The sequence below is a fragment of the Enhydra lutris genome, unplaced genomic scaffold (genome assembly GCF_002288905.1).
Source record: "Enhydra lutris kenyoni isolate GAN:26980312 unplaced genomic scaffold, ASM228890v2 scaffoldscaffold56, whole genome shotgun sequence".
In the NCBI taxonomy this organism is placed as follows: domain Eukaryota; kingdom Metazoa; phylum Chordata; class Mammalia; order Carnivora; family Mustelidae; genus Enhydra; species Enhydra lutris.
The window spans coordinates 6,032,216-6,176,394 of NW_019154140.1; positions in this window are offsets into that span (position 1 = coordinate 6,032,216).

Consider the following 144,179-nt stretch of genomic DNA (forward strand, 5'->3'; position numbering starts at 1 on the left):
TAAGTCTTGGTGTTCTTCTGTATTGAAGGAAAACAATTTCAGGGAATCTCGGCATCAGACAAGGCCACTATGTGATCATGATGGATCAAGATAAAAACAAGACCACTTCATAATCATGTCTGAACACAGACAAAACTTGAACCTCGTCCAAGTCATTATACCAAACATCTCTCCCAGCTAATACGGCAGATGGCTGCTTCTTTATCAATTACACCCCTAGTCTCCCTCCAATCTGCCCTCCCCATACCTAACATTTATAACGATACCAACCAGAGAATGAGCCAGCCTCCTGAATAGCACCCGATCTAGAGCAAGCCCTACTTCCTTGAACACTCCCCCAAACCAGCAAACACAAGCCTACATCCTGTAGGTCTTTTCTAACACTCCCACACTCAAACACCCATGGGTTATGCAGGGGTGTTCCTGGTGGTCTTTGCTGGAAGGCACTGACATAAGTGAGAAGGTGTCCCACTGGGGTGTGAAGGGGAACAATGTTAGGTGGTGGTAGGACCTGGTCAGTTTACGAGGTTGAGCATGTAGGAGGGCTCAGCCTTGGAACCTAGAGGCCATGGGATGGGAAACTTGCTGTTGGCCCTTTAAGAACAGAGACTGGTCCAAATGGAAATTGTGGTACTGGAAAGTTGATGTGGCCGTGTACACAGTTCATATGGGCGTCGGGTGGGTGGCCTGGGCTAAAGGGCTATTTTTCACAGATAGGAAAACTGAGGTAGCAGCTAACTGACTTCTCAAAATTTGCATATGGACTGAAACAGGGCTTCTGAGTCTCTTGCTTTTAATGTCAGCACTAGCTCCACCTGGCCCCATCCCACTCCCACCCTAACCACATGTAATATTACTAAAAAAAAATGAAACTATTTCTTGGCTTTTCAAAAAGGTCATTTAATATGGAAATGCCTATGAGAAATTTAATAAATAAAACAGTTCACACTGTACCTGTGAACTTAATTGTATCGTTCATTAAGCCCGCAGAGAAGGGAGCATCTCAGCTAACTGCTTGGTGCTTGGTCTTGTCTTCCCAGAAACACAAACTTCTCTGTGTCTTGCAATTCTCCAGAGCTCATAGCCATGACGTGGCTCCACTGACAAAGCTCCAGGGCTTCATTTGAACCCTCACGCTGCCTTTCAGTCAGTGCCCTCCTCCAGAGGCCATGTTGACACCCTGAGAGGTCTAGAGGAAGGCGAAGGCTAAGAAAACCTGACATCTGGTAGAAATGCATTCCAACGAATGCAATTGCTTCATAGTGGACTTTTCAGCTGGAGTTTCCACAAAGAGACCTGATTTCAAAGTAAGACAGATGTTGCAGGATTAGGTAACAGAGAAAGTCTTCTCAGTCTCAGAAAGGACAAGACATGGGCCTATGTCTCAGGCTCTGAGGAAGAAACTTCTCACTTTCTTTCCCTGTAAGTTTGTGTGGTGCCATTTCTCCCACCTGCCTTGGGTTATTTCCATGGGCATCTCCTTGACCTTGTCAGATCCCGGAGAACAGGATGCACCACTGATACACCTCTGTGTTCTCCACAACGAGTCTAGCGCCTGTCCCCAAGAAGGTTCTCCATCGTTGAGTGACATTGTATTTGAAATGCTCTGAAGATTTCAAAAATAGTTGGCTCTCTCTGATGGGAGTTTTGCTAACTTCTCAGCAGGATTTGAATTTTGAGTGCCAGGGAAAGAACAGCCTGATTGGAAGAGGGACACATTTCACTAGGATACACTCTGTTATCTTTGTTTTACATTTAAATGAAACATTTAGGGCTACATAAAATTTGGATGACACATTAAGGGCAATTTCCTCAGCATGATTCAAGTTGCTGATTAGAGATCTGAGGCCTCCTGGAGTATGCTGTTTGTGCTGCTGATTGGTTAAGAGCTGTTTCCCAGTGTGGGGTGGGCTCATTTTCCCTTGGAGAACTGAAGAACAGGGCCTTTCAGGCACAGCCAAAGCGAGCTCTCTCTTCAAAAAGTCTGGTCCCCTGAGCTGAAGCTCTTGAGCTCTCTTCCTAACTACACAGGAAGCAAAGAAATGTCAGCTGCACTGTGGGGTGAGGAATTAACCACCCTCTGAAGAGGTCTGACCTTGTTCCTGGCTGCTAGTAGGTAATCTCTGGTGTTATTCTACTGGGGGGCAGTGGAGGGTCTAACAATGTGATTTAGATGGGGGGAAGGAGTTGGCCATCCCGGAAAGACCAACATGACTTGGGGTCAAGGCTTTGGGTCTCCCAGTATCAGTGGCCTGGAGACTGAGGTCAACAACATGTTATCAGTCCATCTTGCCTGTGTAACGGAGCCCCAAGAAAAACTGAACACTGAGGATGAGGTGAGCTTCCCTGGTTGGCAAGACCCTGTGTGAATTGTCACACGTTAATGTCATACAACACATCTCACTTCCCTGGATGAAAGCCCACAGAAGCTCTGTATTTGGAACCCTCCTGGACTCTGCCCTGTGTGTCTTTTCCTTAGGCTGACTTTATCTCTGTCTTTCCTCTGTAATAAAGAGTACCTGTGGATAAACCAGCTTTCAGTGAGTCCCATGAGTCTTTCTAGAAAATGCCAAGACAGACGGTGGTTTGGGGTGCCCTTGAACTTACAGTTGGTGTCAGAAGTGAGGACAATCTTAGGCACTGTGCCCTCTACCTTTACAACTGGCACTAAAGCTCTCACATGCACCCTCTCAGGAAAACCAGACCCCAGGCCCTGGGAATAAGGAGTTAGTTTACTCTCAGGGAAGAATCTACCCTGGGATTGGGAGTAGCCCAGTTTAGAGTTGCTGGTGGTGGAGGATAAGGGACAATGTGCTCCATATCCCCCCACAAACCTGACAAGAATCTATCAACAATAGGTTTACCAGCTAACTAGAAACATTAAGGAAACCTGCTTAAATAGATTTTAAGGCACCTGTGCATATGGAAAGCACAGGGTAGAAGAAAGAGCAGTTAACTTGGAAACAGCAGACCAAGTCTCTAGCTCAGGTTCAAACTCAGCTGAGAAGGAGAAAAACATGCACATTTTATATACTATTTTTAAGTGCACATGGGAGTCTCAAGGAAAATGACGATCCAAAGAAGCATTTAGAACTGAGAACTTACATACTTTTTAAGCAAAGAAAACAATATATTTGTGGAGAAGTGACAAGACAGATTTGGGCAGTTAACAATGGGAAAATGACGAAGGAATATATAGGGAAAATGAAGGAAGATGAAGGTCCCCTTAGAAAGTTTGCTCATACAGATCCATTTTGATGATGACTTCTAGTCTCCGTGATGAGAATGTTCCTCTCTAATTCAAAGAGATACATGCACCCCTGTTTTTATAGACACATTATTTACAATAGCCAAACTATGGAAGTGGCCCAAGGGTCCATCAACAGAAGAATGAATAAGGAAGAGGTGGTATATCTATACAATGGAATATTACTGAGGCACAGAAAGAATGAAATCTTGCCATTTGCAATAATGTGGATGGAACTAGAGTATGTTATGCTAATAATGTGGATGGAACTAGAGTATGTTATGCTAAGCAAAGTCAGTCAGTCAGAGAAAGACAAATACTGTGGGATTTCACTCATATATGGAATTTAAGAAACAAAACAAATGAGGAAAGAAAAAGATAGAAAGAGAGAGAGATAAGCCAAGAAACAGACTCTAAACTATAGAGAACAAACTGTTGGTTACCAGAGGGGAAGTTGGGGTTGGGGGGGGATGGGTGAAAGAGGGGAGGGGATGAAGGAGGCATGGTGATGAGCACCAGGTGATGTACGGAAGCGTTGAATCACCGTATCATACTTCTGAAACTAATAATGCTGTGTTAACTATACTGGGATTAATTGAATTTAAATAAAAATAAATAAATAAGCAAGCAAACATCTCATTAGACATGTCAGAAACTGAACTAATCTTTTCCATCCCTCCTCTATCCATATTTTTCCTGTCAGTGGAGAACAATTCCACTCTTCCACTGGGAATCCTGCCTCCCACTGTTACACTGTGGTCCGACCACCATCACATCCCACCGGGATTATCGTTAATAGCCTTTTAACAGGTCACTATGCCTCTACCCTTGTGTCCTACAGTCTATTTAAAAAGCAACCGGAATAATCCTGTCAAAACCCAACTAGATCACGAACTTTCCTATGGGTCCTATCTTATTCAGGGTGGATGGCAGAATCCTTCCAATGCTGCACAAGATCCCCCTTCCATCTCTGACTGCTGTCCCATTTGCTCCCTCTGCTCTGGCCATCATGGACTCCATGCTCTTCCTTCAACACTGCAGCAACCCCCTGGCCTCAGAGCCTCTGCACTCGCTGTTTCCTCCAACTGGAATGTTCTTCCTCCAAATATCTACATGGTTTACTCATTCCCTTCTGTTAAGCATCTTCTTCAAATGCCATCTCTTCAAATGAGTTCTACTCTGATTGCCTTGTTTATCATTGCCAGAAGTCCCCACCTCCCGTCCCTGCCCCAGCATGACTGACCTTTATCACCTGTTCTAGTTTTCCCGCATGGCCCTTACTACCTTCTTATATATAGTACAACATACTTACTAATTTTTCTTGTTGTCTCCTTCCTCCATAGACAAGCTCCATAAGAGCAGGAAATGGTGTCTGCTTTGTTTTCTGATATACACCTAAAAGAGTGTTTCACATATTAGATGCTCCATATTTATTAAGTAAATGAATGAGATTAATTGGGTGAATAAGAAATAGATGAGGAACATCTTTTTATAGAAAAGATGAACAGGAATCACCAAGAAAGGAATTCTACTTTTTTACTACCTATGCATTTAAAAGTTAATCATGTGTAACAAAACTCAAAGATAGTCTACTACACATATACTTTAGAAAACCCCCAGGCCTCTCCTGAAGTAAGAGTTTTTTAAATTTTAGAGTAAACCAGTGCTCATAATAAAAATTCAAAATTTAAGTCTTAAGTCACTTTTTCCAATTCTGGGAAAAAAAATTTGAGATTATTTTATGTACTTTTGCTGAAGCCTATGTATATGGCTTTATGTTTTCTCCATAGTACTGACACAAGTATGGATTTCGTTATGGGACTTTTACTCATTTTTAATTCATGCTTGTTTTTCAAAATTCCTACTATCCCCTTGTTCCAAATTTTTATTTTCAGCACTATTTAAGCAGGTGAAACCTAAAAAATTAGGAAAGACATTTTGAACCATCACTGGATCTCAAGTTTTTTTTAATGTACATGGAATTATCTTAATGATATTAAATGGCTTTGCTATAAATAATCCTCTAAGGATATTATATAAAAAGCTTTTAGGTAATTAAGGCCAATTTTTAACATTGTTTTTTAATCTGAAGGGTTTAGATTGAAGCTGAGAACAGTATAAGAAGACTGCTGGCTAATGTCCCTCTGCTCTGCCCAGTGCGGGGGGGTAGGGGAGAGGTGGGGGAGAGGGAGGCTACCCGCATCCCTAGGAGCTGTCCTACCTTCCCCTTCCCCACACTGTGCAGCCAAGAAAACCGTAACTAAGTTAAACAAGTTCCAGGCCAAGTGGTTAAAGCCATGATTTTGGTGAGATTGCCATGAAAGCTCCAGAGGGCAATTGTTTATTTCAAATATTTATTAACTGTTAGTGTTCATATTAAAAGCATAGGGAGTTATGAGGAGTAAGGTACCAAATTATTCTTTTCTAAAGAAGCTAACAGTTAAAATTTCTGAAAATATTCATTTCGTCTATAACATTTTACTGGGAAATACATGCAAATGTAGAAAGTACATAAAACAAATATACAACTCAACAAGTTGTTGTGATGTGAACACCGTGAAACCACCATTAGGTCAAGAAATAGACTGTTGCCAGGATACAGAAGACCCCTGCGTGTCCCGTCTCAGTTACAACTGCCTCTCTTCTTCCCTTCCAGAGGTTACCACCAGCCTCGCTTGAAGAATAATTCTTTGCTTTGCTTTAGAGTTTCACACCTAAGTACACACCCATAAAAATTACATTTGTCTTATTAGTGATCTTAGAAAAACTTTCAGTCCTCATTCAGTATGATGTTAGCCGTGGGTTTTTACAGACACCCGTTATCAGCTTGGGGCAGTATCCTTCTAGTCCTGTTTTGCTATAAAAAATATATATATTTTTTATCATGAATAGATGTTGAGGTTTGTCAAATGCTGTCTCTATGTCAATTGATATGACCATGTGTTTTTCACCTGGATCATAAGATATGTCCAAAGTCACAGGGGAGGTGGGAAGTAGGAGGAAAAATGATTTTTCTTTTTTTTTTTTTTAAAGAGTATTTATTTATTTATTTATTTATTTGACAGAGAGAGAGAGAGAGATCACAAGTATGCAGAGAGGCAGGCAGAGTGAGAGGAAGGAAGCAGGTTTGCCGCTGAGCAGAGAGCCCGACGCGGGGCTCGATCCCAAGACTCTGGGATCATGACCTGAGCCGAAGGCAGAGGCTTTCACCCACTGGGCCACCCAGGCGCCCCAAAAAATGATTTTTTAAAACATTGACAACATGTTCGAAGTGTTAGTTCTTTGCCACCACAAACTATTCCTCTGCCATCAACCCAAAACCATCACAGAATCAATGAATGCAAAATGGTCAGTCAATATCGTCAAAGTTGCCTTCCCTTAAGGACCTCAAACGGTTCCAAGTCAACAAAACGCCACAGTGCCTTCTCTGTATATCCTAAGACCAGGAAGTGAGATAACAATTAGAGCCTCATTTTCTGATGCCACATCATTCATTCTATTTAGTTCAACGTGAGGACATTAAGTTATTTAGAATTTTCCATTTGACATGCTCTCTTTTGGGGGAGGAGTTGTTCTAAGGGGTTGTAAATATAACAAGCCTGAGATTTTTATGTTTAAACTGGGCACAATGATTTCCACCTTATATGCTAAACTTCCCTTCTTTTCTTCTGTTTGACATACACAGGCGATTTATACATGAACCCAGCTCCCATCTGAAACCCATGACTCAGGCTTATGAATGGTGCTTGGGTATCTTGTTGTGTGCTGTGTTTAAAACACAGTGACTGCCTGAAAAAAAAAATATATGCTGCACTGTGTTGATTGATTTTGAATATTGAACCAGCTTTGTATTCCTGAGATAAATCCCAATTAGCCATAGTATGTTTGTTATTCATTTAAAATAATGCTGGATTTAACTTGTTAACATTGTTTTGAGGATTTTCTATCTATGTTTGTAAGGTATACTGGTCTGTTTTCTTTGGTTGCCTTATCATTGTCTGATTTTGGTTTCAGTGTGATACGGACCTCAAAAAATGAATTAAGAAGTATTTTCTCCTTTTTTACTGGCTAAAAAAGATTATGTAGAATGGTGTTACTTCTTCATTAAATGTTTGGTCAAATTCTCCAGTGAAAACATCAAGGTCTGGAAACTTTTTTTTCCAGAGCTTCTGAAACTGTAAATTCAATTTCTTTAATAATTATAAGATAATATATGTTTCTTCTTGACTGAGTTTTGGTAGTTTGTATTCTTCAAGGAATTAGTCTATTTTATTTCAATGATTGAATATCTATAATAAAGTCTTCCCAGTATTCTCTTATTGGACTTCTTGTGGAGAGAAAGATCACCTCTAACTCAATTCAACTAAGACACATTCACTATCTGCTATGTTGCTACCTTTAAAAAGCCACAGACACTTTACTAATGATAGGAGTAGTTCATGGTCATGGAAATGATACATGCTGGCCTGTGATTATCAGTTCAGATTTCCATGTTGACAGGATTCTAAGACTTGGGAAGAAAGTCAGAATCCTCCCTCAGCCAGCTACATTCCATGTTAGTGAGTCATACCACAGGAAAAGGCCTTTCTAAATAGTTGGGTTGGAGGAAGCTTGGAAATGAGAACTGGGAATGTTCTGGAAGGCACATCATCATCCTTGAATTCTGGATCAGAGAAGCTGAAAGTGTGATGGCCCTGAGGAACACAGAGTGGGGCCTCTGAGCAGCTTCCTTGAGGAACACAGAGTGGGGCCTCTGAGCAGCTTCCCTTTCCCATTTGTTTTTCAAAAAAGTTTATTTTTCTCCTCTTTTTGGCCAGAGAAAAAGGATGTTGGCAGGGTTCAGAACATACTCCAAAATGCAGTACCTTGGCATATTGAATATTTTAAGCTGAAGAATTTGAGAAACACAGGTACAGGAAGGGCTCTCTGACGCACCCCACCCCTTTTTACCTAAAGCAGGTTATAGCAGGTTATAAGCAGAAGCACTTGTAAGAGGTCCCCTCCCTATACTTGGAGGAAAGGACCACCCTCCTCTCCAAAGATGGCAGGAAGCCAAATGAACAGACTTTGCTATTTTCTCCCAGTTTACTGCCCTTACCTCATGCTCCTTTGTCCTATTACTTTTTTCCATTACTTTCTCCTCTTCACTAAACCTAGTATAAAAAATGTCCACGCTTAACCTTTTCTTCAGGTCTTCATTTCCTTATGAAGCCTCTCGTGTCACAGAAAACATACATTAAACACATTTGTATGATTTTCTCCCATTTATCTGTCTTGGCCAGTTTAATCTTTAGGCATAGCCAGGGACCCTAAGAGGGTCAAGGAAAAGTTTTCCTTCCTGAAAGTACTTAAAAGGAATTTCAATTGTAGTTTTTGAAAAATTCTTTGGTGCCAGGCCATTTGGACTGGTGAGTTTCTATCTTACAAGCTCTTTATTAGCTCCTGAGGGCAATTCCTGTTTCAGCATTGTGCAATAATTCATGTCCCGGTTAACGAACCAAAGTCAATGAGAAAATACGAAGAAAAAAGAATATTGTCCAAATGGCCAACTACATAAAATATTATATGTAGGCCTATGCCTGTGTCATTATAAATAATAGATACAATAACATAAAAGTATTTTTCAAGTTTTTATTTTAGGGGTTTGGTTTAAGTAATTTGAGAATTTTACTTACATGGTATGTATTCTTCATTTACTCATGGTTCCATATAAATAAGATTTTGTAGTATTTCTATTGGTAATATAAAAAGAAATGTTTGCTTTTAAAATATTATTATCATTTAAATTTTATGATGTGTGCCTTTCTTAAATGATAATTCACATTTTCCCTGATTTTAACGTATTATGAAATTGAAAACCAAATGTATTCTGAAAAGCTCTATATTGAATAAACTCATTTTTTTTAAAAGTTCACATAAACTAAGCATTAAAACAGATACATGGGGACGCCTGGGTGGCTCAGTTGGTTAAGCGGCTGCCTTCAGCTCAGGTCGTGATCCCAGCGTCCTGGGATTGAGTCCCACGTCAGGCTCCTTGCTCGGTGGGGAGCCTGCTTCTCCCTCTGCCTCTGCTGCCACTCTGCTTGCCTGTGCGCTCTCTCTCTCTCTCTCTCTGGCAAATAAATAAATGAAATCTTTTAAATAAATAAATAAATAAAACAGATACATGTATGTTAGATGAATCCTAGGAAACTAACAATGATTCTTAAAGTTGACAATTTCCCCTTATTCTTAAAATGCCTTTTCCCTCTGATAAATCTTTCTCAGTAATTTTCTCTCAGTTATAATACAAATAGCCAGCATTTATTGACCACCTGCCACGTGCCCAATACCGCACCCTAGCTAACATATATTTTCTCATATAATCCTCACCACAGACCTACGGATTGCGTTCTCTTGTTGTCTGGGTTTACCGAATGAGAAAACAGAAATTTAAAAATGTTCGGGAGCTTGCCTTGGGCCTCACAAGTCCCTGAAGCACAAGGATTCCAACCTAGGTCTATTGGAAGCCAAGAATGCTGGTAAACAACTGGGAGGCAGAAACAAATAGAATGTCTTTCAAGATCTCCTGGGATAGATTCTGTCTCCTACATTTACTCCTTCCATCTCCACCCTTGCTGCTTGATTTACATATGGGAGTATTTCTTCAGGCAAAGAACGTTTTCTTCTATGAAAGAGAAGAAGAATGGAAAGACTACTCATGTTTTCCTTCAGGTTAGCTGCTACTTTCCAATGACCTTTATCAGTAATTTCAACAAATGACGTCATGGTAGCCTGGTCTGCTACGTGGCTAACACTCCGATATGTCCATCTGATACGACCATTCAGAGAACAATGTCTTCCTTTCTACTCTATGAAGTGATTCCTGTTTTGTGTGGGTGCTGGTGTCTCACACACACACACACACACACACACGCACACACACACACACGCACACACACACACGATGGGTATCTTTGGCATTGTCATTTTACAGACAAACTGTGTTTTCCAGATGCTAATGTTAGATGTGGAAATAATGATCTCGAGCTTCTTTGTCCCCTCCCCCTTACAGCTGAACCCTGTAATTTTGCTTGTCAGCTTTGGAAATGAAGGTTATCTTATACTGTTTAGCTTGGTTAAATGTTATCACCGTGGGTGGTTATTTTCCTCCTGTCATGCTGATGACAGGAGTGCTTATCTGATTGCCTCACCAAGTCCTTCTGCAGAAGGGGAGACTGTGGTGGGAAAGGCTCTGGAATCACCGGGCCAGAGCTCAGGTCACCTAGTGTGGAGGAACATGACAGAAACAGGTACTACACACCTCCAAAGTTCACGTGTTTGTCCCCCACCTCGGGACTTGCTGCTCCTCTCACCTCATCAGCTCTTGTACCCCCTTCCCTTCTTCTGCTTTGGCCACCTGGCTTCTTGCCATTCCTTAAACATACCGGCCATGTTCTGTCTTCAGAGTCTTTGTGCTTGTTGGAGTCCCCAGAGAGTGGTGTGGTTCATTCTCTCTCTTTCCTCAGGTCTCTGCTCAAATGGTACCTCATCAGAGACATCATCCCTGGAAGCCTGTATGTATAATAGCGGTCCTCATGCCTCCCTATCTCCTTTACTGCGGGACACATGTAGAGGGGAGGCATGCAGAGTGTGCCCTGGGCACAGACCAACAGTAAAACTGCCCTGTGCTCACTCTCTATAATCTCAGCAAAAATGAACCCAGATCCTTCATGTGGCAAAATACCTGACTATTTGATGTTCTTGTCCTTTCCATTACTGCAACAATAGGACCTCTTTTTTAGATCTACAGGCTCAACGATGAATGTTCTATTGCCCGTCCCTTCTCTTAAGAAGATGAAAGTGAGCTACCCTAGCACCACCCTGTGGGGGACTTGAATCTATATATCATGTCAAGAAGACTCTGAAAGAGTTTCATGTATCCCTTTATAAAGATATGTTCCATTGGAGTGCTCTCCTATGTTGGCGAAGAGTGATGGAGGGCCTGGCCTGAACCCTGTTGCTGGATTCGAATTCCAGTTCTGTCACTGACTAGCTGTGTGGTTTGGGTCACAACACCTAACATCTCTCAGTCTGTTTCCTCATCTGTAAAATGAGGAGAGTAATAGTCCCCACATCACAGAGGTGTTATGAGGACTAGAAGATAGCTGGTATATACTTAGTACCCAGTAAATGGTTAATAATATTATCACAGTGTACCTTATATTATAATTATTTGACTTGGTTTTTTCTGTAGTTTACATACTTTTTCAAAGCAGGCATGTGTCTTACTTATTTTTGTGCCCTTCTTACCCATCAAAGTGAGTGACAAATAGTAATTCAGTAAATCTTTAGTATATGTTTAATGTTGGATGAAATAATCTGTTTTATTTTACTGTCTATAAATTCTTTTTTTTTTTTAAATGGAAGCTCTATGTCGAATGTGGAGCTTGAACTCACGACCTTGAGATCTATCAAGAGTCACATGCTCTACCAACTGGGCCAGCCAGGCACCCTGATTGTCTAATAAATCTTGATTAGGTTAGAAGGATGGCTGTTGAAAAAAAACCATTTTGGGACTGAGATCATATTTATCTACCTAGAGTAATAACATTTTACAAAAATCTATTGCATGTATATGGAAAGAAAGCCATCAAAATGTTAACAATAATAGAATTATCTGTTTTCCAGGTTTTCAGCACTTGACATGTATAACTCTTATTTTAAAGATTGATTGATGGATTGATTTTTAGAGACAGAGTAGGGAGAGGGGTAGAGAGAGAGAATCTTCAAGCAGACTCCCTACTGAACGCGGAGCCGGACTCTGGGTTTAATATCACAACCAATGAGATCAAGATCTGAACTGAAACCAAGAGTTGGATGCTTAACCAAGGGACCCCAAGTTGTATAACTTTTATAGTTAGGAAAAGAGTTAATGTTTTTTAAAAAGCCTACTTGGAGAGAGAGCAAAGATTACAGTAGAAAAAAAAAAAAAGAAATGAGATATATATTAGTAAGTATGGTTTCCCAATAATTTTATCTGAGCAAGAAACACCATCTTTCATAAAGTAAACAAATGCAGCTATTTCTATCATGCTGACTATAAGAAGATTATCATACTTAGAATGGAAAATTCCAGGAACCTGAATTGTAATTAACATGGAAATGAAATCCACAAAATAAATATGTATCCAAAGTTTATGCAGTCCCAGGGTACAATGAAGACAGATGCAGATTGATCTAATCTGGTTGCATTAGGAGCATGAGTGTATGTTGGGGAACATCGCGTGGAAAGTTGACATTCAATCCAATTAGGAAGGGCAAAGTAAAAATGATGAAAGCAATTTTCTTTGTCCAATTAAATTAGGCATCCAAATAACAGGCTGCTCTTTGACCTTCCTGGGAAGGGTCAGGATGGCTTCTAACAGTCATTAAGTAAATAGCCAGCCTACTTGTACAGTTGCTTACAAGTGGGACTTAGGAAAATATATTTAGATTAAGAACCTGCAAGAATTTCTCTAATGTATTCTTATTGTTTCTGTTTATCAATTTTTAAATTTGGAGAAACAGAAGGACTGGTAAGAGCATCAGACCAAACTGAATATGGGGTCTATTAAACAAAATTAAGAGGTCACTTTCTGCTTCTTGCTAATTTGTGTTGCAGATGCTAAAGAAAGGAAGTTAAGATATAGCTCGTTTCGGTGCTTCTCCAAGGAAACTTGAAATAGCTGAGGAACATTGTTGGCATTTATAAAGATACATGATTTCTTAAATAAACTGGTGGCTTACAAAACTAAAGTTTAAGGACCTTCTTGATTCTGCCCTGGGTTATAATTCCCAACTACTATTACATACAACAATGGACATGCTGTTATTCCATCCAATAATAGCCCACATTGCAAGTGCATGGAAGCTGAATCAAATCTCTTTTCTTGTTCATTAAATTCCAAGTTTCCATGATAAAAGTAGATTATAACAATGAATTAATAGGACAGATCTTAAGGCTACTTTCCCCTAATTCACATGTTATTTTTGCTCCCAACTTCTCATTCAGATTCAACAAACATTTGTTAAGCATTTATGTACTGAGTTCCATGTTGAAGAGTTCATGAAATCTGCCATTACTTGGCCTTATAGTTAAAAGAGGTCTGAAGATGTACCTTGAATTAGGTGTTTTGACTCATAATCATGAATCCCTCAAAATATCAGAAGATTATTATCCTGGTGTGTAATTTAAGTAACACATAAAATATCTGTAATCCAGTTTTACTATTATTATCATTATTATTATAAAATAATGTGTAGACATACAGGACTTTAAAAATTAAAAAAAAACAGAATGGTAAGAATAAGAAATAAAATTTGCCCCTCACTCTCCTTCTCTACTTTCCATTATGTTACATTATAAAAATAACCATAATACTGCATAGTTCTTCCAAACAAGAGATAAAGTCCCCTTAAGTATGGAATGGCCTGGAGACACAGCTGATGAAAGAAATGTAAGAAGACACAAATAAATGAAAAGGTATCCCATGATCATGGATTGGAAGAATTAGTATTGTTAAAATGTTGGCACTACCGAAAGCTGTCTATAGATTCAAGGCAGTCCTGATGAAGATTCCAATGGCACTCTTTTTATAGAAATAGGAAAAATGCTCCTAAATTTATATGGAATCACAGAAGACCTCAAATAGCTAAAGAATTCCTGACGAAGAACAAAGCAGAAGACATTGCACTTCTTGATTTCAAGCTATAATATAAAGCTGCAGTAATTAAAATAGTATGGTACTGGCATAAAAACAGACAAATAGACTGATGGGACAGAATTGAGAGCTCAAAAATAAACCCAGCATATACAGCTAATTAATATTTGACAAGAGAGCAAAAAATACCGAATGAAGAAAAGAGAGTCTCTTTAATAAATGGTGCAGGGGGCGCTCCTGGGTGGCTCAGTGGGTTAAAACCTCTGCCTTCGTCTCAGGTCATGATCCCAGTGTCCTGGGATCAAGCCGCACATCAGGTTCCTGGCTCAGCAGGAAGCCTGCTTCTCCCTCTCTCTCTGCCTGCCTCTCTGCCTACTTGTGATCTCTGTCTGTCAAATAAATAAATAAAATCTTTTAAAAAATAAATAAATAAAATAAATGGTGCAGGGGAAACTAGATACTCACATGTAACAGAATGAAACCAGACCCCTATTTACACTGCTCACAAACATCAATTAAAGACCTTGAAACTCCTAGAAGAAAACAGGAGGGGAACTCCTTGACATGGGTCTTGGTAGTGATTTTTTGGAAGTCACACCTAAAGCAAAGCAACAAAATAAAAAATGAACAGTTGAGACTGCATCAAACTAAAATCTTCTAAATACTTCTGCACAGCAGAATAAACTATCAACAAAGTGAAAAAATAACTTACCTAATGGGAAAAATATTTGTAAACCACCTATCTGATAAGGGGATGATACCAAAACACATAAAGAAATCCTACAACTCGATATCAAAAAATACAAATAATCCAACTAAAAAATGGTCAAAAGACCTGACTAGATGTTTTTCCAAAGAAAAAGTACAAAAGACCAACAGGTACCTGAAAAGATACTCAATATCACTAGTCATTAAGGAATGCCAATTAAAGTCACAGGGAGATATTACCTCATGCCTGATAGAATGGCCATCATCAAAAAGACAGGAGATAACAAATGCTGGCATGGATGTGGAGAAAAGGGAAAACTTGGGTACTGTCAGTGGAATTAGAAATTGGTGCAACTATGAAAAACAGTATGGAAGTTCCTCAAAAAATTAAAAATAGAACACTGTATGATCCAGCAATTCCGCTTCTGGGAATATATCCAAAGGAAATGGAAAACATGAACTTGAAAAGATATCTGCATCCACATGTTCATAGCAGCATTCTTTAGCATAACCAGGACATGGAAATTACCTAAGTGTCCATGTTGCATGAATGGATAAAGAAGACACTGGGGCACCTGGGTGGCTCAGTGGGTTAAAGCCTCTGCCTTCAACTCAGGTCAAGATCCCAGGGTCCTGGGATCGAGCCCTGCATCGGGCTCTCTGCTCCACGGGGAACCTGTTTCCTCCTCTCTCTCTGCCTGCCTCTCTGCCTACTTGTGATCTCTGTCAAATAAATAAATTAATTAAAAAAAAAAAGGATGCAGTGTGGGTGTGGGTTTGAGTATGTGCATGAGTGTGTGCGTATACACAATGGAATATTATTCAGCCCTAAAAAATCCAAGGAAACCTTATCATCTGATGGACCTTGAAGAAATTATGCTAAGTGGAATAAGTCAGACAGAGAAAGACAAATACTCTATGATCTCACTTACATGAAGACTCTAATTTAAAAAAATTTTTTTAAACCAAATTCATAGGAAAAGAAATCTGGAAAAAGACTGTGTTTACCTGAGATGGAGAGGGCATGTGGAATTGGTGGTCAAAGAGTTCAAACTTCTAGTAAGTAGATAAATAAGTCCTAGGGATGGAATATACAACATGAGAGCTATAGCTCCACTGTTATATGATATATAGGAAGATTGTTAAAAGAGTAGATTCTAAGAATTCTCATCATAGGAATTTGTTTTTATTTTTATTGTGTCTATAAGAGAAGATGGATGTTAACTAAACCTATTGTGGTCATCATTTCACGATATATATAAATTAAACCATCATGCTATAGACCTTAAACTTATACAGTGGTATATGCCAATTATTTGTCAATAAAACTGGGGAGGAAAAACAGCCTTTGCAACTTTCTATATTTTGTCCTTGGAACAATGCAGTTACCAGGTGGCGGGGGAGGTGGGGAGGATTGCCTGCTGGAAGAAGAGAAGCCATGTAAAGTGGAGATGAGCCATTTCAAATAAGGAGCCCCAACCAGCCAATCTCCAGGCAAACTGACCTGAACTACCTAGATGAACCCAGTCCAAATTGCCAAATGGCAGAGTTGTGAAATTGTAAAAAATGGTTACTATTTTAAGCCACTAAGTGGTAATTTGTTAAGTAGCAAACATGAAATAGTAGACGTGCCCATTTGAACAGTTTCTGGTGTCTGCAGGCTGGAAGGGCACAGGAATATCTGAAATCCCATTGAACAATGAAATGCTAATGGGAAGAAGTAGAAGTGGTTGCCTAAAAGGACTGTGACTGTGGGGTAGGTAGTATTGTATCACCATCGTGAAGGAGATATCAGGGAAATTCGGGAGAGTAGAGTCAGAACAAAGGAAGGAAGGGGCTTTAATCTTGTACAAATATATAAATTCAAGCCTGTGTCCTTAAGTACTTACTTGTAGGGCACAGTGACTACCCACCCACGAGTTGGCTATCAGTGTAAGCAGATGCTTGGTGTTCCACCTTCCCTGCCTGATGGTGATGCTCTGTGGACAGGTCTATGGCTTGGGAATAGGCAGAGAGAAGTCTCATGAAGGCATGATGGTGTTTGTAAATTGACTCTGCTTCCAGCATTAAAAAAAAGAGGTGTTGTCAACATCTTGGGGGTGGTAAGAGCAGCCTGGGGCCAGTCTCCACAGGTACCCTGGTGACCGAGGTCAGCTGCCTCGGCCAAGAAAATCCACACTCACCATTTCCCAGTAGAGAGAATGACTACAGAGATGGCTCTACCAGCAAGAAGATGCAGATCCAGGCTAGTCCACACTTGGTCTGTCACAGCGTCGGATCTGGAAATGGGCAAGGGGAGAACAAGCTGTATTGAGTATTTGATAGAAACCTATAGCAATATTTTCAATGGGGGCATCAGGTGAGGAAAAAGACAGTGAGGGAAGTGATCAGAGGTTAAACTCAAAAGACAGGCCTTTAGGACCACAATATTAGCTCAAGTAGAAGAAAAACTCTCTGTGAGTAGTGAGATTTATAAGGCTACAAACAATGCCACTCTTATAAGCAGCACTGTGTATGTACATTGATTTTCCCTTTCTCTGTCTGAAAGTTTTGGAGATCTTCTCTCCATTCCTGGGGTTTTGAAATTTCTTAGTATTGTAGCTTTATGGTGGACATATTTTTTATTAATTGAGCTGAACAATCAGTCCAACCTTTCAATCTGGAGACATGTCCTTTATTTGGGGAAATTTCCTTCTGTTTCTTTGATGAGTTTTCCCCATCATTTTCTCTGTTTTCTCTCTCTCTCTCTCTGTCCCTCTGGAACTGTCTTTTCTTCTTCTTCCAGTCTCCACATTCAATTTCTATCAGCTATGTCAGCAACTTACAATTGTCAATGTTTAGATTAAAAACCATTCTGTTCTTTATACTTTGTCTATAAGTTGACTTGACTCTGAAAACAGAACACAACACTCACAATACATGAATATGTGAACTATATTCATGGAATAATCAAGTAATATGATTTGAATTATTTTAAAAGAGGAAATAGAATTCCTATGTAAGTACATGCCTACAACTTCAAGGAGAAAGCAAAGGGTCTACTTTTCTTACAGTCTGTGAGCTGCTCAGAATCAGACCACACTTCAGTTGGATTCATACTTGAACCAATACTTTCTTAGAAACTTTGTTTTTCTTAGAGTTCCTACATTTGGGGTTTCCTGGGGGGTGGAGGAAGTTCCTATGCTTCTATGCTTCTAGAAAATGGGAATTAAACTATTAGTGATTTTTTTAAGTCCTGAGAATTATTAACCTTAAAAAATTTTGAAGAATTTGCCCTATTTGCCTGCCAAGCTTCTCCTTGCAGTTAGATGACTATTTGGGTAGAAATTTGACATTATAACCTCAACCTAATGCCCAAATCTGTATGTAACTCTGGGAAATATATACTGTCAAGTTCAGATCTCCTTTCAAGTTCAGGAAGAGTGCTGTGAGGCAGGATGTCTTTCAGAATCAATCTCTTTTTTGATATGAAGCACACAAAGTATTGAAAATATAAAAATGACAGGGCCAGGACAAGCTACAAGAATGTATTTTTCTGAGAGTATATCTCTTATACATATATTGTAAAAATCACCCTAAGACATTGCCAGTAACTTGTTGATGTCAACTCAACTGTTACTAATCCTTAGAGAAGTCAAACCAGAAGGCTTTAAGGAACACTTCAACTGTGATTGTGATTAAGGAGGAGGGGGGAACCTCTCCTTAGTTAACTTGCACTGTCCTTGTCCTTTTAACAGTGAATTTTAATTAATATAATACATATTAATACATTTTATTATATAATCTTACTATATTATGGTGTTATTTTATACTTACTATGTTAACAAACAATATATTCGCTTAGGGCCAAAAGAGTCAGTCTGCTTTGCCTGGGGCTCGAGATTGCCTTCTCCTCTGCTTCCTTCTGTTAGTGATTGTGGCATCAGATCCTCTTCCTGGCATGAGCTACATTATGTAACCCTGTTCATTGTCATGTCACCTCATAGTATCCCACAGTTATTCGTATTGATTCTTCCTCCCATCTTCTCTCTCTGCTAAGATTCTTAGACCCTGAAGTCTGCCTTAATTCATCTCCCTCAAAAACTTCTCAGATCTGGTAATATTGAATGTCAGCTTTCCTCTTGAATAAATGAATGTTTTCTAAGGAGTCCATATTCTCCTGACTTAAATCCCAGAATATCAGCGTCAGAAGGGACCTCAGAGTCAGCTAAACTCATGGTTCCAGCTTGTGGCATTTGGACTTCCAGAGACTCTGGAGTTATTAAAAGTCTTGGAACAAATATATACTTATAGGGCTTTTTTTTTTTTTCTTTCCCTGGGCAACAAAATTGACACCATTATCATGCAGTAACCATAACTTTTTGAAATTAAGAAAAGTTTTCATACTCTAAAAAATGTGAAAACCACTGATTAACACCAGCCCCCTCATTTAAAAAAAAAAAAAGATGCCCAGAAAATGATTCGATTTGGCCAAGATCACAGAGTAAATTAGGATTATATTGGGACCTTGTCATAATCTTTGGATTCCCAACCATCAATTCATTGTTCTTTCCAGTAGTCCAATCCCCCAAATACTGTAAGCCTCTCAATTGCATAGCAGCTCCCACAGACTCTACTGTAAGAAAGAAGAAAGGGTCCCCATCTGGCTCAGGCTGAATTTTAAGAAAACAACTTCTCCCTCCACAGCAAATATGAACCTTTATTGAAAAGTATTGCCAAAATATAACAAATAATATAACAAATAAATCCTTATAGAACGCACTATTTAAGTATTTTAAAACAATTGCCTCATCTTTATTCAGATAATCTAATCTTGTGCACTGCTCCTGCCATGGGTGAAAGAGAAGCCCTGGATCCCAGAGAGTCGCTGATTTAATCCAATCCATAGGCTTTCCAGAAGCTTAGGGCATGGCTCTAAAAGAGCATGTTGGGGCCCAATTTCTTCCTCAGAGATTTGGAATTAGAACTCTGAGATACAGAGTCAGCTGGAGGAGGCTGCTGGGCAGGAAGACAATGATGAAATGTTGGGCCTGGTGGCCATTTTGAGCCACAAGTCCATAACGAAAGGGTAAGAGAGGGAGAGAGATTGGGAGAAAGAATGAGCGCAAATGTGTACATGAGGGTACAACATGGCTACATAGAGAGAAGGAAGGAGAGAGAAAGATCTGAAAGAGAGCTCCTTGGATTCAACTTTTCTAGCTCCCACTTCCTGTCAGAGTATGTCCAACTTCCCCCAAGACTCCAGAAGCTGTCTGGAGGTTAAAATAAGTTCTTTACACTTAGGATGAGTTGAGTAGAATTTGATCTCTGAATCAGTGGCCGGCTCTGGGAGAATAAATTCAGATCTCATGAATAAATACCTCAGAGTCTTGCAGTCTCAGATATGAGGGTTACCCGAGACTACTCTCTGGGTGAGTCTGCCTCATCAGAAAAATGAAGGATGGGAACTTAAATTTCAACCAGCATTGCCCCAACACACTTCAGTGCTGATGTTGGGTACTGGTTGTGGAATTGAAATCATCTATTATAAGAGTCTCAGGACACAGGAGACCTCCATGATATATGATGCCTCAGAGACATGTTAACCCCAACTATATCTGAATTCTGTTCCTGTTCAGAAGGAGCTTCTCCGACGTACTTGAGAATAGGAAAGAAGTTTCTATACAATCATTCTGACATCCTTCATTTCAGTAAAGAAAAAAATTTAAATTGATTTTGAGATTTCTGTTCTATAAGGCACTTGATGTGAAACATTAGTTATAAGGTGATTTAGAAAAAGAAAAAAGCATATTGTGGTGTTGAAACATATTTCTCTTTTTTTATTCTCAAGGGCAAGAAATAAAAATAATAATAAGCTTCCAGTGGGGTGATAGGAAGAGGTTACCAGCAAAATCCCATGATGGAAATAAAGAAGAAAAGAAAGACAAAGCAAGATTCCAGTTTGAGAAAGATGTGGAGAACAGATACAAAACCAGGAAGGAAAGCAAGAGACTGTTATGATCACCAAGATCCTTAAAAGATGCAAGAGTTCTTCCTAATTCATCTAGGTGAGCAGAGGTAATAGACAAAAAACACAAGGGATGGACGGCATGAAGCCATAACTGGTAATCTCAGGGGTAACACATAGTTAAATTCTACCTTTGGCTTAAAAAGTTGGAAAAAGAAATTTGAGGAAATAAAGAAGGGAAATTATGTAAAATGAGCTGTTGATGGGGAGAAAAAGCAAGTACATGAGAAACACGGAAATGTCTGCAGAGGCACTCCTCTGTAACATACATTCCAAATAGTTAAGAGATTAGTTAATGGATTTAAAGAAGTCCTGATGGTTACATTCAGGGAATCATTTGAACGTCGTATTTCAGAAAACTGTTAGAGTACGTACATTTCTTCAAGATATTAGAGGGAAAACTAAGAAAAAATGAGCACAAGGGACCTAATTTTCTTCTTTTCCCTTTCCTTTCCAAGAAAGGCCTCCCCAGAGGGCATTATGCTACGTGAAATAAGCCTCAGAAGCATTTTTATGATGACTGCTTTAGAATTTTTGTCAGATAATCCTAACATCTCTATCATCTTGGTGTTGGTATCTATTGCTTGTCTTTTTTCGTTTAGTCTGAGCTCTTCCTTGCCTTTGGTATAATAAGCAATTTCTTTTTCTTGGATATTTGGAGTATTACACGTTATGAGACTCCAGATCTTATTTAAACCTTCATAATGTCTGGCTTTCTCTGACACTACTTGGGCAGGGGAAGAGGAGGGGAGAACCTCATTACCGCCCACTGAGGGTAGAAGTTCAAGTTTTCCACTTGGCCTTTGTTGATGCTCGAGCTGGGGGCTATCTCTTCACAGCTGGGTAAGGGTGGGGTTTGGCTCCCTACTAGGCCTCCACGGATACCTCCCCAGCTGGGCAGCATAGGGGTGCCTCATCACTGCTCCTCACATGGTCTCCACTGACATCATGGTGGGAATGTTGGGGGCCCTCACTACCACTGCGCAGTGGTGAGAGTCCTGATTCTGCATTAGGCCTCCTCTGACACCATCCCAGTGGGGATGGGGAAGGGCACCTCAGCACTGCCAGACCGAGATGGAAGTCCAAGGTCCCAAGCTGATCGCCATTGACACTGCTACATGGAGGGAGGCTCATTACCCCTGGGGGATGAAAGTCTTGGCAGAGAGTTTGTGCTCCTTGTTCAAACTTCACAAGGGGAGAAGTCCAGGCTCCCCACTCAGCCTTACTAGCATGGGTAAGAGCTAGCTCAGATTTCTTTGAGGCGTCTGGCTGAAGTAGAGCAGTCATTGTCTAAAACGTTTCTGTCTTGGTAGGCTGCTTCTTTGGCTCAAAAGAGCAGGCTTCCCTTGGGACCTTTTGGGGTTATACTCATTGGCCTTTTCAGGTTTCCAAATTTTTCAGCCCCAGGTCTTGGATAGATGAGGCAAAACACAAAGCCCAGGGAACTCACACCATATTGTTCCTCAGATTTCTGGGTCCCTAGATGGTCTAGCTTCTCCTCTCTACTTCTCAGAGTTTCCCAGTGTTTGTTTTATACTGTTTTATACTGGACAGGGTTTCAGTTGGACTTAGTGGGAGGAATAAGAAGAGGCCCATCTATTCTCCCTTCCTGTATGTAGAGGTTTCTTACAAATCATTTTACTACAGTTGATAATAGCACCTGCCTCATAGATACCTCCAAGGGCTATTGTGAGGATTAAATGAGTTAATTGGGCCTTTGGTCCAGTATCAGACACATGGTAAGCCTTACCCTGCTAAGTGGTACTTCATGTCATTAGATAAACAGTATAATGTGGTTGTTAAGGGAATAGATTTTGGAACCGGACAACCCGGGGTTTAAATCCCAGCTCTTACATTTAGTAAGTGTGGTAATCTTTGGGAAATTACTTAATCTCTCTGTGCCTATGTTTCCCAATGTAAATGGTACTTATAATAGTTTCTTCTTTGCAACATTATTGTGAGAATTAAAATGCTTAATATGGGGTGTCTCGGTGGCTCAGTCAGTTAAGCCTCCAACTTTGGCTAAGGTCCCTATCTCAGGGTCTGGGGTTTAAGGCCAGCCCAGGGCTCCGTGCTCAGGAAGGAGTCTGCTGGAGATTCTCCCTCTGCCTCTGCCCCTGCCCCTGCTAGTGCGCTCTCTGTCTCTAAAATAAATAAATAAATCTTTTAAAATAAAATAAAATGAAATGCTTAACATATCTAAAGCACTTAGAAGGTTGCCTGATCAAAGTAAGCTCTATTTAAGTATTAGAAATTATTCCTTAAGCTAAAGAACTTCATTTTTCTCCTCAAAACACCCGATAAAGGAGTAGAGCATGATTGTGTCCATGCATGAAGACACAGGAGTTCTGAGGCATGCAGTAACCTGCCCAAGGTCCCAGAGCCAGTAAGCGGCAGAGCGAACCTTAACCACAGGTCTTCTGATGTCAAGTCTAGGGCTCATGATGTCACATAAGCACCGCATGAAGCCTGGTTAGGAGTGCAAGGTGAAAACCAATACTCATGCATAGAGAACATGGCAGCCAGACCAGCACAGAAATTACACCTGGGCCGGCAGGGCAGTGGGAGGAATAAAGTGGAGAGAGGGACAGGCAGGAATGTAGTTGTTGGGCTAGGTCTATGCCAAGAAACTGGTGTTGAAGAAACCACCCAGATGATTTCTAATGAGAGCCTTACACACCAGAAAGAGTCCTGTGGACATCTCCCATTCACAGAGCTTCCCTAATAGCTCACCACTCCCACTCCAGGTTAGCCAAACACGCTTCAGAGGCAGTGTAGTTCCAGAAAAGCAGAGGCGATGCTTTCTTCAGTTCAGAATGTCCTTGGAGTCTGACTCCTGGAGTGGGCTCCCTCCTCAAGGGGTTCTTGCTGCTGCCCCTGCCCAGCCTGCTGTCTATATCCTTTTGAGCCTTTCCAAGCCCAGCATCTGCCTCGGGGCCTCCATTCAGTGCCACCAGCCTTCCTGGAGATACCAGCCCACCCTGAGTTCACCCCTACCTAAACTGAGCATTTCCATTGCTGCCATGTTTCGAGATGCAGTAAGAACCATCTAATGTCTGGTCTTCTATTTCCCCTGATAAGTTTCATATGTCCAAGCCGTGCAACCAGCAAGACCATGGCTCTTGAGGGCAGTGCTTGTATCTAGGTTTTGATGAGGTGTGGACTCACAGCATTTGACGTAGAACGTGGTACTGTGTGGTGAGTCAATTAACACTTGTTAACTCTGAAAGAAAAGGTCACAGCCAAGCAGAGCAGCCCATAGGTGTGGTATATGACATCCTGAGAAAATTTTTTGCAAGGCCTTATCTAACTAAAGACTTTGATTAAATACTTTTTTTAATAAAATGTGTGGGCCCCTGGAAAGTGTAGGGATTTAACAATACAGATTCAGGGTAATGGGAAGGAGTGGAAGAAATACTTTAGTTTGTATTGTTCAGTCATGGCCAATGTCCAGGGACCATCTTTTTCTGTGAAGGTTTAGGAATTATCACTCATGTTCTTTACTGTCGAATATTCTCCTCCTGGATAATTTTTTTATTTTCCACCCCCAAAAAGGAGAGCAATGCTGTTATTACTCACAGAGTTATGACTCTGAACTCGTTAATATTGAAACCATACAGATATCATCTCCGCATTTATTTAATACCTATTATATCACTTATGCATGGCAGTGAATTATGTGTTGTGTGGTCTGTGTGTACCGGTTTCCAATAATTCTCCCATAATTCATTATTGCATTTTCTTGATAATGACCACAAATGCAAGTCCCATGTAGGGAATGCCCAAAAATGTGACCAGTATTATCACTCTGGGGTCACATAAAACTCACAATTTGGAATTTAAATAGCGTAAAGACAGAACGACCTTTCTTCCAACTAACCCTGTCTTCTCTTGAAGTCTAGGCTGATATCCCCACATTCTTAGAAAGTGGCCTCTGTCCCTAATGACAGCACCCTTGACTTTCATACATCCCCACCAGCCAGGAGGATAGACAAGGGGCCTGCAGGCTGAATGAGTAAAGCTGTCACATTCTGTTAAGAAATGTTTGTCCCTCACTCCCAGAGAGCATGATGCCACCATATCAACTGGAGACAAAGCAGGACACTGGTCAGAAGGGCCCATCAGCCTTCTCAATTCTCAAGCCATGATTTGGAAAGCCTTTGGAGGAGATAGGCTTGGCCACCTCTGAGAACAGCTTGAGTTAGTGGGCAAGGAACTCAGGGAGAAGTGGGTGAAGTAAACCCTGTGTTACAGCAGTGGAGTGTATTTGGGTGAAGGATGCCAACAGCCTTCCCACTGCCCTGGGATGTTGTGGAGCAGAGAAAGCCACAGTCAGAATAGGAACAGACAAAAGCAAATCCACTACATGAACTCAAACCCAAAGCTAAGTGGGGTTCTGTCTTGGTATTCTAGAGTCCTGAATATCTCCTATATCCAACATGAGTGAGTCCCCTCAAACCAGAGCATCAGCACCTTTAGAGAGGTTCAGTCTCATGAAAGCCCACTGTGCTGGCTGGTGGAAAGGATCAGCTCACAACTGAGCTCTCCTAGAAGCAGGCCAGGTCACAGGCAGACTGTGATCCCCTGAACACGAGTCCTGGAGCAACTTAGGCAAGCAGTGACCCCCTGTGCAGGGTCATGGGTCAACAAGTGACCTAAGGAAAGGAAATAGGGACCAAGTCTCTGTGATCTCTGTGAGACCAAGTCTCACAGGGATCCAGCCAGGTTTGCGACTATCCCAGCCAGTTGCCTTGCCAGTACCCCCAGGGGATTTAAGCAAAGTCTTGAGGAGAGCGCTGTGCTCCTGAGGAGGGCCCCGGGCAGCCACCTACATTCCCTGCGCTAAGGTTCTCACTGCAGCCAAGCTTTTTTTTTTTTTTTTTTAGATTTTATTTATTTATTTGACAGAGAGATCACAAGCAGGCAGAGAGGCAGGCAGAGAGAGAGGAGGAAGCAGGCTCCCCGCTGAGCAGAGAGCCCGATGCGGGGCTCGATCCCAGGACCCTGGGATCATGACCCGAGCCGAAGGCAGCGGCTTAACCCACTGAGCCACCCAGGCGCCCCTGCAGCCAAGCTTTTGTGTGCCCCCGATCCTCCCAACGCCAGCCTGGCCTGTGTCAGTAGGGGCATGGCCCATGTGCTGGGCTACCAGGTGGGGGACAGTGGCCTTTTCAGGAAAACTTAAAAAAAAAAAAAAAAAAAGCCCCTGGTAAGTATTAAAGAGGAGTGAGATTTTCTTTCTTCCCTGCATGGCAACTTCCCATTCCACTTGGCATTTTGAGCCACATACATGTGCAGGGTTTTGCAAAGCCTGAGAGGGAGAGAAGAGACTAGAGGAGGAGGTGGGAGAGATGTTTTACCCCTTGTGAGTCTATAAATTCATAAAAATATTGCTAAAAATATCCCATTCAATTGTAGCATTGATGGCATCCATTAAAATATCCCATTACAAATATCACTAATAAGGTCCGTTATTTTGTGATTTAAAAAGTCATCCAATCTCTTTGGCCACTAATCACTCTCTGTCACCATCACATTCACTGCTTCGACCATCACCACCAGAATGACTTCTGAGTTTCGCTCAAAGGAATGTTATCAAATAGGTGAATTTCTGGCTACCCTGAAATCATAAAAGCAAGGGGTATTTTGATAAATACCAAGTATGGAATTTTTTTTGGCTTAACATTTCTCAGGCCTTGGCTGGCCAGTGAGTAGCATTTATTCTTATTTGCCTCTGTTTTCCATTCTAAACAGACTGTTCTGGGGCTTTTCCCACTTGGAAAACAAGAGTTTCTGACTCTGTTGCCTGTTTAGGCACAGTGTCTCATAATCTAACCTTACAATATACAGAAATGAGTGTAATGTAATAAAAATAAACTATTATAACCTAATGCTTCCTGAGAGTGCCATGAAGTCCTAGGGTACCTAGGGCATTTAATTAACTGAGCAACCAATGCTTATTCAATGTTCTGTACTTGTTTTAAATGCAATCTAGCATAGTACAGAGGTTTTTCAATGTCAGTGGACATTGGGATCTCCAGGAGAAGACTTGTTAAAAACACAGATTACTGGATCCCATTTCTGAGTCCTTGATTCAGCAGGGAGAGGGTGCATGTTGAGAATTCGCACTCCTGACATGTTCCCAGGTATGCTCATGTTGCTGGTCCAAGGACCACACTTTCAGAATCCCTGGCCTGGGACTTAAAAGCAGTAACTTTGCTATCAGACTGACCTGGATTTCAGTCCTTTAACTTTGGGTTAACTATATAACCTCTCTGACGTCAGTTTTCTCATTTGTAAAACTACACTTCCATCATTAGGCTATTTTGGGGATTAAGTGAGATAAGATATGTGTGATGCTTAGCATGGTATCTTCTCCAGGTCACAGTTCAGGCCATGTTTACTGACCGTAGTACCATTTCCCACTGTACTACTCTTATTACCGAATTCAAGTAGAAGATTACTTGGACTTTACCTACACTTGAGCTCCAACATCTAACCTGCTATGACATCATAATGAGATTGATAACCAAGACTCCAAGGATATAATGAAATTTTCATGTTATCATAGTGGTTCTCCATCAGAAAAACATATAAAATGAGTGTGATTTTTTATAAGAAACATAACCCTGAAAAAATCTCTAGAGAAAAGAGCTATAATAGAATTAATTTATTATAGTCACCAAACCTTATTGAATATGTTATTATCGGCAGTCTAAAAGATGATACGTCCATCTGGTGGTTAAACACACATAAAAAACCAAGAATCATCATGAAAAATTGTTTAATCTTGATTAGTACTTCAGGAGATTTGGCATATCCTTTGGTCATAGAAAATTCTAATGGCTTGTTCAGGTGAAATTAGCTGCTACTAATCTGCATGGTTCTAGAGTTTCAGAGTTGGCAGAATAAATAAGTTGGAAAGATACTCACCATCTCTTCATCAAATACCGATCTAGCACCGCCATCAGTTGGAAGATTCTGAACACTTGGAGGCTCATCCTGACCTCTTTCCATGACTTGCATCTAAATTCTTTTCTGTGTTTATGCAGAGCCACTAAGAAATACAACAGATAAATTAACACCCAAGATTCCAACCAAACCCTTTAAAATAAGTATGACAACATTCACATTAGAGAAAAGTCATATTCTGTGTTGGCTTTGAGTATCCCAATATTTACACTGAGATTAAAAAATTAGTAAGTGTCCCTAGGCTTCTTTGGTTTGATAGTCTCTTGGGCATGTAAGTAGAAGCAGAAGCAACCTTTATTACCCAGTGCCCTCTAACACTGTAGCCCAGGAATGGGCAAACTCTAGTCCTCTCCCTAGCCTCCCATTTTGTAAATAAAGTTTTACTGGAACACAGCCACACTCATTCTTCTCCCTATTGTCTAAGGAGCTTTCCTGCTACAATGTCGCACTGAACAGCTGTGAGAGACCATGTACCTGCAAAGCCTAACCTGTTGACTCTCTGAGGGTCCTCCACCGAAATAGCCCACCTCTGCAGCGGTTAGTTGGGGTCCTTTGGGAATAAATGTAGCAAGAAAAAAAATGGAATCTCCTTTCTTAAACTCTCTATCCAAAGAGATCATTTGTCTTCGATAAAGTAGTTCCCTAGTATAGTAACAATATATTAGCCTTACTGTTGGTTTCCCAGTAACTGCAGACCGCAAATGTTCACTAGCCCTTCCAAATACTTCGTGTCATTAGTGATAGAACCCCAGCCATAGGCAATATTCTATTCCAAGCCAGAAGTTGTCCCCGGTGTTGCATTATTCTTGATTAATTTAAAGAATCAGACCTAATTTTATTAAGGTTAATGAAGTCCCAGAATCTTATCAATGGCTAAATAACCTCTCTCTGGGAGCCACATGAATATTTCAGAAGTAGTAGCTTACTTTAAGCATCTAGAAGCCTATTTTATTTTATTAGAACATGGCATTGGCCTGTGTTTATAAATGGATTTCTATTTCTTTAATAGGTTGCTCAAGTACTATACTTGAGGTACAATTTCTGATTTTTCTAGAAAAAAAGAATTGACATCTGTTTGTTGGGTAAGTGTTGAGTAAACAAGGAGTATATATCAGAGTGGGAAGAGCATGCCCTTTGGGGTCAGAGAGATTCATTCACCTGTCAGACTTTCCTCCTCCTATGAGCACATGACAACACTGTGAACCTGTTTCTTGCCCTTAAAGCAGAAGTCATCCCTACATCATACATATACAGTATTTTAAAGAATGGTAGGGATTTTCAAGAATGCATATAAAGCACATAGTCAGACCCAGGCATGTGGCATGTCTACAAGGGGGAATTTAGTGAATGATACTTAAGTGGATCCTATGCTTGTGTGTGTCTGAATGTTTGCATCCCCCCAAATTCATATGCTGACATTCTAAGGCCTTATGTGATGGGTATGGGAGGTGGGGCCTTTCAGGAGGTGCTCAGGTCATGAGGGCAGAGCCCATGAGAATGGAATTTTATGTTGCTATGAAATGGACCCCACAGAGTTCTGTAGCCCCTGCCACATGTGAGGCCACAAGATGTCAGCAACCCAGAAGAGGACCCTAACCCAAACACGACCACACTGGCAACCTGATCTCAGACTCCCAAGCTCCAGAACTGTGAGAAGTGCATTTTGGTTGTTTGTAAGCTACCCCATCCGTCAGGGGTCCTTTGTTACAGCAGCCCAGATGGACGAAGATGGTGCACATCACCATTTTTCTTTTCAAATTTCTTTGTGATTTAATTAGACTTTCCTAGAGGTGAACTAGATGCTACTTTTGAGTAGTGATGTTTAAATACATTCAGGTAAACTTTAATAAATTTAGGAAGCAATCCCTTTCCTGTAAAAGGTAGTTTCAAAACACGGATTCCAGCTCAGACCAGGAAGAAGAGCCAGAGCCAGGGAACCCAGCAGGCTCCAGCATGCCCAGGGGCAGCCCCGGTGTCAAGGACGCTTCTTAACCCCGTTCCCCACACCTGCACTGCTCCCCCCGATGCCTGCCATTGGTCACACTGTAGCCAGAGAACCAGTGCTTGGATGTTCCCTGCAAATCTTCCATCCTGACGGGAAAGACGATAATCATCCTTACAAAGATGCTACACAGCCGCATCATACTCAATCCTTTGTGGGGAGTCATGCACAGTAAAGCACTGAGAGCAAACAGAGAGACCTGAATTGCATTTCTGCTCTGATCTTCAGCTGTGTGACTTCAGACAAGGCACTCACGGTCTGACTCCCAGCCACCTTACAGTGATAAAGCAGATCTCTGCGGTCTTTTCCAGATCTAAAAACTCATCTCCATTCATGAAGTGTCACACATGCATACACTTTAACGGAACAGGTGACTGTATGCTAATCTATAATGTCTGGTTCCTGATTTGGGACAAGTTTCTTAGACACTTATACCCTGAGACTCCCCGTATTTCTTATCTTCTGGGTTGCTAACATTTGGCCCTTCTATTATCTGGTTTCCAGAGGTAGTGAACACAATAACTCAGGACTCCCCAGTTGGCTTCTTCTGACTTTCCTCTTCCTCTGTAAAGACACAGAAACAATCCTTTAGTCTCCTATTCTAGAATCTTGCTAGAAGTTGGTGTCATTCTAATTGGTTTACTCTTTGCAGAAATCACTTTAATCCCCTCTTCGAAAAGGAGGGCAATATTACCAGTCTCTAGGCTTTGGAGTCCTTTGCTTGTATGCTCTTAGCTCATTTACTCCTCTGTACGCTGCTTCATGGGTTAGGGGCTGCAATCTTGCCAGCTCTGCTTTCCCAGGTCCTTGTTCCCCGGATTCCCATTGGATGCAGGCTCCGACGGACCCTGTAACCTAAGAAGAGGGGAGAAGTGACTCTCTTCCCATCTAGGCTGTCAGTTGGGGTGGGGGCAGCAGCAGGAATAGGGCAGCCTCTAATGCAACTGGGCCAGCACCAGGGGTGGGGGATGTTGGGGGGTTGGCCTGGCAACCCCCATGAGGCCTGTTTTGGAGTGTCCATTCCTGACACTCAGGAATGGTTCAGGGAGGCACTGGTTTCCTGTGGTTGTTCTTTCAGTAACCTGATTTTTTTTCTCTTGCTCCTCCAGGCTTTCCACCATCCTCTTAATGAATTTTTGTATTACGTTCCCTCTGCTTGAAATACGTAAATGGGTTCTCTTTTCCCAAATGGATCCTGACTAATACTATATATAATTTTTCAGAGCTTGAATCTTTAAACGAATTTAAACCTGCTCTATGATCTTTATTTTGAAACCTGGAGCTCCAAAAGTCTAGATACAACCAGCTGCTCATTTTATAGAATCAAACCAACAGAATGTAAGGGGGAAAACGTGTTCTTGTCAAACTCCAATAAATAAATTTGAAAAAAAGGTCCAAATTATTTAATGCATTGAAAAGTGCTCATCACAGTGCCTCATAATTTGCTGTGTGACAATATACTTGCTATGGAAATATTTTACTGTGACAATACTCACTGTGATGAAATTCGTTCTACAAACAACTTTCTTCAGAGTGGTGTTTTGTTTTTTTTTTTTTAAATCTCAGGATTATACAAAACCACCTGATAGAAATAGGCACAATAATCCCTGGGCTTTTAGTTTCAGAATCTGTTTTCCCATCTGTTAACCAAAGTCTAAGTCTATACAACCAAAGTAAAATGGAGGGTTGTGTAATTATCCTTTGACTCAGAGACAAATAAGAATATCAGAGTAAGGAAGGGACATCTGTGCTCATTTGATTCAACACCTGTTCAGATATATGATTCCTTTGAAACATCTAATAACTATGGTGTGGATATCTAGGCTCTGTTTGAATATCCTCACTGATGGGGAAGTCATTATCTTGCCAGACAGCTGATTCATTTGTTAGATAGCTTGAATTTCCAAGAATGTATCCCTTTTATTAAACCCAAGGATGAGTAGGCATGACTATAGCTTCTACTTATGGGCACTGGTTATTCCATTTAGGTTTATAAAAAGTAACTAGATTCCCTATTCTCCTTGAAAGCTGTGTAAACCAGTGCAGAGATAGCTATGAAGTTCCTTTATGGAAACAATTCCAGCATCGTGAGTCAGGTCAGTGACATGGGGAAGTTCTCAGTGTCAGGAGGACCTTCTGAGTACAAATTAAAGGCTTACCTCTTCCCGGCAAATGATGAAGTTGAAAACATAACAGGTCTTCCTTTCACACTTGGGTACAGGCTCCTTCAGAAGGCATAGCTCTACACCTTCCACAAAGGCAAACTTTCAGAAAGGTCTTAAGACACTCTTAAGAGTGTCATCATCATAAGAGACATTGTCTTTAAGGACTTTCCCCTTTATCCAGAAACATAAAGGTCCTGCATAACCAAGAAAAACATACTTTTTTTTGAGAACGTGACCCAGAGATATGTATTGAAAATATTCCTTGCTCATCATTGTGCTAGTGTGAATGGTGGTGGTGGAGCAAAAACAGAGATAAAAGGAGAGCCAGCAGGAGACCTATTCTAGAATTTAGTTGGGGACTTAATTTAAGTGGTTTTGCATGTCATACCTAGAAGCTTGGCTGTTAACTTTCAGCAAAGAGTAGCCACTGGAGACTGGTAAGCATGACTGCAGCACACTATAGAAAGATTTCCCTGGTGGCACAGTAAAGCATGAATTGGTGGGAGACAAGATTTGTGGGAAGCCAAGTAGTCAGAAGTGATAAACAAGAGAAGGAGATGGTGTCAGTGGGGATGTACAGGACAAGGTTCAAGCCAAAGGGGGTAGAATCAATAGGATTTAGAGACTGAATGTGGAGGATAAGGGAGAGGAACAAATAGAACATGATTCTCAGGTTTCTGGCTTGGGCAAAGGGGCAGATGGTGGAGTCATTCACAAAAGAAGGGAACAACACAAGAGAAATAGCAAGTTTAGGTTACTGGGGGTGATGAGTTCTGTTTGGGGCAGGTAAATGTGAGTGCCTCTAGATTGTGACAACACAGATGTCTCACAGGAAGTTGGGGGTAAGTGGATCTGGCTCTCAAGAGGGAGGGGGCAGGAAGTGTAGATTTTGGAGTCATCAGCATGTGGGTAGTAGCTGAATCCATGGGCAGTATGAATTTCATTCTATCATTGATTCATGTACTCATTAATCTGTCCGTGAAACTAATACCTATTGCTTACTTTGTACCAGTAACACTATATGGGTAGCTGGAATGTTTATGCAGCAGTGAACAATGGACAAAGTTCTGGGATCAGAGAACTTACAATCTAGTGGAAAGAAGACCTAGAATAAAAAAGAAAATACCATACAATGCCAGATAATATTAGTACTCTCAAGAAAAATAAAGGACAGTAAGGAAATAGAGAGTGTTAAGGGATCAGAGAATTCTTCTCAGAAGAGCTACAGCTGAACAGATGTAGCCTAACAGGAGAGAGAATAAGAGAGTGTAACCCATGAGAAGACAGGAAGGAGGAAGTCCTCTGTGGAAGGACATGGATGGGCAAAGGCCTTGGGGTAGAAGCCTGTCAGACCTGCTTGAAACACCAGGGATCTTCCAGGAGAGCGTGCAGCATAAGAACGAACAAGGACCAAGAGCAAGGACAGAACTATGGAGCCCATCAACCTTCCAAATGAGAGCAAAGAAAGGAAACCAAGGAGGACTGATTAGAATTATAGAAGGAAGGGGGTGATTTTGTATTCTGTGGATTTAACACCACAGTTTGATAGTTCTCTTCCCAAATATCCACCATCCCTATTTATAATGGTGCTTATAGGGGCACCTGGGTGGCTCAGTCATAAAGCAGCTGCCTTCCGCTCAGGTCATGATCCCAGGATCCTGGTATCAAGCCCTGCATCAGGCTCCCTGCTTGATGGGAAGCTTGCTTCTCCCTCTTCCGCTCCCTCTGCTTGTGTTTCCTCTCTCACTGTGTCTCTCTGTGTCAAATAAATAAATAAAATCTTTAAAAAAAATAATGGTGCTTGTACGTGTAGCAGTGGAATAAGCCAAGAACTCATTTCTCCCTTACTCATTCCTTAGCTACAGAGGTCTTCCTATAGTTTGGTGAAGGCCTGCTTCTGAGACTTTCCATGTTTTGCTGCCTCTCACCAGTTCTGGGGAAGGGGTGGGGTGGAGACCAACTTCTCCTTCAACTTCAGGATTCCACCGAATGGTGACTTCCTCAGGGAAGCTTTACCTCAAGCCTGGAGACAAAGATTGGATCTCCAGTTATTCACTCCTAAAGTCATTCATTCTCCTTTGGACCTAAAGACGTGTTTGTTTCATGTTCATCTCCTCCTCAGCAATGAACTTGATGAGGGTGGAAAGCACAGTTATGCTGTTCAACCCCTGAAGCTTTTGTAGCATGAGATACAAAGTACATGCAGGGATCACTCTATGTGCCCTCACCCTACAGACAGAGTGTACCAATGACTCTGAGGATCAGTTACTCCTACAGCAGGACCCAGAAACCTTTCCTCTACCTCTACATATGTGGAAAACATCTCTTCATTCCCACTGATCCTCAGAGCAGAAATTCAAAAGAAAAGGACTATGAGTTTAATTTAGATTCAGTCCTGATGATATTTGAATGTTTCCTTTTGGTCCACTACTTCTTTAGCAAAATAAGTGAGTTCAAAATGGTTTATTATTTTTTGAATAAGTAGAAAGAAATATTTGTTCTGGCTGCCATTCTATTAAAAAAGAAGGGGAGAATGTTTAGTTTTGGTCTGCAATCATCAACTTCTTGTCATTTGCCCTCATTTTTGTACATCATTTTATTTATTTAAATGCTCAATTTTAAAAAGAAAAACTGGACCCCAAACATTGGATGTAATTGAGGGACTGGATAATGTCTTTGGTAGCAATCTTTTCTGAGATTGAGAATCCTGGTTTTCATTTAATTCTCTCTCTTTCTCTCTCTTTTTCTCTCTTGAAGTACAAAAGTTCAAGTACGGACCTTGAGAGCTTGTTTGAGGTTCTAGTGAGGAGCCCAGCTATTCCTATACCCTTGATGGGAGAATCCTCTATCTGGGTAAGTGGTCCTCTTCCCCCCAGCACGTTGCTTGGGGAGAGACGTATGGGGCGGTGATGGAGGAAGCGGACACCAGCCTAGGCAGCCAGATCAGGCAAATCAACCCTGGCGATCAGTGGGGCACAACAGATGTCCCAGCCAGATCACTCTCACATCCCATTTAATTCTCTTTGACCTTAAATATCCCAGGGATTGGTCCTAAAACCCATTAACTTTATTTGGATTACATAAACATTATTAACCACAGCTATTCTACCAGCCATATGTGTTCAGGGTTTTTGTTCAGGTCATTACTTTACATAGACTCAGGCTACGTGCATCACCGCCAATTGACACAGGCTTTTTTCCTTCCCTTTCCTTCCCTACCCTACCCTTCCCTTCCCTTCCCTTCCCTTTCTTTTCTTTCTTTCTTTCTTTCTTTTGGTTATTCTACAAAGAACAGTTAACACAATATTCAAGTGTCAGAACTTTTATGAATAGACAAGTTTGATATTAATGGCCAAAAATATGCTGATGAAAGGTATCTTATCCTTTTATTGAATCCAAAAGCATTCGTTTTTGCTTATACCCACCTATTTTCCAGAGGATCTTCTCCGTGTAAGAATGTGAAGCTTATTTATTTAATAATGTTATGCATATATTGAACTGTATTCTCAGAAGGACCTGGAAGTTATACAAATAAATGTTCACGGTATAGTATTAATTATAGATGTTTTCAGTTTTCTTCTGTTTAACTATATTCTCTGAGATTTCTGCGATGAAGACATATTGTGTATGTGAGAAAAATAAAATTACATTTCTGAAAGAAATAGAAGTTACCTTTGAAAATGTATTTTGTCCTAGATTTTAGAATGTATCCCAATTGATCACTAGAATTATATGGTCAACAAAGACCGATATATATTTTTAGCCAAGAAGATTTGATAATTAAATACACTTCTAGGACCTGAGGGATTTTATCAACTATTAATATGGTAACAATGGGGCTGAGTTACCTTTTTAGACTACTGAGCTCTTGTCCTAACTTCACTGAATACCATCTTTGTTTTATTGGAAGGGATGGAGGAGATGTTATAACAGCAAATTCTGCCCAGTGGAGAACAAGTAAATTGATCTATAACGCTTAGTCAGAGTGATACCAGCACGGACAGGAGCTATGCAAGTGATTTGCTAGCAAGGTACTAATGATCCATGATGAAAAAGGAATGTCCATGCTACCTCCTAATTAAGACAGGATTACTTTAAAAGAACAAAGAAACAAGTTGCTCTGTGCTCTTCTAAGAGGTCATCATAAGGAGCCAAGGAGATGATGAGTCTGAGCCCTACCTCTCAGGACAGTTTCCCAGCCTGTGGAAAATGGACTCTGGCCAGTATCTGAATGGTTTCCATGGGTTGGCCTGGACAGAACTCACTTTTCCCACCAACGTGAATGCAAAACTGGCTTAGCTTCGGAAATGGCTAAATTCACCAATTTACTCACTTATTCATTTATTTAGACAAATAACTTTTGAGTACCAGAGCACCAACTATGTGCCAGAGGACATTCTAGGTGCTGGGGACACTGGAATGAAAGAAAAGCCTAAGACCCTCCTCTCATGAAGCATACGTTTTAATGGAGAACACAGAGAACAAACAAACATAAACAAAAACATAAGGCCAGGTATTGTTTGGGATCATAAATAAATAAATTAAACTGAACAAAAAGATAGAGAATGCCAGAGTTTCCCCCATCCAGTAAAGTGTCCAGGGACAGTCTCTCTGGGGAGGCGACAGTTGAATGACTGGAGGAGATAGCTTTGTGAGTAGGCAGCAGTAACAGCAAGTGGGAAGACCCTGAAATAGAAACATTTTGGAGGGACTGCAAGGGCGTAGTGTGGACCATGCGTGGTGAACAAGGGTAAAACAGGGTGGCCTGGGGATAGAAGAGGGATGGTCTTGCACATCATGGTAAGGATTTTGGATTTTACAGTGTGATTTAAAGTTGCCGGAGGGTTAAAACACAAAATATGGATCTTACCATAATAATTGTTTGACTCTGTTGAGACATAGGGGCAGGAAGTGTTCATGTGTGTGCAGCGAGATAGAGGAGGTGGTGTGGGCAGGCTAACTCCACACATTTCATAAGAAATTGCAGCAGTGCCCAGACCTTGGAAAACAATTGAGAAACAGTACAAGAAAATTATTTAGAATTAAAGACATGAATATTTTTGAAAAAGATAAAAGAATTCAATGTGATGACTTGGAGAGTGGAAAATTGAGAAAGAATGAAAAGAATTGGGAAAGAATGAAAAAAATGGAGGGCTTTCTGGCTCTCAAATCTATGCATGTGTGTAAAGGCGATCTTAAAAACTTAAAAAAAACTTTTTAAAAATATGCAAAATGCAGAATGATAATACAAAAAGAAGACAGAAAGTATATGGCAGCACTATCTAACAGCACTTTCTTCGGTGATGGAAATTACATCTAATATGGAAGGTACTTGAGATATGACTAACGTGACTGAGAAATAAATCTAACATTTCATGATGTTCTAACAAACATTCATTTAAATAGCCACCTGTGGAAAAAATAAATAAATAAATAAATAAATAAATAAATAGCCACCTGTGGCTAGTGGCCACCATATGAGACTATGCCGCCATATGCAATGGCCTGCCTTTACCTAGGATCTACTTTGTTTCTACAGTTGACTCTGCTTTCTCCCATTTCATCTATTTTTCTATCTCTACTGGATCATTTCCATCTCCTGTGCTAAAATATCATTTATCCATCCTTTTAAAAAGTGCAGCTCTGACCCTATCCCTCTGTGACTGTCCACCCCATTTCTTTGTTTCCTGTGTAGTGAAACTCAAGAATTATCTGTATCTGTGTTATCCTACACAGCAGCCACCCAACAAGCCAGATGTGGCCATTTAAATTTAAATTAATTAAAATTAAATAAAATGTAAAAGTCAGTGCCCTAGTTGCACCAGCCACATTTCAAGTGCTCAATAGTCACATGTGGCAAGCAGCCTGTGTATTGAACAGAGACAATATGGGACATCTCTATCCTCAAGGACAATTCTCTTGGGCAGTGCTGATAAGCACTGGAGGGAGGGCCAAGAAAACACGTATGCTTGCTGGTAGTTTAGCAGATTTAGTCTGGAAGGGTAAGAAAGTTATCTTCTGGTAATTTCTTTTTTTCTCAGTGGAATAGAAGTAAGGTCATCGAGTAAGAGTGAGAAAGGAAGGTGGGGGATGTTGCAGGAAGGAAGAAAGGAGATGAGTAAGAAATAACTTTTCCAGAGCTCAGGAGAGTGAAGGATAAGGAAAATAAAGAGTAGAGTTTTCTCCAAGGCAAATTGGAATCATTATGTTTTATTTGACTTTCTTGCTTTTCTCAGTGTTGGTACTAAAAGGTAATCCTTAAATTTGGCCGGTGTAGGTGGGGATGGAAGCATGAGTCAATATTCCAGTTTCCCTTGAATTGACTTTAAATCAGACCAGGCTGAGAAATCTCATTGCCATGGCTGTGACCGTAACCTATACAGCAGGAAGGAAGGGGAGGTCCCTTCCTGGAGATGTTTTGCAGTGATAAGGTATGGGAACTTCCTCCCTTAAGGTTCTTTGAATTTTAAAAGGTAGAAACCAACACAATCAAACATAAACAAGAAAAAGGGATGGACTATAATGATACAGGGGTATCTCCTGGAACCCATGGAAGGCAGCTTGGGACTTAAACTAGAGGGAGCCAGGAGGAATAGAAAGCTCCCAGAGACCCAGGCTGAATCATATTTCTCTCTTTCTTTCCTTCCTCCCCTATACTTATGGTTTCTTATCTCTGCTTCTGCACAAGAAGCATTTTTTTTTTCCTTCTCTATAAAGAAAAGATCAGCTTTCTTTACAGAATTCTCAGCACACTTGATGGTTGAGAGGTGGTCAACCCCCATGATAGTTCTTATTACCTCAGAACAACAAAGCCTCTCAGATTAACAGGAACATCTCCATCCCACTCTCAAATTTCTCATAGACTCTGATTAGGCAAACATAAGACAACTGCCCTATCCTGGTTCAAACAATACACCATGGGTACAGACACAACATCCCAGGTCCACTCCCAGACTGTGGGACAGTTCTCAGAACTTCTTGGCACCACCAACTGGGAAATCTTTCCTGTTCTGTTACCTTCCTGGGTCATACCTGATGTGGGCACTGGGGGTGTTGTCCCTCCATAGGACTACACAGCTTTCAAAGCCCATTTCCTGCCTGGAATTGAGGTTGGGAACTTGGGCTTTTAAGAACAGTTTTATGGTTTCTTTGGTGGTCCTGTACAACTCTCTCACAAATACAGTAGGCTCTGTCTATCTGCTTCCAGCCATTTCCTTGAGCAAGGAACCACATTCAGAGTTCTCTTTGAGGGATGACATTTTTTTTTTTTTTAAGATTTTATCTATTTGTCAGAGAGAGAGAGAGAGCACAGCAGGGGGGAAGCAGCAGGCAGAGGGAGAAGTTTCCCCACTAAATGAGGAGACCAACAAGACTTGATCCCAGAACCATGAGATCATGACCTGAGCCAAAGACAGATGCGACGGAGAAGAGGCAGATGACGGAGCCCCCCAGGCATCCCTGGGGGACCTCTTATATAAGCTTTATTTCTTTGCTTTTTTGCCAACCCTCTTCAACTCATTCTGTTTCTCTCTCTCTCTCTTTCAATGCTTTGCTAAACACAATCAGTAGCAACCACATATAATTTTTTTAAAATATTTTATTTATTTATTTGACAGAGAGAGACATAGCGAGAGAAGGAACACAAGCAAGGGGGAGTGGGAGAGAGAGAAGCAGGCTTCCCATGGAGCAGGGAGCCCGATGCGGGGCTTGATCCCAGAACCCTGGGATCCTTACCTGAGCCAAAGGCAGATGCTTAATGACTGAGCCACCCAAGTGCCCCAACAACCACATATAATCCTAAAGTTCTGTTTCCTGACATCTCTTCACTGAACTGTAAGTTTGGTAAATGAACCACCTTTAAGATAATCACAAGGAACACCTTTACCAAATGTTTTGCCTTCTTCCTGCCTCTAAAATCAGTTTTCTCATTGTTACTACCTGATTGCCAAGCCAATATTTGAAGTTTTTTTCCAGCAGCATATCACTTTTGGTATTAATTTTTATATTGGTCAGGATAGGAGGTATCTCTACATCTATACGTCTATACACACATACATATATGCAGTATACATACACACATATAAACAGTATATATACATATATATATACAGATTCACACACACGTGGCAAGAATTTCAGTGACCTTGACACAATAAAGGTTATTTCAGGTGCACACCAGGTTTGATATGAGCCATGAAAGTCTCCAGGGAATCTATCTGTCTTTGACCATATCATTTCAACTGAGTGTTTCAGCAATTGGCCAAAAAGGGAAGAGATCACAGGAAAAATTCACATCGGTTTTTCTAAGCTTTGACCCCAAAGTGAGACACATCATTTCAGTTCAAAACCCACTGTCCAGAATTAGTCTAATGGCCCCCATGTAACTACTGGGGGGGAAGAAATCTGAGGGAGCACATGGGTAATTGTTGAACCATAAATGTTTCTTCCACAGTCCATGGAGGCCTCGTGTTGAGAGAGCAAAGCTGTAAGATCAGATTAGCCTGGGCAGTGCAGTTGCTACTGAAATAGACCCTTATCCCAAAGACTAGCTGAACCACATTGGAATTTGTATGCGTGAGAAACAAAACATTGTTGAATTAATCTACTGAGATTTAAACATTTAATTATTCTTGCAGTATAGTCCATAGTATCCTGATTAATTTGGGAACATAAAAGAAGACAGGAGTAAACAGAACAACATAGCTTCATTTCCCTGAAGCAATTGTAATTCCAACCCAAATGGCAGCAGAATTTTTTTGAGAACCTGACAAAATGATACAAAGGGCGCTTGGAATAATAAAGGAGTGAAAATAGCCTGTACTACTATAAACAGAATAATGACGGGAGGGAGAACTAATTTTACCCAACGTTAAGACATTTTATAGGTAGAGAAATTACAGGAAACACAGAAAGACATTGCAGACAAAGTACAGGAAATAACAAAATGTTAGTGGAGAACAGAGATCCCAGAAATAGACCTAAATACATTTGAGAATTTAGAATATAAATGATATTTTAAGTCCATGGAAGAATATGAATAATTCAGAAATGTTAGTGCCAGACAAGTCACTGGGTACCTCACTTCTTGGACTCAAATCATTTCTAACTTAATAACTTAAAAATGTAAGACACGAAACTGTAGCAATACTAGAAAAATCATTGGTAATTTTTTCCCCCAGTTTTGAACAGGTGACGGTCAAGAAACATATAATAGAGGATTGACAAAATTACATAACAATTAGCACTTTGGCAAGACAGAGAATACCATAACACAAAATCAAGAGACAAACCACAGGATAGAAAAAAAATGTTTGTAATTTATATAACAGGAAGGAGATGAATTTCTTTAATACACAAACAGATCTAAAAATCAGCAAGAATAAAAAACGAACAATTCAATGAAAAAATAGGCAGAGGTAAACAGTTTGCAGCCAAAAAAAGCAAATAGACAATAAACATGTGAAAAGATTTTTTTCAGCTTTTTAAATAATCAAAGAAATGTAAGATAAAATCAAATACAGTTTTTTAACTTAGTATATTCACAAAAATTAAATTTTGTTCACTCTCAAGGATATGGGAAATAGGAACTCTCACATATTGCTAATGGAATGCAAATTGCCACGACATCTTTGGAAAGCAATTTGACAATAACTATTAAAATTTTAAAAACACATTTTCTTTACCCCAGCAATTTTCCTTCCAGGAATTTTTCCCACAGAAACACTTGCACAAGGAGGCAAATCTATATCGTACAGGGACGATATAGGGCATGGTAATACAGGACAATACAGGGCATGGTAATATTATCTGTAAGAGTAAAAAAACAAGGCAAAATTTAAATGTCTATCAAGAGAGCATTAACTGAACTATAATAACTTGTGAAATCAATACTATCTAGCTGTTCAGAAGAATCAATACATTTATCCATAATGAAAAGAAAAATATCCAAGCTAAATTATTTTAAGTGAAAAAAATTGGGCAGAATACAGTATTATTATAAATGAAACTCCAAAGATCATGTATATTTATACACATACAAATTTCTGGGAAAAAAGAAATAATAGAGATGATTATGTTAAACTGCAAGTACATTATATATGACGGTGTGGGTAAAGAGGTCGGCTTTTACATTTCATGTTTTATCCATTTGTATTGTTAGACTTTTTTTTTAATATTTTATTTAGAGAGGTAGGGGGCAGAGAGAGAGGGAGAGAGAGAATCTCAAGCAGGCTCCCAGCTGCGCCTGATGTGGGGCTCAATTTTACCACCTTGAGATCATGACCTGAGCTGAAATCAAGAGTCAGATGCTTAAACTGACTCAGACACCCAGGCATCCCTGTATTTTAAGAATTTTTTTAAATGTGTGCATGTAGTACTTTATGATAAGAAAACAAAAATTTAAACCATTAATTCTTCCATGGAAACATCAGTTCTGTATTTTTATCTGTCAATCTGGATCTAAAAAGATACTAGCAGATAGAAAGAAAGGGCTCAGTCAATTAAGTGCTAGACTTTTTTTTAAGATTTATTTATTTATTTATTTTGGCGGGGAGGGGCAGAAAGAGAGACTCTATGGCAGACTCCGTGCTGAGTGTGGAGCCCCTCATGGGGCTTCATTTCACAATCCTGAGATCATGACCTTAGCCAAAAATCAAGAGTCAAACCTCTAGCCAATTGAGCCATCCAGGTGACCCAAACATCAGACTCTTGGTTTCAGCTCAGGTCATGAGCTCAGGGTTGTAGGATGGAGCCCCGTGCGGGACTCTGCACTGGGCGTGGAGCCTTCTTAAGATTCTCTCTCTCTGCCTCTCCCTCTTCTAAAAAGAGAGGGAGAGAGAGAAATTAAGAAGTATCACAGGAGACCCAGGGCTTGTGTTTCACAGCATTTATATGTTTCCACATCCTTTGATGCGGAGTCCACACTTACTTCCTGTGCATCCTCAGGAAAGTCACTTACCATTTCCCACCAGTAAACTGAAGATCGTGACAGAACCTACCCGAAAACAGGGCTGTCAGGGGATGAAATGAGAGGACTCTGTGCCTCACATATAGTGAGTGCTCGATAAAAGTGAATGGCGGTGGCTTTGTTACAAGGCCTTTAACAATAAGGTCTCTTCCCTCCGGTCCAGTCTCCTACCTTCCCATGCCCACCTCCTATCCTCCTCCAACTCAGTCTCCAGTCTTCCTTACCTCCTTGCGCTCTCCCCATGGCTTCCCAAGGTTTGTGAGCCTCCCTCGCTCCTTCTGCTGCAGTGTTGGTTCCCACCTTCCATCCCTTCTCCACCTACCTGACTCCTCTCAATCCTTAAAACTCCCCTTTGGCCATCCCCTCTTCCAGGAAAACCTGGTTGACCTCACTTTCCCATGCTAGGCGCTCCTCCTTGAGTTTCAGTGTCACCCTGTGCTTCCCTCTCTCTTGTGCCATTTGTCAAACGGCAGCCCTGTGGCTTTCTGATGCTCCATCTCCCACCACCCACTCATCTGTGAGTGCAGGAAGTCAAGTTCTAGATTTTCCTCACCTGCGTTCCTCCAGGTGTGAGCAACACGAGCTGTTGCCACGTGAGTTCAGTGGCAACGGAAAGAGGAGTGAGCTACTTGTCCTGCACCCTCTGGGGGCCGTTCCCAGGAAAGCAAGAGGAAAGTGAGGCAAATGGAGTCATTCATTTGGCGAATTATTATTATTGTTGGCTCCTGCTATTGTTCTAGGTGCTGAGGCCACAGAGCAAGGAAGAACAAGTATCCTGTTCCCTGGTGGGTGTAGTCTATACAAATGGGAAGGAGCTAGAGAATAAATAAATAAATAAATAAATAAATGAAAAGATCATTTAAATAGCGGTAACTTCAAGAACAAAAATAGAACAAGGTTCAGGGTAAAGAGTGATGGGGAGCGAGGGGTTCATTTAGACTTTGTGGCCAGGGAAGGCCTCTGTGCACATGACCTTCGAGCTGAGGCCTGAGTGACAGGAAAGACCCAGTCATGTCAATGAGGGAGCAGAGCGAGTTGAAAGCCCCTGGGTGGGAACGAGCCGGCATGGGCACTGGCCCGAAGAGGCTCCAGGTGTCTACTGCCTGGGTTCCCCTGCAAAGGTCAGAGAAGGGTCAGGACTGGATCCAATAGGGCCTCTTACGCCATGATAAGGTATCTAGATTTTACTCTAGATAAAATCTAGATTTTATTCTGCCCACAACAGGAAGCCACTGGAGGGTTTGCACTAGGGAGTGAGATGATCTGATCTAATATTTTGAGGCTGCTCTGGCCCCATGTGGAGGGCAGGAATGGGCAGTATCAGGTTATCGCAGTGGTTTGGGGTCGGCGGGGGGGAGTTGTGGCTGCAGCTTGGAGCCGGGGAGGGGAAAGAGCAGGAGGAATTAGGCTCTTCTTGGGGAGGGGACAACAGGGCTTGCTGACGAGTACATAAGGGGACAGATTGTGGGGTCCCTCAGTAAGGTGGTGAGGATGGGAGGAGCAACAGGTCTGAGGGACACGGGGTGGGGAGGAACTAGCAGTCCCACATGGGCCACGGCAGGTTAGGGATGCTGTCGGGCATGGAAGCGGAGAGGGCCAGCAGCCGTGATGGGGAGCTTGGGTGGGAACTCCGAATCTGCCCATCACCTGCCCGGGAACGAGGTTTAAAGAGAGGAGCAGAGCAGACAAACTGGGCCGAATGAGTCTGGAAGTTCAGAGGGGGACGGAGGGAGAGGAAGGGAGGAGAGAGGAAGGCCCCAGGTCAGACTCAGGATGCTCAGGACAGTGAGAGAAGGCAAGTGGCAGGCAGAGAACCCACCGAGAAAACCCTCCCAGGAGAGCGGGTGCTGTAGACGCTGAGAGAAGAGGGTGGCTGAGGAAAGCACTGAGGGTCACCTCCCATACAGGTCGCAAGCAGCTGTCTGGCAAATCGTGGTGGCTCCTAACCATGGCTAGAACCGGTTCAGTGGCATGGCGGGTGGACTTAGAGGGTCCAGGACAGTGAATTGAGAGGGGGAGGACTGAGGGACGGGAGCCGGTGACTATATGCAACCTTTTGAAGATGTCATGATGTTGAAAGGATGGAAAGATGGTCAAGGAAGTGGTTTTGCTTTGTTTTTAAGCCGCAAGCTCCCGAAGTTCTGTATGCTCATAGAGTTGGGGGGGTGTGGCACTTGCCAGAGTAAGGGCCTGCGAAGGTGACCTGGGGTGGGGGTCCAGGGCCAGGGGCTGGGTCATCAACCGCACCCACAGGGAGCCAGCATCCTGGGCAGAGGCAGCCACACAGCAGAGGTGATTACGGAACAATCTGGCAGCTTCTGTTTCCTCAGTGGAGTCTGGCAGAAAGGCATCAGCCAGAGTATCTGAGGAGAGCAGAAAGCAGGTGTTGGAGTGGAAGGGGAGAGAAGCTGTGAGAGGTTTCTTGGCAAAGCGGGACGGTGACCAACCAGGGGATGTGTGGGTGGGCCGCCTGGCACCGTGGAAAGCCCATCCACATTTGTGATCCTGAATTAAAGTGCCACCAGTTTCTGTGCTTCCCCGTTGTCACTTTGAGCTGCTCTCGCTAAGAGTGGAGGATGCCATGTTCTGAGGGAACACCATTGGCCAGCAGCCATGCTGCGAACTAGGGAAAGCTTACTGTAGGAGTCACCCCGTCTTTCCCTGCGTCCTGTCCTCCCTTCCTTTTCCATAACAGAATCTAGTTTTGCTCAAGTGTTCACCCAGCTTATGAGAGTCACAGGAGTAGGAAACCAAGCTCCTCTCCCACTCCAGGAAAGGATGTTGATAAATTAAACCAGTCAGCACTTACCATTTCTCTGACGATGGTTGTAAGTACTCCGGGGATGGGCAAGGGGCCCAGGTGGGGCCGGTCAGATGGAAGGGACGGACCTGATCCCATGGGTGGACTCCTCTTGCTTCTCTCTCTCTCCCGCTGAACCAGAAAAAGGAAACCCGATGCTCCGGGATTGGCCATGGTTGCAAGATGAAGCTGATGCCGCAAACAGCCCTGTGAGGAGATGGCAGTAACCTGGAGCCCCGGTGACATAGTTCAATCCCTGAATCAAGCCCATCTTACTTCTAAACTTCCTGCTATTTGAGATAATAAATCCCTTATTCCCTAAAAACCAGCTTATGTCCGGGTTTCTGTTACGTGCGGCGAAAGCATCTTCATGGACACAACTGTTTTTCTCTGTGTTTACCCTATATTAGACATCTTCCAATAGGTGGCCGATGCTCGCCTTGTGCTTACTTAAACATACTGTCTGGCGGCAGAGATGTGTGTGTGCCCAGGAAGCGGGATTCGGGGTCAGCGGTGCACTTCTGCTCCCACAGTGTGGGGTTACCAAGAGACGTGGGTATGCTTGTCCACAAACTGGTTTGGCCAGTTGCACTTGTTTTTGTTATTATGCAAAGCAATGGAATATGAGTGAGGATGTACATTGCATCAAAGCCAAACTGTTTGCTTCTAATAAATAGTAGAGGGAAAGTAGCTTTCCTGCTGGTGCAGATGGGACAAATGTAAAATAATTGGGATATTCTGTTTCTTCTAGAAGATTCTGAACTCAGATTGTTTCCCCGACTGTCTTTGAGTTGTTTCTCTACTTTAAAGCTGTTCTTTTTTTCAAGTTTTTAAAAGTCTATCTAAGGGGCGCCTGGGTGGCTCAGTGGGTTAAGCCTCTGCCTTCGGCTTGGGTCATGATCTCAGGGTCCTGGGATCAAGTCCCACATCAGGCTCTCTGCTCAGCAGGGAACCTGCTTCCCCCCTTTCTCTCTCTCTTTCTCTCTCTCTCGGCCTGCCTCTCTGCCTACTTGTGATCTCTCTGTCAAATAAATAAATAAAATCTTAAAAAAAAAAGTCTATCTAAAACTTCAATCCACTATCACATACTTAACGAAGAGGCTTTGTCCCTTCAAGATATTGTTACATGAAGGTGCATTTATATGTTTTACTTCAATAAAATGGTCACCTTGTTTTTCCTTTTTACTGTCTCCCCACTTGACCGGCCTATCCGCCTTAACGGATCCCTCTCCTAGCTGCCGGTCTGGGGGCTTCTGAGGACAGGTGTCCACCACTCCCCTTCAGCCCCAGCTCCCCATATGCCTCCGTAGGTTTGTCTTCTCCCCTCTCCACCTCATCAGCACCTGTTGCTGCCAAGTTAGAATTACAAGACAAGGGCACCTTTCCTTTAGATAGAAGGTCTGGAAGGACCTATGCTAAAGTGTTACCTACTATTATTCTTTCTGCATGAAGAGATTATAGATTTTTTTTTCTCATGCATGTGAATAATAAAGATGTGAATGAGTATTGACTAGTAATAAGAAAATAAAAATAAAAGATTCTCCCCCAAGAATGAAGAATGCCATGTCTTTTTATGAGAATTTAGTCTTTATAAAGAACTTTTCAGTTCATCCTACCGGTGGCACTTCAGAATGACTAGATGAAGAAACCATTTACACAAATGTAAAGAGGAGGAAACCTAGATGGGGAGGGGACTATCTGGCTTCCCGTGACAAAGTGAGGAAGGTGTAGACCCTGTTCAGATGCCAAAGTCCATGAAGCCTGCTTCAAATGGTTTTTGTAGCCCTCAATGTTACTAAAGCTTTCATGAAAATAGACCGATCCTAGCTAAATATGCTTCCCGTGCCAGGATGGAGAGCTATATTTATGTGGCGAAAACAGAGCAATGTAAATAAATGCAGTTATAAGTGCTGGAAGCCCAGATCCCAAAAGGAGGCAGGAGGAGAAGGAAGGGCTGCCTAGCACATGGGGCGGCTCCATACGGCGTCAGGGTCACATGGGAGATAGCTTTCATCTTTCTTGTCCAACTCCCACTTAAGAATCCAAGATAAACTCTGCTGGTCCCTACGGGAAAACGGAGGCCCGTTGCTTAACCTCTCTGGGCTTTGGCCTTGTGTTCTATAACCTGGGAATGGTAATACTAAATGCCTAAATACTTTGTCAGGGTTCAGATGTAATGTGTGTAAAGCGGTTACGAGTGGCATTTGGTGGAGTCTACCGTTATCGCCATCATCATCGTCATCAGTACTACTAGAGCTGATGCTACGTTACTGGTACTACTACAGAAGTAACCACAGCATTACTGTTTTCATAAAAACTGAAGGACTTGGCTGGTGCCACCTGGTTGATGGGCCTTAGACCCAGAAACTTACGCATCAGAACAGCATTCTCTCTAAGGAATTGTCGGAGTGGTCAGGACTCACCTCTGCTTCTCTTGGATCTCTTCATTCCCAGGTGGAGTATTTAGCCACTCAAAGTTTTTTGGGCCTCCTCTTTATCACCTCCAGGAGCTATCACCTCCACCGGAGCCCCCTGAGCTCTCTGAGGATGGGAAACCTAGTCCTCTGTGGAGGAATGACATGTTTTCTCAGTTCTTTTCCATTTTGGTGGTTCATTTTGACTTCCCAATGCTGTCACCACATGTAGACCCACAGGAACTGGCAGAGCAGGGTTTCATTCACAGCTGGCCTGAGCAGCCCCAGTGTGAGCCCTCAGGCTCAATGAGCCCCATGAGCTCAGGTCTGCCCTGTCTGCCCATGATCCTTCTACCCATTGGACCACACCCGCCCACATGGTGACATGATGATTGTTGGCTAAGTATTTCCCATCCCACTCATAGCACAACCTTGTAAGAAGTTACAACTACTCCATGTTACCATTGAAACAACCAAATAGTCTTTGAAGGCAAACACTGAAGAAAACCTTAGGGGTTAACCCAACCCAAACCCTTCTTTTTTCAGATAAAGATGTTGAGGGTCTGAAAGTTTCAGTGGCTGGCGCAGTGATGACAGCAAGGGTGGCCTGACCAGAGATGGCACTGAGCCCTTCCCATCTAGCATCTCATTCTGTGCTCATAACAATCTCACAAGGCAGGACACAGCTGATGAGGAAACAGGGCCAGGAGTCACATGCAGCTTTTCTGATGTGAGCACAGTGCTGGTTCCACATCCCAGCATGGCTATCCAAGGTGTGGTCCTCTAGTCCTGATGCCAGGGCCGTCCACATGGGGCCCCTGCCCTGAGGCTGAGGGACTGAAGGGAAAAAAACGGACAAAGGCTGCCCCCAGGCTGGAAGGGCACAGGCTGGTGACACACAGGAAACCGCAGTCTGCTTCTGTAACTATGCAGAACGTCTGTAACTATGATCACCCAAGCAGGTCAAAGGTGTGGGCACCATGTTCTCTTCTAAAAGAGAATCAGCACTTTCCCCCGCCTCTTACCAAGGTAATCCATCCTCATTATAGAAACTTAGGAAAATAGACAATAACACAAAGGGAAAAGAAAAAAGTATAACCCCACCCCTCTGAAAGGAGTTTTGTTCTAGAAGTCTCCAGATACTAAACTCCACTCTTTTGAAAGTGAAGAGGAAGAAGAGAGGGTGGGGTCACTGCACTCTCCTTCTGTTGTTTTTTTTTTTGGTTTTCTTCTTTTCACTTCCCTGTAGTGCAGCGAAGCTTTACAGACTTTGAGTCAGAAGTAGAGTTCAAATAGTTTTAACTCTGGCTCTTTGACTTGGCACTAGTGTCCTACTTCTTTTTTTAAATTTTTATGTTAAACTGTGGTAAAATACAAATAATGTAAAATGTACTCTTTACCATTTTAAAGTTTAGTAATGTTAAGTTTAGTAACGTTAAGTATATTCATATGGTTGTACCGCCAATCTCCAGAACATTTTCATCTTACAAACCTGAAACTCCATATCCGTTAAATAATAACTCCCCATTTACCCCTCACCCCCACCCACAACCCCTGGCAACCACCATCTACCTTCTGTTTTTTGAACTGGACTACTCTAGACATCTCATACACATGGATCCGTACAACATTTGTCCCTTTGGGATTGGTTTATTTCACTCAGCATAATGTCTTCAAGGTCCATCCCTGCTGTAGAATGTGTCAGAGTTCCTTTTCTGCTGTACAGCTGAAGAGTATTCTAGCTTATGTATGGACCATGTGTTATTTATCCGTTCATCCCCTGACAGTCATTTAGGTCGGTTCCATCCTTTGGTTATTGTGAATCATGCTGCCATGAACACAAGTGGACAAATAACTCTCAGAGACCCTACTTTTCCATGCTTTAACCTCTTGAGTTTCCCTCTTTAGTGCTATCAAATGCGGTAGAGAGGAACACCTGCCTTGTTCCTCTGCAGGGAGCATGCCAGGCAAGCAGTAAAGGGCCACCAGCAGCTGGAACACAGACTGGCCCTCACTGGAACCACTGGGCAGGACAGAGAGGGCCTGGGGAGAAGAGGAAGACTCCAGCATGAACAGCTACCCTTGTCCCCGCCCAGTGAGTCCCCCAGACTGGCTTTCGGAGTGTTGGCTCTCTCCTCTTGTCTTTGGTTTGCTTGTCTGCTTTCTCCCTGAAGCTCATTTTTGCTTCCTCTGCCTGGAACACATCTCTCCCTTCCCAGGACCTCCTTAAGCAAGGGTCCCGCCTCCAGAGTGCCTCCGTGAGAACTCAGTCATGTTTTGTTTCACAGCGTAAAGTGAAGCCATCTCCACCTGAGCAATAAAAATCAGATGATCTCAGGGCCCAACAATTTCTATACTGTAAATTTCAAAGCTTTAGAAAGATCCTCCTTCCAGGTATAGGGCTATCAGTTTCTACTTCAGGAGGATGAACCCAACCATGGTGGCCCGGGGAGACGTGTTTCTGTTTCTGTCCAACACTGACTTCTAGGAGACTCAGGTCTGTCATTCCCCCAGCTCTACACTTTCATAGGCCTGTGACACCACCCCCCCCCCAACACCGCCCTGTTTCCTCCGGGTGGAAGCAGGTGATTGCACAGACCACGTTCATGCGTACTGCCTCTCTCATTCTTGCATTCCCACGAAGGGGGCACACAGGGGTCAGTGCATCTATTTCATACAAAGAAGTAGGAGGTCAGAGATCCAGCCAGGATGTAGAAGAGCCCAGACTGACTCGTTTTCTGTCTCCTGCTCCTGGGAGCCATACACTCCACCACAGGGAGAAGCTATGGGCTGGTGAGCTGGGGGTCACATCGGGGAGCTCCCAAGTCAGAGAGGTAGAGGGGATCAGAATGTCTCAGTCTTTTCAGTCACTCACGATAAAACATACATAGACAGACAGAAATTATAGTGTATGCATATGTGTGCATGAGAAGAGAAAGAAGCAGGCATTTAAAACGTGAGGAAAAAAGATAAATCGGCAATGCCTGATCAATTATAGACCAGGACTGTCAAGAAAATCCTGGAGTTCATTAAATTTGTAGGCGTCCCTACTTTAAAAGATCTCTTACAAATTTATAATCTAGACTTTGTCAACACACTTAAAATCTTAGCAAAAGAGAAAGAGTTTTCTGTTTAAAATGATGCATTGACCTGTTGGAAAAAATCTGTCATCTGACTAGAGCATGCAGCATAGCCATTAGGCAGAGGAAAGGATAATTATGTTAGCTCTGAGGAGAGTGACCTTTTAGAATCCCTCTGGAACTGTAAGGATGCAGAAGGATTTAGCCACACCCCTAAGGTGCCTGACGCTGTTTTTCTATTCTGCTCCATTCACTACTACTAACCTCGCACACGTGCCACTACACAGTAACCTAATCAAAGCCTTTGTGCTAGTTTATTAAAATACTTACATAGGAACTAGAGGGTATTATGCTGAGTGAAATAAGTCAGAGAAGGACAATTATCCTACGAGCTCACTCATAAGTAGGATTTAAGAAACAAAACAGAGGAGCACAGGGGAAAGGAAAGAAAAATAAAAGAAGATGAAAACAGAGAGGGAGAAAAACCACGACAGATTCTTAACTCTAGGAGACAAACTGAGGGTTGCTGGAGGGGTGGCGGTGGGGGATGGGGTAACAGGGTGATGGGCATTAAGGAGGGCACTTGTGATGAGCACTGGGTGTTATACGCAACAGATGAATGCCTGATTTCCACCCTTAAGCTAATAAAAAAATACTTATATAATTCTTCACTATCTGTTTAGATCCTTCTGCCACAGCTTTTATGCTGAGGCAGTGAACTGTCTGTTTTCATATAACGCAGAAGCATCATTTTCCTTCTTTAATTGCTCCTGTGGAATGACAAGGCTAACACCCTCACCAAAGGGTAACCTCTATAGATTCCTTTGTCTTCAGACAAAGCGCTGTCCAGATTTAAGGAAGATGACATCCCCACAGTTTCCCTTGAGCATGACTCAGGGTTTCTCTACCTTATCTCAATCTCCGGTCGATTAGAACATTTGCCGGTCACACAGCATGCTTCGTGAGTGGTCCCTGTTCAGACGAAGTCAAACCTTCCAAATTAAGTGCATGGTTCTGCCTGAGAAATCACCAGGGCCTGCTGGATGCTGTGAAATGAGCTGTGGCTGTGCCTCTGAAGTCTGGAGCAATGTCTGCCTCAGGGCCAGAGGAAGTCTAGACAGGTGGCCCCACGGGGGTGCTTGGCAATGTTCGGAGACATTCTGGGTTGCCGCAGCTGGGAGACAGAGGTGCTACTGCACCGAGTGGGTAGAGGCCTGGGATGGCCCTAAATGTCCCACAACACCTGGGGCAGCCTCTCACAACAAAGACTCATCCAACCTACACGATTTTCTGCTGGGGTTCAGGAAAAAAGTCCCACAGGCCAACTGCCTCAGACAACACCACCACGCTGTCTCACAGTTCCCGCATCTGTGTTAGCTCCTTTCAAGGGCTGTGAGGGAAGCATCTGTTCCACGCCCCTCTCCAGGGCTTGCAGATGTCTGTCTTCCTGTGTCTCTTCAGGTTGTCTTCCCTGTGTATATCTCCGTGTTTCAGTGTCCCCTTTTTGTGACGTCACCAGTTATACTGGGCTGGTGGGCTTTCATGACCTAATTCCAACCTGGTTACCTCTGTCAAGAGCCTCTCTCTAAATAAGGTTCCCTTCTGAGGTACTGAGGGTCAGAACATCAACATCTGAATTTGGAGAGGGACACAAGTCAACCCATAATACTACCTAAAAAGTCCATAATGCTGGACGCTTGGGTGGCTCAGTGGGTTAAAGCCTCTGCCTTCAGCTCAGGTCATGATTTCAGGGTCCTGGGATCGAGCCCCACATCAGGCTCTCTGCTCAGTGGGGAGCCTGCTTCCTCCTCTCTCTCTGCCTACCTCTCTGCCTACTTGTGATCTCTGTCTGTCAAATAAATAAATAAATAAAATCTTAAAAAAAAAAGTCTATAATGCTGAGTTTGAGACCTTCTTGCCAAATGGCCACTTACCTTCGCTGCCTTCTTTTCTTGTCGTCCTTGATTGGGCTGAATGTTTGGAATAACATTTACCTGGAAAGACACCAGGAGTTCTCACTTATCATCAGGAGATGATCACAAGCCCTTTAGGGATGGCTCCCTAGAAAGGTCTCTCCAATCAGGTAAAAATTCTACTTCCACGCCCATTTCTAGCACCAAATACACCCCTTTATTTTGTGCCTGTTTTCCATTTCCTCTGATTTCCTCTACGGGTTCTTCCCTTTCAAAAGGCTTTTTTCCTTCTGACGCGCCCAGTCAGACGCCCATGGGATGCAGCCATCTGTGTCCCATAGAAGACTAGTAGAGGAAGACTTAAGAAACCATTTCAAGTTACTGAAACTCCTCAGCAGCGCAGAGTAATGTGAAAATAGGAGCTTCCAGGAAGTCAGACGGGGGCTCCTATCCCACTCGGTCATTGTCTCTGTGTAAGCCTGGGAAAGCTAATTAACCTCTCCAAATCTCCGACAGGGTCCTTCCTGGTAAAAGGAGGGGCGGGTAGTAAGATACCTGCACTAGTGATAGAGTTGCAGTAGAGATTAAAGGAAATAATGCATAAAGCGAGGTTAGCTCCATGCCTGGCACAGAGGCACATTTGCTATTGGCGTTATTATCTTAAAGACATGAAAATGCATCCGTAAATTCATGACTTCATGCCATGAAGCTGGGTAAGTCCCTTGCAATCCAGCGAAGAAGGGAAACAAGCAAATAATGAGAGCCATGCAAGCAACACCATCACAGAACTGTGCGTAACCCTTTATAGGAGCGTGAGGAAGGATTTCTGGAAAAGGCCTTTGGGAAACTATGCAGAAAATATTTATAGAAACCTGAAGTCATCATCTCGATTCACTCAAGGGCAACTCGGGATTTACATCAGCAGCTTTTTTAGACCCCATTATGACAAAATCATACCCCTTTCATCACTACCAGGATTTTAAAATATTAAGTAAAAAATGCAAAAGGGAAGACAGAACATTTTTCACATTAATAATTTGTTTCTGTGATGAGAGAAATGAGAAAACATCTCGTTTGATGATGATGGATTATTTCCAATATTCATGGATGAACGAAGCAATTAAAAATTTGTAGCGTGTTCATCTCAGCACTAAATAACGAAAGAGCGTCTGGGAAATCCCACTCATGTTACAAATTCAGGAGGAGTGAAAAATAGGGAGACCTCTATTTCCAACACAGTTGCTTTTAGAAAGAAAATATTTAGAACAAAAGAAATTACTGAATATAATACTTATGAAATCAAGTGTCTGTTTTATTCACAGCTGTCTCCTATTGCTTAGAACCGTGGCACAAAGCAGATTTCCAAGGAGCTGTTGAGTAAATGGGTTGCTTATCAGCCAAATGATAATAACTAGTAAGTTAAGATGAATGGAAAGAAGTCGCCTTTAAAGATCTCTACATTAAAAGGAGTTTTGAAATGTCACTCTGGAAACACCATGCCCAGAGAATTTCCTTCGGCTCTTTGGAGGCTCACTTCCAATCATAAAATAATTAGTTGGACTGACATGTGTTGAGGAGCCACCGTTTGCTGAGTCTGGGGGTGCACACATGAGGGCAGTGGACTGTCCCACACAGAGGGACAGCACGGCTGTATTTGCCACAGGAGAGGGAAGTACAGGGACGTGGAACCCAGCTAGAAGGACTTGAGAATTAACTCCTGGCGAAATAACACATTTATTAAAACAAAAAATCTTTCCCAAGTCTCTCCATTCATTCAAGAATCACTGTTTAAGCACTTATGGTATGCAAAGCATCAGGCTTGGGCGGGAGAGGAAAAGCTGGATAAGTCATGGCCGCTGTCCATGAGCTTCAAGGTATGGTTGAAGGACACGGTCGTGTCAATTACAAGAGCAATCACGTGCCTGCAATGTACTAGAAGCATGCTGGTGATGGGCAGGGGACCTCAGAAGGAGAGATTCACTAACAGGAAGGGACCAGACCTCGGCAGCAGGAAAGCCCCCAGCCACTCACAGGCACCAGCCGCCAGAGCCACAAAGCAAGAACAGAGAACTCAGAGCCGTCCTGGCCTCCCCCACCAGTCCCCACAGCAGCCTGGTAGCCCTCCTAGAAACCCCACTCACCAAGCAGGGCAGGGCAGGATACTGAAGATCAAATAGCTGAGAGCACAGGCTGCCAAAAAATAATTTGTAAAATAATCAGTTCATCAAATTTATCATTTTACAAAAAAAAAAAAAAAAGACCAAAAACAACAACAAAAAACCCCAACTTGCTTCTCTTCATTATGTATAAACGTTCATAGTAATTTGTCTCCAAAGAAACAGCTTCAGTAGTTTGGGAGGATTTCTCTAGTTTTCATTGACAAGATTTCATTTGTTTCTTCATAGAGGCATTAAAAAAAAAAAAAAAAACTTGATGTGTTTTTAAACCGTATTAAAAATTCAGAAATGATTCCATAACCAAAATATCGGCGCTTGCTTCCCACAAGAATTTTTCAGTTTCTACTGATTTCTTTCATGCCATTTTGGTTGCGCCAACATTTTAGCAGATTTGTGATGGTTCTGCCAATTTCTCAAGTGGGTTGTCAACCCAGATTTTCTAACAATTTCATCATTCACATTTAGTGTGTGATGGAATTGTCTGTAGCTTCCAGTTATTTCTCACTTTACCAGTCTCTTAGCATTTTAAGATTTCGTATTTTTTTTATTTTATTTATTTATTCGACACAGATATCACAAGTAGGCAGAGAGGCAGGCAGAGAGAGAAAGGGGGAAGCAGGCTCCCCGGTGAGCAGAGAGCCCGATATGGGGCTCGATCCCAGGAACCTGGGATCATGACCTGAGCCGAAGGCAGAGGCCTAACCCACTGAGCCACCCAGGCGCCCCAAGATTTCGTATTTTCTATTTACAGTCAGTAAATGCCTCATAGTTGAGGCATTGGTCATAGAAATCATTATAATACAATCTTCTGGAGGGCCTCACTTCCTTTCTGCTGCCTTGCTTTGTTTTATCTCAATCGGTTCTTGTTAGAAATTTAAAATGCCATCTTTTTTTTGTAGGGTGGTTTGGACCACCACATTTTTTTCAGGTGCTTTTGAATTTCAATCTTAAATTTAAGTTTAAAGACAACCGTTATCTGCATTTTATTCCTGAAAATCCCCAGTTAAAACTTCATCCCTTTATCTTAAGCCTTTACAGTTTTAATCTAATTTGAGTTAACGTAACGTAATTAAGTTTTAATTGCTGGAAGTTCAAAATTAACATTCACCTGCTATTTGAGGAATTGGCAAAGAATACTAAGCACTGAAGAATAGAAAAATGACAGTCAAATCATTAAAAGAGACAATCTTTTGAATATTAGTAAAATTTAAATGTTACATAAATCAGTCATTGGGAAAGTGAAATGCAGTGAATTGATCCCAAGCCAATTTAGCATAAAATGTCTAGGAGATGCCGTTCTGTTCTTTGTCTACAGTCAGCTCTTTCTCTTGATCTTCTATTAGGGATTAAAGGGAGGGTAGGTAGGCAGTGTAACAGAACATAATCCCCAAATATGTCCATGTCCTAATCCCCAGAACCTGTGAATGTTGCCTTATGGGTCAAAGGGACTTTACAGATGGGATTAAGTTTAGAACCTTGAGATAGGGAGATTATCCTGGATTATCCGGATGGGCCCGATATCACATCACAACGGTTCTTGTAAGGGGAAAGCAGGAAGTTCATGGTCAGGAGAAGCCAATGTAATAAGAGAAGCAGCGATTGGAGCCATGCATTTTGAAGATGGAGGAGGGGGCCACAGGCCAAGGAATCCAGGTGGCCCCTAGCCACAGGATGAGGCAAGGAAACAGATTGTTCCCACAGAGCCCCCAGAAGTAACCAGTGCTGTTGATACCTTGGCCTTAGCCCAGTGAAGCCAGCTTAGGACCTCTGACCTCCAGGACTACAGGAGAACAAATTGATGTTTTAAGCCACTAAATTTGTTATAATTTGTTATAGCAGCCATAGGAAGCTAACACAGGGTGCTGTTGCCTCCCCTTCTCCTTGTTTCTTTGTCCTGTTAGCACATAGCCAGGCGCTTGGCCACAAACGATGTTGGTCATCTCCATGGAGAAGACCAGAAGAGTCCTGCCTGGACTTTTGGGAGACCACTTTCCCCAATGCCTATCCTGGCTTCTCTAGATCTAGCTACCTGAAACCAAGGTGCAGGACCATTTATGTTGTTGGTTTTTTTTTTTTTTTTAATTTAATTTATTTATTTGACAGAGATCACAAGTGTTAGGTCCGATATTAAACGAAACGAGACTGAGACAAAGTAAAAGCTATTTAAAGCTTTACTTTATGCCAAGTATTAGAAGCTAGACTGATCGGCCAGGGGAACGAGACTGAGACAAGGTGAAAGTTATGCAAAGCTCTATTCTATGCTAAGCATTAGAAATCAGACTGACCAGCCAGGGCTGTCTCCAAAGAGAGCGACCACCCCCAGTTTACAGGCTTAAGAATTGACTGACTGACCGACCAGTCAGGGCCGCCTCCGAAGAGAGAGGCCCCTTCCAGTCTCACAGACTAACTTTTATAGAGCAAAAGCCTGGCCAGACATAGGTGGTCAATGAGATTGTAACACTGCATAGTCATGTTAGGTCAAACGCAGGTGGCCAACTGAATTACAATTTACCCTATAGTAGCTGTTTGAACTAACCTATTACTCTGGTCAGAATTGGCACCCTAGTTTGGTGCCCAAAAGACAGAGTTTACATTCTTTGGTGGTTAAGGAGACAGTATGTGTGCTTTACTGATTGGATGTCTCCACCTGGCCTGACTCGTCCTTGTATTCTGGGTTCTGTTATCAGGAACTGGCCGACCTGGCCTTGTATTCTGGGCTCTGTTATTAGGAACTAGCCGACCATATTTTACTGGTTTCCCAGACTTGCTTCTAAGTAAGTTCCTTTGGGGGGGGGCAGGGTCAGTTTAAGTTTTACTGCACAAACAACAAAATGGCTTTTAACCAAGATGGAATCGCTCTGGCTAAATAGGTCCTTACAACAAGTAGGCAGAGAGGCAGGCAGAGAGAGAGAGGAGGAAGCAGGCTCCCTGCGGAGCACAGAGCCTGATGTGGGGCTCGATCCCAGGACTCTGAAATCATGACCTGAGCTGAAGGCAGAGGCTTTAACCCACTGAGCCACCCAGGCACCCCCATTTATGTTGTTTTATTGTTGTTCTGGGAAGTCACCAAAACACATTATAAAATTATATTAATTAACTTCACCCAAAGGACACACTGTACACTAACTTTCTGTCCTATTGTTCATCTCCATCCATGCCTGGCTACATCTTCCCGTAAATCTTACCAGCCAGTTGAGGTCCAGATTAAAGTGCTAAATGGTCCAGATACAATATGGTCAGCAAGACAAAAAGCTCCCAATTGGCATAAACACCACTGCAAAACAGCTCTAGATTTTTCCCTGAAACAGCTTGTGCTAGTTTCCCAGCAATCCCATGAGGCCAGCAGACCTCGTCTGGCCCCAGAAGACCCATGAGGCTAAATGACACCCCCAAGGTCTCACTGATAGTTAGACACAGACCAGGGGCCCAAACTCAGGTCTCATAACCAGCTCTGGCTTGGCCTCTGTGACTTTTGGAGTGGGTACCAACACGCAGGGGGCCTAGGTAAAAGTCGGAGGCGCTGCTACCAGAAGAAATACAACCCCACCTGCTGGTTCCAGTCTGAAATGCCTCAGGGAGAACTGGATCCCTTGTTCAAATGCAAATGCCTTGGAGGAAGGCTTTGCGGGGCACCCTGGTTCACTCCAGTCTCAGCACCCACAGGCTATTTAAGGATTGGGGGAATTGCTGCCCCCGATCCTCCCAGCCTTCTGGGAAAGTCCAGGATTGGCAAGAATAGCCACTGTCCTCTCAGCCAGGCTTCAGAAGCCTCCTGTTTTGGGAACTGGCCATGGCACCATGGACATGAATTGTTTGGGGGTTCCTTAAAGTTTGAGGATGTGAGTGGAAAGACTCTGTCTAAAACCTGCCCAGAAGTACCTCTCCAGAGAGGAGATATTGGAGAATAGCAAGACCTGGGTCTCTCCAGCATCCTTAAATTTCAGAGAAGCTGTGATTTCCAAATTGCAAGAACCCTGAGTCCCGTTTTCCCAAAGAGCTGAGAGAGTTCCTGACACTGACGGATGGAACCTTGAAATGGTTTTAGCATTTTCTGTCTGCTGCATGGGACAACCCTGAGACCAAGGAGTCCTCAGCTTCAGAATGCGCACAGCAGCCGGTGTGGAGAGCCCTTTGGAGGATCCCTTGAAGATAGAAGCTGCTTTAAAAGACAGCAGAGGGGGCGTGTGGGTGGCTCAGTTGGTTGAGAGACTGCCTTCAGCTCAGGTCAGGATCCTGGAGTTCCGCATTGGGCTCAGCAGGGGGTCTGCTTCTCCCTCTGAACTTCCCCCTCTCAGGTTCATTTGCTCTCATTCTCTCTCTCTCTCAAATAAATAAATAAAATCTTAAAAAAAAAAAAAAGGAATGATATTAGAGAAAAATGCAAGCATTTTGAAAGAAGGATTCTATAAAACTTTTTATACTGTTCTTTTGAACTGTGGTAAAATATATATATATAAAATAAAATTCACCACTTTCATCATTTTTGAGTGTACTGTTCAGCGACACTGAATATATTCACACTGCAGCGCCACCATCACCACTGTCCACCTCTGGAACTTTTTTTTCTCCACAGGAAATAGTAACTCCCTATTCCTCCTACCTTCTAGCCCCTGGCAACCACCATCCCACTTTCTGTCTCTGTGAACTTGACTTTTGTAGGTAGTGGAATCATACAGTACTTGCCCTTTTGTGTCTGGCTTATTTCACTTAACATAAGTCCCTCAATGTTCAACCATGTTGTAACAGGTATGAGAATTGCCTTCCTTTTTAGGGTTGAATCAGTATCCATTAGATATACACATCACATTTTGCTTATCCATTCATCCATCAATGGACGTTAGGGTTGTTTTCCCCTTTTGGCTATGGTGAGTAATGCTGCTATAAACAGGGATGTCCATCTATAAGACTTTTAAATGTAAATCAAAATTTGGAAAAGTGAAGAGATGTTATATAGGTAGTGAGTGTGGAAAATCATGCCAGAAAAGTCCCATCATTGAATGCACGGGAGAATCCATACCTGTATGTGTCATGAGCGTGGACAAGTTTTAAAAGAACTCAGTCCAACTCAACATCAAAAAACAAACTCTGGGGAGACGCCATTTAAAGTGATCGCCATGGAAACGCCTTTAGAAGAAGCTTACTGGAAATCAGAGAACTCTCAGGACAGAGAATCCATTTAAATGTGCGAAGGAGGAACGTGGTCAATTACAAGCCCCACCTTACTCGGCATAGGGGACCAGACACTGAATCAGTAGCTTATTCCTATGAAAAGGGTCACAACCCCCGTAACCATAGGGCAGGTCATAAGGCACATGCAGTAAATGTGAGGAAGTCTTTGATCACACAGATGAATCTACACATGACCCAGGTGACAAAACCACGCCCTAGCACAAGTCTCAGTAAATACCACGAAATCCACAACAAAGACAAACCTTTAGAAATACAGAAGGTCAGGGAAATCCCTTTTTTGGAGCTTCAAATTTTATTACATATCAGAGTATATTAAATTATTACATATCAGAGTATATTAAAGTGGTGGTCTGTGTGAGAAAACAAGAGACCTTCCATGTGGCTTACATAGGAGTAAATCTCATAATGAGGAAAACAGGCAGGCAGACAGGCAAGCAAGCCAGCAGACAAAGAAAAAAGAGAAAGGAAGGAAGAAAGAGAGAAGGAGGAGGGAGAGAAAGAATGAAAGAGAAGCAGGGAAGGAAGGAGGAAGAGAGAAAGGAGAAAAAAAGAAAAGAAAAAGAAAAAAAAAAGAAGAAGAAGAACAAAAGGGAGAAACTATACCTTCAAATAGGCCTAAGCTCAAAGCTATTCTCTGTTCTCCATTCCATGCTCCTAGCAGATGCCCAGGGGTGGGCATCAGAGATTATATCATGGACACCACAGCCCCAAGGGAGAGAGAAGGATTGCTGGGCCACCTCCTCCCATATCTGAGGGTCTTTGACAGGAAGGTAGCTGCAGGATCTCTTAAGATCAGGGGCAAGTGCTGAGCCAATAACCGGTCCCTCCACTGGGGGGTCTTTGCTGAAGGGCTGGCCCTTGTGGATGGCACTTACACACCCACACCCTGGCAGAGGAAAGAGGGTGGGAGGTCAGCCACTGTTCTAGTCACACTGGGGACTGAAACCACAGAAGGCTCAAGGGTTGTGGGTTTCTCAAGATCTAATGAGGAACCCTGCACCACGTCTGTCACCTTGATTCAAAGAAGGATAACTTCTTTCAGGCCAGCTTCCAACAAAACAACCCCATTTTTCTTTAGTCCTCACTCTCATCTATATGCAGGGAGGTGCTAGGTACATCGCAAAGACCCGGGGCATGAATTTGGCCTTCCCTTCTTCCTCTGTCCATGTCTGCTGCAGTTGTCCTACTTCCTATCCACCCTGTCCCACCTTCAGGATTGGGTTCTCTAACCAAGCTAGTCCGATGAATGAGCCAGGGCTCCCTGGAAGCCACACACCTAGGTTTTAACCGGAGACCTCAAGAAGTGGCTGAAATTGTCAGCCCCGGCCTGGGTTAGAGGACAAGAAGGGTTCAGATGTAGAGTCAGAACTTCTAGCCCCACCACTGGGAAGAGGCCTGACTTAGGCAAGTTTTCTCTGAGTCTCTGTTGCCTAATCTACTAAATGGGCATCTGTTAAGCCATGTCCCCTTTCCAGGGTTGTTATGAGAACCAAGGAGCGAAGACATGCACAGACATTTCTCCAAAGAAGACATACAAATGGCCAAGAAACACTTAAAAAAATATTCCATGGCACTCAGTATCAGGGAAATACAAATCAAAACCACAATGAGATACCAACTCACACCAGTCAGAATGGCTAAAATCAACCAATCAGGAAACAAGAGGTCTTGGTGAGGATGCAGAAAAAGGGGGACTCTCTGACGCTGTTGGTGGACATGCAAGCTGGTGCAGCCACTCTGGAAAACAGCATGGAGTTTCCTCAAGAAGTTGAAAATAGAGCTACCCTATGACCCAGCAATTGCATTACTGGGTATTTACCCTAAAGATACAAATGGAGTGATGCAAAAGGGCACCTGCACCCCAATTTTTATAGCAGCAATGTCCACAACAGCCAAACTATGGAAAGAGCCAAGATGTCCACCGACAGATGAATGGATAAAGAAGATGTGGTATATATACAATGGAATATTATTCACTCATCGAAAAGAATGAAATCTTACCATTTGCAATGACATAGATGGAACTAGAGGGTATTACACAAAGTATAAGACAATTGCCACATGATTTCACTCATAGGTGGAAGTTAAGGAAAAAACAGAGAAACATAGGGAAACAGAGGGGAAAAATAAAGTAAGACGAAATCAGAGGGGGAGACAAACTGTAAGATAATCATAATAAACAAACTGAGGGTTTCTGGAGGGGAGGGGTGTAGGGGGATGAAGTGACTGGGTGATGGGCATTAAGGAGTGCATTTGAACTAATGAGCACTGTGTGTTAAATACAACTGATGAATCACTGAATTCTACTTCTAAAACTAAAAATGCACTATTATGCTAATTAATTGAATTTAAAGGAAAAAAAAGAAATTTTAGTCACTGAAACAGAGCAGGTGGGAGATGTATTTTAGGGCATATGACTTCCTAGAGCTCGTCAGATCACTCATTCTATGAAGCATTCCTTGGTCTCCATCTGTGAGTAAAACCTAACCTATTTCCACCCATCCAATGTCTTTGGGTCCTCAGAGAGTCCCAAAGGTTAAAAAACTGCATATGTGTTCCCTGAAAGGAAGGTACTGTCCCTCTCTTAATGCTTAGCACTCACCTGGCTTGGGCCCTCATCGACTGGTCAGTTTGTTATTTTACGACCAGAATACAGATTTTCTTTCTTTAATGTGTTCTTATTTCTCTATCTTTCCTGAAGAAATATGAAATTACTCGTTGTACAAGAGAAAGAGAAATAACCCACCAGGGCAGAGATGAGGAAGAGCAGAGGGCCTCAAGTCAGGCCATGGCAGGGGGGCCGGAAGAGGAGGGAGGTGGGCGGAAGTGAGCAGAGCAGTAGGCTGGCAGCTGGCCAACGCGCACTGTCCCGGGGAGTCTGTCGGTCTGCACACTGCTCCATTTGTTTCTTCTTAAGCCAATGATGCATATTTCATCTCATCTTTTATTTTCTTTATAGTTTAATTATGAGAAGAAGAGGAATCTAGGCATGAAGGAAGAGTTGTGTTTTTCCCCCAAGTCCTACATCTGTTAGAGGTTGCATGTAAGTGAATTAATCACCAAAAATATCTGAGGGGGGAAAGCACATGTTTGTTCTTGAGTTTAGTCACAAAGGATTGCCAGGGCCTCATTCCAGCATCCTATTCCTGGTTGAAAACTAAGTCCTGGCCAACAATGGCTGCCAACCCTTAGGCAATGAAGAGGGAGTTTCATCTGAAATGGTTCTTTTTCTACTCCCAAATACCACTGCTTACACAATTAGGAGCTTACTTACCCCTCCTTAGGTTACACACACACACACACACACACACACACACACACACACACACACTGGCCCGGTAAATATTTAGCATACCACAGTTGAATTGTTAAATATTGGAATAAAAATATAGATAAGCAATTTAGTCCTGTTGGCAAGGAGAAAATTTATCCAACAAATATATTTTGTTAAACTATTTGGTTCACAGTATAGTAAAATTCTCTTGGAACACAGGGAGGAATTTCCAGCTTTCAAGAAAATTCCAGGGACAACTCATGTATATGAATATGTAATAAAAATATGGTGGGCCAGAATATGTGATTATGTGTACTGGTACGAACTGGTGTGTGTCCTAAGGCTTTCTTCCTCCTTTTAAGTCAAGAAGAGTTTTCCAACAGCCAGACCACGACCTCCTCCCTACCCTTCCACCTTTCTCCTTTCTCAAGAAAATTTCCTCTTCCTCAATTATTTGGACTTTTGTGATATCAAACAAGGGAAGGGGTGGGGGAGGAGAGGAACCAAAGGGGCTGGAGATCCAGGAGAGGATTTTGGCTTCAGGGCTGAGTGGATGTACTTTGCAAGGCAAGTGCACTATATAGAGGAGATTAACGGGGTGGAACAGAATCGGGATTTCATTCTGAGACACCATGTTGCTTGTTGTTCACGTCTTTCTTCAGGTGACACGAACACTATTCCCCTTCCCCCAATAAAGTTAAAAACTTTATTTTATTATCATTCTAATAATTCCTAAATGTGTAAACTTGAGATTTGACTGCTCTCCCAGCCTACCAGCTCCAGACCCACTTGGATTTTGTTTAAGAAGCATCTCAAAATCTAACTTATCCAAAGCAGTTGCTTAATACTTCCCCAAATACTGTGTCTCTGCCAGTCTTCCCCGACTCAGTAATTAGCAACAGCTCAGTTTCCGGGAGACCTAAATGGTTATCCTGACGCCTCCCTTTTCCTCTCCATGCTTGTAGTCACCCCTTCAGGGAGTCCTCCCCGGTGTCCCTTCAAATAAAATCAAAACGACACTGAGTCGGTGGTGTGAGAGGAGTAGAATGGGGAGTTTAGCATCTGTGCATATCTGGGTCCTTCTTCCATTCTTTGCTTCTGCTTGAGGCCAGCATCTGCTTGACCCCAGGTCTACTAACCTTTAGACCAAAACATCTGTCCTTTCTTCTCCTCCACCTCCCTCAGTGTCAGGTCCAGAACTTTGTCTTTACAAATAAATTGTTGGGCAAAAGAGTCCAGGCACAGAAGAGTGCATACCATATACCTCTGTTCCTGTCAAATCCCCAAGCGGGCAAAGCTACTACCATCATGATGGTAATTTGGCGGGGGGAGTGGGGAGAAGTGAGTAATCAGTGAGCTGGTCATTTTGTTTCTTGATCCAGACACTGACACATGAAATGTGTTCATTTCATGAAAAGTCTCAAGCACTTGACATTTGAGCTCATTTCTGAATGCATGTTGTACTTTAATAATAAGTTTACTGCAACAAACATGTTATCTAGATATTTAGAAAAGATTAAGCAATTATTTCTGGACTGAGGTTGTTCATCAAACATAAAAGGGTCTGCATATTGAAAATAGATGATTCAACCCTGGGTTCCCAGAGAGATTCAAAATGCATCTTCTTTCATCAACAAATGAACATTTCCTCCCAAAGTACAAGATCAGTCATGTTTTTAATTCAACTATAAGAAAAATAGAACTCAATCTTCGGAGACTTGTGAGAACATCCGAAATGTGAGCAATGATACAAAAACTTCGGATAGAGACTGTCTGGGCCAGATACTGTGACGCCTGGAACAGAAGCCAGAGCTCTGTTGGGCCTGTCAAAGTAATCCGGAGACTCCCGCTGAATCACATTGTCCTCTTTCTTCAAAGACCCCAGCAAAGCAAATGTGTCTTACCGTATATCCTCCTTTCATTTCCCTGATTGTCTAAAATGGGAAGGTGGGGGACCCAGAGAAACCCTAACCAGCTGTTCCCTGCCCGCCTTGCAGACAGCTCCTGCTGACATCCTGAGGCTGATGTGCCAAAGGTGGGAACCGTCCCAGAGGCTCAAAGGCTGGCTGGGTTGCAAGTGACAAAATGGAACCAGGTTTTCTGGCCCTGCTGCCAGCAGGCGTGCTAAGCAGTTGCCTGTGTGGCGCAGTTGGAAAAGGCCAGGACAATGCCCTGTATTAACAGCCCCCACCAGCCTGCCTCAGCTACTGAGGTCCCACCATTAGTACTTAGTGCCTCGGCAGCCTCTCCCCCCTCCACCCCCCAGCACTCACTCGATCTTCCACTCCTGGCTTGGAAGCTCCCTGCACCAGTTCTCAGGACCCACTGTGAATGGAGGCAGTGCCAAGTCACCCGACTTGTAACCCAACGACTCTTACAGCATCAGCAAAGCGGAGAGGAGAGAAAAAATGTGGAAAGAGTTTTACGTTTGATTCGTTCACTCAGTGTATTTATGGAGCACGACTTTGCCAGGTACTGTTCTAGGCGCTGGAAACCCAGCAGTGAGTTTGGAACCATTATATTTTAATGATGTGAGACAGACAGTAAGCAAAATACAGAAACACACTTTATGGTATATTAGAAAGTGATGAAATGTAATGAGAAAGAGGATGAGGAAAGTGGAGTAGAAGGAAGCTAGAAACTGGAATGGTCAGAAGAAACTAGGCTGATGTTTTTAAAAAGTGCGCAGTCATCATGGGGAAAATCAGAATTTTGTCAGACCTCTGCACGCTTCTGATAAGGTACAGTATTGTTATACGTTGAATTCCATGGAGGAGTAGAAAAAGTGAGCATTGGGCAATTTGTCCCCGACCTGAGGCAGGGGTAATGGGTGCCCTACCCTCAGTCTGGGCTCAGTGTGGTCACTGCAGTTCACGACGGCTCTTGCATTCCAGTTCTGACCATTGGTGCCCCACCATCTCCCTGGGCCCAGATCACAGCCCTCCACCGTGGCCCAGGGATTCACATGGATCTTCAAACGCCCTGACTCTGGACACCTGGTCTGATGACCTTTCTGAGTCCAGTCCTCCCCTGGTGCTCCAAGTCTTACAGCTAGGTTTCTGCCTTGGTTCCTTTTCTTCAGCTACTCTGGTTTCCTATTTAAAGGAAATCTGGGATTAGGGTTGTGCCTTGTCCTTGACAGTATCCATCTCCAAAGTCTAAAAAATCCTCCTGAGTCCAGTTCAGAATGAGGCACCTTGAGATGCACAGCCCAACCCCAAGATGGCAGCAACTTCAAGATGGCAGTTGTTGGATCCTCTGTGGGATTATGTGGGCTCTAGGGCTGGTTCCACCGCTCAAGAGCCAGGGCACTTGGTGCAATCCATTCTGCCTTTCTCCGTCTAAAGAGCTGCTTATCTCACAGGATTATTGGGTGAATCTGATAGGTAAATGTACATTGTGGAGTTTTTAAATTATAAGATAAAATCTTAAATATACGCAATTATTATGCATTGCCATTCCTCCGCTCTTCAAAATAAATTTTTGCAATCCTAGAATTGCACTCACAATAATTTTATTACCTAGACAAAATTATAAAAATAATTCCTTGCATTAGCATCATATTTAGACTTTTCAAAGTAACTTCATGTCCATTATTTCATTTGATCTTCATAAATGAGACGGGAAAAGTAGCAATTAGCATCTCCATTTTATAATTAGTGAAACCAAGACCCAGAGATGAGGCCATTTGCCCATGAGAAGTTTTTATAAGCTTTAGAGAAGGGACTGGATCTTGTGCTTCCTAATTAGCTTCTGCAGTTGCCATATCAGACTTCTAAGGGTTTCAACCCTGAAATATTCCATCTCCCACAACCCCAAACAACACACCACCCACACATAACACACACGCACCCTCTCCAACCCCTAGGTAATCACTGTCAACTTCACAGAAAATTCCATACAAGAAAATCCAGGGAGGTTTAGACAGAAGCACGTCTCAGACTCCCCAAAGCTGGGCAAAACATAACATTTAGCTCTGTATAAAATGAAACCTCTCATTTCAGGAGCAAACGGGGGAAAAAATCAACCAAAATTCTGCATTGAGATAATAAAAATATCTTTTGTTATCCCTCAAGACAGATTGTGGATGTGCTACATGTTAATTTACTGTCAATTTATTCATTTTTATATCATCTCCTCCAGTCAAGGTAGATTTAATTCCCTTTTCATCTTGTATACTTCCTTTCAAAGCTTGGTAATTTCTTTTCTATTTTTATTCATTCCACTTTTGCTTCCTGTCAATTTTTATATCAAGATCTGCTCCGGTTCCATTTGGCAAGGTGGAGTAATAAAAATATTCCTCATGCTTTAATGTTGAAATTTGCCATTGCCCTTTAAAGCGGTTCTCCGTCTGAGCCAACACGGGCGATGGCAGCGCTTCACCTGGCGCGGCTCCCGGACTCACAGGAGGCAGGAGCGCCGGGTCCCTGGCGGCTCTTCATCATTGTCTGAAATTCTCCTCTTCTGCTGTTTTCTGTTTCTTGGGCACCTACTGTGTGCTGGGCGCTGTGTGTGCGCGGGATAATGCAAGTCAGATGCGAGGTGAAAGAAGCCACTCACGGACTCAAAACTGGGTTGTGACGGCAGTACAGGTGTCCCGAGGAAGGCGCCCTGTTGTCTGCGGAGGAGGTGACAGATGCGGTGTGGGGGTGGGGGGGTTACCCGGACAGACACCAGCCCTACTAACAGCCTAAGAAACACACACCAGCCCGTGTGCTTTCCCGCTCACCTGGAAGAGGGATGTAAAGGCAGTGTGTGACAGATTGGGACCGTTCTGCAGCCACTTGGCCATGGGACCTAGGGAATCTTCTAGAAATCAGCTTCTCTGGTGGGCCTGACTGGAAGCCTGGCCCAACAGTGGGTCCTGGGGATGTTAAAGGGAGGTAGGGGGAGCTATTGCGCCATTTGAGACCACAGACATGGGTTGCAGAATTTTCATCTTCCCAGCTTTTCAGACCACCTCTCATGTCTCATGGCCGGGGTCCCAAGAGAGCAGGGTGGTTAAGAGGAGGGCTCTGGAGCCCAGATGCTCTGGTTCTCTGCCACTCACCATCCATGTGCCATTGGGTGAGTTAGTTGACCCCTGTAACTGAGTTCCCTCTGCTGGGCCATAAGGCGGGGTCCTCATGAGGACTAACCAAGTTAGCTGATACGCATAGTGCTTAGAAGATTGCCTGGCATGCGGAAAGCCCTCAGTGGGTATTTGTTATATGAGGAATACTGACTTTGGTTTTCAGGAGGCAGAACCCACAGCTTTTCTAGAATGACTTGGTGGATGTGCGCAGTGGTTGAAACCATAGCAGGTGGGATGGAGCTGGGAATTTCAGCAGGTGCTGACCTAACTGCACCACCTGGTGTCTGCCCCCCACCACTAATGGCCTTACAACCTCCCCATCACCACCCAAGCCCCTTCTTTCTCTGGTTGGGAGGGGAAGCAGCACCTATCTGAGCAAGTTTCTGGTTCCTGTATTTGCTAAGCACAGAAGAGGGTAACTGCCTCATAGAAAACACTCACGACAAAGTCGTGAGATCACAGTGGTGGCTATTTTAAAATAATTGACTCAAAATCATACAGCTATCAAGAGCCAGAAGAGAAATTTGGTTCCAGACCCGCCCTGTTTCAAGTCTGTTCTCCCCATGCTTCACCACATCTAAGGGTTTCAAGAAGACACACACATCTGTCCCTGCACTCCAGGAATAGACTTCAAGTTCACTGTGACCCCATTGTACCTGTACATGATGCAGGAGTGGTGAGGGAATCATTGCCCCCAGGTACAACTAGAAAAGGGCCACTAGATATCATTATTTCCTACTTTGTCATCCACCCACAAACCACAAGTGCTCTTCTCAGATTTAATGATCTAAGTGAACAAATTCATTCACCTGTTCAGTCAACAGACAACTCTTAGCACCCACTATGTGCCAGGCACTATTTTAGACACTTGGCTGTGTGAACAAAAGAGGCAAAATCATCACAGCAGGAGTTTACATTTTATTGGTGTGCAGGTATAGGAGACAGATGATAGACAAGTAAATACATAAAGAGTCAAGTTAATTTCAGATTATGGTGTGTGCTATTAAAAAGGTAAAATAGGGCAATGACACAGAATCATTCATGTCTCACTTAAAAATGGGTTTCAGCTCACACCCTCGCTTCAAACCTGTCAATTTTGTTGTACTTGAAATAAAATCCAAACTCCTTTTCATGTCCTTCAAGGCTCTGCATGATCTGGCCTCCCTCCAACTTTATCTCCTACCATTCTGTCCCTCCCTCAGTAATCTCCAGTCATGGATGCAAGGACGATCTGACTGTGACATCTGTCACCCCATTGATCGCCAGGGTTGATTTGGCCCATCTGGCTGGTTAGGCGGGTGTCCTCTTCCTTCCTCACTGCTCCACGTGCATCCCTCCTGAAGCTGCTCACTCAAAGAGGACAACCTTCCCCAACAGAGGAGGACTGTTCTTCTGTCAAGAGTATTGGAATAGCCGTATTCCCCGCTAGGACCTCAAACAAGCTCTCAGGGGCCGTTTGTGGGAGGATGTAGGGTAGTTAAGCTTCCATATTCCAGACACACCCAAATGAGGGTCTGTATGTGGCAGTCTGCCTTTCTTAAAAAAACCATCATCGCCATCATCATTATCGTCATCATCTCCATCTGACCTTCTTCCTATCCTTCAAAAATATAAGGCTCCATTTCTGCTCCAGGCTTTGCACTTGTTGCTTCCCCTTTCCAGACCATTCTTCCCCCTCCAAGCCCCTTTCTATGCCCCTCAGCTCTTTGATAAATGGCTCACTCGTTTTCATCTTTCTCCTAAAAGACACCTCAACCATGTCATTCTCAAGATCTTTCCCTTATTTTACTGGGTTTTTCTTTATATCTGAAAGTACCTGAATTGTTTCTTTATCTGTTTATTGTCTCCCTCTCCTATTAATGCATGCAGATTGTAAACTCACGAGGGCAGGGACTCCCATTCACAGCTGTACCCTCAGGGTCTACAACAGTATCTGGCACACAGTAGGTGCTCATTCAATGTGGATTGAAGACATGAAAGTGCATCTACACACAATAGCCAAGAGAGAATCCTGACAATCAGCAAAGAAGATATGTTTCAAAAGACTGCCCTCAGATACCAAAATTCTTCGAATTCATAAGCCCATATAACCAAAGCACTGAGAAGGGGGGGCTTTGTGAGAATACAAAACACAAATTGTATATTAGGTCTTTGGATTCCAAAGGATCTGAAATTGGTAATAATTTGGAAAGCAACCATCACAAGGTTTATAAAGGGATTTTGGTAAACTACTTTTCTGTTCTTGAGACCAGAGGCTGGGTTAGCACCCAACTATCCATTACTGTAAATGTCAAAATAAACACAAAGCAACATCAAAAGCCAGGGATGGCTTTTCTAATATATTTTTTTTAATGTGCTTTTTCTCTTCCCTAAAAGAAAAGAAACATGAAACTATGTAATTGATTATTCAAAGTAGTCCATGGATTTTGGAAGAGCCAGAGAATTCCAGAGATGAAAGGAATTAAAAAAAAATTTTTTTTTTAGTAGCAGCACCTTTTGTTCAAGCAAAGTATTAAGCAGAAAGAATATATAAGAGAGATCCATACAAGAGATGAGATCAGTAGTGGCCTGCTTGAAGTCAGGGTGGCCCTCTCACCCACCTGAACATCTCCATGGTACCCAGATAGGAGCACAGGGCAAAATCTACCCAGCTGACTTAGCCCTCTTACTTCACAGGCCGTGAGAAGGAAAACACCAGCTGGTATCACAAAGGCAAATAAGGAAATCATAGAGCTGATACCCAAACCTCGGTTCTTGATAGCTGTTCATCCTTTCAAGTAAACCATGGCAACATTTCTCCCTTCTTTCCTTTTTCTCTCTCTTTCTTTCTTCCTCCCTCCCTCCCTCCCTCCCTTCCTACCTTTCTTTCTTTCTTTCTGAAGATTTTATTTCTTTATCTGTCAGAGAGAGTACACAAACAGGGGGAGTGGCAGGCAGAGGCAGAGGGAGAAGCAGGCTCTCCGCTGAGCAAGGAGCCCGATGCACAATTCGATCCCAGGACTCTGGAATCATGACCAGACACTAACGTGACTGACCACCCAGGTGTCCCCATAGCAACCTTTCAAAAGGATTGACTAATGTATTTAAAGAGAGTTCCCCTGGGCTTCTTCTAAGTACAGTCCCATCTTTAAGAAATATTGTGCCTTCCGCTGGCCATAATGTGGCATTCACTGCTGTGTGGTGGGTCGCCACAACCCACCTCTTTCTGGGCTGTCCCACCATCCCTGTGTTTTCCTCTTCTGACTACACCCATATCCATGAAATTTGGGGTGAATGTTAGACTTCTGTTTTCAGCTGGTTTGATTAAAAATTGCTATACAAACAACTCCAGACCACATAGCTTACAGGATTCCATTGTTTCCTAAAAGCAGTGAGGAGAGACATGACCCAGAGATTAGTAAAGCTGTGACAGAAGCAGACAGAACTTAGTGGAAGGCACTTTTTTCTATATGTTTTTATACCTCCCTGTGGGCACAGAAAGGATGTGGTGTAAAAATGAGAGAAATTAAGGTAATAGCTGGTTCTCATGGCTCCATCTTTAGTTCTCCCAGGAAGGACTGGAGTATGTTACTCAACGTGTTCATCCCTTCATTCATTCATCCAATGGGTAGTTATGCACTGACTGGGTACTAGACTAGGCTCTCAGGACATTTAAGTACAACCATAACCAATGACACTTCCAGTCTGTTAATAAACTAACAATTACAGAGCAGAGGGATGCCACTGAAGGATGAGCAGAGAGACATGGTGGTAGACCTATCCTTGGGTCATGTTTCCCTTATTCTTGGATAGGCCCCACTCACAATGACTTCATCTATTGAGAGAGTAGGAAATGTGATGCAAGCAGGGGCACACATAGGCCTTTCCATCACGGAAAGAAGCCCAAGCTCACCACGCAGAGGAACCACATAGAGAGAAAGAGAAACAGAGAGGGAAATTCCAGCCTTCCAACCATCCTCACCAAGTTTCCAGACACATGAATGCAGTCATCTTGAATGTTTTGGCCCCCTCTACCACCTGACTGCAATGGCATGAACTGCTCCCAGTGAGACAGCAAAGGATCCACCCAGCTAAGTCCCAACTGACCCACAGAATCATGAACAAACAAAATGGTGGTTGTTTTAAGTCATCAAGGTTTTTGGGGGGGGAGGGGGTTTGTTACATAGCAATAAAAACATAACCATGTATATTTCCTAAGAAAAGATATCCTCTTTTGTTAAAATTGATAACAGGTTTAAATTTTGATTGATTCCTTTTCCCACAGCAATTCCCCTTTTAAAATTATGTTTTACAAATGGTTATTGGTATGGTATAGTAGTTTGTTGTAAGCATGCAGATTTATTCATAAGAGTAAGAATGATCGATGGACTATTGTCAAGGAAGGAAGGCAAAAAAGTAAGAATTTATAGGAGAAAGAGGAGAGAAAAGTCTGGGAGAGGGAATCTTGTTTGCACATTTTCTGGGTAAACTGATTAGCTCGTGTCTAGCAAAGGAGTCCGTCTGGACAGTCTGTTCTTAAGTAGGCTGATAAGGGTTATCAAAGGAAAGAATTTAACTGCTTATGGATTCTTGCCTGAAGCATCTGAGTTTATCAAGGAGCTTCCAGGACAGGCTGTCTCCGTCCCAGCAACGGCTCACAGCGTCCCCCCATTAGACCTCATTCTGGTTGTGTCAAGTCTGCACCATTTTCCTCTTCACAGTTTTATGCGTTCATCTGAGTGTCTTCAGCCACCGTGTTCTAACCTTTTAATTAATTCTTTTAGATTTTCTCGGAGAAAATCAGATCATCTGAACACGATCATTTTGTCTCTTCCTTTTATTAATATACAATCACAGACAGACCACAGCTCTCAGATAAAAACAGAAACTGTGAAGCACTCAGAGTCCTCGTCCAGTGGGTGCCGGCCCCTCACGAGGATCCCTGCTACTAGGAGGTATGTGATCAGTGTGGCTGAGGCAGCCTTAATTTGGACCAGGAAGTGCTGGCAGATGGGCCATTCAGTTAATTCTCACCATAAGAATTCTTCTGAAATCATCTGACCCCACAGGAAGCTCTGTCTTAGAATCTGGGCAGTAACGATCCTTGCTTAGCCAGTCAGCAGATGGCTAATTCTTATCACACAGTATCACTCCACAGTCACCCACCACGACAGGAAAATGGCTTTATTTCCTGTAAAAATCAAAGTGAGACAAGCGCTATTTGGCTGAAAATGGTTATAATAAGATACAACAAAATAGAAGGGGGGGCGGTTAGAGCCAAATTTTATAGGTAAATAGTCCACTGTCTCGCTCTTCTTTCCAGTTCAGATGGGTGCACATGCACACTCACATCTTCCCACTCACACCTTTCCCCCTCACACCTTCCCCCCCCACAACATCCGTGCGTGTGCGCAAGTCCCCCCCACCCACCCCACCACCGCCATTCCTATAGCTCTGCAGCACCACCCTCCCTCCATTATACACCAAGCAGTCTTCATATGGGAATCAGATCTATACCGTGTAAATATTCACCCAACTTTCTACCACATAGTTCTAAAAATTATATATTCAGTTGAGGACATTTGATCTGCCAGGCTAAGAGCCAGGGTTTCCTGTGGGAAAGGCTTAAAGCTGCCTCCTCTGTTTGAAGGAAGTCGTAAGTTTATTCCACAGGTCAATGGTTAATCTCTAGGGAAAGCACTTTTCTTCCCCCACTCATATTACTATAAGGCAGGAGAGTCTGAATCTCCCATCCATTCAACTAATCTCGTGGCATGTTACTTGGGACCACAGAGCAGACACCCACCTGCCTGTGTGGTACAATCGGCAATGACAAGATGCACCCCCACCTCTCCTGAATACCCGAGTAACTGATTTACCATTGCATCGTTCCATTTGCAAAAAAGATAAAAATTTCCTCTGTTGAAGATTCTTAGGTGATTCTGAAACAAACCTTTGGAATCCAAAATCAACCACTATCATAGTACGTTCAAGATCATGGACCTGGGTCTCCAGGTGGCTCTTGACTTGAACCCCCTTCTCTCTGCACTTTGTTTCATTTCCTTCAATTCATTGGAAAGGGTGCCTATGCCATTAGCCCTGGGCTCAATTTAATTGAAAATCATGTGAAAAGAATTCAGTCTGCTTTGGTAGGACAGTCAAATCTAGCCCTTGACTTTACAAGGGGATTGCAAAGCTAAGAACATAAATATAAACTATTCTGAGAGGGGTAAAAAATAGAAGGAAAAAGACAAGGATTGATGTATTTTGAATGGGAGGTGGGAGCAGATATTAAAGGCTGGGGCTGGGGGATGGGTACCTGGGAACTTTAGGCACCCAGGGGGTAAAAATCTAGACACAATGGGATACAAAGGGAGGGAGGAAGGCAGGCAAGCACAGAGATGGGGAGTGATGGTAAGAAAAGGCCAACTTGGCCCCACTCTTCCATTTGTCTGTGTCCTAATCCTCACCACATCAGCCAGCTCTTCTGCACACTGGGCAGTGGGCCTGTGGAGCTCTCTGCACGCGTCATCTCCGTCTGTCTTTACGTCTCCTAGGAGGCTCAAGCCCAGCTTGGAGTGAAAGGACCCCTAGAAAGATATTCTAGTTTACAGGGTTATAGGACACCATGTGAGATAAATAAGCATTTGTAAGCTATAAAGCATCACAGAGTAGATCAGGCTGTATTCATGTCTACTGTCTCTCCATCATTTCACCTCTGTGAGAGAGAAGGAGGTTTTCTGTTCCCATCATTCTCACTTCCCACTGGGCAGACTGTACTCAGTAAAAGAGGCAAGGCACCCATGAAAGTGATTAAGACCACAGATATAATCAATCACATGCCATTAAAAATACAATTGATGACCATCAATGCCCAGGATGAGCTTAACATATAAAAGATGGGTAATCAATACTTGTCCATTGACTAAATGTCAGATTGAGTTATTTTGTGCGCCTTTTGGAGGGAGAGATTTCAGACTGGCTCACATAACATGCTCTTCCAGGTGACCTTCCTATACCACAGGTAGTAACTGTGGTTTCTTTTTAAATTTTAAAGCTCTGTTCTTCTTCCTGCATTCTCATCTTTTCCTTTGGGTCCATACACCCCACCTCACCACTGTTGGAGGGTGCTTCAAATGTGCAGGAGGTCCTTGTTTGGCTGTTGGTATTTGAATGGTGCCATGAAAAGCTGATTTGGAGCTCTGTCGACGTAGGAAAGGGCCTGTAAATTGCTGGTCTTCTTTAGATTGTCAGGTGGGAAATCATCCTTGACCCAGGAATACCCCAGTGCTAGAATGTTTTAAGTCTTTTACCAAAAGCCATCCAACTTCCCCCAGAAGAAATGCGTCTCCAGCCTGGGGGAGCTACCTGGCTGTTCTCACCCGCCGGATGGGAAGAGAGCAGGTTTGACTCTTCCATACCCAGACTGTCAACAAACCACTGACAACCCCCCTCCCGGTTTGGGCTCCAAGCTTCATTTCTGCCCTCCACTATATCCAACATAACCAATTCACACTTCCTCATGGTTTTGTGAGGCAAACTATCTAGATGCTTCTTTATGAACAAACCCAGTTATGGCTACCTCAATCCATCTCACAATCTGCATTCATGTCAAACCTTTCAGACTTTTGTTCAAATAGCTCTTCTACTGAGCCTGCCTCTCCTTCTCTTTGCTGTTGGAGATTCAGCTTTTTGTGTGTCTTCCTTACATTTCTCCAACGGACCCTCAGAAGGAAGATAAGCACGTGTGTTTGATCTTTAATCAGAAAACCATCTTTCATCAGAAAACCCCTCAATGTGTGGGCCATGGAAGATCATGTGCTCTTGCGTGTTTCAGGGGGTGGAAGGCAGAGGAGGGGTTTCTCGTTGAGGAACTATGAGCGTGCTAAGGTGGATTTTCTTGACTTAGGCTGGAAGTGAGGAGCAGAGCTGCTGAGGACCCTCTTTCCACAAATTTCTCACTGTTGGAGGAAGAGCCACATGGGAGGCTGCTAGGAACAAGGTCCAGACCCTGAAGCTTTCTTCGGGGCCCAAAGGCCTCAAGAATGAACATTCCTCAACATTCAGGAAAGGTTATTAACATCCTTGTCTGGACCGACTCTACTTGGGAACACTGAGACTGTGGACTTTATTGACACTTGAAAGGACAATGGGACAGAAAACAGCCTTGAGTAGTAATTTCAGAGAAGATGTGAGAAGTCCAGGAGAACAGCAAACAATATATTCCTGATGGTGTGGACCAGAAACTACCAGGATGGTGTCAAGGGACATTACACCCTAGAAGTCACATGGGGTGGGGACCCTAGGAGAAAAATTCGTCTCATCAATCTGGGAGTATTTTTTCATTGTTATGTTTCAATATGAAAACAAATATGATATTTTGTGCCTCCAGCTGTGGATATGAAGCACACTTTTGGAAATATTTAAAATCTATGTTTTTACTTTATTACAATCATTGTTTACCTCAATGCTCTAGTTTGCATTTAGCTGGAAGGACATTCTTGAGTCTTTTTTTTTTTTTTTTTTTGATAAGAATTTCAAAGCTAAAAGGGAAAAGGGTAATTGTTTAGTTGTTTGAATTTGCTTTTCCCTCCTCGGTGATATCTGGGGGTGTTGATCAATGTCACACAGGGCATGTGGCTCTGTGGGGCGGGTGAGAGAGCTGTGTTTCCAGGAGTCCCTGACCTCTCTGCCCAAGGCTGGTTGCAAATGAAAACCAGTGGGGTTGGGTAGCTATGGAAACCATGAGGGAGGATTTTTTTTTTTTAATCCACATGAATTAGAATAAAATGACTGGCTTCCCTTTTTCTTTTTCCATCTGTGACAAAAGTTCTCTGTCTTGGTTTCTACCTTCACTTAGAGTAAATTCTGAGGGAAAGAAAATCATGAAGATCTATGATTGCCACAGGGGCTTTTCCTCTTTCTATCTTGCTCTGGATTAATTTTAAAGCCATTTGATAGAGTTAACCATAGGTCAGCCCCATTTTCCCTGAGAATGCTTACCTTTGCACGGGTGATTTTGTAGAGAGGAGCTTCTCCAAGGAGCCTCCTTCAATGGCACAGACATCCGAGAATGTCACTGTCTAGATGAGGAGGCTGAAGTCTGGAAAGGCAGAGTCCCTTTCTCAAAGGCCTCTTAACCCATACAGAGGCATGAGTACCCACAACCACATGTCTCCACAACATGTGAGATTTTAATGAAGTCTTCTGTCCTCGGTCTGTTTCCCTTTGTATATGGGCTCTTTTTGTCTCAATCAAAGACACATTTTATGATTTCCTGGCATTTATAACCTACCTTAGTGGAAACTTTCTGCCATTTGTCCTTTTGTCAACAACATATTAGCTCTTGGACTCTGAATTTTTAAACAGTGTAACTTTTGTTTAGCTGCAGGCCACGGTACCTCTATTTTATGCCCAAGCCTCCCATCGTTAGCTGTCACTCTGTGCCCACTTATTCTATTAAAGTGTCATCAGGAAGGCCCACAATTGATCCAGGGTGAAGACTCCGGCTCCAGGAGCAGCTGAATCATCCAATGTTGTGTGTCCACCGTGGGAAAAAAGAAGAACTCCATGCAGCATACTCATTTTCTTAATTACTTTCATTATGCACTACCTTAAAGAAAGACGCTTATTAATTCACTCTTCCCAGAGATGCCCCCAATCCATTTCAAAGACTGCGATACTAATTACCACAGGTAATTTTATATTCACTTTGTTTTGTTCCATTCTACCTCCTAATTAGAGTATGTCTTGGTCTATTCACACATTTTCCCATCGATATTCATGCCAGTGATGAACGAAGTTGGTCAGTACTACTACAGTCCCTAAAATTCTTATGGACGACATAAAACAAGCTGATAAGGCAATGGGGAGAATGTCCTCCAGTACCACGTGGGTCGCAGAGGCTGGCATCTTACTGACTAGAACAAAGGGAAAGAACAAAGTGACTGGGCTCCAAGTATCTCTTTGGATCTCATTCAGTTAAGAAATTGAGGTCATACTCCCCAACAGACATGCATATTTTAGTTCTAAGTCCAATGGTCCCCCCTTACCTGTGGGTGATACACTCCCCCACTGGATGCCTGAAACCACAGATAAGACTGAAACTTATGTATGCTATGATTTTTTTCCTATAGATACATTCCTACGATAAAGTTTCATTTATAAATTGGGCATAGTAAGAGATTAATAACAATAATGAATAATAAAATAGAACGATTTTAACAATATACTCTAATAAAAGTTATGTGAATGTGGTTTCTCCCTCCATCTCAAAATAGCCTATTGTTCTGTACTTACCTTTCATCTTGTGATGATGTGGGATGATAAAATGCTTGTGTGATGAGATGAACAAGGTGAATGGCGTAGGCGTGGTGACATAGCCTCCCGCTACTATTGACCTTCCCCCCCTATAAATCAGAAGGAGAATTGTGGGCTTCCACACTGCCTCTGACCCCAGCAGCTGAAACCACACAGAAGGGGGACTACTAGAAGAGGAAACCAGCCTAATTTGACAGACATTTTGAAACATGCTTTTGTGCTTTGGAAAAGTTTCAATGGATTAGGTAGAGTATTTAGAAACGAAAGTTATTGTAGATTTGTACTACTATTTGTCAGACAGAGCAGCCCATGTCTCATATTCCCAGGTAAGCTTGTGGCACATATATGGTACCACAAGTCACAATTTATAGAATAAGGTAGTTAATTGGATTCCTTTGCTCTTTTATTCATTTGGCTATAAAGTACTAGGCAGAAGAGGCAGGGACCAAGAACACTGACGTTGGAATCAAATATATTGGGGCTTCATCTGGGCTTAAACATGCACTAGTTAATTGATACTAGGTATGTTACCTAATTTCTCCAGCTCTCAACTTCATAATCTTGAGAATGGGGATGATAATAATACTTATTTCACTGGGGTATTTTATATGCCAGTGCCTGGTACATGGTAAGTAGTCGGTAGTAGCTGTTTTCTTGCTCTGGGATACTACTGAAGTACACAAAACCGTATCTTTCCCACAGACTCTAGGCAGTCAAACACCCTCCTCATTGTTTTCTGCAAATGTCCCTAACTCAGGGGACATCTTTCTTACACTCCTTACAAGATAATGTATTTCAAAATAAGGAATCTGGAAGATCTCATTGCTCTTAAGGACAGGATACTGGGTCTTCCTTAGTACTGAAGTTAAATTTGCCATTATGAATTTTAAAATCTATTTTTAAAAACCTCATTCTATATTCAACTGTTGACATTTTCAGGTCTCACTTTTGTGGAATAAGCACAGCCTAAACACAAAATGAAGGACAGATCTCTAGTGTGTGTACTGGCTTTTGACTTTTCTAAGGGAAAAGCCATGAAATACGTCCCCAGGGGTCATGAGAGTTAGCAAGGCAGCTGGGCTCCCAGGCATCTCAGAGATGACATCCCAGGGTGGGAAAGGGGGCTATGGGAGGCAGTACAGGAAGAGAGCATAGTGAGGCATGTGGGAGATCCCTGGGGAGCTGCATCTTGTTCTGTAAGAGTTAACAAATTTTGTCACGATGTTGTTCCATTCCTCCTTGCTAGCTAGGTCAGAGCGTTCTGAACAGTAATAGTAAGAGAGACGCGAAGACAGCGATGCTTTATCCTCAGCCATTTCCCAAGAAGGTGACAGGTATTTCCTAGCAGTTTCTCACAATCCTGATTAGTTATCCATGGGCCCACTCCCTGTAAGATCCAGAAACCCCAGCATGTTCCAACTGCTTCAGTTATCTGCCAGGACTTGGGTATTTTATCCACTGGTGGATTAGAGAGCATGGGAGTATGATTTGGAGCTGGACTCACCATTTTTAAAAAAATGTTTTAAGATTTACTTAATGAGAGAGAGAGAGAGAGAGAGAATGAGAAAGTGAGTGAGTGGAGGGAGAGGCAAATGGAGAGAGGGGAGAATTCCCAAGCATACTTCCCCCTGAGCCAGGGGTCCCACGCAAGTCTTGATCTCACAACCCATGAGATCATGATCTGAGCTAAACCAAGAGTGAGAGGCTCAACCAACTGAGGCACCCAGGCATCCCTGCACTCACTATTTTGGAGTTGGGATTGTAAAGCCTTAAAACCAAAAGCTCATTAAAAATAAGCACCTCCTCTGGACTTCTAAAATTCTTTTTTGTATGCTACACAAACCCAGCCACAGTGTCCTTCTCCTACTAGGTGCTCAGAATAGTTGACTGACTGAGCTGAAACTCTTCCTCTGCCCTTAGGGTTTTGTTGACCCTAGAAGAGACCACACTCACAGCTCACCCAGTGCCTCTCTTAACGGTAAGCGTTTCACAACTGAATGACTGTCAAGTTATTAAATGGAGCTGTACTGATGTCTTTCCTTCATCGTTTGTTTTCAAATTGTGTTTTTGGGGACCTGAGACAATACAATGGGCTTAGGGCCAACCACATGACTTTTTTTTTTTTTTTAGATATTTATTTATTTATTTATTTGACAGACACGAGCACGAGGGGCTCGATCCCAGGACCCTGGGACCAAGACCCGAGTGGAAGGCAGAGGCTTTAACCCACTGAGCCACCCAGGTGCCCCCAACCACATGACTCTTAAAGACAACTCCTTTTACATAAAGTTTTGCCAATGTTTTGAGTTTATTGACTAGAAGGACTCTTAATTTTTTACCCAAAGGATTTTAGCTTTATCAATTTCTGCCTGAGGGGAGGGAAGTTTTGTGGGGGGTTTTCGTTTGTTTGTTTGTTTGTTCGGTTCAGTTTTCCTGGTCTTCCAGTTACTCAATTACAAGTCAGGTGGTCTCTGTCCTTTGAGATTCTGACTTAGAGTGGTATCATGCAGTCAAGGATAAAATAAACCCAAAGAAAGAAGGAAGAAAGGAATAAAGATAAGAGCAAAAATCAGTGAGGTTGAAACAGAAAAACAACAGAGAAATTCATGAAACAAAAGCTGGTTCTTTGAAAAGATCAATAAAATTGACAAACTTCTAACAAGACTGAGAAACAGGAAAAAGGGGAAAGACACGAAGAACCAATGTCTAGAGTAAAAGGGAATGTTGCTCAGAACCTGTAGATATCAAAAGAGTAATAAAAGAATACAGTGAGGGGCACCTGGGTGGCTCAGTGGGTTAAAGCCTCTGTCTTCGGCTCAGGTCATGATCCCAGGGTTCTGGGATCGAGCCCCGCATCGGGCTCTCTGCTCAGCGGGGAGCCTGCTTCCTCCTCTCTCTCTGCCTGCCTCTCTGCCTAGTTGCGATCTCTGTCTGTCAAATAAATAAATAAAATCTTAAAAAAAAAAAAATACAGTGAGCAAATCTACATGACAATTTAGATACTATGGATCAATTCCTTAAAAATACAGACTACAGTAACTTCTCCACTCTGAAGCAGATAATTTGAACAGCCCTATGACTATTAAGGAAATTGAGTTAGTAATTTTAAAAGCCCCCCACCCCGAAAAAAGCTCTAGGCCCAGATAACATAATTGGAGAATTCTACCAAATCTTATACAGTCTCATGTAGAAAATAAAAGATAAAAGGAAAACTTCTCAATTCACTTTATGAAGTTAGTATTACCCTAAAAACAAAGCTGAACAAAGACTGTACCGAGAGAGAGAGAGAGAGAGAGAGAGAGTTACAGACCAATTAGCCTTCATTAGTATAGTTGCAAAAAATTTTAACAAAATATTAATAAGCAGAATTCAGCAATATATAAGAAGAATGACATACTATGCCTAAGTTAGGTTTATTCCAGGAATGCAAGGCTGGCTAAATATTCAAAAAATAAATCAATGTGACTCACCATATTAACAAGCTAAAAGAGAAAAATTCACATAATCTTAGCAATAAATGCAAAAAATAATTGAAAAAAATTCAACAGCCATTTATGGCAAAAGTTTTCTGAAAACTAGAAAAGGATGGGAACTTCCCCAAGTTAATAAAGAACATCTACAAAAAAAATATGGCTAACATTATAGTTAATAATAATAAAAAAATGTTTTCTTCATGCAATAAAGAATAAAGAAAAAATGTCCACTCTTACCACTGCTATTCAACATAGTGTTGGAAGATCAGTCCAGTACAATAAGACAATGGGAAGAATGAGTCTACCTGATTTTAAGTCTTGGCTATAGAGCTCTGGTAGTCAGGATGGTATGGTATTAGCAGAAGGATAGACACAGAGATCAACAGAATAAAGAGAGAAACAAGAAGTCATGTCATATAAATATGGCTCCCTGATTTTTAGCAAAAGTGCACAAGCATTTTGATGCAGGGAGGATAGCATGGCCAAGAAGTGTGCTAGAGCAATCTGATAACCATAGACCAAAAAGCAAAAACAGAAAGGTTGGCCTGCCTCTTATCTCATACAAAAAATTAAATCCAAATGGCTCATAGGTTTAAATACAAAATATACAACTATAAAAATTTTAGAAGATAATACAAAAGAGAATCTTTGAGGGCAGTCAAGAGTTCTTTGACATGACACCATAAAAGAAAATGTTAATAAATTGGACTTCATCGGGATTTCAAACTTGTGTTCTGTGAAAAACCTTGATGAAAAGACAAGGTACAGAGTGGAGACAAAAATGTCAAGCCACATACTGAACAAAAGATCATACCTAGAATATATAAAGAACACTCAAAACTTCACATTTTAAAAAACTATGATTAGAAAATGGGCAAAAAACATGAAGAGACATTTCCCTGAAGAGGATATAGGATTTTCTCTATAATGAAAAGATTTTTCAACATTGCTAGCCATTAAGGAGATACAAATTAAAACTATTGAAACAGCTAATACCAAGTGTAGAAGTGACAATACCAAATGTGGGTGAGGATGGAGAGAAACACAATCCCTCATACATTGCTGGTGGGATTCTAAAATGATACAGCTACTCTGGAAAATAGTTCAGCAGATTTTTAAAAAAATTAAACATGCAGCTATCATACGACCCGTCCATGGCACAGCTGGACATTTATCCCAAAGAAATGAAAACTTATGTCCCCCAAAAAAACTTATGTATGCTTCATCATAGCAGCTTTTTTGTCATAGTTAAAAATTGGGAATAATCAAAATGTCCTTCTACAGGTAAGTGGTTAAATAAACACTGGTTTTTCTAAACCATGGACTACGCCTCAGCAGTAAGAAGTTATTTTGGCTCTGTTTTGTTTTCTTTCATTTTTAAAGCATATCTTATTGCATCCCACTCCACACTCAAACATTTCATGGTTTTCCATTATCACAAAGGTAAAGATGTGCATCTGTGACTGGCATGATGTAGGCCGGCTGTCCAGGCTCATCAAAAACTGGTCTCTCCACGGCTTCCTAACTTCCAGCGACACTCAACACATTCACTTCACAGTACATCTACCACTGTTTGGGAGACAATCAACGGTTTTCACCACAGTGGTATTCCCAAGGTAATAGCATTCAAAGCAAAACAGAACTTCCTCTCCATCTTTTCATTCCTTCTCTTTACTAAATTGGAAAAATCCAAGTTCAAGTCATTCATCAGCAGCAAGTCTTGTAAGTTCTCTGAGGCTTAATTTTCCCACTTGAAAATTAGGGATTAATAATATCCCTCCTACTGGAGTCAGGTGATGCCCCCATGAAATTATGCACCTGAAATTGCTTTAGTATACCACAAAGAACCATCTTCCACAATGAAAATCTCATGAGGCAGGAGTGGGGAAGTGGGGAAGAAGGGGCCATCTTTGGAAACAACCAGAACATTGGTCCCCCAAAGCTGTGGGGGAAAAGGAATGATTTCTGAGCACCAAGTGGGCACCAGGGCCAGTTCTAGATGTTTTTGCCCATGACTAGCACTCACTACACATGTTTAATGAATCACACTTAATCATAAGAACAGGTCTTTGAAGCTTGAAATAGTGAAAAACTGCCTGACTTCATAGAAATGTCAATAGAAATGGATTGCTATGAGCATCCTGTGGGATGGCATCTATATTACGTCAGTTCTTGCAGAGTTCCTTGGACTGGCATAACTCCTGCTGATGTCACATCAGTCTCAAACCATGGATGAACTACCACCCCTCACAAGTTCTACGCTGGCTTTTAGTCAGCCCTCCTGTGTCACTGCTGTCTTGTCTCCTGAAATGTCACTTTAGTCAATCAATCAATCAATCAGCAAGGACTAATTGATTAGTTACATTTTACAAGGGGCCATACTGCCTGCTGGCAGACAAGGAGGCAGCTTCAGAGGAGTAGCCCGAGACTAGGAAGACAAAGAAGGATAGAGCATGGGCCCTATTCTGAAAAATTTGGCAATCATTTGAAGTAGTGTCTATCCATACCAGATGCTAAGTGTTGATGTCCCAACTAAATAATAGCTTAATGAATGCCTAATGGACTGAGGAGAAATTAGACCAAGGTGCCCTTTGAGTTTAGAGTATGTCTGGCAAGCACTGGGGCAGTCTGTAAAATTTTTACAGAAGAGATGATATTTGAACTAAGCCTTCAAAGATACTCTGAGCATTATATGGGAGGAGAAAAGAAGGAAAGACAATGCAGGTAAGTTGACAGTAGGCTAAGCATGATCAGAAATGGAAAATACGAATAAAAGACCTGGAATAGATTGAAATGGCTAAAGAGTGGGATGGAAGACAGTAAAAACTGGAGTTAAAACAGAGAGGCTAGAGTTTACTAGTGAAGGAATAAAATAGATACTTTTTTCCTCTATGAGACTAAACAGAACATTTTGGGTTCATTTTGCTTATTGGTTTTATGAAATTCATTATTAGTATGTTTTTATTATCCACACTTAAGATCTTGGTCTTTCCTTGTTCCATTTGGACAAGGACAAAAGAAACATGTGAACTGTCATGAACAGCAAGATTTTTGTAGCCAAACCCAGCAATCAGACTGGCATCATTCCAATTAGGTTTAGGTAACCATCGCTGGTTCAAAGTTGTGATTTTCTTGATTGCCTGAATGTTGACATACATGCTAAAGGAAGGATTTGCAGTTTGGAGTCGATGCTTACTTTTTCTAGCATAATTTCTTTGCTGGAAAATGCCTTCAAAGAAAACCAAGTGCAAAGAAGCTGGCCTTTAGGGCTGTGCTCAACTGGGCTTCCTTCTACTGTTTATCATTCTATTCCTAAGTGGAGTGCAAAGGCCTTTGCACTCGCCTGGACTAATTCTCTAAACTGGAAGCCTCTTGGCCTTGGCCTGTGGTCTATCACTTTTTGGCCTATGACCTATAACCATGAACCCGCAGACACCTCCTGGGTATTATTCTTCTACTTTTTCTTAACAGAACGGGATGCCATGCCAACCTCTAAAGGACAGCCCTATCTGATCCTGATTTACCCCATAATTCTTAATAAATATTTGTCTATATTTTCTATGGATAACTTTACATTTTTTAATCTCAAAAGTTAATTCACCTGGAATGTATATGAGGTCTGGCCTGAGATGGGAATCTAACTTTGTGTTTTGTTTTTCTTTTTCTTTTACCAAATTTGTAGCCAGTTGTTAAGGCATAATTCTATACGATTTCAAATGTCCTGATGTTTCCAAATTTCTTGATATGGTCTTCAAATGCTTCATGATAAAAGTATAAGCTATGCAAGATTTTAAAGTCTTTCTTGAGTCGTTTATCTAAAAAGTATGTTCCTGTGTAGAGGCTAGGACATGTAGTTCCTTGGCCAGATGGGGGCACAACTCTCAATTTGAAGAAAACCATGCATGAAGCCCCATCTCTGAATTTCATTCCACTAGGTTTGGCATCCAATCTTCCCTCCTTCTGTTTCCATATTTTCCAATGGCTTCCCAGAGGCTCTCCTTCCACACCAAACCCTGAGAAATAGATAGACCTTCGCTGGAAAAAAAACAACAGCTTTATTCTCTCTCAATTCTGTGAAGTGTCCAGTGAACTAATCAATAAGCCAGTTCAAGATAAAGTGTCAATGGTTGATAATGGTTTGACGCCTCTACCCCAACCCAAGATCTCTCCCCTAAGATAGCATTTATGTCTTGATTCAAAAAGGATGTTGCCCCTCAACTAATAAGATTGAGTTGGTGCCGGCCCTACCTGTGCATAACCACAACCAAACCCCATTGCCTGAGACCGGCTGAACTGTCATGACAAGACAGAAAAGGTATTTATTAGTTAAGAACACTAAGTCTAGATTCAGACAAAACTGCCGAGCATGAGATAAGTTACCTCGAGTAGGTGTATATCATAATCTCTCAAAACTCCAATTCTCTGACATACAGAGAAGGATAATAAGACTCCTATCAAAGGTGTTATATGAATTCAGTGAGGTCGTATGTAAAGCACTTGGCCTCATATCTGGCATACTGTACATGCACAAGAGACAATGGCTGGCTTACTATTTTTGATACTTAAAACCTATGGGTTTTGATACTTAAAACAACACAATTGTTGATGTACATAAACATAGTCCATGAATTCCATATTACTGCTAACCACATCTAACTTTAATAGTAGAGTGAAAGACCCAGTGAGGCTAGTTGATTAAACATACAAAGACAAACCACACCTTTAACATTGATTCATGGAAAAAAATGTAGGGTTTTTTCTCAAGCAGAACTTAAATGATAGGTTGAAAATTCTCTCAAAACTTTTAAGTCTCTCTTAAAATTATGCTTACTTCTGGGTGGGATTATGGACATTGGGGAGGGTATGTGCTATGGTGAGTGCTGTGAAGTGTGTAAACCTGGCAATTCACAGACCTGTACCCCTGGGGATAAAAATGTATTATATGTTTATAAAAAATAAAATTAAAAAAAAATTATGCTTACTTCTTCCCATTTAAAATAAACCACAGGTTCAAGATGATTGCCATATTTGCTTTCTATGTTCTTAAAGTGTAAAAACTATAAACATATTTCTTGTGTTTCTTGTGTTTCAACATTACTACCTGGATGTCGTGCATTTGGGGACTATTGTTTTAAGTTAGGCAGCCATGTAGGAGTTTTCCCGTTAACCTTGTATGGCCTCCCCTTCTCATCACAGAGAGAAAAGAGTTATCTGATGCTTGTCTTCAACCTCATTTGTTGAATCCATTCTCCTACTTTCATCTTCCACAGCAAAGGTAAGAGAGCTTTCTGTTCTTGAACACTTCTTTAAATGGTTAAGAGGTCTAAAGGTAGAGAGAAAGAGACAGAGACTAGAAAAGAAAAAAAAAAAGCTGTAAGAAAATATACCCAGATGTTAACAGAAGGTCAGTATGGGCAGTACGATTATAAGTGATTTTTATGTTTTCCATTATATTTTCCTGAATTTTCCAAATAATGTATACTGAACATATATTACTTTGACAGTCAGAGGAAATATATTTTAAAGATACATAGATACCTGTGAAAATAAAGAGGATTACTGTTCTTTTAATAGTTACACAATCTCATAAACATTTCCCTGTAGCCCTCGGGCTATCCTGATAGCAAATGAAGAAGTAATTCACTAGAGCCACAGGTCATGAATGTTGGAGAGCGAACCTGGTCAGCACGCTTGATCAGGAAAATGAGGTACTTATTTATGCCCCACTTCAACCCAAGATGATCCAGTTTATACCTTCAAAAGACAAGGAATTATTATTTATCTCTCTTTCCTCCCTGTTTTCTAAGGAGGTTGGGTTCCTATGAGGAAGAGACATTTTGAGTTGATTCCAGAGATGAGCTGAGGTGCGTAATCTAAGGGAGAAGGTGGAGAAGTGCTAAATGTCCTGCAAAAAGTGGGGGGATGGGATCGTTGGATTGGAGATGAAGGACCAAGGGAAAGGAGCTAAGACCCAGCGAGGGCTTTGCTGTGGGGAAGTGCCAAGGAGAACAATCCACCACACCGTGCATATTCAGTGGGGAAGGAAGAATCTTGAGAGGAGATGATTTGTTGAGAATCGTCCATAGTTTGTTGTGAAGTGTGTAATGTAAGCCTGCTGCTCTGTCCCTGCTGCAAAGTCTTTAGTGTAATCTGCACTCCTCACTGATCATCGGTGCCCGTGGGTTTCTTTGTAGGGAATGTGGAGAGGTTTCGTGCTCTGCATCAGTGTTGACAAGGAGTGAAAACAGACTGCATATGGTAACTGATTATCAACATACATGCAATTTTATTTTTTTTTAAAGATTTTATTTATTTATTTGACAGACAGAGACCACAAGTAGGCAGAGAGGCAGCCAGAGAGAGAGGAGGAAGCAGGCTCCCTGCCGAGCAGAGAGCCTGATGCAGGGCTCAATCCCAGGATCCTGGGATCATGACCTGAGCCGAAGGCAGAGGCTTTAACCCACTGAGCCACCCAGGCGCTCCAACATACATGCAATTTTAAAAGTCAAAATAATTAGATAAAGAAAGCGAGTCGAAGAAATCTGAAAGAGCACTACCTGGTGTGGTTTGTTCACAAGGTCACCACCCAGGTAACCTTGAGATAAGGGACTGATGTCTGGAAACATTATCGTGTTAGGGTTAGGACCTGAGGCTTTGGCACGAGGTAATTCCAGATTCCAGACCAGGCTCTTCCAACTCACCAGTCCTGTGACCTGAATGCTCATCTCTAAAAGGAGAAGAGCAATAAAGGGTTAAATGAGAGAGCATAAATAATGCAGTTCGCACAATGAATAATTCAGTATTGGCAGTTGCCACTTCATGATAATCAATCAAAAGTGCTTGGCCTTCCTGGGGTCCCTGCTGCTGACTGTTCTGGCGGCTGTCCCAGCCTCTCGAATTCCTTCTCTTTATTATTATAAACAACAGCTGTCATATATTAATTACCTAAATATGAAGTGCCAGGTGTGATGCTAGCGCTATTTGTATAATATTTCTAGTGCTCACGACAACCCACAAGATGATCATTAATCTTATTTTTCAAATGAGGAAACTGAGGCTCCATACATTTAAACTAATTGATCTCAAAGCCCACAGCTTGTCTAACTTCACGGCCTGGACTCCTATCAGAAGCATTTTTGGGTTAAATGGGAACTCTAATCACATGATCTAACTCTCTTAATAAATATGGAAAAGGATTTATTCCCATAAATCTATTCTCCATTTTAAGTTGTATCCCTATTAGAATCTTGAAAGACCCTGGCTCTCCTATCTGTGTCTTCTTGTCCTTCTCTTCTTGGTCCTTCTCTTCCCAATCAATGGAGGGAATAGCGCAGGGTAATGGGAGAGGTCCAGAGGCTACAGAGGAATGCCAGAAGGAGTGCCAGGCAGGCGGAGTGGCCCTTGTGGTTTACTCCAGCTATGATGGGTCAGTTGCAGAAATGTCACCCTTCTTGTCAAGGCCTGGCTCAAGAATGGCCTATCTGACCAACACCATGAGGAGAAGTCTGCAGGAGGACTTCTAGGAAAAGTTTCCTCCCTTCTAAGAAGGAGACATAGCAAGAACTAACCCCTCTTCTCCCTCTGATTTTTGTCTTCTGGACTTGAACAGCCAATCCCGCTACCTGCCTGAGAGGAAAACAAGCTCTGAAGATGGTCAAGGGAATGTGGAAAGACCTGTGTCCTCAAGGATATTCTCCAGCCACCAAATCAAGTCTGGAGCCCACATCCCCTCTGACCTGCTGCTATGGGAGGTGCTAAGTTTTCTAACTGTTTAAGTCCATTTGAATTAAGATTTCTGTTAGGTGAAGCCAAAAGCATTCCCATAGAAGATGCGAGTTTATGGATGGTGGTGTCCACGTTTGGAGGAGGCGAAGGGCTTTGTGGAATCACAAGGGACATACTTTGAGAAGACAGGAGAAAGAAGTTCCAGACGGTTAGTGTATACTAAAATGAGTTACTGGTGGAGATTTCTTTTCTAGGCCTCTAAAAATAGGACAGATTCTCATTATTCTGGTATGATTTCAGTTACTCCTGATGAAACACAGAGGAAAGGGCTAGAATACTTTATATCTAAAAGGTCAAATTTTGAGAGGTCAAAATGCCTGCTTAAAACCTGAATTTTATCTTTTTAATCTTTTAGCAGTAAATATAACTTGAAATAGCTTTTTTCTTAAAGATGCCAAGTGAGGAAAAAAAAAGACAATGATGATCATATTCCTAATGTTATGTAATCTAGTGTCAGGGAACTATTAAAATATTTTCTAGTGGAATGTACTTAAATGCCAGAATCTGATTTTGTTGTGCTATCCATAAATCTCCTCAAAAAACGATTTCAGCTCCAAGCTAATGTAGTCTACTCCTCTTCCCTCCCTATGTCTTACTCTAGATGGGTTATAGCTAGGTAAGATAAGGTATTTTCTTTTTTTTTTTTTTAATCATTTATTTTTTTTAAAGATTTCATTTTATTTATTTGACAGAGATCACAAGGCAGAGAGGCAGGCAGAGAGAGAGAGGGAGAAGCAGGCTCCCCACTGAGCAGAGAGCCCAATGTGGGCCTCGATCCCAGGACCCTGGGATCATGACCCGAGCCGAAGGCAGAGGCTTTAACCCACTGAGCCACCCAGGTGCCCCGATAAGATATTTTCTTTAAAAAATTATATTAATAAAAATGTGGAGTCTTAAGAGAGCAAGTTTCCTTATGTCTCAAGTTATACTCTCTGTAGCTGGAGGAACTTTGACAAATACTGGCTCATATTAATTAAAGCAATACAGCTCTGAGCTTTCAATAAATGGAATGAGTGGGTTCTTTTCCTAATATAAGGAACCAACTGTCTGACTCACAGTTGTGAGCCCCTATAAGAAATGCTCAGTAATGTGTCCTGATGTATATGTGCTGCCGAAGCGAGCACAGTAATGTGTCCTGATGAATCACAAAACAGAACAATCATCAGTTGCCCAAATCTGGGAGTACTTGAGCAGTCCACTCACCCAGAACATGCAGGTAAGAGCCAGGTGAATAATTAGCCATGACTCTTAATATTAATAAGTTACTAATCCCCTAGAGAAAGCCTTGCTGAAGTATAATAATATGAACATGCAGATTGTCATGAAGTCTTTGAGGTCTTAGTCATTCGGTGAATACTTGTGGAGCTTCTTATAGGAATCAAATGCTCTACATGATGCTGGAGACATTAAAAGAGAAGTCATGGTTCCTACTTGAGCAATTCATGGCTTAATGGGAGCATCCAGTATCCTAATATTCATAAAAAGCAGCCATAATACCAACGGGATGCTATAATCCAAATATCTATGGCAAGTTATGGGATGGTAGGATGGACAACACCCAATCCGTTTAGAGAAGGTCAGGGAAGAGTTTAGAGAGGAGGTACCTGTAGAACTGAGACCTATATGTTGAAAAGTGTTAGGGGGACAATGTAGGGAAAAGCATTTTAGCCAGAGGGAACAGCACCAGCCAGAAGGAATTGCATGGAAGGCAAAAAGAAAAGCAGGGCACAATAAAAGTGATTCACTGAGGGTAGAGCACAGGATGTGTAGGAAATGGAGCTGGTGGTGGGGTAGTCAAGTTTCAGGAAGTAAAGAGCCTCCTAGGCCATATTAAGGAACTAAGATTATATTTTGTGGGTAACAGAGAGCTGTTTCGGTTTTAAGTTGGGGTGTGACATAATATTGTTGCAGTTTAGAGAGATTACCTGCTCCGGGGATAGCACAAAGCATGGACTATAGACAGCTGAGTCAAGAGGTGAGGAGATCCCTTGAGAGGCTGTTGCATTTATGAACTTACTTTTGCTGTATTTATGAATTTATGTTGTATTTATGTCTTTAGGGAAGCAGCCGTGGGGGTGGAGAGGAAGAAGCATATTCAGAAAATACATAGGGAAAGATCTGCAGGGCTTTGCTGGTAATCAGCAGCATGTGACCAGCAACTGTCTCTCCTTCATAGTTTTCCTTGTATTTCACTGACTGTTCCTCTTGTCAGTCTCCTGTGCCAGGAGGTCAGTTACTTAACCTCTAAATGTTGGCAGACTCTTGGGCCCACTCCTGGGCTCTTCTCTTCTTCTCCACCTCCCTCTCTAGAACATCTCATTCAGTTCCATAGTGTTGGGAATTATCTATACACTATCCACTATCTATAACTCCCCAAATTCTATCTCCAGCCCCTCCCTTCAACTCCAGTCTTGGGTCTCCAGCGACATAGTCGGCCTCTCAAACTTCACATCCCCACAGAAGAATTCTTGGCTTCCCCCAAAGCAAACTCATGCTTCCCTGGTATTTTGCCTCTTGCTAAGTGATACCACCATCCACCCAGCTGCTCAGAGAAATAAGCCAAAAGCCTGTATCTCTAAATAGAAAAGATTCAGTTTTTCCCAATTGGGCACTACTTTCATTGCGATCTGTGCCAATGACACCCCTTTCTCTTGGGCAATGCAGTCATCCTACTATGCTTCTCTTCATCCTGTTTGCTAAAAACAAAAATAAAAACAAAAACAAAACAAACAAACAAAAAAACTAGAAAAAAAATTTAATGAAATTCAACACCCCAATATTTTCCTAAAATTTCATCTTTCATACAAGGTAAATATCGCCTGACAGAGCACAATCAACGTTTACCTCCCACTTGAGCTTTATGAAAACTGGAACCTCCAGTAGTTAGTCAATATCTTATACTGATTTTTTGCTAAGGACCAGAATATAGGACTCTGCTTATGTGGGCATCCCAATAAATACTGAAGGATTGGCTCTTACATCCCAGGCCACAATCTCATCCAGTTAGCGAGAAATATCTTCTTTCCTTTCCACATAATATTGTTCCAATTTATCTCTATTCAATTTCTTTTCATTGAGGGCTTGCCTCTCCATTACTGTGAAAGATTCTACTAGCCTTAACTGCAACAGAGAGCCACAGACACAAACATTAAAATACTTCTAGAACACTTGGGGCACCTGGGTGTCTCAGTGGGTTAAGGCCTTGCCTTCGGCTCAGGTCAAGATCTCAGGGTCCTGGGATCGAGGCCTGCATAGGACTCTCTGCTCAGCAGGGAGCCTCCTTCCCCACCCGCACCCCCAGCCTCTGCCTGCCTCTCTGCCTACTTGTGATCTCTGTCAAATACATAAATAAAACCTTTAAAAAAAATAAAATATTCCTAGAACATAAACATTAAAAATACTAAACTTATAAGTACAGGCAAAAATGTGCCAGGCCCTGTGGTTGATGGACAGGTGACGCAGCACTGCTATGGGTGTAACTCCCTGGCCTAAGACTCAGGCCCACTCAGGTTTGCATCTCAGCTCCAGCCCTAGAGCTGTGTGTCCTGGGCAAATTCATCTCTGGAAGAACTTCCTTCATCTGAAAATGAGATCAAATGCACAGATGCACAAACACAGATTAAATGAGGTCGAGATACACAAAATGCCTGGAATCTAGCAGATGCTTAATAAATGATAGCAGTCTTATTGAATTAATGTTGTTTCTTTCCTCTGCCTGATTTGAGATTCTCAGGCCACCTAATAAATCAGAAGTGGTTCTATTACAGTCAATCTTCATGGAACATCTTATTCTGGAACACTTAGACTGAGAAATGGTCAAGCTCTGGCTCTCCAAGTCTAGATTTTGTGATCTGTTTTCAAGAGAAACTGTGCATGACTCAGGAATTAATCTGCAGAAGTAGATAATGAAATTGTTCCCAGTTGGAGAATAAATCTACACAGGAAATGGAAAACCGAGCCAGCATGGAGTAAATGTAGAGACATGCTTTGCTACAAAATAATAAACACAGAGTGTGCAACCTTTTGGGCTCTGTCTCATCCCTTCCCGAAGAGCGGGGACAACATATGCTTCAGAACAAAGTGTGTTTTCTCTTCTTGTCAGAGCACCAGGCGCATTCCACAGTGAGAAATCAAACTGGCATGTCTAAAATAGACTAGAAGTTACCTGTGACACAGCCCTGGGTCCCTAAGTCTTGAACGGCTCTGAATGGAGATGCCCCTCTTCTCCTGACGTTCAAAACAAAGTGCTTCAGTTCAAAATGGCAAGTAATTTCAGCACCTCCGTTTCTTTATAATAAGATACAGTTCCTATCACAGTGCCTTGACACAAACTCTGCAAGGATTTCCAAACCAAACCATAGGGTGGTCTAGCCTCATTGTTCTTTCAAAACGTAGCAGGCACAAGGAGATTGGGCTTGGTAGGGTTAGCAACTGTAGTCGACCCACCAGCAAATGTTCCCTTCCAGAGTTTATCATTCTGCCATGCTCCAGAAAACAGGTAGCACTCTGGAACTTTTACAATGATCTGTACATTAGGGGCTAGAGGCAGGGAAGGGAATAACATCAGATGTGTGTTACATAGTTTATCCCTATAGTCTGGGTACTGTTGAAAGCTATTCCCAGCCCTAATAGCCCTAGTACCAGTGATGCATTCTGGGGCTTCTATTTATTTCTATTTATTCTCTTATAAAGCTGGTGTACAGAATTCTGTCTGAGAACCTAAACTCCAAAGTATGAAACTGTAGGTGCCCTGGATCTTCACTACTCCAGTGCCAGCCCCCAAACGTCGCTGGGGAGCCTCCAGAGTGCCCTGTGGTAACCGGGTCCTAGCAGATGCCACAACTCTGAAAATACCCAGGTTGGGGTTCTAGAAGAGGAAGGAAACAGACAAACAATAAGAACACAAATGGCTTTGAATCCCTCAGGGAAAACCCAAAATGTTACTTCGTTTCTGCTCACAGCAGAAAATATAATAACAACTGGTGTATAAAAAAAAAAGTGACAGTTGAATTCGCATATGTGGGGAGACCTGGCATTTCCCTGTTGTCATGACAACACCAAGGCCTCCTCTCAGCTCACAGGCCCCTTCAGGTGCGGTACCCAATTTAGGATTTGATTGGTAAGCTGAAAGAAAGACTTGGAGATGGTGGAAGACCTACCCGTTTTATCAATTGAGATGACATGCAAATGTCGGGAAGACACTTGGTTGCCAGGAAAGCCTTCACCCGGTTTCTATAGAGATGCTATTCCCAGGCCAGCCTGGCCAAAAATAAGATTGTGCTCAGGGAGAATGGTGAGAAGAGGGGATTTCTGAAATGCAGGTGTGAACTGGGGCACCAGTGATCGAAAAGTCTGTTTCTTTCTTGTCTGTTTGCCCAATGGAACTACAAATAATGAAGTATATTTTTCACTCAAGAGAAGGGATTAGAATCACTGATTGGAATGCAAATGTTAAAGAGGAAGGAAATATAAATGAACTTCTGAATGGGCCCTTAGTTTTCCGAGGGGGAACCTGAATGAGGCCAGGAGACTAGTCCCCGTCACTGCCGACATGCTGGGGTTGAGCACCCCATGGGGCCTCTCCTGCCCTCATCTCCACAACGCCTCTCTGTACCCTCCCGTCCAGCCACTTGAGCAAAACCTGCAGGTAAAGGAACTGCCAGATGCCCTTAAAAATGAATAATTACACCTGGGGGGGGGTAAAAAAGTCCCTACGTCTTGAACCTTAGAAAAATTAAAGCTGACTCTGAATGGTGGCAGATTTTCCCAATTTCGAATGTGAGTTCAGGTGCCCTCCAACTGCATACGCAGTGATGAATACACAGCATGAATTAAACAAGATATATATGAGAAAACAGGCGTGGCAATGCAATTCCTACTACAAAAGCATTTTTTTCCTCCTCTTCATCCAAGTCCTAGGACATAAATCATTTGGAACTGATATTATAAAAAAGGAATTTTCATGAAAAAGATTTTATTTATATATTTTTTCCAACCGTGGCTGATTAACCAGGTACCTCAGCATTTATTAATGTGAAGGAAAAAGAATATTAACTTCTCACTTGGAAGATTCCTCTGCTTTAACAATCTTTTTATTTATTTATTTATTTATTTAAAAAATTTTATTCATTTATTTGACAGAGAGAGATCAACAAGTAGGCAGAGAGGCAGGCAGAGAGAGAGAGAGGAAGGGAAGCAGGCTCCCTGCTGAGCAGAGAGCCCGATGTGGGACTCGATCCCAGAACCCTGAGATCATGACCTGAGCCGAAGGCAGAGGCTTAACCCACTGAGCCACCCAGGCGCCCCGACAATCTTTTTATTTTTTTAAATAAAAATTCTCCCATTAGGACTTTGTATAACTTAATAAATAGAAAGGCCTTTAATATCAATAGAAAGACCTTTAATACCTTTTTTTAAATAGGTTCTGCACCCAATGTGGGGCTCAAACTCATGGCTGCAAGATGTAGAGTCACATGCTTTCCCAGCTGAGCCAGCCAGACACTTCTGACCTTTAGTATCTTAACAAGAAACTTATCTCATTCCAAGTGCTTGCATATATTAGTTACTTTTGTCTCAAAAAATACTTAGATGTGCAGATACAAAGACAATATTCCATCTAAAGATGCTCATTTCTTTAACAGGCCACATAATGTTACAGTTGTTGATTTAATGTTGGAAACTTAGAGCTGGCCTTAACTAGATAGAACTTAGGGCAAGACTTTACTAAGGCTTTATGGCCCGAATTTCTGAGCACATATCAAACAGAAATGTCAGGGTTATACATGTGGCCAAACTGGGGAAAAGAGAGAAGGAAGAAGAGACCCAACACATTCTAGGTTCTCATTAAGGGTAAAGGCATACCTTTAGGTGAGTCCTTCCTATACTGCAGAAAATATTTGAAGTTTTAGGGAAGTGACTCAGGCATGGAAATCCTCAGCCTTTTGGGGAGAATCCTCCAACTGTTTCAGTCTTGATAAGAGAGAAGCCACTTTCTGCTATAATCTGAAAGGCCAGTCCCTCCCTCTCCCCATCCTCTTGGAGCTGATGCACTACCTTGTGTCCCAGACTGGGCCGATTAGGTGCTCATTTGGTATTTGAGGCCACAGTATGCTGGAAAACTGGATCTCTGCGGAAAACAAAACAAGATGAAACAAAACAAAACCCAGCCCCGATCTTTATCATTTGCCAGTTTCTGGGGTGTCAATTACGGTGGCTGATTTCAAACAACAAATATTTTAATTCCCAGCTTGCAAAACTCCTGAATGTTTAATGGTTGTCTCTCATAAGTAGGTTCGATCCAGATTCGGTCCATCTCTGACAGAGGACGATGTCTAGACACAGTGGGGGAAGAGTCTGGATCCATGTCTGAAAGTCCTGGGTAGCAGCCACAGCAGGAACCAGGTCAGTGATAGAGGAGCCTGTTGGGTGGAGGGGGTCCCTACCAACCATACTGGGCTCTTCTCTTTTGCCCAACTTCCCCTAATGCCTGCTCATTTTCTGACCCTGGTTCTTTCCCCTTCCTGTCAACTTTGTGAGCAGCTCAGTAGCGTTCAATCATTCCTTTTCAGCTGACATCAACCAGAATTTGTTCCTAGTGCCTGCAACAGAGAATTATCACATACCTCTAATTAAGCCTAATGAGAATCCTGTGAGCAAGGGCCTGTGATTATTATCTCTAGTTAACAGATTGAGGAACGAGGCTCAGAGAAGTCCAGTAACTTGCCTCCAGTCACACAGTCACACACAGTTAGTAAGCAACAGAACCCAAATGCTCTCTCCACTTTGGAAAGTGGAAAGGTTCCTCTCACAGACCATGGCCACTTCTTCTATATATCCAGTATGTGCCCTTGGTTTAGGTCTCTGTTGTGCCTGTGTTATCTTAGAAACATTATTCGGGAAATCAAATTTTTGGACAAAATAAATAACTTCTCCACACAAAAGGCCCAAGAAACCATTGCCCTACAGAGCCAACAGGAGAAAATCCTCTCTCCACTTTGGAAAGTAGAAAGGTTCCTCTCACAGACCACGGCCACTTCTTCTATATATCCAGTATGTGCCCTTGGTTTAGGTCTCCATTGTGCCTGTGTTATCCTAGAAACATTATTTGGGGCATCAAATTTTTGAACAAAATAAATAACTTCTCCACACAAAAGGCCCAAGTAACCATTGTCCTCCAGAGCCAACAGGAGAAAATGTGAGATATCCGTTTATAAAGAGTAGCTCATTTCTTTTTGTAGTCTATCTGTGAAGGAATGTATCTCCTTTAGTAAATCATACCCCAGAACCTTCTGGGTTAACTCAGGAAGCATTCCCCATGTGGAGGCACAGCCAAATAAATGGCCATGACTCAGTTTCCTGAAACAGACCTTCCCCTCCCCACCTTGGTGTTCTCCCGCCACAACCATGATGTCTTCCAAGTGTGTTCTGTTCTAGCTTAAATATTCAGGCACAATATGGACAGAACTTTTCATTCGCATATTTTTAGCACAGTGTTGATTCTGGGTGGAATAAAAAAATATGAAGGATGAGTTTTAGGAACATACAAAGAAATGAGTTCTGGTTCTACTAGAGCTAACTTATTAAAGGATGTGAAAAAGGCTCACAGAATCACTGGAGAATCTGGAGGAATAGTGTTAGACTGAGCTTCTGGGGACAACTCCCAATATCCCAGGGAATAGAGCAGCTGCCACCACTGCCCAAAACCATTTCACCGCTTCTGTGATCTGGAGGTTGCCTCCACCAGTGGAGCCCAGAAATACCCCATCTTGGCCACTCTCACCGGCAACACAGATGCCCCAGTACTCTGCTAGTTCCCTCAGGTAGCTTGTCTTCAAATCACTCCCACACATTTCTCTGGAAAAATTGAAGGGGCATATCTGTCTCCCAGAGGCAAGGCAAGTTGGAAAATATGGTTCTGAATGGATGGAGAACCATAAAAATGTGAAGAAGTTATTAAAAATCTATGAGGATGACCACTTACTCCCACAAAGGGCACTTCTTTTCCACATACCAGCAGACAGAAACATCTAGCTGCAAGCTATTGGCATAATTTCATAGACATGTTGCCTGGCTTCCTCATTTTTATGTGAGGAACTATTTTCTCAACAATTTTTTCAGTCAATTCTAAGATTAAAAAAAAAACCAACAATAGTTGAGAGACAGAAATAGATTACTCTCTGCCTTTAACCTTTATGTCTCAGTTCTTACTTCTGAATAGAAACCAGCATCTTCCCCAGGGTACTTATACCATCAATGGCCCACCACTCTTCTGAGATCTCATCCTCGACATGTGGTGAGGGGTTGCCTATGTCTCTCCTCCAGGTTCTGTAGCATAATGACATTGTGCCAAAGATGGCTGGCTGCTCACCAAAATCCATGATCTTTTCTTCCTGGACACCTAGGTATTTCCCAGCACACCATGTGGTCTGGTGTGGACACACACAGAGTTTTAGCCAATGGAACACATACATAATGGCTGGAGCTTCTCAGCCAAGGCATTTACAACTGGCTATGCCTAACCCACACTCTTCCTCCTTCTGCCTAGTAGATGTAGATGGTAGTGAGGACCTAGGAGATGACAGAGACACAGACAGAATGGGGCTGGATTCCTGAGACACGTCATGTTCCTGTATGTCATGCAGGAACAACCACTTAGACTCTTAGATGACTGAGAGGTTCACTTATCTTGTGTTTGAGCCATCATTAATGTGGGATCTATTTATTCTTGAATTTAATCTACTTCAACTAATAAAACATTTTGAATGCAAACAACTCAAGTTTTCTTCTGGTAAGAATTATAGACTTGTAAATAGGAATTCTTTCTTCATGACATTGAAGAGAAATACATGGTTTTACCCTTGGCAGGAGCAAGTTAAACCCTGCACTTCTATTTCTGAATGTTTTTTTTTCACCAGCTCAGTAGCTGTATGTTTTGGGTTATGGAGGTCAAGACGGAGGTCTTACCTCTTGTAGTCAGTTCACTCAGTTCCCAGGACAGATGCCCTGATACCTTCCAGCTGTCTGGCAAAGCTGTTCCCTTGCTCATCAAGAACTGTAGAGGGAGAGCAGGAATGGAACATTACGAACCCGTTAGAACTCCTGCAAAAAATCTCTCCAAGTTCCTATGCTACTGTTAAGTAGGTGGCGTCATTTTTCACCTGTCATGGGCCAGCCACCCTTTGACTATAGTAATGTAAGTCTCATCTAGCAATCCTAACCAATGAATAGAAAAATAGTAGGAGAAAATGTGCACTGTAGTTCTCCTCATACTTCTGAAAGAGGAGCAATGATTTCCCTTTTGAAGTTGCATTAACTTGGTAAGACTAATGGGATATTATTTAATGTCTTGAAAGAGGTAGTCTACTGGGTAGGCTCAAGTAGGTTTTCCCCAAAAGGCTTAATGCACCTACAAAAAGAAGTAATTTTCTCCCTTTTCATAAGGAGCAAAGTCCTTTTGGAAGAGAATTTCCTTCACTTCTAAACATGGAAGAAGTAAGATCCATTAGCAATATAGTCTGTTGATCATATCTGTATGTAGTGGACGATATACGGCATATGGATAAACACATTCCATTCTCATTTACAAACATTCAGATGTATGTGTGCCTCTATGTATGTCCGTGTATGTATATACATATACATATACATGTATGTGTAATGCATATCATTGATTCTCATTATCCTCAGTTGTTTGGTTCTATAAAGTCCCTGAGAAAACTGAACCACTGTATCTAAAGGAAATACCTATATGTTATATAGCTATGCATATATTTCTATATATTATTTATGTCTATATGTACTATAGATCATGTGGATTATAATCTTAAAACCTAAAAACAACTCATCCTGGTAGATTGTATTTTCTTTCTTTTACAAAAGCAAAAACAAGATTCAGAGAGTGTTGAGTGACTTGCCTGAAGACGCCCCACTCACAGGCGCTGGAGCTGGGATGCAAACCTGGTCCAGATGGACGCCAAGCCAAAAGTCCTGTGAGACCTTGCACGGCGCCACTGTCCCCATCCTCTGGTCACCTCCACACGAGAGCTGACACAGGGCAGAACTGTTTCCTTGTTGCCCCTCAGCTGGGCGCATGCCTGGTTAGGTACCTCAAATATGTCACCACTCTGCACATGTCTGCAAATTACTAGGAGAGCACCGAGTATTGATGTGGGGGTGACAAAAATGTTGTAGCAAGTAGGCAAATTCTCAAATAAGGAATCCACAAACCATGAGGATTTACTACATACATGACATACTTCCTATATGTTTTTGTAAAATATCAGCTTTTATGGAATACACACACACACACACACACACACACACACACACACACATGTTCATATTTTTGGCAGTAGAAGCCTCATTCTCTGGAGAAAATGGCAACAGGATCCAGACTGACAACTAATACTTCAGTTGGCGCATTCCAAGCTGAATAAGTGATGAGGCACATTTGAAAAGAAGGACTTTTAGATTGGTACTACAAGGCTTTTGAAACATCAGGAGCAATTTCCTTCATAATTAAGCAAGTGATTAGTGGATATCCATAATCTATCTCTTATACGATTTCTTGGTCTACCTAATGGATTTTCACAACCTGCTCTAATATTAATGTATTTTCGTTACTTCTCTTTTGCCTTACAGCTATTTTGGCTTTACTGTAACTATAGTTGGCAGCGTACGCCATGTTTTGTGTGGGTTTCTGTGAAATGATAATCAATCAGTTGCAATACACTCAGTCATTGGCTATGGGCAGAAATGGGCCTGCGTGTGAAGTATGACTGAAGGGGCTACAACCAGACCCTGTCTTCTCCAGAACATCTCTCACTCCGGCCCTGATGTTCCTCCTGAAAAGGGAGGTACTAACAGGTTGTTGGGCTAGGCAAGGGGCAATAGAAGGGATCTCCCCAACTTTCTTTTTCCCCCGGTCAATTTTTAGTCATTATTGAAGACCCCCACAAAGTCTCAGCCTCCAGGAAGCCATCATGACAGCTCTCCAGCTCAAATCCAACCTCGGATCTGGTGTCTGACCTGGGCCCCACTTGCTTCCTTCACAGCCTCTGCTTTCCATGTGCTTCTTACTGTGCTGCTCTTCAATCACAGATCCATCTCTCTTTCTAGACCCTGAGTTTCTCTGAAACAGAAACTATGCTGTTCACAATGTGAGCACTGTGCCTTGCACAAAGATGCAGTCTTGGGGAAAGACATACCTCTGTTGCTTGTAAATGTTCCTTAATAACTATCTCCAGTGCTACAAGAACACAGTGTCATCAGGGGCTGTCCTGCCTTGGGAATTCTAGATAAGTTGGGCTCAACCCTCATTCTATGCCTTAAGACCAAAACTCCCCTTCCCCCCACCACCAACTTCCTGCCAATTCCTAGAGGGTGTCTTCTGTCACCTCTTCAGTGTATACATAAGCAGTTTCTGTCTGAGATCATGTTGGCTAAGTCTGAATCTGACTTCCTGACATGATTCTCCCAGAATTTCCCCCAAATCCTCTCTGCTGAAAGCCCCTGATACAGGTGACATTTCCTAGGGCTTGAGCATCACGGGAAGGGGTCACACCACACACCACAGAGCAAACAACTTTAAAGCACAGAACAGCTAATTCTGTTTTTTAAAATTCCCAGCTTCTCTGCTTTTAGGTGCTGCCTTTAAACCCAAAGTATGTCCAAAATTCTCCCAATTCACACTCGCCTCAAGGGAAAAAGAAATAAAATAACCAAATAAGATAATAATAAGATAAAATGCAGCCTTCCTCTTCTAGACATGTACAAGGCAGTCTGGGCACCCACGTTTGTTACCTGGGTTACCACCCACACCGAATCCTGGGCCTCTCACTGTCACAGCACGCGGTCCTATCAAAATATTTCCCCGAACAAAGACAGTGCATCTTCTTGCTGGTTGTTAAGATATGCCATCATATATGTATTCCCTTACCCCTGTAATAGTTTACAAGGCATTCTCGCATCAACTATCTCACTCGATCTTAATAATCTTACTGGTAGTTGGGGTAAGTGTCGTTATCACTTACAAATAAGTTTACAAATAAAGGGCTCGAGGTTAAAAAAAGGTGGATCAGGAAAATGCATCACTCAAACCTGCATCTTTGGTAGGGGGTTGAACAGTGTCCCCCCAAAATTCATACCTACCTGGAACCTCAGAATGTGGCTTTATATGGAAATAGGGTTTTTACAGATGTAATTAGCTCAGGAACTTGAGATGAAATCATCCTAAATTTAGGGTGGGCCCTAAATCTAATGACTGGGGTCTTTATAAAAGAAAGGAGTGGGAGATTTGGACACACAGAGAGACCCAGGGAAGAAGGCCATGTGAAGACAGGGACAGAATCTGGAGTGATAGAGCAACCAGCCAAAGAATGGCCGGAGCCGTCAGAAACTGGAAGAAAGCAAGGAAGGATTCTTGCCTGTGGCCTTTGAAAAAAGTGCAGCCTTGGTGACACCTTGATTTTGTCTAGCTTCCAGAACTGTGAAAGAATAAATTTCTCTTTTTTAGGCCACCAGTTTGTAGGAATTTGATAGCCCTAGAAAACCAATACAGATGTCATCCACTGCGATCCTCCTTTACTCATGGCTTTCTTCCTACAGACATGGTGGCCACAGCTCAGAGGGGTCCTGAAAACCAACTTCCTATGAAGAATACAGCACAGAGTCTGGCTGTGATGCTCCAGCTTTGGAAGAAATCACTTCTGTTGCCCCAGCCACAGGGAACAGAGGTGCATTGATTGATGCTGAGGTTTTGCTCCAAAAAATAAGCCATCAGTGCCATTTCTACCCCAGCAAAATGGACAACATTTTGGGCAGCTCCAGCCCTGCCCAAAAACACACACATGGCACTTTAAAAAAAAAAATTTTTTTTTAATTTATTTATTTGACAGACAGAGATCACAAGTAGGCAGAGAGGCAGGCAGAGAGAGAGGAGGAAGCAGGCTCCCTGCTGAGCAGAGAGCCCAATGCAGGGCTTGATTCCAAAGGCAGAGACCTTAATCCACAGAGCCACCCAGGCGATCCACACATGGCACTTTTGAGACATTTTTGGTGGCTAAGAAAGGAAAATTTCTTCAGAATTCTTTTTCTAGAACTCCATTTGAATGGACTAGAATTCTTGGAACTGCGTGAGTAGGAAAATGCCCTGGGAGGGCATTTTGGTGTTGGAGGTGGGACTGCTTTCTGTTCATACCAAGGGCACACATGCAGATTAGGACTCAGTCAGTGTTGACCCAACACAGAACATTGCTCAGCAGAACTACCAACTTAAAAAAAAAAAAAGTTAATGTGTGTGATTCTTGCCACATGGTATTAAAAAATCTTGTAGATCTCAAATGGGAAAGCACGTGTTTTCTAAGCCAGTGGCTATAAAATTGACTCATGTCTGCATCTTAATTGCATTTCACACATTCTGTGCTTAGCTGCCTATTAATTAAGGCGCAAGATGAATAGGGTTTGAGTGGCTCACAGAATCCTTGTCTGGGAGGTTTTTTTTTTAAGGAGTCCTCATCCAGCTCTCCACCAGCCCTCATGTCTGGTTTTCTTTGGCATATTCTGATGTGAAGCAGAAAGTGCAGCCCTTAGACTGGGATTTGCACAGAGTAAGCTTTCCTCCTTACTCATCCTCTGCCCCCACACGGGAAAGCCATAGTGTGGCTGCACCTGCCACAGAGAAGGGACAACAGTGAGGGGAATTGGCCCCTCCACCATCTCCATACATGATATACAGAGACCAAAACTTGAGCAAGAGAAATCAGAGGGGAGTCATGTACTTTGTACCAGGAGCCTCCACAGGGTCTCTGCAAGCAGGGGACTTCCGGCAACGACTTGTCACGCCACCTACCCCGAGCTGGACTGAACTTCACAGGTGAAGGACACAGTTGTCTGCAAGACTGCCCTCTCACGAGCGCCTGGGTGGCTCAGTGGGTTAAGCTGCTGCCTTCGGCTCAGGTCATGATCTCAGGGTCCTGGGATCGAGCCCCGCATCGGGCTCTCTGCTCAGCAGGGAGCCTGCTTCCCTTCCTCTCTCTCTGCCTGCCTCTCTGCCTACTTGTGATCTCTATCAAAAAAAAAAAAAAAAATCTTAAAAAAAAAAAAAAGACTGCCCTCTCACTTCAGGCCCCAGCAAGTTTGGTCCCCAGGATCAATCTCACTTCAAATCATCTGCCTATAAAATTCCGGGGTCCATATGAACTCCCTTAGATTCCCTAATTCACCAGAATGACTCACAGAACTCAGACACATGTTATACTTACAAGGATAATTTTATGATTGCAAAAGAATACAAGCCAGAACCAGCCAAAGGGAGAGACATGTAGGGTGAGTTCTGAGAAGGTCTCAGACATCCTTTCTCCACGGAGTCCTGAGTGGTGCTGCCTACTCCTGGCTATGCTCTGTGGAAATACTTAGAGTATTGCCAACCATGGAGCTCATTGGATCAGTAGTGTGCAGGGTTTTTATTGGGGTTTCATTACACAGGCTTAAGTGAATCATTGGCAAGATGACTGAGCTCCATCTCCAGCTCTCCTGTCTCCTTGGAAGGTCAATATCATGGCTCAGAGCCCCAACCCTCTCATCACATGGATGGTCCTTCTGGCTGGCCACCCCCCATATTGAGTTCATCTTCTTAGTACAAACTATCTCATGAGGGGGCCCTCATGAGTCACCTCACCAGCATGAACTATCAGGTGTGATCTGAGGACCTACTGTGAAAAACAGACACTCCTATTACTTATGGAAATTCCATGGGTTTAGAGTTTCCCTCCCAGGAAGGATGAACAAAGGCCAAATTATTTATTGTATACTCCTAAACTCAGAAGATTCATCTCTAAAATGGGGAGACTAGTAATGTCCCCTGCGTGGGGGTTTTATAAGGAGTAAATAAAGCAATATGTGTTTCTGGGCTAGAGTGCTCATTCAGTGAGTTTAGCTCTTAACATTTTGCTGAGTTTGTGGCCACTAAGCTCTTGAGAACACATCCACTGCTAACATCATTGTGAGTTCCTTGAGGGCAGGGGAAACATTTGACCCATTTTTGTATCCCTCACAATAACTAACTATGTCTTGCACAAAAGAGTTTCCAATCCATATTTACTGGTTTATTTAAAAAGAAAATCTATCTACCTTTCTTTAAGGCTAATATATTCAAGATGAATGTCTATTGAACCTTCTTTGATTTAAATAGCAGAACTCCTTCATAAAAGGGATGAGAGGAGCAGCAAAATCTGCACTGAAAACAATTAGAATGATAGGTAACTCCCAGCATTACTGCAAATGTTGGCTGGTAAAGGTAGGCCTGTCTTCTTGATGAAAAAAATGTTTGTATGCATCTCTGCTCACTCTTTTAAAGCTTTAAAGACTAAAGGTTCGAAGACATCTCCCCAGCATTGAAACAAGTAAGTTTTCCTTGCCTAGGAAACTTCTGTTATGAAAAAAATAATTTAAAAGTACTATCCTTGGGGCGCCTGGGTGATGCAGTTGGTGAAGCATGAGACTCTTGGTTTGAGCTCCAGTCACGATCTTGGGGTCGTGAGATCGAGTCCCACATCAGGCTCCACACTCAGCAGGGAGTCTTCTTGGGATTCTCTCCCTCTGTTGCTACCTCAAGTCCCACATCAGGCTTCCACAGTCTACAGGGAGTCTGCTTGGGATTCTCTCCCTCTGTCGCTACCCCTCCCCGCTCCATGCACTCTTTCTCTCAAATAAATTAGTTGATTAAAAAACAAAAGAAAAGTACTATCCTTTCCTATACACCTGCAAGACAATTGAAAAATATACCATTTGCAACAGTATCAAAGCTACAAAGCACCTAAATAAATGTATCAAGATGTACAAGATCATTACAAAGAAAACTCTAAAGTATTACTGAAGAATATATCCAATTGTGAACAAGAACATTCAATATTTGTAAACACCCCACTCTCCACAGATTACTCTGTAAATTCAATGCACTCCTAATGAAAATCCCCAAATTATCTTCTTTTTTTTTTTTTAAAGATTTTATTTATTTATTTGACAGAGAGAGATCACAAGCAGGCAGAGAGGCAGGCAGAGAGAGAGGAGGAAGCAGGCTCCCTGCTGAGCAGAGAGCCCGATGCGGGGCTCGATCCCAGGACTCAGAGATCATGACCTGAGCCTAAAGGCAGCGGCCTAACCCACTGAGCCACCCAGGCGCCCCCCCCCAAATTATCTTCTTATGCAACTTGGAAAGATCATACTAAAATTCACATGAAACAGTAAATGCAAAGCAGTAATCAAGGTTATTTTGGAAATGCAGAACAAACTCAGGCACTTGTAATTTCCAATATCAAACTTCATTATAAGCTATAGTCATTTTTAAGCAATATAGTATTGGAACAGAAATAAAGTGGATCTCTGAACTAGAACGGAAATTCCACATATAAATGGAAATTTAGTATATACAAAAGAAAGCGTTTCAAATCAGAGGACAGGTTATTTGATAAATAGCATTGGGGCAACTGGGCATCCACTGGGAAAAAATAAGATATATCTTTATTTCATGCTCGTTGCAAATAGATTATGACTGGATTAAAGTCCTAAAGTTAAGATGAAATACATAAAAGTATTCAAAACAAATAACTGAAAATACATGCATGACCTTGTGTCAATAGGTAGGTCCTTCCTAGGATACAAAAACAAAAAGTCATAAGAAAAAAGACTCATAAAGTTAGCTACTTCAAAATTAAAATCTTTGGAAGACAAATAACATTATGAAGAAAAAGATTTTTAAAAAGTGATAGACTATCACAGACCTGTACCCCTGGGGCAAATAATACATTATATGTTAATAAAAATAATTTTTAAAAAGTAGTAGACTAGAAGAGGATACTTTGTCATAAGATAGATAAAAGATTGGCTTCTGGGGTGCCTGGGTGGCTCAGTGGGTTAAAGCCTCTGCCTTCGGCTCAGGTCATGATCTCAGGGTCCTGGGATCGAGCCTCACCTCACCTAACCCACTGAGCCACCCAGGCGCCTCAGCAATTCTGTCTTTTAGCATCTTCCCTAAAGAAACATTTCACATCTGACCAAGAAGGCATGTTCAAGACACGTAAGACAGGGGGCGCCTGGGTGGCTCAGTCGGTTAAGCATCTGCCTTCAGCTCAGGTCATGATCTCAGAGTCCTGGGATAGAGCCCCACCTGGGCTCCCTGCTCAGCTCTCAAACAGCCCTGCTCTCTCTCAAACAAATAAATGAAATCTTAAAAAAAAAAAAAAAAAAAAAGATATGTAAGAATGAAAGTGGAAACTCCCTATGTGTTCATCAGTAGCAGAAATGTCAAATATCCTAAACATAGATTCCACTATAGTATATTATGGATCAGTTTAAAAATAATACTGACATATATGTGTGTAGTATGAGACGTGCATTATATGAGATAGAGTTATACATATGACCATGGAAAGATCTCGAAGATACATTGTTGATGGAAAAAAAGAAGTTGCAGAACTACACATACAGAATGTTGTCATTCATATTTTAAAAAAAAGAATAGTCACTAAAACAATAATACACATTTTCTATGAGTAGTAAATGTTTGCAAATGCAAGTAAAAATATGCAGGAAGACACACAAAACTTTTTCTGTGCTGAGGACACTAAGATTTGGTTGGTAAGCAAAAATAATTTAGCCTGTAACATTTTAATTCTTACAAGGTGAAGGGATTCACACATTGAATCTGTAATGTACGTCTCCACATCAGGGTTAACATATTCCATAGGAGACTGTATCTAACATTCTATTTTAGGAAGACCGAATGACAGAAAAGTTTTTAATGTCTGTTTTTCTCCTTAGCCTCCATTCACTTGAATAATTCTCTTTCATGGTGTGTTCAAATGGATTTATCTTGAAAAACAGTCTTGAGGAAGCAGGAAATATTTTCTATATCTCAAGAGGCTTCAGCAGAAGAATCATTGTTTTGTTTTCTCCCATGCTTATATCCATACCTCAAATATTCTATAGTTGTCTTCAAAATATTGTGTACTTTAAATGTTTACCAAATATTTTCTCTAAAAAAAAAAAAGAAAGAAAGAAAAGAATGAAAGCCAATGACCAGTTTGTTTCTAATCTAAACCTAGGTGAAATCTTTGCGGTGATCCAGAAATGGAGACCCTTCTGGGCAGAATATAATTCCTTTATTAGTTTTATTTTTCTATCCCACTTATTTATTTTCCTGTTTTTGTCATTGTAGACAGCTATTTTGAATCATATAGAAAGCGCTATTTTTTACATATTTGAAACAGACAAGGATATAATGGAACTCTACATGGTTTCAGAATAAAATAAACCCACAAATTTAGGCATAACGCTGGGGAAGGCATGGGTAATGGTTCTGTTTCTCATTATTTTGGGAAATGATGCTTAAGTAGTAGCAAGCAACTGGCCAGTGATATGAAAATGAACAGAAGCAGGAAAGTCAGGCATGAGTCATCCCAGGGTCATTTATCACCAGGGGGACAGGCTGCACAAATCTCTGGGCTTCTGTCCCTTAAAAGGGGGGGGGCGTCCCCAGAGGGTGACAAGTCAGCCACCAGAAAACAGCATTACAAGCACTAAGAAGTGCCCACTGACCTTCTGGAGCGGTGGGCCTGCTGTCCTCCTTCTCCCCAGGGCCACAGAATTTTCCAGACCCCTGATTTTTCGACTCCTAACAAATTGGGTAATGGTTATTCATTCTAATCCATTTCATAATCACAGGCTTCATGGTCAGCTGGGCATCTGCTACCTATAATGCTCTTCTACACCTGAGCCCCAGGGTTGGCTGGCCGGGCAGACCCCCACTCAGGGTTGCAGATCTGTGACCCTTGGATGTCCAAGTGTCAAAATGGAAGCAAGAAAAGAGAAATGGGCAAAAACCAGAGGCGGCAATAACAGGAATTCTCTTTAAGTAGGAAACCTTCAACTACATTGAGTATTCATGATCCACCATAGGGGCCCTGAGGTTTGCATCTTTCAAGCCTCTGCTCCAGCCAGAGTCAGCAATACACACACTTATCTATACCTGGCACCCTTGGCCAAAGCTGGCATGGCGAATTGATTGTGACACTCCCTCCCATGTCAAAGCAGCCACTGTGTCAATTAGCATAGGCTAGAACAATTCCCTGGCCCGAATACCCTGTCCCAGCTACATCCATTTGCACTGCTTAACTCTGCTGCTACTCTAGCTCCTCGTGAAAAATCCAAACACCTCCCAAAAAGAAGGACACTGAGTTGCTATTGACCTCTCCTAGGTTTTACAGCCTTGAAGGAGTTCATCTGAAGGGAGGCAAATCGAGAAGCACTGCTCCCCCTCCTGGCAGAATCCAAGAAGTACAAGCCTACCAGGGCCCTGTGAAGGACAGTGGGTGGTCAGGGGTACAGGGAAGAGACTGGATGATGCCAGGGCATGCAAGGGGAAGGAGCAAGAAGGAAAAATGAAGAAGGGCAATGAGGAGAATACTAAAGCAGACATCCAGGCCAAGATGAGCCCTGGAAAATAGCTGAGAAGGATCCTCCCGTGAGGAAGAGAGTTGTGGGAGATTATGTCAAAGAAAACCCCAAGAGCTTTGGAGTCAGAGTGCTAGGTTCAGCCCAACTCATCTCTTACTGACCCAGGTACCTGTAGACTGTCACCGTGTTAAAAAATAATGCCCCCTGGGAGCACTGAGGAAGACAGATGAGTTTGCATGAGAGCAGGTCCAACACGCAGTAAGATCACCACCACTGCAGTATGCTCTGGGTTATTCTAGCTATGGAAAGATAAAGAGATTTCTGAGAGTCTCTTCTGAACACAGAGCCAACAGAAACACATCTTCCCAAATCCCCAACATCTTCTCATCTGTGTAACAGTAGACTTGATTATTTAAAGTCTGCTCTCCCTAGAGAATCTTTTTAACCAGTAGCACATTGTCAGACTTTAAACATTATGAGAGTTTTCTTTAATCAGTACTCAGAGAATGTTTATTAATAGCAACACATTCTTTGCAAGTTTTTAAAGGAGCATTCTGATCTTAAATATAAATAGTGGCTTAACCAAGGACTGTTCTCTATTCCAATTTCTGAGAAAACCATCAGATTTTCACCCATGAGGCCCGGGACTGTCTCATCTTTCAGTACATTTCTGTGAACAAGGGACAATAAAGGTCACAGGGAGACAGTTACAGAGCACAGTTTGTGGTAATAAAATATTAATGATGGCTGGATAGGCGACTGTAGTTGCTAAAGTCTTTGAAAAGATAGGATAGAGAAAAGGGAGAGAGGAATGAGGAAAACCTTGTAAGGATGGAGAGAATTTGTTGAGGTTGGAGTGTTTACTTCTTTCCAATTTGGATGCAAACAGACAGCAATGAGGTCTTTGGGGACCACCAGCTTGGAGGCCCAGGTTTTGAATTTAGTATTAGATTAATGTCTTAGTCCATATTTTTCACATGCTGGGATCCTTATAGCAGCCTCCTCATATACATTTATCCACATCTCATAACAATCTCAGGATGCCCATTTTAAGGAGGGAAACTGAGGCTCAGAAAGTTGAAATGACGTGATAAAAGAGTATGTAAATGCTTGTCTGTTTTATAACACTGCAAAGAGCTCCACAGTGACTGGAGTATGCAGCTTGTCATGGGATAGAATTGTTAGTCTGGCATCAAGGAGTCAAAGTCAACTAAAGAAATTCCCATGATGCTTTGCTATAAAGCAGACCCTCATAATAGAATCAACAATGAGGTACAATCTCTGTTTTTCACTTTATGGCTTTGTCACCTTTGTTCCCTATTGTGTCCACATTTCTCAAGAACTGATTTAGCAGGGATGCCTGAGTGGCTCAGTTGGTTAAGCATCTGCCTTCGGCTCAGGTCATGATCCCAGGGTGCTGGGATCGAGTCTCACATTGGGCTCCCTGCTCAGCAGGGAGCCTGCTTCTCCCTCTGCCTGCCTTTCTTCTTGCTTGTGCTTGTGCTCCCTCTCTCTGTCAAATAAATAAATAAAATCTTTTTTAAAAACTGATTTAGCAAAAGACAATATTTGTATAACACCTTACAATATGCAGAGCACTTTAAATATGTGAATTCATTTAGTTGACTTAGTAAACTGAGTTATAAGTGGATTCTATAGTGTTAAAGTCTGTGTTTGCTTGCATGGATCTGTAAACCTCCTCAATCCTCCTATAACTCTTCTGGAACAAAAGGGGCCACTTTCTCTGATATTCTGATATTTACGAAAGCTTCATTATTGAAAAGAGACATCATTTCCTGCTGTGGCTGGAGACGTAAAAAAAGGGGGGGAACATAATTTAAAATAGCAGAAAGTGTAAAATGATGGTATCCAACATGAAAGTAGCCTAATGACTACACCTTTACCTTTTAGCTTCCAGGCCTACAAATCACAGTGAAAATCAAAGCGAGGCTATCCTTGTCATTATCCAGAGTAGGATACTAAAATATAAAGCAGTCCTGACGGGGTGTCTGTTTCAGCTCTCTGTTTGGGAGGTGGTGTAGCACCTTGACAAAGAGTGTGGGTACTTGGTTAAGAATCTAGACTGGCTGGATCCCAATTCCAGCTTCATCACTTCATTAGTTAAATAATCTCCCAATAAGTGACTTCGGCACTTGAAATCCAATGTCTTCATCTGTAGTGCGGACACCAGAGTGGCGCTCTCTCTTCATCGAGTCATGCCAGCATCTCTTCATCGAGAATTCACAGACCCTGTGAAGGGCTCTTGGCTTCGTGCCTGGACCACGTTAGCTCCATTGACATTGTTGTCTGTTGTGAAAGTATTTGAGCAACCAAGCAGAAATATTGGTGGCGAAAGACATAACCGCGGGCATCTCTTCTCTTCTTCCATATTATAGTGCTGTTATCCCTACTTTGCCTTCTAGGAAGAGTGGAAAGAAGCTGTTCCTGCCACTCTGTGATGAAATTGAGAAGTTTATTTAGTTTAATGAACTTGCCGGAGTGATGGGTTTCTTTTTGTTTGTCTGTCTGTTCATTTGTTTATTTGTTTTTCTTAGACTCAGACACGGATAATAATTTCTTACTCGAGATGCTCTGAAGAAGTTGCATGCACTCTTTTTAAAAACACAGTAGGCTTTCTTTTGAATATGCATGAAAAGGAGATTTTTCAATAGCCTGATTTTGTCGTCTATGAAATTAATTTTGTATTATATACAAAATCAGTTTGATTTTGCAGTGAACAAAACATCCCCAAACTTAGAGACTTAAAATGATTATTTATTAATTCATAATTCCACAGACCACTCATCTGGGCTGGACTTAGCTAAGCATCTCCTCCACTGGTCCTCCCTGGGCTCACAGATGCCATCGCAATCAACTGGTAGACTGGCCGGGGACTGGTTGGTTCTGGATGGCTCGCTTGCATGTCTGGGTTTGTCTGGAGCAATAGAGTAACTGGGTTACAAATCTCCAATATCTTCCAGGCTACTCAGGGCCTTTTCATGTGGCTTGGTTCCAAAAACAACAAATAGAGAACAAGTTCCAGTGAACAAGCACTTGCCAGACCTCTGTTTATGTCATGCTCGCTAGCGTCCCACTGGCCAAAACAAATCCAATGGCCAAACTGAAATTCTAAGGGGAGAAATTGACTTTCCTTCCTAACGAAAGAACTGCAAAATAATGTTGCCTTTTCCCCCTTCCTATTGCCTTATAATCCTCCTTAGGGAAAATGAAAGCTGCCTTATTGCAGATAGCATGGACCATAAAAAGTGACAGACACTAGGACTCTTAACTCTAGTTTCTTTGTTCAAAGTAATCACAGGAGTCACTACCATGTAGCTCTTACTTTATATTTTAAGTATTTTACTTAAAGGTTTCTCTCACTACATAGGTTCCAGCAAAGGAGGGTCTACCACCCATAGATACTGAGTTTCCCAGTGAGTAGGGAGCACTAGACAGTGTATCTCCTATGTATCTCCTATTTGGCCAGGACTATCTAAACCGTTCTTGCTCTCTAAGTATGTCTTTCACTGCCCCCAGAGACACAGCCTGAAGCCAACAACGAACTTGGGAATGTTGGGTCCATGGTCAAAGGTACGAGACTGATACAAAGCGAAGGTCAAGCAAAGCTTTATTTTGCACCAGGCATCAAGAATCAAACCGACTGTTTGGGGCCGTCTCTTGCACAGAGGCGACCCCTCCCTGCCTTACAGACTAACTTTTATAGAGCAAAGGCCATGTGGTTGAGCCTGGCCACACACAGGTGGCCAATTGAATTATAATTCACCCTATAGTAGCTATTTGAACCAGCCTATCACTCTGGTCAGAACTGGTGCCCAAAAGGTGCCCAAAAGGCAGGCCCACATTCTTTGGTAGTCAGGGAGATAGTATGTACGCTTTACTGATTGGATGTCTCCACCTGGCCTGACTCGTCCTTGCATTCTGGGCTCTGTTATCTCTCCCTGACATGACACGTCCTGGTATATGGGCTCTTTTATCAGCGGCTGGTCGGCCATATTTTACCGGTTTCCCAGACCCGTTTCTAAGTGAGCTCCTCTGGGGGGCAGGGTCAATCTAAGTTCACTGCATAAACAACAAAATGGCTGTTCTACCGAGGTGGGGCTGCTCCGGCTAAGTAGGCCCTTACAGGGAACTTAGCCGAGTCTTCAGGCTGTGAGTACCAGGATATGTCCCCTTCACTATAGAGTACACAACAACAATGAGTTTTGCCAGCAAATATTTTCTAAATCGAGTAGTAAAACAAAGATATGTTTTAAATATTCAAACTTGTGAGATATTTCTGGATAGGGTGTGTTCACCTTTTATTTATTTATTTGTTTGTTTGTTTGTTAAGATTTTATTTATTTTTTGACAGAGAGAGAGAGATCACAAGTAGGCAGAGAGGCAGGCAGGGGAAGGGGGTAGAGCAGGCTCCCTGCTTGGCAGGGAGCCTGATGCAGGACTTGATCCCAGGACCCTGAGACCATGACCCGAGCTGAAGGCCGAGGCTTAACCCACTGAGCCACCCAGGCACCCCGTGTGTTTACCTTTTAAAAATAACAAAATCATCTTTGGCCAAGAACCAAAACAAAGTTCAATAAATCAGTTTCTTGATTTGTCTAGGAGTTTGAGTTTGGCAGTGGATTTTTTTTTAACTTATTAAAATAGTGTGATTCATTTTTGAGAACTTCTCAAAATTGTTGAATGGGAGAGGCTTTGTGTGTAAATTTAAATTCCCTTACTGTTTCTGAACAGAACAAATCAGCACAACCCAAGTACCAGCTCCTGAGACAGCTCCAAGGCTCCACACATGCCTGCAGAGTGTGTTATCTCCTTTCTGGAATCAGCTGACCGCGGAGTCTTGAGCAAAGGGACTGCGACTTATGTGAGCAGAACACAAACCTCTCTTAAAACAGTGTGGAGTCACACGGTTTTAGGAAGCTGTGTGCATACAATCCAATTACTGTTCTTTTAACATAAAAATCCCAGCTATTTCTGTGCAGTTTATGCTAGACTTCCCAGGAAATTGGATTCACTGCTTTTAAAAGGAAAATATGTTTGGTAATCCAGTCCTTCGGAAAAATTCAGCTACGCTCAGTATCATGCGTTTTGGACCCAAAATAGGAAGCTGAAAGGCCATTAGTGTGAGTCTCTCTCAGCTGGGATGTGACAAGAAAACCGAATCTCTGGAGGACACCGTTTTTAATAGGAAGCTTAAAATAATTACACAAAAAGCATTGCCCAAGGGAGCTTCCTTCCATGTGGGTAGTTCTGAAACAATGTCTTTTTGCTTAAATGCAATTCCACTTAATCTTTCTTTTCTCCACCAGTTAAATTAACCAACATTTACCCTTTCTGCTGTGAATCATCAATGTTTGGAGGTCACTTTAAGCCAAATATTGGACAAATATTTCAAGGTAATATTTGTTCTTCTTCTCTGACATGGTAGGATATGTACGATAACATAATTTTTTATTTCTGTTTGTTTGCATGCAGAGAGAAGGAGATTCCTGGAAAACGGCAAATCAAACTGTAATAATTTTTATATTAAGCTCTGTCCACAGTGTTCAAGACTCAATATTTGCTCTTTTTTTTTTTTTAAGATTTTATTTGTTTATTTGTTTGTCAGAGAGAGAGTATGCGCACAAGCAGGCAGAGTAGCAGGCAGGCAGAGGCGGAGAGAGAAGCAGGCTTCCTACAGAGCAAGGAGCCTGATGCAGGACTCGATCCCAGAACACTGGGATCATGACCTGAGCCAAAGGCAGCGGCTTAACTGACTGAGCCACCCAGGCACTCCAAGATAGTTGCTCTTAAGTGTATATATTTATTTCACACCTCAGTCATGCATATATGGCTTTTAAGGGACTCATCCTGAACTCAAATGTTTCTTGGTTTGGTTTGCTATGGTCTGGTTTGACTTTCTCACACACGAGCCAAGCCACGACCAATTACGCAAATTAAAAATAATGGTCCAGGATGCCTGGGTGGTTCAGTGGGTTAAGCCTCTTCCTTCAGCTCAGGTCATGATCTCAGGTTCCTCGGATCGAGTCCCACATCGGGCTCTCTGCTCAGCAGGGAGCCTGCTTCCCGCTTCTCTCTCTCTGCCTGCCTCTCTGCCTACTTGTGATCTCTGTCAAATTCAAAAAAAAAATCTTTAAAAAAAATAATAATGGTCCAGCAGAAACACAAATCTATGCCTTAAATCCAAAGTGGCAAAGAAAATGTAACTTCCATGTTTTTCATAACTGTTCTGTTGTTGTTTGTTTGATTTTTGAGAGAGACAGAGACAGTGAGCCAGCCAGCACAAGCTGGGGTGGGGGAGGGGCAGTAGGAGAGGGGGAGAGGAATCTTAAGCAGGCTCCACACTCAGACCCTAAGATCTCGACCTGAGCCGAAATTAAGAGTTGGACGCTTAACCAGCTGAGCCACCCTGGAGCTCCCCCCCCCCTTTTTTTTTTGTAACTGCTCTGTTTTTTTCATGAGCTCCTAACCCATTGAGTAGGAAAGAATAACATAGCGTGGTCTAATAAACTCAGTTCTAACCAATACTTTAAGAAGTGTCTTATGAAAATTGGATGTTATCAGAATACGTACTCAGAACTTGAGATTTTCTTCTCCTCCCTGGCTCCTCTTCTAGGTAAACGCCTGGGTGTATAAGAAAGGGATTTCCCTATCTTTGTGACGGTTGGGAGAAGGAGACTTGACTTAGTCCTGGTTCTTAGTCTTCTGCTTCATCTGTTCTCCATAGTGATGTCCCTTTTTCCACCTGGTTTCTGGGCACAGTAGGGGTAAATAAAAACATTTAGCATTTTCCATATGCCCCAGAGGAAGGAGACTTCAATCCCCTCCTCTCTTACAAGAGCATTTCTGTGAGAAGGCTAATGTTCGTGAATCCTTTGACAGGTATGTAAATTTTTGCAAAGGCTATGTAAACTTTTTGTCAGCTTTATAAACTCAAGGTCTCTAGAGCCTCTCTTTTGGAACATAAACATCAAGGGACGTGGCACTGCTGTCTCCCTGCGATGGTGGGATTTAGCAATTTGCTCCAAGCTGGATCTCCCTATTTGTCACAGAGATATGTGGAGCTGAAACAAAGACTCTAAACAAAGGTGATTTTAAGGAACCAGACAAAAGTATGAAACGTATCTGAATTTAAGGTGTGGGCATTCATTTGCATAAAATAAGACCGTTGTTTTCTTTTGAACAGGAAAAATTGTTTAAGTTACTGAGTGTGTACAATGATCGGCTTCCTCCTCAGTGCCTCAACCTAGGGCAGAAGTATCTTATATTCGGTAACTTATCTTATCTACCCATTATTCCCTATAGGACAGTAATGGTATCGACTGATACTTAACTTAAAGCCAAAGAATAATATTCAGATAAAATATGCGAGGTCATCATAATTTCGGAGATTAAAGCTTTCACACAGGTTATAGTCAGATGTGCATATAAACAGGTCTACGGAACCACTCTTCTTGATTTAGTTAGAGAAAATGAATCATAATGAATTTCATAAATGTAATGTATCTACATTTTCACAGTTTATCTCATGTCAAAATCAGTTTTGTTTCATTAAAGAACTCTGATCCAATAATCTAACCAAGGAGAAAGAGCCTGGCTTCAAATTTGCCATGTGAAAAGCAAGGGGGAAATGATTAAATTTCTGCTTAATGATTACATTTAGGGCCTCTGAAGAGTTTGTTGGCTTAGAGAGAGCACCTCAATGCTGTTTGCGCCCAGAATTTCACAAGCTGTCCTTAAACACCAAAATTGTCAGCTGGTCCATTGTATATAGCAATATTCGTTCTCCAACGAACAGCTCCTTTGCTCTCCCGAAGCTCCCGGCATCCAGGTTGAGGTGGTGATAAGTCCTTCCAGGATATGTCACATCCCCTTGCTCCCTACAAATGTGAATCAGTTTGTCCTCTTCACCCCGTCCATCCAATTACCCACTTCCATCACAGATCTACTGAATTGATCATCCAAGTATAGGCGTTCTTTATAAAGTATTTTAATCCTTGTCTCAAACAAGATAAAACTTCTGTTTCCGCAAGTAACTTCTCCAATTCATCTGTTATTTCCTAATAACATCCACTAATGCTCCTAGAGGAACATTTTCTTCATTCTTTGGTAGTTTATCTCTGCACATGGGTATTATGCCAATCCAAGAATAGCTTCTCTCTTTTCCGTTCTTTCTAATTTGGGATCATTCTCATGTTTGTCACATCCAGTTTCCACTAAAAGACACCAAGTCAACGTATTCGCTCCAAGCTGACTAGGCACCTGATTCTCATTAATGAGTTTTCTCTAGCTGAGGAACTGGCCACATTCCACGACTCCATGATTCTGTGGAACAGGTGGCCTTCCTCCCTGAGAGAAATCCCACACGTCCCAGGTGGCATGGCTCCAGCCTCTGTTGTAAACCCCACCCTTTTCCTTTTAACCTGTTTTCTTTCTATTAAAGGTGGTTCTTGCAGGCAGCATATAGTTAGCTCTTGCTTTCTTATCCAATCTGACAATCCCTGTCTTTAATTGGATGTTTGTACCATTTACATTTCATGTGGCTATTGATACAACTGGGTTTAAATATATCACTTGCAGTTTGTTTTTTCTTTGTTCCATAGGCTCTTCTTCTTCTCCTTTTCTGCTTTCTTCTGGATTAATTGAGCATTTTTTATATCATTTTAGCTACTTTGTTGATATATTAGCTGTCACTTTTTGTGGTTATTTTTAGGAGAGGGTGCTTTACAGTGTACATATTTTTAATGTAATACAGCCCCTCTTCTAGCAGTATAATACCATTTGTATATATTTCCATTTCTCCCCTTCCATTATTTGTGTTATTGTTGCCACACATCTTACCCCTTCATATGTTATAAACCACACAATACACTGCTATTAATTTTGCATTGAAAGTCGCTTATCTTTGGGGCGCCTGGGTGGCTCAGTTGGTTAAGCGTCCAACTCTTGATTTTGGCTCAGGTCGTGATATCAGAATCCTGAGATCCAGCCCCACATTGGGCTCCACATTCAGCCAGAAGTCTGCTTGAGGATTCTCTTCCCTGTCCCTCTGCTCCACCTCCCCCCTCGTCTCTCTCTCCTTTCTCTCTTTCAAGAAAGTAAATCTAAAAAAATTAATTATCTTTTTTTAAGACTTTATTTATTCATTTGAGAAAGAGAGGGAGTATGAGAGAGAGGGAGCAGCAGCGGGGGGAAAGGCAGAGGGAGAAATAGGCTCCCACTGATCAGGGAGCCTGACTCGGGCCTCAATACTCGGGGACGCCTAACCAACTGAGCCACCCAGATGCCCCCAAAATGAATTATCTTTGAAGAGATTTTAAAAATAAGAAAAAGTATTTTATATTTATCCATGTGGTTACCATTCCTGTACTCTTCATTCCTTTGGTTGATCCAATTTCCATCTTATATCCTTTTCTTCTGCCTGAAGGATGTCCTTTAACATTTCTCGTGGCTCAGGTGTGCTGGCATGAATTCTCTCAGCTCTTCTATGTCTCCTTCATTTTTCAAAATTGGTGGGGGTTGGGGGATCTGAAAAGCAGGTTGACGGCTTGTTTTTTCCTTTTACTGTCATTCTTATCTTCATTCTTTTGTACTTCATGTGTCTTTTATCTCCAGCTACTTTTAAGTTTTCCCTTTATCACTATTTATAAGCCATCCAATTATAATGTAGCACAGTGGGATTTTCTTAATATTTCTTATGCATGGGTTTCGATGAGTTTCTTGTATTTGCGGGTTATAGTTTTCACTGAATTGGGGGATGTTTTTGGTCTCATTTTTTAAAAATCATTTTTCTGCCCACTCCTTTGAAGACTCCAATTACCTAGCAGGATATTAGACCATTTGGAGCTTTTCACGGCTCAGTGACACTCTGTTCACTTTCCTTTCAATCTTCTTTCTCTGTGTGTATAATTTTGAATAGTTTCTATCTATGTTGTCAAGTCACTAATCTTTTCTTCTGCAATTCTCTAACATCCTGCTAATCCCACCCAGTATGTTTGTCTTTTCAGATATTGTAGTTTTCATCTCTAGAAGCTCAGTTTGAACCTTCTTTATGCTTTTACTTACCATATGAAATCTTTCCTCCAAGCTTCTTGAACATTTGGGACACAGTAATAACAACTGCTGTATTGTCTTTGTCTGCCAGCTCCATATTAGTTCTAGGGTGGTTTCAATAAATAGATTTTTCTCCTCTTCCTGGGTTGTATTTTCCTTCTTCTTTGTATGTTGGCAAGTTTTAATTAGATGCTAAACATTGTGAATTTAATCTTTTGGGGTGTTGGATATTTTGTATTTCTATAAAAATTCTTGAACTTTTCTTGGAAACAGAATTAAAGGACTTGGCAATAGTTTGAGCATCTTGGGTTTCACTTTAAGCTCTCTTCAGTGGATCCAGAAAGCATAATGTTAATTTTGCCCCACTACTGAAATAAAAAAACCTTCTGAGTACTCTACCTGGCACACCAGGAATTGTGAGGTTTTCCACTCTGGCTGATAAGAACGAGAACTACTCCTTGCCTTGTGTGAGGTCCAGAAATCCCATTTAATCCACACATTAAGTTGTTTCTGTGACCTTGGGTTGTTCCTCAACTCTGCATTGGTGAGTAGTCAGCTGGGTACTTAAGGGGGAACCTCTGCAGATCTCCATAGTATATTCTCTCTCCCTCTCTCTCTCTTTCTTCCTTTCTCTCTGTTGCTATTTCTTCTTTAGTACTCTGCACCATGAACTCCAGTAGCATAGTGTTATACTCCCAGCAATGTCTCCTCAACTTAGGGAGACCACCTGGCTCTACCTTGGGTCGCAGACCAGAAACTCTCTCCAGGTAGTAATATAGGACAATCACAGGGCTCATATAATTCATTTCCTATGTCTCAGGGATCCCTGTCCTTTATTGTCTGATGTCCAATGTTTTAAAAATTTCACATATTTTGTTTGGTTTTTCGTTGTTTCAGGTGGGAGGGTAAATCTGTCCCTGTTGCTCCATCTTAGCTAGTAGTAGAAGTCTTGATGTCCTTACTAATAAATAGTTCTCCACTTCTGTCCTCAGAAGCAGCTTGGTTTGCACAATATGTGACGTCATCACTCTACTTACAGATGCTAACTAGCAACATTGCAAATTGGTTTGCTATAAATGTTTACTCTTTTTATATGTCGTAAAAAGACAAAAGCCTTTCCTAAAGTACAACCTTTCCTTTGAAGTGAGATAGGCACATCCTTCTCAGGCCCTACAAATTATAAATGTAAAATAGGTTGAAAATGGGTGCCTGGGTGGCTCAGTGGGTTAAAGCCTCTGCCTTCGGCTTGGGTCATGGTCTCAGGTCCTGGAGCAGGGAGCTCAGCAGGGAGCCTGCTTCCCCCTCTCTTTCTGCCTGCCTCTCTGCCTACTTGTGACCCCTCTCTCTCTCTCTCTCTCTGTCAAATAAATAAAAAAATCTTTTAAAAAATAGGTTGAAAATGTGACATTTTGAGGCTTGTTTTTTTATCTCTGATGTCTAATTTGTTCCCAAGGCTCTACAGGGAAATGAAAGTTGCCCTTGAACTACATTCCTATTCTGAAGGACAAGCCAATTCAGAATATGGAGACTGTGGAAGGGCAAAAATTTCAGAGTCTATGTCAAGGGAAAATTCTTATTATCTTTCATTGCCCTGAGTATTAAAAGTATTCAGAGAACTTTGGTTAATGTGGATTAGTAGATGAAAAGAGATATGATCAACCAGACCACACAAGTTTTTAGGCAATGTAATGAAACTCCTATTTCAACTTGACCTCTGGAACAAGTATAAGTAGAAGTATTAAAAAAACAAAAACTAAAAGAACACACCTTCCATCCAGCCTCTTCAACTAGGGAGGAGAATGGCCTTGTGGGAAAACTAATCAGGCCATAACAAGTTAGAATTTCAAAGTTTAATTCAGTTTAACTGAATTAACTCAGTTTCCAAGGAGCTTAAGAAGCAGCCAGGCACAATTGTGTAGCTCAGTAAATGGCTTCATTTCTTGCCCCAGGTGAGTCTCAAGTGCACAAATTGAGATTTGAGGTACAGTGAGAAACATGTACTAAAGCAGTCATGCACAATAATGTACATTTCTCCAGGCAAGAATGCCATGCAGACTATCACACATGCAAAAAATGTTTTTCTTCTTATGAATGGCAATGACTTTATAACATCTATAAATTCCTATTTTCCCTAGGAGTATATGTATTTGGTGAAGGGGGAAGAGTGACTGAGGCAGAGAGAAAGAGAGAGAGAGAGAGATTGATTTTGACCCTTGCACACTCTGTTGGACTCTTAACAAAAGGAAGACACCAAATCAATTAGGTCACTATGTTGTAAGTAATGGAAAACACAACTCTAATTGGCTTAAACAATAAAGACAATCTGTTGTCTCACATAACTGAACAGTCCAAAGAAATTCAGACTCGGCTTGATCTAGAACCTAACGCTCCTCCTTTCCTTTTTCTTTCTGTCTTCCTCTGCCTCTCTGTCTCTCTCTCTTTCCCCCTTCTTTCTCCCTCCCTCCCCCTCACTGTCTGTGTGTATGTACCTGCTATTGACAGCCTCCTTAAGCAGGCTCTGCCCCCCTGTCCCTTCTTATACATTTCTGGTCAGGGAGGGTGATCATGGGGGTTAGAAGCCACTTCAGAAATCTCTGGCAGAAGAAGCCAGCTTCATCAGAAGCCCCAGCAAATGTCTCCTCTTGTCTTGTGATTGGCTTTATTGAGCTCTATCCTGAACCAATCACCAGAGCCAGGGGTACAGAATATGTGCTTGTTGGCTTTAGTTCAACCCTCGAACTGAGGAAGGGAAAATCATACCCGGACTTCATGGCTGAGGATAAGGAAAGAATGACACCCTCAATAGAAAATCAAGGTAGTGTTGGTGGGAGAAGAGGATAGACAGATGGGGAGGACAACCAACCGATGTCTCTTAGAGAGGCACACTTGCCCAGAAGGTTTTACGGGAGATTCCGCATGACCTACCAGTGCCCACACTGGACTGACCCTGGACTTTCTCATGCTATTTGGCCTGCACAATTCAGCCTGGGGAAGCAGTCTTTGGAGAAACAAGAGATATTTTCAGGGTGAAAGTTCTATGAGGACAGAATGAGGTTGTTGCAAAGTAGGTGGTGGCAGAAGATCCAGAAAACGAAGAAGTGAAAATGGAGGTGCCTCAGGAGAGGGCAGAAGACCCAAGGGAGGGAGACAGGTCAGGAAATGCAGCACTTCCGGTTAGCCTTTCACTGTTGGGACCTTCTCCCTGGAGTCTCAAGGAAATCATGCTTCATTTGATAATTTTAAACTCTCTTTTAAAATTCTGCTTAATTTCTTCCAACCTTCTTAGAAAGTTTAATGCAGGAAGTGTGTGGGACTGAGACCTGGAAGAGCAGTATGAGGAACAGGTGTGCTTCCCTGGGCATTTACCTGTGCGGGGCACTCTTTGTGTTTTGCCTGTCTTCACAAAGGACAACCCAACAAGGCAGGTTGTATTTTTAGCATCATCAACCCATTTTACAAATGAGGACAGTGAAGTACAAAGAGATGAGGCAGTATGTCCATTCCCAGAATGCATACCCTTCAGCACTGGGGTATTGCTGCTGAGGACATGTGGCTTGGACCCACCTGCATCCTCCCTGACAAAGGTCAGGAGTCCATAAATTGTGTGACTGGCATATAGGGCTAGAACCAACGTGGATGGACCTTGAGCCCACACAACCCGTAGAGAAAATGCCTCCTCAAACCGTGATCCCTGGCTGCCTCCCTTGCCTCATGCTGGTACTGGCCTCAAGCACAGCAAAGGGAGGAGGAGCCAATGGGGACCAGAGAGTGTGTTGCCAACACGTGCCCCTGGCGACCACTGAGTAACATGGGAAAGAGGATCTGATACAACTTCCCTTTTTCCACATATACCAAAGGAAGAGATTATTTATTTATTTATTTATTAAAGATTTTATTTATTTATTTGGCAGAGACAGAGATCACAAGTAGGCAGAGAAGCAGGCAGAGAGAGAGAAGGGGGGAAGCAGGCTCCCCACTGAGCAGAGAGCCCGATGCGGGGCTCGATCCCAGGACCCTGAGATCATGACCTGAGCCGAAGGCAGAGGTTTAACCCCTGAGCCACCCAGGTGCCCCAGGAAGAGATTATTTAAAAGGGAAGAAAAAGCAGACACTGAGACTACGCCTAAATAAGCAGGGACTGCTTCCTGTTAGAAAGGTCAAAGCCCACATTCCGCAGGAGAAGACGTGGGACTTGAATCAGACTGTGATTATAGGCAACTCTTAAAATCTCTACTTCATGGATGCTCAGATCACTGGAGCAGCCCCTCAAATGCTCTTTCTAATTGGATGGGGTTTGAATTACAAATATTCCTATTACATTCCGCCAGCACAACAGTCCTTCTGCCAATCTCAAAGGAGGAAAATTACCAATAATTTCATTTCCAAATTACAACAAACCCTGTCCTAGACACAAGAGATTTCTAAATTTCAAATACAAAGATGGACAGGAAGAGTCTGCAGAGAGGCATTACGTGCTGTTTATAAACTGTTCTTCCTCATGGTCTTTTCTCGTGAGCTTCACAGTGCTTCCCAGTTGAATCAGGGTCCCAACTGGACCTCACCAGAGGGGATTTGCACTACAATCTGTACATAAAGCATTTGGAAGAAGATCTGAAGAATAAATTCAGCCTTTGAAAGAACATGGTGAGAAGAAAAAATCCAGTATCACAGCTGATGAGAGACATCCGTCTCTTACAAAATGCCAAAGTCGTTTTCAGAGTGTTGATTTCCTGTTGCGCTTCAAGCAGGTTACTCTGAGGGAACAAAAACAAGCATCAAAATACAATCCTGGCACGTGAAGCCAGAAGAGCCACACAGGAGACAAGGAAGACATTGACTCACGTATTTGAATCACCGGTCAGTCAGACAGCTTTTAAAGTCCTCCAAGCTGACTGCAAACCTCCATGACACATTTAGGAGTATAAAAATCTCAAATCTCTTTTTATTTTGCTGTTGCTTCACAAAGTGAAAACCTGTGGTGGGTAGCAGTGGTCAAGGGAGAAAGCTCTGGATTCAGAAACCTGGCTCCATTTCTCACTGGCTGTGTGACCTTGCTTGAGCTCCCTACCTCCTTGAGCCTCAACTTCCTCCTCTCTAAAATGGGGATAAGAATAGCACCCATCTCATGGGATGTTAATGGATTAAATAAGGTAATACTTATAAAGTGCTTAACATAGTGTCTGAATATGGTCAGTGCTCAATAAATGTTAGCTTTTAAAATTACAGTCGACCAGGGCACCTGGGGTTGAGCGTCTGCCTTCGACTCGGGTCATAATCCTGGAGTTCCAGAATCAAGTCCTACCACAGGCTCCTTGCTCAGCAGGGAGTCTGCTTCTCTCTCTGCCCTTCACCCTTCTTGTGCTCTGTCTTGCTCACTCTCAAATAAATAAAATATTTTTAAAAAATATAATTATAGTTGACCCTTGAACACCACCAATTTGAACTCTGTCGATTTTTTTTCATACTCACACACAGTTTTTTTTTATAAATATAGTATGTATTTTCCCTTCCTTTTGATTTTCTTAATACATTTTCTTTTCTCTAGCTTACTTTATGGCAAAAATATACAATATGTATTCAGTTCACCAATGTGCATACATACAAAGTATGTGTCAGCTGACTGTTTATGTTATGGGTAAGGCTTCCAGTCAATAGTAGGCAATTAGTTGGGTTTGGGGGTAGTCAAAAATTATAGGCAGATTTTCGACTGCGTGGGGGATTGGCACCCCAAGCCTTGCATTGCTCAAGGTCCAAATGTTATATTATTTTATTGTTGTTAAAAGTAAAAGTAAAAATTGTTTAACATTCTTAGTTTTTAAAATTTGAGAAATCCAGTAAATATGAGTGCTATAGGTCCAGTTTCACTGCTGGGTGAGCACCTTGGGGGCATTTGGTAACCCTGCCCAAGACAATTCTGTCTCACACTGAAATAAAATCACCTAGACCCTTTGCAGGTCTTAGATCCTTTGCCTTTAGCCCCCTGTATGCTGTATGCTCACCAGTATGCATAAATTATCTGAAGTTTTCCTACCCCACTTTATTAGTGATTTATTTATACGGGCTGCCTTGCTATTATGAAGCTATTACACATTATGAAGAGGGCTTTTACAGACCATCAGCTAACTTTCTGGATATGTTCTAGTGGCAGGAGGCTGCTACTAATTTTACCAATGTCCTCAATTTCTCAAATTATTTACTACAGCACTGACTAGAGCAAAATGCTGGAAATAACCTAAATGTTATGTTTAAATAAACTGCGGCACATACAGTATCACACAGCTGCAGAACAAATGAGGACATTCTATGTACTCATGATGCTCTATGACCAAGATGCAGTTCTAAGTACAAAAACAAGATGCTAACAATGTGTGTACGTGGCCATTTGTACATGGTCAAGAAAGGCAAGGAAAATACACACACACACACACACACACACACACACACACAAAAACTGGGCTACTGGCGGACAGTGTTTGAAGGTGACACTTTTCACCTCCGACCCTTTTGACTTTTGAATGTTGCACCATGGGCCAGTATGACTTATTTTAAGAACAAATAATATTAAAATAAATAAAAGCAAATATATTATTTTGGTATTTAAAAATTAAGTAGGAAAAAAAGATTAACTAGAAAGTTCCCAGAGAAGGGATTATATCACAGGTAATGACAAATGGGCTCAGACACATGGTCCAGAATGTTGTCACAAACCAACATGCTGAGGTAAATGTCCTAATCAAAAAAGTTAGGTCAAGTCTATTCATAACAAAAGCACAAAATAAGTGCCTTAGAAGCAAGCTAGCCAGAGGAAGGAACTGAGGAAAAGCTCACCTTCAGAGGCTTTTCTCTCCTCTCCTCTTAGTTTCTAAACTTAGGAGCAGAGGAACAGTCATTGAGTGACTGACAAAGATGGGGGCTCTCCAGGAGTATTTGGTGGCTTCTCTGACTAGAAGGCTGGATCCGCATGGTCAGAAAGTGTGTGGGGAGATTCCAGCCTCTCCAGGTTGAATAAAGCTTTCTCTTCTGTTGAACTTCTAGGAGACTTCAATGTGTGAATGGCTACTTTGAGCATCCCAGAAGAGGGTAGATGTTTCCCAAACACTTGACGACCAAAAGCAGAGCCTCTTGTTTGACTAGCTCCTCAGAAGGCTCAATGGAACCCTGGTCCACTTAGAATCCTGCTACCCAAGGCAGACAGAGAGGAAGCACCTGAGCTTACATACACAAACCAGTTCCTGGTACCAAAGATCCCCACTTCTTCCCCATGGGCCTCAACTTTACCATCTGTAAAATGGGGTACAGAGAGAAATTCACAGCTGTATCTACCTTCCTTATTCTTCAAAAGACTTCAATATTTAACTTATATTCAAAAGGTGACATTTTCCCCATTCTGTCTTGTGTTACATTTGCATGTATCCTTGTTCGGGTCAATTCCAGAGGCCTATAAACAACTTGAATGCAGAGGTTTTGCCTTGGTTTGCAAAGCACTCAAGTACTTTTAATGGATGAAATGTTCTAACTGTGCAACATAGACAAGAAACATAAAAGGACTCAGAGAGGAAGAAGACAGTGGAATCTGGTGGTGTTCCGGCAGCAGAAACAGGAAAATGCAGTGAGCTGAGAGGAGCGATGGGGTGGGTGGGGACAGGTCTGGAAGGAGGTACACACCTAAGTGAATGACAGAAGCACTGAGCATGATGTCTATAGTGACAGCAATACCAGTTTGGGATATTCTGTTATTTTTTTAACAAAAATCTTGAATCTTAACCATTTTCACACTGACATACCCAGAGAGTCAGAGGCAAATTTTTTCTGAATTCTCACTATAATCCTCTCTTGGTGAAAACACAAATAAATGCAGCCACTCTGGAAAACAGTATGGAGGTTCCTTAAGTAGGTGAAAATAGAGCTACCCTATGATGCAGGAATTACACTACTAGGTGTTTATGCTGAAGATACAAATGGAGTGATCTGAAGGGGCACCTGCATCCCAATGTTTATAGCAGCGAGGTCCACAAAGGCCAAACTATGGAAAGAGCCCAGATGTCCATCAACAGATGAGTAGATAAAGAGGATGTGGTATATATATCTACAAAGGAATATTACTCAGCCATCAAAAATGAAATCTTGCCATTTGCAAGGACACGGATGGAACTAGTGGGTATAATGCTAAGTGAAATAAGTCAATCAGAGAAAGACAATTGACATATGATCTCACTCATATGTGTACTATAAGAAACAAAACAGAGGAGCATAGGGAAAGGGGGAAAAATAAAACAAGACGAAATCAGAGAGGGAGACAAACCATCAGAGACTCTTAATCATAGGAGACGAACTGAGGGTTGCTGGAGGGGAGGGGGGTGATAGGGTAACTGGGTGATAGACATTAAAGAGGGCACATGATATGATAAGGACTGAGTGTTATATAAGATTGATGAATCACTGACCTCAACCTCTGAAACTCACAATATGCTATATGTTAATTGAATTTATATTTTAAAAATAACTGAAAAATATTTTATTAATGTTCTGATAATTAATGTAATTCTCATTTCTTGTATTTCTAGGGATGGTGAGAATATTTTCTTCAGTTTATTAGTTATCTCTATTTCTCCCAAGACAAGTTTGCATGCCAGCTTGACTTCATACCCCCTTAGTGCGGTTATCTGGCAAAAGGGGTAGAGGTGGGGGTGGAGACATAGACTAGTCTATGGTGGTTCTTAAAGTGTGTCCCCTCCCCATTTGAATAAGAACTTTTCTTGAATGGCTTCTCCTGAGCTGTGACTAAGAAGATTCCTAACCTCACTCACTTGAAGATGTCCTGGAGATTCCATATCAGCAAACACCAACACACAGCAAAACAAAAAAACAAAAAAGAAAACCAGAGTGGGGGTTATCTCTGCTGCAACCTCATCTCCCCACATCAGGGCTCGGAGCCACCACCATACCCCAATTTCCTACCCACTGCACCAGCCGTCTCAGTCCCTGTCTGAGGAGCCCCACCTGGACATGTCTTCCTGGCACTGCCACCTATCAACTTTTCTCTCTAGCGACACAACTGCCCAGCTTGCCTCAGTTCCTTCTTTAACGGTGGCTGTTAACGGGGAAGTTAACGGTGGCTGTAGGTTAACGGGCTTGACCTGCTAAAAGACCTCTTTACATCTGGACACAACAGCAATAGCTTAACCCAAAGGAATAATTTTAATGGTAATAATAACCACCATTTAATAAGTGGTTAACATGTGCTAAGTACTTTAAAGACATTATCTAAATTACATTAAGCCCTGGAGCTAAGTTATAATTACCTCAATTTTATACAGGAAGAAAATGAAGAGTAGAGAGCCAAGTTATTCTCCCAAGGTCACACAGCTGGTGGTGCTGAGAGCCATCTGTGCCCTAAATTGTGCCACCCCAAGCCATTTTAGTCCCTGCAGGAGGTGAGAGAGGGAGAGGGCAGGGCCTGCAGCCTCCTACAGCCCCAAAGAACAAAACACTTGGAAATAGAAGACCCCTATTCTAATCTTTGTGTCTGTCTACCTTTATTTCAAGATCTTGGCTACATTACAACTTTTCTGGCCTTGTTTACCTTGAAAGACTGGAGATACGCCAGTGAGGGAAAAGGGGGAAAGCAATTTGTTAGCTCTCAAACTCTGCACAGATAAAAGGCATGTTTCTTTAGGAAGCAAAGCACTCTGGCTACATGTAAGACAAGCCTCAGTCAGCCCTTTAATTTACCAAGTTTCTGAGCTCAAGATGCTGAGTTTCAGTGGGAAGCATCTGTGATCCGACTTCCAGCTGTCTGTGTTTGTTTGCCATGTTACATTCATAAATACGACAATTGACATTACATCTCTCCTAGTAGTGATGATAACTCAGTGTATGTGCTTTTCTAGAACTGTATTCATATTACAAATAAATCAAAGGTAGCACATTAAAGCATTTCTTACCTCTTTTACCTCCGCCCATATGGACCACAAAACTGACACTTTTACCTTGAGATGACTTTAGAAATTGAAGAATAAGAGGAAAATAAGAATAAGTCTAAAAGTGCAAATTAGTTGAGATTTTGATTACAAACAGACCAAGCTCCCTCAAAGAAAACACTGGACTCTCACTTGAACACTGGCCTCATGGTCTCCCTTTGAGAATAGCCACATAAAGTGAGGCTGCTTCAGGACCAGCCTCTGAGAAGGACTTCAGGTAAATATTTTGGACTGTCACTTACTTTAATGTGACCTCTTGGCCACAGAGAATTGGACAAAAAGGCAAACAGTAGGCTGGGCAGTGGCCTACGGTACAATAGCAAGCGTTCTGACTTCTTGAGTCAATTCAATTTCCTCTCTCCAAAAGTGTGAATATGGCTCCCTAGTCAGAGAGCTAGTAGTTGATAGTGGAAGGAAAACTAAAGAATCACAGAGGAATAATGCAGCATGGAACAATGGAACAAAACACAGAGGAACAATGAGCATGCGAGGAAGCAGCAGTCCTGCATCCAGAGAGGGCTCTGAGGGACCAGCTGAGCAGAGTGCCCCCCCAAACCTGTGCTGGACATGTGTTGTGAATGAGGAAAAAGATGTGTGTGCTCCACCTCGGAGATGTTGAAGTTGTTTTTACTACAACTGACTGATACAGTCCCTTTCTTTCCTTTTAGTCTCAAATTAGGAATGGCCTTAAAGTTTTCTCCTTTTTTGTGCTCTTATTTTTTCCTCTACATTTAATCTCAAGTATAATCCTCCTTTCATGTAGTTTTAATACCACTTTTAGAGGGATGCGTCCCTAAGGAAACCATATGTCCAGATGCCTACAGCTTCACTTGACTTCCCAGCTGTCACCTCAAACTCCATTCAGTTCTGTTCAAAGACTATGCACCTGGCTTTGTGCTGGTTGCTGAAGATGTTGAGGTTAATAAGACAAATAGGTTAAATAGGTTACCTTAATTTAAACTCAATAACTTACAACAACAACAACAACTCATCATACTTCCTACACAGAGACATGTTTACCTAAATACCTGACTGCTACCATGGACAGTTCTTTCTCCTCTTCCCACTTAGGGGGATGGGAGGTAGCATTGGCTCTCCTCTCAACCTCCTTCCCTGAATCAAAATAGACAAAAGTTCCTTTGTTCTTTCCAAGGAAATGCTACTCAGAGAGCCCCTCTACTCTTAATTCCTTGGGCATAGCTTGAGTCCCTCTTCCTTGCCCCACAGTTCTCTGGCTTCTCTGCCTCTCTCATCCACTTACCCAGGTAAGATACATCTAGACTTCTAAAACATCACTGCCTTAATATCACCCATTCAAGAATGTTAAATGACTTTCCTGACATTCCAAACCTCGTTAAATCTAAATTCTTCATTGTAGTTTTCATCATTTACCCCAAATATATGTTTCTAATTCTCTAAATAACAATAGTAATTTAGCTAAATTTATTGAGTCCTTAGTATGCAGTTGGCACTAAGTTCAACTCTTTTGTTTACTCTTTCATTAAATCCTGACTAAAACTTCATGAAACAGAAGGATTATCAACCAAATTTACAGGCAAGGAAACTAAGACCTGAAGACGTGAAACAGGCTCAAGATCAAATAGTAAGTGGTTTTAAACTTGGGTCCTAAATCCTTTTGTAACATGGGAGCAGGGATCATACCTCATACTTGCTTGTAAATCCACAGCTTTGAGGAAAGTGCCAAGCAAACATTAATTGTGTTTGTAGTCGTTATTGATTGAATAAAATACGGTCTCTAAACTATTCTGGTAAAGGAGTAAGGTATTCTTAGAAGTCTGAGATCACCTCTACAAGGAACACTGTTTCAGAGGAATATATGTTGATTTTTTTTTCCTAAAAGGGGCAAGGTCCATGAGAGATCAGAAGGAGGGACAGGCTGGGCCAGTAGCCTGGAAGTTTAAAAACAAACAAACAAAAAAACCATAATTATAAAGGAGCTGAAGAGTTAGTTTGTCCTCTCAACTTTTTTTAAATTTTTTTTTTTAAGATTTTATTTATTTGACAGAGAGAAATCACAAGTAGGCAGAGAGGCAGGCAGAGAGAGGAGGAAGCAGGCTTCCCACCGAGCAGAGAGCCCGATGCGGGGCTCGATCCCAGGACCCTGAGATCATGACCAGAGCCGAAGGCAGAGGCTTTAACCCACTGAGCCACCCAGGCGCCCCTTAAATTTTTTTTTTAAGATTTTATTTATTTATTTGACAGACAGAGATCGCAAGTAGGCAGAGAGGCAGGCAGAGAGAGAGGGGGAAGCAGGCTCCCTGATGAGCAGAGAGCCCGATGCGGGGCTCGATCCCAGAACCCCGAGATCATGACCTGAGCTGAAGGCAGAGGCTTAACCCACTGAGCCACCCAGGTGCCCCTTTTTAAATTTTTACATTAAGAAATTTTACATGTCAGATACTGCCTTGAAAAATTGTGTTAAGGGGAGCTGAGGATTGGGTGAGGATTGTGGGGTGGGAGAAAGGTGGTGCCAAGAAAGTGAAATGTGGTCCGGCCAGTACTGGTGAGCAACATCGAGGGACTCTTAAAACCTGAAGTGTGATTCTGAAGTTTATGCAGAGTCCAACATTTACCCTAATCCACACTGCCTAATGAAATAGCTTCCTAAAAATTCCAATTAAGGGCTTGCTGTGTGGGGAAGCAAAGGATTGCCTACCCAAAAGATGAGATATTTTGAGGTCCACTGAGACAAAAAGGGAGGACAATAAAGAAGGAGTGAAGAATTCTCTTAAAATACCTCTTGAACCATTCAAATACAGAATGAGACTGAAATGAGGTTGGTGGCTAAGAAGTGTTACCAAGTGCAGTAATTGCTCAATTACAGAATTGCTCAGTTTTCTGGATATGATGGAATGAGCAAACATTGAACACAGTTTACCTGTTGATCTTTTGGGTCATCACTAGAAACCTCAACTAACCTGGTACATGTAAAATATGAAATTGCCAACTAATACTGATTCCTCTTTGACAGATGCTGAAAAGAACAGTAAGTGTGAACAGTTAAATCCAGAGACAGGATCATAGAGCCCTGGTTATGTCTGCAGTTTGCCCTGATGACCTCATGCCTGGTACTCAAAGACTTCAATTTCTACACAGGTAAAACGAGAAGGTTGGCAGCCTCCAACATCCCTTCCAAATCAAACAGTATATTATTTAACATATATGGCATACCATAAATAACAGGTCATATATGACAGACCTCTGACTAACATCATACTTAATGTGGAAAGGCTGAAAGCTTTTCCTCTAAGATCAGAAACAAGACAAGGATGTCCACTGTTGCCACTTTCATTCAGCATAATACTGAAAGTCCTAACCACAACAATCACACAACAAAAAGAAATAAAAGGCAACCAAATTGGTAAGAAATAAATAAAACCATCATTAATTATAGATGATATGATACTGTATATAGAAACCCTAAAGACTACACCAAAAATTATTATAACTAATACATAAATTCAGTTATGTTGTAGTATACAAAATATACAGAAATCTGTTGCTTTTCTATACATTAATAATGAAGTAGCAGGAAGAGAAATTAAGAAAACAATTCCATGTACAACTGCACCAAAAAGAATAAAAAACCTAGGAATAAACTGAACCAAGGAGGTGAAAGACCTGTACTCTGAAAACTATAGAACACTAATGAAAGAAATTGAAAGCAACACAAACAAATGGAAAGATCCAGCATGCTCATGTATTGGAAGGTTTAATGTTACTAAAATGTCCATACTACCCAAAACAATCTACAGATTCAATGAAATTTCTATCAAAATACCAATAGAATTTTTCACAGAACCAGGATAAACAATCCTAAAATTTGTATGAAACCATCAAAGACCCCAAATAGGCAAACCAATCTTGAAAAGGAAGAACAAACTAGAGGTGTCATACTCCTAGATTTCAAGAAATAAAATAGTAATCAAAACAATATGGTACTAAAACAAAAATAGACACATAGATCAATAGAGCAGGATAGAGACCCCAGAAATAAACCCATGTTCATATGGTCAATTGATTTATGACAAAGGAGGCAAAACTATAAAATGGGGATAGTCTCTTCAATAAAGGTGCTGGGGAAACTGGACAGCTACATGCAAAAGAATGAAAGTAGACCACTTTCTCATACCATATACACAAATAAACTTGGATTAAAGACCTAAATGTGAGACTTGAAACCATAAAACTTTTAAAAGAAAACATAGGCAATACTGGAAATCAGCCTTAGTAACAATTTTCTGAATATTTCTCCTCAAATGAGAAAAACAAAAGCAAAAATAACTATTGGGAATTATAACAAAATAAAAAGCCTTTGCACAGCAAAGGAAACCAACAAAATAAAAGGCAACCTATTGAATGGGAGAAGATATTTGCAAATGATGTATCTAAATAAGGGTTAATATCCAAAATACATAAGGAACTTTTCAATTCAATACCAAAAAATAAATAATCCAATTTAAAAATGGGGAGAGGGGACGCCTGGGTGGCTCAGTTGGTTAAGCAGCTGCCTTGGGCTCAGGTCATGATCCCAGCGTCATGGGATCGAGTCCCACATTGGGCTCCTTGTTCTGTGGGGAGCCTGCTTCTCCCTCTGCCTCTGCCTGCCACTCTGTCTGCCTGTGCTCTCTCTCTCTCTCTTTCTGACAAATAAATAAATAAAAATCTTTAAAAAAAAATAAAAATAAAAATAAAAATAAAAATGGGGAGAGGACCTGAATAGACATTATTCCAAAAAAGACATATAGATGGCCAACAGACACATAAAAAGATGCTCAACTTCACTAACTATCAGGGAAATACAAATCAAAACTACAATGAGATACCACCTTATGCCATTCAGAATGACTAGTATCAAAAATACAATTTTGGGCAAGGATGTGGAGAAAAGGGAACTCTTACGCACTTTTGGTTGGAATGTAAATTGGTGCAACCATTGTGAAAAATAATATAAAGTTTCCTCAAAAAATTAAAAGTAGAAATACCATAGTATCTAGTAATTCCAATACTGAGTATTTACCCAAAGAAAATGAAAGCACATCCAAAAACATATATGCATCCCTATGTTTATTGTAGCATTATTTACAATAGCAAACTAGAAGAAAACTAGAATTAAAGAAAACTAGAATAGAAGCAAATTAGATGTCTATCCATAGATAATGGATAAAGATGTGATAGATATAGATGATATAGACATGCATAGAGCTATAAATACAGTGGAATATTACTCAGCCATAAAAAGAATGAGATTTTTCCATTTGTGACAGCATGGATGGACCTGGAGAGTATTACGCTAAGTGAAATAAGTCAAAGAAAGAAAGACAAATACCGCATGATTTTACTTGTATGTGAAATCTAAAAAAATAAAGCCAATGAACAAAAAAAAATAGAAATAGAATCATAAATACAGAGAAAAAACTGGTGGTTGCAAGGGGGGAGGGGATTAAGAGGCACAATCTTCTAGTTATAAGATAAATAAGTCATGGGAATAGAAAGTACAGCATGGGGATGGGGAATACAGTCAATAATATTGTACTAGTGTCACATGGTGACAGATGGTAACTATACTTATTGTAGTTTGCATAACTTACTGAATAGAATTGTCAGATCACTATGTTGTATATCCAAAGCTAATATACCACTGAGCATCAACTATACTTCCAATAAAAAAGTATATTATTTGAAGATGCTTTAAACCATGTTTTAAAAATGAAAGGAAGTAGAATTAAGAATTAAAATAGGTATAGAACATTTTGATTTCTCCTTTTCATTTTCTAAATCATTTAATACCATTTGAGGAAGAATTTTAAAACCTTTCATGAATTATGGGAAAGGCTACAGAAAAAATATTTTCCCTTGGAAATATGTTGGAAAGAAGAGAGTTGAGTGAAGGGGAATGGGAAGGTATAGGTTGAAAATGACTTGAGAGACATATCAATGAATTACAATGTGTGGGTCTCATTTTGATCATGATAAACTACAATAAATATTGAGAAAATTGGGGTAATTTGAATACTAGCTGTATATTAGATGATTTGGGACAATTTTTATTATTCTTTTACTTATTATGATTGTGATTTTTAACAAGAGTTCATTACTTTAAAAAAAGACTGAAATATTTACTGGTCACATGATGTGATGTCTAGAATTTGCTTCAGAATAATCCATTGAGGAGAGGAGAATGTGGGGAGGGGAGGATGTAGAGGAAACTAGACAGACCATGAGTTGACAATTGTTAAAGCTGGTATGTGGGTGTCGGGGGAAAGGGGTACTATTTTAGTGTTTGGTTAAAATTTTCCCTGATAAAAAGCTTACATAAAACATTGCCACATTCAGAAGATATGAACAGACACTTCTCCAACGAAGACATACAAATGGCTATTAGACACATGAAAAAATGTTCATCATCACTAGCCATTCGGGAGATTCAAATTAAAACCACATTGAGATACCACCTTACACCAGTTAGAATGGCCAAAATTAGCAAGACAGGAAACAACGTGTGTTGGAGAGGATGTGGAGAAAGGGGAACCCTCTTACACTGTTGGTGGGAATGCAAGTGGGTGCAGCCACTTTGGAGAACAGTGTAGAGATTCCTTAAGAAATTAAAAATAGAGCTACCCTATGACCCTGCCATTGCCCTACTGGGTATTTACCCCAAAGATACAGATGTAGTGAAAAGAAGGGCCATCTGTACCCCAACGTTTATAGCAGCAATGGCCAACGGTCGCCAAACTGTGGAAAGAACCAAGATGTCCTTCAACGGACGAATGGATAAGGAAGATGTGGTCCATATACACTATGGAGTATTATGCCTCCATCAGAAAGGATGAATACCCAACTTTTGTAGCAACATGGACGGGACTGGAAGAGATTATGCTGAGTGAAATAAGTCAAGCAGAGAGAGTCAATTATCATATGGTTTCACTTATTTGTGGAGCATAACAAATAACATTGAGGACATAGGGAGATGGGGAGGAGAAGGGAGTTGAGGGAAATTGGAAAGGGAGGTGAACCATGAGAGACTATGGACTCTGAAAAACAACCTGAGGGTTTTGAAGGGGCAGGGGGTGGGAGGTTGGGGGAGCCAGGTGGTGGGTATTAAGGAGGGCATGTATTGCATGGAGCACTGGGTGTGGTGCAAAAACCGTGAATTCTGTTACACTGAAAAGAAATAAAAAAATAAAATAAAATAATTCAAAAAAGAAAAGAAAAAAGAAAATATCCAATGCTTCTCGAGATAATGCAGTAGCCAGCCTCCAACTGGGCTTTTGATGATTGCCACCTCCTGGTATCTACGCATGTAGACCACGCCCACCTGTTCCCAGGGTTAGTCTTCGTAACCACTAAAATATGGCAGAGGTGAAGATATGTCGCTTCTAACATTGGGTTAGGAAAAAACTATCGCTTCTGTCTTCAGAGTGCCCTCTCTGTTGGATCTCTGGCTCTGGGAAAAGCAAGCTGCCATGCTGTGCTGAGAATCAGTTAGGGACTAAGAAAAACAGAAACAAAATGATGCACAAAGAGGAGCAGAGGAAGACCAGGCCCTGGATCCTGGGGCTTGGAGAACATTCAAGTGAAGGTCAGAAAATCCTAGGATGGCTCTGCCTTCTGAGAGACATTGGTCACATGTCCTCCTGGAGACTGGCTGTTTTATCAGACCTCAGTGCCCATGAGGCCTGGCCATGTGGGCAAGTCCCCAATTATGCCTAGAGCCCTAAATGTGAATTCCCCATCACTGCCTGAGGCAGCATGAGTGAGTCTGCACTCCTTTCAACAAGTCAGCCTAACCAGCACACACTGTCGACATGACTACACCTTTCGTGAAGTACTCAAGAAAGCCTCCCACCCTCAGTGCTTTGATGGCCAGAAAATCCCTGCTTGGCACACACTTCCTTTGATGCATGCATGAAGTGGGAGGCCCTCACTGGAAGACTTGGCCTGGCTTCCCCGAGGCTCGGGTCCCAACGGCATGGCGTCTCTACCAAAGGATTCACCACCAACAAGCCAGGAGAAGGAACCCAGAGTTGGTGAAGCACCAGAGTGCATCCAGCTGCTAAATTCACAATGTCACTGCACTTCTTTCTTTACTGGAAGCCCAAATTAGCACCAAAGTTACCTTGATCAAAATCCTTACAATTGCCTGTTAGCCACCCAAAGGCTTTGCCAGAGCATTTGCCCTGGTGATCCTCATGCTTTATGAGGCAGGAAACCTCAGGCCAGCTTACAGTTTTAGGCATGGCCCTGTGTCCAGGAGTGAAGGTAGGCAGAGTCACCCAGTGGGTACCAACAAGCGGTGGGTCTGCAGCTTGCTGGCAAGGAGAGAGTCTCCAGGGATGAGAGATGGCTCAGTATCAAGCAGAAGAAGGGTGGTGGCATAGGGGAAGGGCTTTGCTTCTGACCTTCATAAAAGAAGCCACGTGGGCCATCCTAGGGCAGTGGAAGGTGACTCAGGAAGGGACCATGGTTTTATCCTGGGGTGCAGTGAGGTGAAGGCCAGGCAAAGACAGATTTGTCCATCATCTCCCAACTTCATGCTCATTACACGCCTTTTTCTTTGTAATCAACCTGTATATTATCATATATATAACACATATGTGTGCATCACAGAACATTGGCAACTCGATGTATGCTTCTTTCTCTTACTTCCCTCCTTCTGTACCTAGCTGACACCCGCCCTGTGTTCAGACTGGCTGCTTCTGTCTCCACCTGCTCCAGTGACTATAACCCTTCTCCAGTTTTCATGAACGTTCCTGAAGACTGAGTGCAGGGAAGTCACGAGGGGATCACACTGCAGAGCATGTGTCATTTCACTCTGAAATTTCTTCCTCTTGCACCTTCCTCCACAGCATTGGCTTTCATGTTGCCACTGGGGATTCCTGCTCCCCCTTGGCCTCTGCCATCCCTCTTTAAAGTGGGGACAACTTTCCTTCTTGTTTCTGACCAAGAGCCACCCCCCAACACCCACTACACCTGTCCCCCAATGCACATGTCTCTTCCCTTAAACCACAGAGCCAGTCAACCCTCTGCCCAGATTCCTCACCAAAGCGAGCATATTGCCCTATCTTCTCAACCAAGGTAGGCATCTCCATAAAGGACCCACAAGCCATTTGTGACAGGGATAGAGATTTCTTCATCATGTTGCATTTCTAACAATCTTGGGAGAAGAGTTACAGCAGCTGAGTTTGGTGCTCTCTGCCTATTCCACCCCTCAGAAGTCTCCAGAAGGACAGAAATATGTCCACAAAGACAATATTCCCTGAGAGAACAATGTGGGAAACACATATCAATGTGAATTGGAGCATATGAAAGGCAGTATATAAGGCTGTGATCACGGTGGCCAAGACGAAGTGCTCACTGTGCCACCCACATGCTGCGTGATGTTCTTTGTGCCTCGATTTCCTCATCTGTAAATTCGGGGTGTTAGTAGTATACATTCTATGACAGTTTCTGAGAATTGAGTTAACGAAGGTAAAGTGCTTAGAACGTTATCTGCCACATAGTAAATGTTTAAATGTTAGCTGTTCTTATAATTTTATTATTATCTTTACTCATACTAACACACAATTCCTTCCACACTAAGTCACCCATGTGTGCTAGGAGTATGTGGGAGAGGGAGAGTGACAGGGGCAACCTGATTTTATCAGCTGCTACGTGGATCAGGATTGGTGAGTCTCTTACTTCTCACAGAAGCAGGTGGGGCCAGGGAGGACACTTGACCCCTCATTATACCTCACTCAGACAGGGGACTTTAGTGACAGGGTACAGGCAGGTCCAGAATTAGGAGACTGGAAAAATCTGCTTTTTTTTTTTTTAATCATTGATCACTTATTGGTTTATTTTGTATCTACAAAACACATTAGTCATTTATCATTTAAATATCTGAATTCATTAAAAACCATGTTAACACTTTTTCTCCTGCCTGCCATAAAAATACAGTAAATAATCTGCTTTTAAAAACAACCAAGAACAAGTGCTCTGGTTTCCTCTCACTCAACTCATATGTTCCTCAGTGATAGCAGTCTGTAAATCAGTAAGACAGGAGGCTAAAGGCTAAGGCTCAAATGATCTTCCACTTAAAAGTGTGATAAGCTATGGAACCTGCAAGCTACAAAGTTGCCAAACACTTCTCTGATCTTTTGGGGAAAATTCCTTCCTCAAAGTGGCCATGTTCCATGGGCGCCTGGGGGGCTCAGTCAGTTAAGAGTCTGACTCTTGATTTAGGCTTAGGTCATGATCTCAGGGTTGTGAGATCGAGCCCCCACAACTCTGTGCTCCATGGGAAGTCTGCTTAGGATTCTTTCTCTCTTCTTCACCCTTTGCCTCTCCCCTCTTCAAATAAATAAATAAATAAAATCTTAAATAAAATGAAAATATGTCTGTTTCATAAATATAAATTCTAAGCTATTTAACTAAGATAGGCAGAATATTGAACACACGCACAAATAAATAAATAAATAAATAAACAAACAAACAAATAAAAGCAGCTTGTTCTCTCAACGGTCTTCTGAAAAAGCTACACCTTCTACCTGGGTAGTGGTGTTTCCTGAGGCAAAGCAGAAAAAGGACAAGTTAATGCTCCCTCTATTTGCCAATGCTGAAGAGTGTTCAGAGGGGCCATCTGCTTAATGTAAATAGTCCATGTTGTCAGTTATAAATCCCATACAAATGTTGCAACCAACATTCAGTGGGATTTTCCCCCATCATCTTCTGTGACAAGAAGCAAGAACCATGGCTCCCAGCTCTAGCTACCACCCCCATCCTGCTGTGCTTGCGTGGTCTTCACCTGGACCTCTCTGTCTCTCTCCCCACACTGTTGCTGGTAAGACTCACCTGCTTCATGAGCTTCAGCAGCGCCTTCTTGGCGGGGGGCAGTCATTTCCCTCAATACCTGGGAGAGGTAGTGGGTGTCTCCATTGAGCCATAGGGTACTAGGTGCGCAGTGCTATTTCAATATTAGGCTTTCTGCTCACCTAAACCCTGAGCTCCTTCCTTATCTGCCCAGCTCTCATCAGTAGGTGGTGAAATCCTGTAGAGCTGACCCTGGACTGGCAGTCAGTCCATGGACTGATATCTGATCCACTAATGCTCATTGTATTTTAGATGCTTCATCTATAAAATGATGGTGTGGATGCTTCCTTCAGATTTTAAGATGATGCCATGAGCTATGGTGGGGTCAAGTCTGACCCCCCAGCATGCACAGAATTCCATTCAAACCATCTTTCTGGGGAGAGAAATCATCTTATAAAGATACAGGGAAGGGAGCATGGGTGGCTCTGGGTTGAGCCTCCACCTTCAGCTCAGGTCATGGTCTCAGGGTCCTGGGATTGAGCCCTTCAACGGGCTCTCTGCTCAGCAGGGATCCTGCTTCCCCCTCTCCCTCTGCCTGCCTCTCTGCCTACTTGTGATCTATCTGTCAAATAAATAAACAAAATCTTTTAAAAACAAACAGAGACTTCTCATAGAACCTAAGAAAAATACAGATAAGTTTCAGGAGATGCAGGAATCAAGAACTAGAAAGCCCTCAAGCACTGGGAAGCCTCACCCACCTCCTCTGTGTCTACGACATGCCCACAAGCACAAGCACACAGAACACATGGCCACGTCCGAACTTCAGTTTTCTCATCTGTAGAAGGGGGAAAATATTGGGAACCTATCTCATGGGTTGTTCTGTTAAATGAATAAATTGAAAGAGAAAGTTCTTTCAGTGCCTGGAAAGTAAAGAAGTGCAAAAAGAAGGAAAAAGAAAAGGAGGTGGAGGAAGGGGAGGAGGAAGCAAGGATGTCAAAGGGACACGAAGCCAAACTAAAAGAGCTCCCAGTGGCCAAAACTGGAAGAATTTGAGCAGCAAAAGAAATAGCATAGTACTAGATTATAATCCAAAGCATAGAAGTATTTGCTAGCCCATATTAATATAATTAAATGACTGAATAAATAACTATTTTTAAGGAAAAAGCACAATTCTTCCCTACAAAATTTCAAATTATATTTGTGGATACTGCTCCCTCCAGGAGGTAGAGCTTAATTCCCCTCTCCATGAGTATGGGCTGGACTTAATGACTCACTTCCAAAGAATAGAAAATGGAAAGGGATAAATCATCACTTTATAGTGGAACAACCTGGCAGATAGTACCTTAACCAAATGATTGAGGATAACATCACATGCAATAAGTCATGTAGATATCATAATACTCCCAATATGAAATGATGAGGAGGGCACCTCACCTCTATGGATTTCTCCCCAGAAATGACTAGTCTCACTTTCTCCATAAGAAAAACAACAGGCAAATTCAAATTGGGATTATTACTCAGTACTCCTTAAAACTGTCAAGGTCATGGCAAGAAAGGGGCATCTGGGAAATTGTCAGAAGCCCAGAGACTAAGGAAATGAGATGACTAAACTCAATGAGGTATCCTGGATTGGATCCAGAAAAAAGGTGGGGGGTGATAGACAATTTAGTGTAAAAACTGATAAAAATCCAAATAAACTCTAAAATTTAGTTAATAGTAATGTACCAATATTAATTTCTTAGTTTTGGTAAGTATACTATAGTTATTTAATGTTAATATGAGGAGAAACTGGGTGAAACATACACAGGAGCTCTGTGTTATCCTTGTAACTTTTCTATAAGCATAAGACAGAGAATGATCACACCCCAGCTTAGCACTTACACAATTCAATTATGAAACCAGTAGAAAACTGACTAGTATCTCTGAGTCCCAACTGCAAATTCATTAAGAGAGAAAATGTGGCTGGTCCAGTTTGGGTCAGGCACCTCTTTTGATCAACCAGCTTGTGGCCAAGGGATGCAATCATGGAGTACACATATGGTCACAGGAACCTATTATTCTGAAGAAAATAAGAGTAGGGTCTCAGAATAGGAGTTTAAGGATGGGACAGCCACTCCAAAAGCTGTCTATATTAGCTGTACTACTCAAAATGTGGTCCATGGGTCAACACCATCAGTATTATCTGGGAGTTGATTAGACATGCAAATTCTTGGTCTCATCCCAGAACTTTGGAGTCAGAATCTGGGAGAGGAAAAGTGAGGGGGTCATGAATCTGTGTTTTAACACAAACTTTCTGGGTGATTCTTATACATATGTCTTGCATCCATGACAAAGAAAGAAAAAATCCTCTAAAAATCCTGGAGGAGAATTAGACTACTATTCATAAAGAATTGCATGGCTCAACAACAAAAAGACAAACAATCCAATTTTTTAAGCAGGCAAAGGGCTTGAATAGCCATTTCTCCAAAGAATATATTAAAAAGCCAACAAAAGGGGCGCCTGGGTGGCTCAGTGGGTTAAGCCACTGCCTTCGGCTCAGGTCATGATCTCAGAGTCCTGGGATTGAGCCCCGCATCGGGCTCTCTGCTCTCTAGGGGAGCCTGCTTCCTCCTCTCTCTCTGCCTGCCTCTCTGCCTG